At 38.9% G+C, this 144,179-nt stretch overlaps 4 protein-coding genes across 10 annotated transcripts in view; 3 read left to right on the top strand and 1 right to left on the bottom strand.

The window, feature by feature from the left end:
- The window catches only part of LOC104586685 (elongation factor 1-gamma-like), a 7,511-nt gene extending 3,569 nt beyond the window's left edge, over positions 1 to 3,942 (top strand). For all 4 annotated transcript variants that reach the window (XM_010243988.3, XM_010243989.3, XM_088893030.1 and 1 more), the window contains one exon: positions 3,267 to 3,942. In XM_010243988.3, the coding sequence (XP_010242290.1) occupies positions 3,267 to 3,646 (380 nt within the window). In that variant the 3' untranslated portion in view covers positions 3,647 to 3,942. The remainder of the gene's footprint in view (positions 1 to 3,266) is intronic.
- A 20,264-nt stretch (positions 3,943 to 24,206) lies between these two features.
- LOC104586704 (glutamate receptor 2.7-like) lies at positions 24,207 to 33,407 on the top strand. The gene is made up of 5 exons (XM_088893599.1): positions 24,207 to 24,547; positions 29,385 to 30,721; positions 30,798 to 31,110; positions 31,825 to 32,231; positions 32,706 to 33,407. The coding sequence occupies exons 1-5, from the start codon at positions 24,292 to 24,294 to the stop codon at positions 33,339 to 33,341; spliced, it is 2,949 nt and encodes a 982-aa protein (XP_088749725.1). The 5' UTR covers positions 24,207 to 24,291; the 3' UTR covers positions 33,342 to 33,407.
- A 6,550-nt stretch (positions 33,408 to 39,957) lies between these two features.
- Positions 39,958 to 82,734, bottom strand: MEE21 (PIN domain-like family protein). Of its 3 annotated transcripts, none has more exons than XM_010243990.2 (7): positions 82,168 to 82,734; positions 79,947 to 80,137; positions 79,755 to 79,835; positions 74,104 to 74,224; positions 56,539 to 56,844; positions 53,378 to 53,443; positions 39,958 to 40,292 (listed from the first exon to the last, which is right to left on the bottom strand). In XM_010243990.2, exons 2-7 carry the CDS (start codon positions 80,135 to 80,137, stop codon positions 40,185 to 40,187), a joined length of 873 nt encoding a protein of 290 aa, XP_010242292.1. In that variant the 5' UTR covers positions 82,168 to 82,734; the 3' UTR covers positions 39,958 to 40,184. The 3 variants fall into 3 exon arrangements, with proteins under 3 accessions (XP_010242292.1, XP_010242293.1, XP_010242294.1); XM_010243991.3 differs by having other exon boundaries at positions 39,958 to 40,277; XM_010243992.2 differs by having other exon boundaries at positions 79,755 to 79,821; positions 82,168 to 82,706.
- Positions 82,735 to 92,113: 9,379 nt separating this feature from the next.
- Positions 92,114 to 141,791, top strand: LOC104586688 (putative sodium/metabolite cotransporter BASS1, chloroplastic). Of its 2 annotated transcripts, XM_010243994.3 has the most exons (7): positions 92,137 to 92,707; positions 102,629 to 102,769; positions 122,079 to 122,234; positions 122,324 to 122,445; positions 122,523 to 122,684; positions 140,030 to 140,090; positions 141,452 to 141,791. In XM_010243994.3, the coding sequence occupies exons 1-7, from the start codon at positions 92,312 to 92,314 to the stop codon at positions 141,635 to 141,637; spliced, it is 1,224 nt and encodes a 407-aa protein (XP_010242296.1). In that variant the 5' UTR covers positions 92,137 to 92,311; the 3' UTR covers positions 141,638 to 141,791. The 2 variants fall into 2 exon arrangements, with proteins under 2 accessions (XP_088749427.1, XP_010242296.1); XM_088893301.1 differs by lacking the exon at positions 102,629 to 102,769 and having other exon boundaries at positions 92,114 to 92,707.
- The last annotated feature ends 2,388 nt before the right edge of the window (positions 141,792 to 144,179 follow it).

Raw genomic sequence — 144,179 nt, 5'->3', positions numbered from 1 at the left:
ACATCCAAGAATTATTTCCTCTTTTATACCTTGTACCGAGAGCAAAGATAATCAGGCATAATCTTGTGTATTAATGTTTCTGCCATTACACTCCAATATTTGAGTTGCTCTGCTTTTTGTTAGCATCATGTGCTTACCATGTACTTGAAGCGGAGAATACTCATAAGTTGATGGCACTAAAGCTGTTATGTGGCATGGCTAGAAAGTTTTCACTGTACATGCCATTTTTTAAATAGGTACCAACACGTTTTTGGATGCAACAGATTAGAAGTGGTTGACATTAAATGAAGGCCAACCAATATTTTTAGTAACATCTTGACACTTGACTAAGACATGCCTATTGTAAATATATGATATTTAAGGCATTATTTTTCTCTCATTTTTTTTTTCAAAAAAGCTTTGTTTTCAGGGACAAAGTTCATAAAAAAACTCAAATCAAATCAAATTGTTTTCTAAAGTCTTATAGAATTAAGATTAATTTGTTGGGTAGAGTTCAAGGATGCTTCATTTTGTGCACTTTTGTTAAATTTTTTGTTTGTTTACATGCATACCTTGGTAATATCAGTGATAAATTGCTCTTTTGATGGGTTGATCTAGTAAATTTTTGAGAACATTCTTGTCATGTGTAAAATTGTTATTTATTTTTTTAATTTTCCTGCTTTAATTTGAAACTTTTATTCACATTGTTGTATTATTATTAGGGACAATTTCACTTTAATTTGGAACTTTTATTCCTTCCAATTCTTTCTTTCACTTGATAGTTTTTCCTAGGGGCGAGCATGGGTTGGTTCAGTTTTGTTCCAAGGCGGAACCTGTAACCTACCCTATAGGAGCTTGTTCCTGGTTTTTGTAACTGGAACCTATCATGTAGAAATTGTTTCTATTCTTGGTTCTGGCCTTGGTGGTTCTAGGATTAGATCCAGGGTTGGTCTACCCATGGAATCTGTTCTTTCTTTACTTCCTCGGAAAAAATATAGTTCAAAACTTATATTATCTTTATTGGTTAAATTGATTAAGTTGAGTAATTTAATCTGTACATTATCATAATAAATTAATATATAGTTCAAAACATATCATTACAATTTAAATTTTTTAAATATTACCTATTACATTACTTATTATACACATTCAAATATTATATTGAAGGAAAATGATCAAATCACTCAAGTGACTCTATGGTCAACTGAGACAATGGTCATTTTGACCATGAGTGATTGTGTATGATAACATATCAGGTTGGGTGGTTTGAGGTCAGTTCCATTCAGCTCCAGGTAGAACCTACCCATTTGCTCACCCTTAGATTTTCCAGGTTCATATCTTCCTTCAATCACAATGCCTGCAGATTTATCTTTTACAGCTGCATTAATTTTCACCAACTATAATGTGATGACATTCATCAAAAAAAAAACTATAATGTGATGACCAGTTCTCAAGCTTCTTTAGTTTTAGGTCTTTTCTTTGATTTGCTATTTCTTCTAGCCTGCTCCTTAGGCATCATTATAGTTTTGTACTGCATCTTTTCCATTTATCCAAATAAACTAAATAGGAAACACAATTCTCCGAATCAAATATTTGGGTCTCAGTATTTATCAAAAAAAATTGGGTCTCAGCCAACTTTCAATTGGCCATTCCCCATTCTATACATCTATTATCTTTGCTTTCTGAGCAAAGTTGGTGCAGATATCAAAGCATATCTGCAGTAAACCAAATTCTGGCTTGAATTTCTTTATTATATATCTTCTTGGGGGTGCCGATGTTCTTGAGGTCAAAAACTGGCTCAGTTGGCAAGGTCTCATGCTGGCTGCAGTGTATATTTGGGAACAAAGCCCACATTCATTAGGGTTGAGGGATTATGGTTCATTGAAGGGGGTTATGGTTCTTGAGCTATGGGCTACTCTCCATTGTTTAGCCCCATGAAGCATGGAAAAAATTGTTTTCCACCATAGTTGAGAAGGTGAAGCCTTGGTAAGCACAGGGCCTTTTTTTGGCGGGAGTTCTGATTGTATTTAATGTGTTATTGCTGCAATCAAGGTTCAAAGTATCAACACGTATCGGCCGATACGTATTGTTCCGGGACCTCCCCAATATGCCCCTACAGTGGGTGTATCAGGGTTCTGACCGGTTCAGGGGGTGGAGGAGCCTTAAACCGGCCCCCCCTGAACCGGTTTTGAAAATAAAATAAGAAAAGTAAAAAAACAGCATCGATATCGCCTGATACGCCCCTATCGGCGTGTCGGGTTTATCGATATTTTGAACTTTGGCTGCAATGCTTCATTGATTGGATTCAAGGAGCTGTTTGTTTATTTGCATGGATTCATTGTTTTGTAATACTTGGATTAACCATTCCATTTTAGTTGTTTCTTTCCTTGTTTGTTTATATTCTGTTTATATCAAATTTCATGATTTTAGAGATGCCTTTCTACATTATTGCTTTGTAAAATGAATGATTTTATTTGTATATGCAAATTTCATTATTCTTCTTGGATTTATTTTAGTGTTTTTACTGCAAATTACAAAATAATGCAAAATGAATGTGTAGCACATTTTAACATGATACATAGACAAAAAATTACAAATCTTGTTAAGCGACCATTGCTAACAGACTCTTAGGTGCTTAGGGCAAGAACCAAGTTGTCTACTTTTTCCTTGCATCCTTGTCAGCCATGTTTCCAACAATTAAATTACCTAATTCCAAGACTTCACCATATTATAGATTATATGTTTTTGATAAATTCATAGGTCAACTTTTAGTTGACTGGTTCTATCATGGCTTTCCCTTCCCAATATCAACCCTCATTGAGTGAACAACTTGGCGACTCCCCTTAGTTACTTAGAACCTTTCAGAATTGAATCTCTGTTCTTAAGATGTATTTCCAAACCCATAAAAAACAATTCATGAGCTCGGCTTGACTTGGGAACTTTGATATTGATGCCAATAAGTTCTCTTTATGTAATCTTTTCGGAATTTTCACCAGTGATTTTCCATGGCATGTGCATGTATTTACTCAACCCAACTAAGTCTTGATCTAACTAATATGGGGTCAGCTACACGAGTCCTGTTTCTACCATTCTACTGTTCAGTGTCATGACCATTATTGAATTATGGGTCCTTAAATCATTTCATGCGTATTTATTCACTAGATGATAATGAATAAAAGTTTCATGTTCACTGTATATGTTTGAGATCTTGTTTGATTATTTTTTCACTTCTGACTTTTGCTTTGTGATGCAACCCTTTATTTGATAGTACTTCCATTTGGTTGCAGGATTTTGGGACATGTATGATGCCGAGGGGTATTCTCTTTGGTTTTGTGATTACAAATATAACGACGAGAATACTGTTTCATTTGTCACCTTAAACAAGGTCAGTGGGTTCCTGCAGCGGATGGATTTGGCTCGTAAGTACGCTTTTGGCAAGATGCTGGTTATTGGATCAGGGCCACCCTTCAAGGTAAAGGGGTTGTGGCTCTTCCGTGGTCAAGATGTTCCTCAGTTTGTACTTGACGAGTGCTATGACATGGAGCTGTATGACTGGAGGAAGGTGGATATTAATGATGAAGCCCAAAAGGAGCGTGTTAATCAGATGATTGAAGATGCAGAGCCATTCGAGGGAGAAGCTCTGTTGGATGCTAAATGCTTCAAGTGATGTGCCAATTTTGTCCTATTTCCATGTTTTCGAATGCCCTTAAAATGAGTCTTTCCTTCTCCCTGTCGCCCTATTTTATAGTCCTTTTTGTTTCGAACAGTGATTCCGCCTTTTCTTTATATATCCTTTCATGTATTAGGTTCTTAGGTTGACAATATTCTGTTATTTGCCTCATGATAGTTGTAGTGTCTCTTTGTTTGGGTTACCTTAACTCTTAAAATTGATGACAATTTACGAGATTCTATAGTTACTATACCTAATGATCAAACTAGGTGAATCTGGTCCTTTTTCCGCCATGGTTTGCTTTAGTACTAATTCCTGAATCCTGCACCACTAATATAGATGTGTGATCTTGCTTATAGACCAACTTAGTTTTACTTCTGACTTAAAATCAAATTTACCGGTTGGGTTCAAGGTTCAAAAAAATTGACACGCCCATATTGGCTGATATGTATCGTATCAGGAGCACTCAGATGTGCCCCTCCAGAGTGTATCGGGGTTTTGACCAAATCAAGGAGTGGAGAAACCTTAAACTGTGATGGGATCTGCTCCTCACATGGCTGCCTCACATGCACATCCACCGAGTATTTTGATCATCTCTCTTGAATAATAACTTATAAGTACTGGATATGTTTCCAATGCATGGTAAGATGTGCATGTAAGGTCGGTGTGAGGCATCCAGTGTGAGGAGCCCCTTGAACAGGATTTGAAAAACAATTAAAAAAAAGTTAAACTACTGATACTGCCTGATACGCCCTACCGGTGTATAATTGGTTGTGTATAATTGGTTGTATTTAAAAATCTTTATATTGGACTCTGGAGATGGACAAGTGTTCTAGACTAATCAGCAACTAGGAAATGGTGGATTCATTTATTTGAGACAATGAGTACGCATGAATTTTTGAGGCCTGTTTATGCTATAAGTTTTCCTTGGCTTAGCCGTTTTGCTATGCATCACTTTTAAATCATTAAAAAAAGCAATTGTTGCTTCTAAAGATGGAAACCTTTCTTGCTATTAAGGGGTGTCAATTGGACAGGATTTGGTTCAATCCAATCCGGTCCAATATGAGTATTATAGACGGATCAAGTCCAATTCAATCTGATGAATATTCTGAACCATTTTTGGATCAATCCTAAATTATCTCTAATTTAGTAGAGAGTTTTTCTCTTACATTTCCTCTGATTCTTATTTATCTTCTCCATGACTTTTTATCTATCTCTATCTAAAAAAAGTTTGAATTAAAAAATTTAAAAATTATTTAAATATTCTAAAGAAATCATATGATACTTTTAAAATATTTATTAAAATCACATAAAATAATTATAATAGACTTAATAATATTCATATTATTAATTACTTAATATTTTTACAAAATTCATCACGAAATTATGTGCCAAAAATATAAATTATGGATTCCAGATTATTCAATTTAAATGTTATTCAAATAATAAAAATTTAACATTAAAAAATAAAATATTATTATAAATATTTCAATAACTAAATATCTTAAATAAAAAATATTAAAAATAGCTAGTTAAATGATTACATAACAAAATATTTAATATTACATAATAACTATAAAATAAATAAAATTCAAATAACAAAAAAATTAATATTTTACATATTATTAAGTATTTAAATAACTAAATATTTGACATAACTAGATTTTAAAATGTTAAAATAACGAAATTAATATTCAAATTAATAATAATTTAATATTTTACAAAGTTAATAACGAAATTATGTAATAGTAGCATAAATTATAATTTTATGGATTATTAAATTCAATAAATAATTAATATTTTTAAAATATAAATAATAATATTATTTAAATAAATAAATAATGATATTACTAATTAATTTTACTTATATCATTTAATAATTATAGAAAATAACTTTCAAAAATTAATATTTATTAATAATAATTCTAATATCTTAATATATATTTATATATACTAAAATTAATATTTATTGTATTTAAGTAATAATTTATTATTTTTTCTGATAAATATATTTTCAATAATTATTGGAGATTAAACTACTTTTATTTAACTTTTGAAGTTTAATTTATTGTACTTATTGTATTTTTGTTATAATTTATTAGTATTTATTAGAGATTAAAATATTATTTGAGAATACAAAATTTATTGACTACTTTAATATGTTTTTAGTATTTATTATATTTGTATTATTATTTATTGTATTTTCATTATCAATATACTATCAATAATTGTGTATTTTTGCTATAAATTTTCAATAATTATTGGAGATTAAACTATTGTTATTTATTAGAGGTTAGACTATTAATTTAGATAAAATTAGGAGTATTCAAATCTACCTGGTTAGGTTGGGTTGACTTTCGATTTGGTCGGTTGGTTCGAAATATTTAAACTTAAAAAGTTAAATTTAAATTAAAAGAATTATAACGGAATTATTAAAAAATAAATTTAAATTTTTTTATGATATAAAATATTTTATACTAAGAAATATGAGAATTTTCTCACTATTTTATATTAAAAATATAAAATATTAATATATATCTATCTATCGGGTCAATCAAGTTTGATCGATTTACAAATGGCCAAAGTGAAACTGATCTAACCTAGTTAGGGTGGGAAATTGTTGAATGAAAGCCGACCGAAAATACTAGAAAATTGACTAACTCGAGTCGAGTTGGTCGGCTTCATCAATTTAGTGATTAACCCTAATTGAAATTAATTATTGTTATTTTTGTATTATAAAAAAGATTATTAAAAGTAGTATATACAATATAAGGAAAAATCTATGATGTGGGAAAGATATGGTATCAGTAGAGTTTTGACCAATCAAAATTCACCCATGAATTTTGATAAATAACTCCTGATTGGCTACCACATTTATGATACCAGTTGATTGGTCAAAAAAAATTTCAGATATCATATCTTTCCCGTATCATAGTCATATCTTTCTTAGTATACTCTTATATGTTTCTATTGTTTAACTTTCGTTTATGCACGGGTCCCTGTTAGTAATCTTATAAGGCTCAATTTGGAAAGAATATAAGTGCAAATGTGTACAGCGCAAATACATACAAAATATAAGGTTTTTCACTCTACATATTTGCATTTGTACTCCTTTCAAACTCAGCCTAAATATCATTACTTATTTTGTTGCAAAACATGCAGTACAGTCTTCATAAATTATCTCTTGCCAAAAACATTATTTTTCTGTTCTGATCCACAACCTAATAGGTTTCTCGGTTCTTTAAGTCCACTTCCACACAAACCTTAGTTGCTGTGATTGTAATAAGCATTGATGCCAACGAATAAACTTTAAAAACATTACCAGTCACCTGGGAGATCTTCCTAAGATAGTTCCCACTATAAAAATTCATCAGCAGATGAGGAAGGATAATCCATATATGAAGGATTGATTGGGCTCAAGGTTATATGCCTTGTATTAAGAGAGGTAATGGCATAATGATGCTTTAATTGAAACAAACCAAACTACCTAAAAAAACGGCCAATCGAGTAATCTTTGATCTCTATGAGTGAGGGGCATTGTCCATGTATAAACACATTTACCCACTATGGCAAATCGCAAAGTTAAACCACTTCAAGGCGCCATTGGTGTGATTGAAGAAGAAAAATTTTAAATTGCAGTAAACGAGGGGGACACAAAGGCAGAGCGGAGGACATGCCATCTTGTAATCTCTACTCCAACTATATATTTGGTGATAATTACGTGGTTAAATTCTACTTCAATACAATCACCATCTACATCATTACATGATATTTTATGACTTTCTTAATCGAATATACTAATTTAATGAAATTGTTAGACACTTTGTACTTTATATTATTATTATTATTTAATTTTTAATTATACATTTTTTTTTAATTCCATTTCTTTTTAGAAGTTCCAAGCTCTTTTTTCATTTGCACAGTGGTTACTGATTTTCACAATTAATTTTAAATAGGTGCCAATTGCTTCCTTTAACTTTCTTTATATTTTATCTATGCAACCAAATGCAAAAAGTTTTTTAGTTTCTTGTCCTTTTTTGTTGCTCATATATTGTGTTATTAATGTGGGGCCCATATGGTTGATTTGTGTTTTGTTGGTGTGGGCCTTGCATGTTTCCACTATATATCTATTAATCTATGTCTACATATATTATTATTTTGGTTGATGAGAAGAAAGAATAAAGTTGAAACTTGTAATCAAATGGGTTCAAAATTTATTCTCATCCTTGCTACAAAAAGAATTTGTCTTTTGGAAAAAAAAAACGTTTGGTTCATAGCGATGTTTTCTCATTCTGCCTATTTTTACCTATTTTTGTCTATTCCAGAATTTTATAATTGGAAAAAAATAATGAAGAATAAGAGTTGAACCAAACATGGCCTATGTTGGTGCTAATCTATGGAATTTATCAAAATTTGCAAATAAAGCAATTGTATGTCAATAATGCATTCTTACATGGGACTTTAAGAAAATATATACATGGTACAAGCATTAGACTTCACTACTCCATGGTTTTCATATCATGTGTATTGAATTTTGTACATGCATTTTATTTATATAAACATGTCTTTTTCTAATTATATATAAATACACACACGCACTATGTATATATGTCTAAAATATGTACATATAAATTTGTTAATGAATTTTGTAGATAATTTCACTCCATTTACTCTACTCTAGGGTTATATAGCCCAATTAAAAGATGGTTATACAAAGATTTATTCATAAATTCTTTCAAACCCAACCAACCATCCCAGGTCCAACCAAGCCAACCTGACCCAACCCAAGCCCGACTCAAGTTGTATTCGGTTAAGCTCAAGTTGGTAAAGTTAAACTTGACCTCGGATTGGGCTAGACCCAAATCCAAGATTTTTATCTTAGGATTGGGCCTGTGTTTATGGAGAAAAACATTATTAGCATCCATTTGAAAGAAAAGCCACACATGAATAGCAATAATATATAGCAAGTGAGCAATGAAAAGTCGCTAGTCTTACAACATGAGATAAAGTTTTGTTGTAATCAATACTCTCAATCGGAGTATAGCCGCTAGCAAAAAAACAGGTTTTATAGCCTTACATCATTTTGCCAACGTTGTATTTAATCTTGTAAGCCCAACAATACTCAATGGGGATTTTGCCAATAGGGAGAAGTACAACAATCCAAGTATTGTTAAGTTCGAGAGCCTTAATTCAGCTTCTATAACCTCACATCATTTTGGATTTTGAAAAGTTTCATGAAAAGCATGGGCTTCTTGAGCATTTAAAATAGCTGTGATGAAAGTAGGGTGTTGGGGAGAAAGGGCAGTGTAAGAGATGAAATGGTGAACAAGGTAATGAAGGGGTTGGAGTAGCGGTGTCAATTGGATTGGATTTGGTCCAATCCAATCCAGTCCAATGTGAGTTCATTGTAAATGGACGAGGTCCAATCCAATCCAATCCAATGAATGTTTTGGACCAATTTGGACTGGTCCAATTCAATATCTGGACCGTCCAATCTGTTCAAATTCATTTTGATTTAGATTGGTTTCAACCCAAACTTGGTCCATTGTGATAACTCGAGTAGAATGAGAAACTCTTCTTCCTTTTTCCTTATATTCTTCCTTTGCAGGGAATGGGATATATATATATATATATATAATACACACCTCTCCTAGTTATATGTAAATTCTAGTTCTACCTCTCCTAGTTATATATAATACACACCTCTCAAGTGCTTCTGGGATATTCAGTCATCAGTCTTCTCAGCCAGAGTAGCTCGCACAACCCTTTAGCCATTCCTCGGAACTCAACTTCAGCACTTGATAGGGCCACGACCTTCTGTTTTTTACTCCTCCATGTGACCAGATTTCCACCGACGAATGCAAAGTACCCCAAGGTGGATTTTCTATCTGAGACATTTCCGGCCCAATCTGTATCTAGTGTAGCCTTCTTTCTTTAGATGATCAATTTTTGAGAACATGAATCATTTTCCAGGTGAGGACTTCAAGTATCGAAGAATCTACATTACAACATTCATGTGATCTTCGCTTGGGCAGTGCATGAACTGACTTACTACGCTGATGGCGTAGGCGATGTCTGGACGAGTATGGGAAAGGTAAATGAGTTTACCCACCAGCCTTTGGTATCTCTCCTTATTGGTAGGTACTTGGTCTGGGTATTCTCCAAGTCTATGGTTCTGAATGATTGGTGTGTCTACCGGTTTGCACTCCAACTGTTCCACTTCGGAGAGTAAGTCTAGGGTGTATTTCCGTTGGGACAGAAATATGTCTTCCTTTGATCTAGCAACTTCAATCCCTAGAAAGTACTTGAGCCCACCTAAGTTCTTCATCTCAAACTCGGTTGCCAATTGCTTCTGCAGTGTTGCTATTTCTCCTGAATCATTCCCTATGATAATCATATCATCCACATATATTATTAGGGTTGTCACCTTTCCTCGTTGGTGTTTCAAAAATAGTGTATGATCTGAATTGCTTTGCTGGAAGCCATATTTTTTCATCGCAAGACTGAACCTCCCAAACCATGCCCGTGGAGATTGTTTTAGTCCATATAGTGCTCGTTGTAGCTTACACACAACTTGGTTCTTGGAGTTTGCTGTATAACCAGGTGGGATGTCCATGTATACCTCCTCTTCAAGATCTCCATGGAGGAAGGCGTTCTTTACATCGAACTGGTGTAGTGGCCAATTAAGATTTGTTGCAAGAAATAATAAGACTCTGACCGTATTTAGCTTGGCTACTGGGGAGAAAGTCTCTTGATAATCTACGCCCTGTGTCTGGGTATATCCTTTTGCGACCAGCCTTGCTTTGTATCTCTCGACTGTCCCGTCTACCTTGTATTTGACGGAAAATACCCATTTACACCCTACCGGTCTTTTCCCTTCAGGCAAGGTGACTAGAGTCCATGTCTTGTTCTTCAGTAGTGCATCCATCTCTCCTTGTATGGCCTGAGTCCATTTCGGGTTTGTCAAAGCTTCTTGGACATTGGTGGGAATATGATTAGAGGATAATTCTTGCACAAATGATTTTAGAGGTTTGGTGAGTCTCTTCGTTGATACATAGTTGGCAATTTGATACTTTGTCCTCCTATCCTCAACATCTGGAGAATATCTGTTTGGCGATTTGCCACGATTATGCTTGAAAGGTAAGGTGTAGCCAGCCGAAGTATCGTTAGAGCTTGAAGGTGTGGGAGGGGAGGTTACCTCGTGGATGCTCTCAAGTGCTTCCGGGATATCCTCAAGAGGTGGGCTTTCCGGTACTGGCGAGGTTGGGGTCTCTACTTCTGCTGGTAGAGGCGGCGATGCCAACGTTGAGGTCTCTGTAGATATTTCTGGTGTAGTCTCTGTAGGTGTCTTACCGGTTGCTTCATTGACCACCATTTCTGTTGAAGCACTCGCATTCGGCCAGTCGGGTAAAAACCAGTTCTGTTCTTCACTCTGACTCTCCCCCTGAAGAGAAGAATTGGTTGTGGAAGGAGAGTAGAAGGTTTCAGATTCCAGAAAGGTGACATCCATGGTAACATAGGTACAGTGGGTGACTGGGTCATAACATCGGTACCCTTTCTGGTGTAGTGCATACCCCAAGAATATGCATCGAGCTGCCCGTGGATCCAGTTTTGTACGTTGATTTGGATGTTGATGCACGAACGCCACGCAACCAAAAACTCGAGGTGGAATCATCAAAATAGAGGGCAATGAGACATGAGATGAAAGAGCTTGTAATGGTGTTTTATACTGTAAGACCCGTGATGGCATTCGGTTAAGGAGGTGCACGGCAGTAGCAACAGCATCAGCCCAATGTTGGTTAGGTACATGTGCTCCAAGTAACAGGGCACGGGCAGTTTCAAGTATGTGCCGGTTCTTCCTTTCAGCAATGTCATTCTGCTGTGGAGTTTGGGGGCATGAAGTCTCATGAAGTAATCCATGGACCCAAAAATAATCTTGGAACTGTTGATTCATGTATTCCCCGCCATTATCAGACCAGAGTACCTGGATCTGTGATTTGAACTGAGTCTTCACCATTATATGGAATGATTGAAAGACGGTCAACACTTCATATTTATGTTTTAGCAGATATAACCATGTCATGCGAGTGCAATCATCAACAAAGATTACAAACCATCAGAATCTAGAAACTGTAGTCACCGGGGATGGCCCCCACACATCCGAGTGAATCAAAGCAAATGGAACTTGACTTTTACTCATACTTAAGGGATAGATGGTTCTATGACTCTTAGCTAGGATGCAAGTGTTACATTGAAAAACATGCGGCTGTATATCTGAAAATAACTCCGGAAATAAATGTCTCAAATAACTGAATGATGGATGTCCTAACCAGCGATGCCAAATCCAAATCTGTTATTCCTTGGTGCTACTTTGATGATGTGCATGATGCGCTTGACCCGTGCTAAGATCATCCATGTAGTAGAGCCCCCCTCGCCTAATACCACGCCCAATTATCTCCTTGGTGAGAATATCCTGAAGAAGACAAAAAGTGGGATAAATGAGCACAACACAATTCAGATCAGAGGAGATTTGACTAACAGATAGTAATTTATGGGAGAGTGAGGGAACAAGCAAGGTGTTTTTCAAGGATATCACAAGTGACAAGGTCACAGTGCCTGCTCCTATGACTTGAGAGATTGCCTCATTGGCATTAGCAATTGTAGTCCGTCTTGGTGGTGAAATCTTTGAAAAATCAGTAGCATCATAGGTCATGTGGTCAGTAGCTCCTGAGTCAAGTATGCATGCCTTGTTATCAATGGTCTTGTTGGGAACATTGTTACCTGAATCCGAGAGGTGAACTTCTCCCTGTGGTGTGAATGAGAGTTGAGATTCTGTTGTAACTGTTGCAGCCTTGCCACTAGTTTTAGCCTTGTCTTGGCGTTTCCAAGCTTGGAGTTCATGCCACCAGTCGGGATAGCCATGTAGCTTGAAGCAGTTCTCTCAGGTATGCTTTGAGTTGCCACAATGAGAACATTTAGTACCACTAGAAAATGCTCGAGATTTAGAGGACGTACTAGATTTTTCGCTGCTTGCAGGCAGAGAGCCCATTGAAGAGGGCGTAGGTTGCTCAGTCTTAACACTTTTAGAGGCCAAAACTGCTCCTGGGGTTTTAATATGGTTGCCAGTTATCATGACCCTCTGTCGGATAGCTTCTCTCCGAACATGTGTGTAAGCCTATTCAATAGTGGGAAACAGATGCATTTGGAGTACATCTGCCCGAATCTTGTCTAGTCTGTCATCAAGACCATCTAGGAAGACATACACTCTCTCCTCTTGAAGGAGAGTATTGTACCGTTGAATATCCATCGCACACTCCATCGGATTCGGATGGCAAAAATCAATTTCTCTCCACAATCCTTGGAGATCATTATAGTATTTTTCAACCCTCCAGACTGGTGCAAGCGGGTCACACGGCGCCGGAGATCGTATACTTGCGAGGTATCACTGCCATCAAAGTACGTAGTAACCACAGAATCCCACACCATCTTTGCTGTAGGGAATCGAATAAAGTTACCAATCAAGGATACGTCCATGGAGTTAATTAACCAACCTTTGACAATAGCGTTGTCGGTGCGCCACCTTCGAAAGGTTGGGTCAGTCTATGGAGACTGAGGAAGTTCGCCATTAATATATCCCAGTTTGTCTCTGCCAGAGATATACATCTCAACAACTTGGGACCAAAGGGCATAGTTGGTGCCGTCCAACTTAATACCGATCTGAGCGGCGGAGGTTTTTGCAGTTGAGATCGGTCTGTGCAAGAGTTCAATTATTCTGGTGGTCAATTCAGTGAGAGTAGGATTAGGCCGTTGTTCTCCAAACGGATCTGAGGTTTCCGAATCAGACATGATTATGCCTGTCGAAGGGTGTTCTTGCTGATGGCGTCACGGTAGTAGAAGGAAATCAGCAATCTCCCCCAACGCTGAGTGTCGGGGAACGGTGTTCGGTCGTTGCAGATTGCGAAGAAACAAGTGGATTGTAGCGGCAGTAACAGTTGTCAGCCACCGGCGACCATGGTGGAATCACAGCTCTGATGTGAAGGAGATGAGGGCTGCGCTTAGCAAGAGTTCGTAGCGGCAATATCAGCGGGTTGCAGCGGTAGTAGCACCGTCGACCACGATGAGGCGGCGAGATTGCAGCAGAGCACTTGTCGGTCTTGCAACGACAGTAATAGTAGCCAACCACCGGGGTCTGCGGTGGAGTTGATAGTTCTGGATAGATCCACTGCCGGAGTTGCAGTGGTAATGGCATCAGATAGAGCCACCGCCGGACTTGCAGCGGTAATAGCAGCGGTCACCTCCCGGCGACCAAGATTTTGCAGCGATCAGGACCTGCAGCGGAGATAGTAGTGGTCACCTCTCGATGACCAAGATTTCACAACGACCAGGATTTGCAGTGGTAATAGCAGCGGATAGAGCCACTACCGGTGACCAAGATTTCGCAGCGATCAAGTCGTCGAGTTTATCACGGATCAGTATGCTTTGATACCATGATAACTCGAGTAGAATGAGAAACTCTTCTTCCTTTTTCCTTATATTCTTCCTTTGCAGGGAATGAGATATATATATATATATATATATATATATATATATATATATATATATATATATATATATATACACACACATAATACACATCTCTCCTAGTTATATGTAAATTCTGGTTCTACCTCTCCTAGTTACATACAAACTTAGGATGAGATTTATCCCTGAATTCATGGGATATCCCCTAATTTTATAGTTCACACCAATACATTGACACATATTTTTATCTTATATCAATGGATCAGATATTGACTTAATGCAACCCAATCTAATATAACGTTGTTACTGATGGACCAGGTCCAATCCAATCTAATAAATATTTTGGACAGAATTGGTCCAATCCAATATGTCTTGTTGGTCTGTCCAATCCGTTCAAATTGATTTTGGACTGGACAGCTCCAATCCAAAACCGGTCCATTGATAAGCTTAAGGTAAGGTTACATTGGTAGTCCTAAAGATGAATAAAAGAGACAAAAATGCAATTACTGTGATGAAGGGGAATGAGAACGTAGAACATCAGTGGGGCTTGGTGACGGTGAAGAAAATAAAGGAGAGGAGGCAGTGAAGAAGGAACAATATCATCAAAAGTGGAATTTGACTGAGAGTAGACAGGGATATGCTATAATGGAAGGAATAGTGTCAACAGTGGAAATGGTTAATTAGAATGGGAAGAGAAGGAAGAGAAAAAAGAAAAGTCTCGTAAGGGATATCTTCATGGAAGGAGACATCTTTACTTCTGACAACACTATGGGGTGAAGATCATAAATTTTATATCCCTCTTGACCATAAGGATAGACATAGGAATTGCAACAGGGCGGGGCGGGGACAGCGAGCCTCTTTTCATCTCCGTCTTTGCGAAAATCCCCATCCCCATTTCCGTTAATAGGGACAAGGTTATCCCTATCCCCGTTCTTACGGGGATCCCCATTTCTCATGATCTTTTATAATTGTTAATCATTTTATTTTTATTTTTATTTTATTTAAAATATAGAAATAAAATAATAAAAATTTAAAATCCTAATAAAAAAGATTCAAACATATTCAATCATTTTTAGAAAAGGGTAGAGACGCTGTTGGATAATGCCTTTGACCATCAAAGCCGATGATGGGTTAGAATAACTAACAAAATCTTTTGACAATGGCATCACCAAAACATTGATTTTTCCTTTAATATGCTCTTAACAAAATCTTTTGACTCCAAACGGTCATTTTGGATTAACTGAATAACTGACTGTTTTGTGGTGCACTTTAATGTTTGCACTGTATCCATAGACTTCAATTAGCAAGGTCTTGATTGCAGTAGAATATGTAATCTAGTTGTCAAGGCTCAGTTTGGGAAAAGTGTAAATACAAATAATTGCATTGTGTACATGTTTGTATTTGCACTCTTCCCAATATAAGCATTAGACATCACAGATCCATAGTCTCCACATCATGTGTGTTGATGACTTCGTAGGTAGATCCTTATTATATGGTTTGAAATGAGCTCCACGGTTCAATCAATAACTTAAAGCAAATATCTTTTGTGGATTGGTTTCACAGTCTCATGAAAAGCACTTCTTTCTTCCTAAGACATACATATTGACCTCACTTCATAGCATCTTCCATGATGGTATTTGGAAGCGTTCGTATTTTTTGGGACCGTTTTTCAAAAAAAAAAAAACGCCCATGCTTGTTAGACCCGTTTTTCATAAAAAAAATGCCTAGATATGTTTGAGAGTGTTTCTGTTACGTGGGCAATGAACAACACTATGCTGTTTGGTAAGGTGATTTTCATCACGGTTTTTCATATATGTACTAACAGGTAAGCACCACATAGGATACATGTAATCGCCAACCAGTCAACCGTTGGGGGCAACGGTTCACCAATGCATGAAATACCAAATTTGACATTCGATGAATCGGTGGGGTCCCGATTTATGAGACATGCCCGTTTTTCAACGTTTTTTCAAAAACACCTAAACGAAACAATCATATATGTGGGCATTTGTTAAAACGCCTACGTGGATCCGACGTGACACTGTTTTTCAGAAAAATGGCCATGCTTCGAAAAATATATCATATATTCATATCATATCATCAACTGTATCTTAATCAAGCATAAGGAAAAGTATAAAGGTCTTGAAATTAATTGCAGCCATCAAACATTCCATGTCAGTGCACTCAGGTTGCTCACAACCTAGCTAGGTTTGCTCTCATGTAAAAAGACCTGGTTACTCTATTCCTAAGTTCCTCGTCGTTGTTTGGAGGCTGATGTAACTGAGTATTTATGATGAATGAATTTGCTTGAGGGCTCTCAAATAAATAAAAAGGCTAGCTATCTCAGTGTGGATCTATATATGCTTTGTTCAACAAGCTTGTGGATAAATCCACCTATGTTGCTTGAAGTTTGTGAAAACCTTATTTAGTCCTAGGTTACACTAGACAAGAAGGAGAAGAAGAAGGGTTCGGCCAGTAAAGGAAAATTAGTCCTCTCTCTAATCGATCCACTTGTATTTATCTCCAATAACATAGTTACAAGAAAGACCATATTATCCCTCATAAGTGATGGGACACATAACTTAAACTTAAATAAAACAGACATTTCACTCTCGAATAGATAAATCCAAATAACCAAAATAACCCTAACAAAGTCAATAAAAGACTCTAGTTTTTCTTTTCCTTTTTTTTTCTTGTTTCTTTTTATTTTCAACAACGGTAATTCTGCTTTATTATTACAGAACCTCAATCTATTGTACATGTTAAGAACCATCATGCATGGTTTTGAAGACCGGACCAGACCGGACCAAACGATGGGACCGGTTGACTCAAGAACCAATCAGGGCTTTGAGTTCGGTTTTGAATCCCAAAACCATTTGATGGAGATTTAAACCAGATGATTAGACCGTTTGACCCAAAAATCAGTGGCCAAAGTGGTTCTGTTTCCACATCAGTTTTTAGAATCATACTATCATGCAATTCCTCATCATAGGAAGCATTTCATGCTCCTTTTGTATGTGTGTCCAAACACTAAGTCCATATAATATCTGAGCTTTCATCCATTAAATCTAGACTTCCATAAATATATAACCTAATAGGCAGAGTGGGATCCATTCCCTTGTCTTATAGTATTTTTCATGGTTTCACTATTTCTATATGATGTGGTACCTAGGGGTTGCATAAACCTAAGTTTTAGTAGTATTATTTACCCTTAAAAATATTGTCAATGTATCATGTTCTTTGTTATTTTTTTTTAAATCCCTATGGTCTATTAGGTTTACAGTTGGAATCCATATCAAGTTCTTTGTTAACTTTTCTCCCATAGTCTATTTGGTTCAAATAAGAATTAGAATGGAATTTCATCTTCAAAAGAGGAGGAGGGAGTGACCATTCTCTCAAATGGGAAAATGCCATGAGAATGAGGTTCCAATTCCACCCAACCAAATAGTTGGAATTGGAATGGTCTATTCAGATTCCGATTCTAGACCCCTATTTTCATAAATCAAACAGATCCTTAGTTTCTAAAGCTTGTCTTTGTAGTATCATTAGGATTATATTTTCTGCATCAAATCTAACCTGTTACTTGTATCAAGTTGGCGCTCCTGTAGGACATCCCTTTACTTATATCCAGTTAATTAAATCATAGCCAAAGTTTTCAGCCCACTGTTGATCTATAATCCTCACTTGCTTCTATCTTCGTGTCCAATTTTTCAAAAATCTGCAATTTGATTAAAACCGGTTGATTGATCAAATTCCGTTGTCTGATCGACCTGAACAGCTAAATCATTTACCTATTTGATTCGGTCATAGGGTCATGGTTACAAGTCATATATATCAAAATTTCTGGAGACTATAACTTTGCATTTGTTGATTATTTTTTTAATATAGATAAATTTTTAAGATCTATACATTGCAAGGAGACTAAGTTACCTTGTCCCACTTTTTTTCTTTTGACAAAAAACACCTTTTTTTCCTCAAATCTCAATTTTAAAATTTTTATGCACAAAAAATCAAAAACTGAAATAAAACATAAATTATACATAAAGATATATATATATATATATATATATATATACTAATTTTTAATAGTTTTCTTGTGACTGCATCATGTGTACTTTCGTAAGTCAATATAGACCATAAGATAATCTGTCATATTCTCATTCAAACTCCTGATTATTATTTTACTATTTCAAATAATATATATATTATTTTATATTAATCAATTACTGTAACAGTGATAAATTAATATTCAAGGTCCTCAACTATACCAGACCATTTTTTAAATTTTATATAATTTTAAAATTCCAATAAAAATCTTGTTTTGTCCGGAAATAAATAATTTACGTACATTTCATTCAACATGGGAATCTTTTAACCAGTGGATTGGTGTCGGCCGGATAGGAGTGAGGATCATATGGCTTTCAGTGGATGAGTGGACCAATCTAATGATAAAATGAGTTCCAGATTTAAGGGACAAAAACTTTGGCTGATAGCAAGGTTCAAAATATTGATATAGGATGATATGCTGGTAGGGCGTATTGGCCTGTATCAGTACTGTTTTTAAGTGGTTTTTTTTTCCAAAATTAGTTCAGAAGAGTCAATTTAAGGGTGATCTACTGTCTGAACCACATGTTGATCCGAAACACCCCTGTAAGGGCATATTAAGAAGGCTTTGATACAATATTATCGAGCCGATACATGATGAAATTTTAAACCTTTGCTGATGGTTTAATTTGGGTTTGGGGCTAAAAAATAAAGAATTAATTGAGATAACATGTCATGTGTAAGAAGCTTCAAAACAAGCTAGGAGAGTCCTGTTGGCAGCCAGCAGGCTAGGCTATCAAATTTAACTGTCTCCATGAAAACTTGACTTGTTCAGACATGACCCGTTTTATGTTAAAAGGTTCTCTTACCTGGATTTCTCCCCTCCAATTCTCGGTTAGGAATGGCAACGAGGCGGGGATTATATTCCCCATCCCCGAACCCAACCCCTAAATCACCCTCCGTCCCTATCTCCGATCCCCGGTGGGGAAAGGAATCCCCCTTCCATCCCCAACCCCAATGGGGATGAATTCCCTATTGGAGACCTGAATCCCCAACGGGCTGAGAGGTTGAGACAGAGAGAATGAGAGATTGAGACTAAGAGAGAGAAAGAGAGAAAGGACCGTTGGGAGAGTTAAGATCGGCAACGAGAGAGAGTCCGACAGGCGACGGTGGTCAGCGACGACAGGTGAAGGTTAAAAGGACTGATGACTGAAACTCTTCTTTATCTATTCTCTATCACTCGAGAAGGCACGAAGCTAGGGTTCTGAATCTTTTGTGGCAACGACGGGTGACAGCGTTGGCGGCCGGCGAATCGGCGATGAAGAGTCGAAGATGAAGGAAGTGCTGGAAGGCGAATCGGTGAAGCTGTTCTAGAGACAGACGAGTTGAGACTTGAGAGTTCTCGACTTCTCTCTTCTCTCTATCGAGGGTTTTAGACTTGTTTAGTATTTTAAACTTTTATTATTTTTCAAGTTTTAATAATTAATATTTTAAAAATGAATAACATTAATCGGGGATGGGTCAAGGCGAGGATTGCATTCCCCGTCCCCGATCGGGGATTCAGGGATTGCCCCATCCCTGACCCCGACCCCACCAAGGTACCCCTATCCCCGACCCCATCGGGTTGGGGAGCCCGGATACCTGTCGGGGACGGGGAAAATTGCCACCCCTATTCTCGGTAAATGGGTTGCTGAAGAGTCCCACATACTGGGTTAGAAAATTTGTCCTAAGAAACTTAAAATTAAGTTTTAAGCTTTTAATTTATAATAACTTTGATCATACTTTTCAGTCAATGTATTAGTTTAACCTTCAACAATGTTTTCAAGTACTTGCATGTATGTTAGATCCGTACCTATCAAGTAAGAGGGAGAAGAGAGGAAAGAGTGTCCAAAACCTTCTTTCTCTTTCTCAATTAATTTGTAATTGGTGAACATGGGCCTGTTAGGCTCAGATTGGTTTCAAGGTTGTTCTGACCTTGGTAATTTAAAAGTCCTAGGGTCTACTTGTGGAGCATGTGTTTTTTTTTTTTTTACTCCCCTCAAAAAGAAAAAGAACTTGTTATTTAAAAATTTAATTTTCAACAACAACAATAACATTAATAATAATAATAATAATAATAATATAGTTTAAATATATATATATATATTACCTTTTACATTATTATATATAAATATCAAATTCAAGAAAAATTACCAAATCTCTTACATCAATTCAATGGTCAAGTGAGTCTATGGTCTTTATAATCATGAGTTATTGAGTTCAAATCTTCATATCCTTAAAATATTTTGGGGTTTATTTCAAGACAAGTTTGGTTCTAAGATTGATTCCACCAAAACTAATTCTCTTAACCGTTTCAGGTAGAATAAACCCCTAGACCTTAGAACTGGCTTAGATGGGGATTGGTTCCAAGAATTTAGAACCAAATCCTAGCCAAGAACAGGCAATAGAATCAGTTCAATACCAAATTAAGGTCGATTCCATTTAGTTCCAAATAAAATCTATACATCTTCTCACCCCTAATTGAAACCTCCACCTAATACTCTCTCTCTATATATATATTGTCTAAGTCAATGCTTGTAAAATGTCCCTTATTATTAGACTATACTGATTGCGACATAATATATATATATAGGACGAGCCAGTTATATTTATTTATTGAGTGGGACAAACCAAGGATGGGGATCTACCATGTTGCACTACAACATTGACTACCTTTCTCCTGCCTCCTACCACATTGCAAAGCAATGGTGAACTCCAAGCTGTCAAAACAGTACTGAATTATCCAATGGAAAGGGAATTAGTTAAGGCCAATCAGTCAAATAAAAGGCATCATTGCTACAATTAATCAAGGCAATCCAGAAGGAAAGTTCTTACCTGCTACACATGGAGGTCTCTGTGGAAGGGAAACCAATGATGGTAGGGATAATGATGTCATTACAAGTGATACCTAGTTGGTTAATGGTAAAGGCTTAGGATTTTGTGAGGATTAGCGCTTCCCAGGCGATAGGGGTGGACACAAGTCGAGCTTTTCACGAGCCATTTGAACTCGGATCGTGAAAAGCTCGGCTCAAATTGAGCTTCGAGCCAAATTCGAGCTTCATACTAAATTCGAATAGTAATCAAGCCGGCCCGAGTAGTTTGAAGTTCAGCTCGTTAGGCACACGAGCCTAACAAGCTTATATATATAATCATAGATAATTTATATTTTCATATACATACATACCCATATATATATATATATTATACCTTTTCAAGAAATTTTATTTGTGAAACTATTTTATAATGATAGTCCCTTATACACGGTACAATTTCAGAAACAAAAAACCTTTCGACCTAACATAACCATTCGAAAGTTGACCCTTCTCATCTCTGTCCTCTCTGCTCTCTCGTCTCTCTTCTCCGACTCTGAGTCTTCTCTCAACAACTCTCAAGCTCTCAGGCAGTCAAACTCTTAAGCTTCAGCCTCTCACAAGTCACCAGACTCACCACCACCACAGCTCTATCTCTTGTCTCCTCTCCTCTTTGTTCTCTCGTCTCTCCTCTCCGAGTCTCCTCTCAACTCTCAGGTGGTCAGGCCTCAGCCTCCCACCGGTCACCACCACTACAGCTCCGCCTCTTGTCTCTCCTCTCCTCTCCTCTCAAGCTCTCCTCTCCTCTCAGCTCTCAACTGAAGCTCGTAAGTCGCAGTCCAGAGACTCCAAATTCACAAGTCGCAGGTCTCAGCTGTAGGCCGCAACCTCTCTAGCCTCTTGCAGTCCAGCCTCTCACCGTCTCAGGTCTCACGCACTCTATCCCTAGTCATTCTAATATCTAGTTTTCTTCTTTTCTATCTGAAATTTCCTGTTTTGAGTAAGTTACAGACTTATAGGTTGCAGCAGTCTTATTTTGTTTTTCTTAAATAGAGTTTGAACCAAATCGAGCTTACTTTTTTTCTTAAACAGATGCCACATGTTCATTAAAGCTCGAGCTCAAGCTCGAATAGGCTCGGATCATATTGAGCTCGAGCCGAATCGAGCTCGAATATATAGTTTTTTCATTCGAGCCGAGCTCGAGCTTGCATTTTCAATTCGAATCGAGCTTGATCCCAAGCTTGAGCCTTGTAATTTTATACCGAGCTGAGCTAAAATACCCAAATATTTGGCTCGGCCTGGCTCGAATCCACCCCTACTAGGCGACTCCTTCAGATTAGGTTAGAATTATCAACTTCTGGTGACACAGTTGAGCAAGTCTCAAAGTAACAAGTGGAAGAGTTAATGAATGTTGTAAATTTTTTGGCATCTCTTTCCCTAATGGGGAAGCTAGTGCTCATGAGATCCTAAAGTCTAAGCTGCTTTCCATCACACAGCTAGTAATCCAAAGAACTATTTAAGTAATTAAATTGGAAAGTCTCAAGTGGGAGTGGTGTTGACTCGACTGGTTGTTTGATAGCTTGGACAACCTCCCTAGTTGTAACTTGTAAGACAGTGGAGCAGCTACTAGATTTCTACAATGACATGGTGGTTAAACCTTGCATTAAGTGATCCTGATGATAGTATCAGAACCGATGATGTCATCATTGGGAGATGTTCCCAATACACAGTGGGGATGTGCTATAGGACGTTGTGGGATGGAGATGTGAACTCCAAATAATGATTGATGCATATAACTAGGTTACCTCTTGCATATTAGCGCTTGGCCATATAAGATAATGTCATCCACAAACAAAAGGAGGTTAAGAAGATATCCACCTATACCAAAGCAGCATTTCTTTAAACTGCTTGTAGAGTCTGGATCTGTTCTTCACAGAACGCATCTCACACCAACCTCACAATGTCCTAACTGCATATTGGGAATATCTCCCATACTTGTATTTATTATTCATGATCGGAGAGATGTTCCCAGGGTGAAATGTGGCTGTGAGGTCGGTGTGAGGTATGTTCTTTGAGGAACAAATCCCAATTCCTGCATGTAGAGAGTCCATTAAGCAATCAATGATTGAGGCCATAAGGAGAAATTTTATGCTGCGACTAACTGCCACTTATGCACGTGAGAGAGAGAGAGAGAATTTATTACTTATCAGGTCTACAATATAGCATGGTTTTGAAAATCAGATTAGACTGGACTATCAGACCCTTGACTCAAGAATTGGTCATGGTTTCAGGTCCGGTTTTAGACCTCAAAACCACCCAATTAAGGTTCAGACCGGACAGTCAGACCATTTGACCTAAGAATCGAAAGCCAAAATAGCTCCATTTCAAGGTTGGTTTTTAAAACCATACAATATAAAAAATCAAGAGCTAGACTTTTATAAAACCCACCAATAAAGCCCTGCATCAAAAAATTAACATGGTCTCATATATATAGAATACACATTATTTTGAGCTTAAAAGATTTATAAATGAACATTTCCCCCCATTCAAAAGACTTTCAGAAAAACACACACATATGGGGTTTTTCTTGGCCACGTTAGATTCATTAATTGGTTGTTCCCTATGTATTAAATGCCTAATCACAAGGGGGGGCCCAAACCACGTTGAAAATCCAGTGTCCTCAACCCACTATTAATGGTATTCAGTATATAGGTAATTAGTTACTAAATTCACTTTTATTGTTTGTCCCAAATAAGCTAAGGGTGTTGGATATATTCAGATCAATTCTTTCATGTGTGTTAGTGTTAGGTTGTAGTCTTGTACCTTTGAATTAAGAACTTCTAATAGAAAGCAGGTTACAATGTTTGATACCCAGGCCCTAATTAAATAGTAATTCCTCCCAATAAATTATAATATTGAACTAGGAGAGACGGAAATGTATCAGTATTTGATTACAAAATTCAGGCAGAAAGTCAATGGCGCTTGTTTGTCTCCCATCACACGCCTTTTACTTTGAAGAGTTCTAATTCAAGATTCTTAATTAAAAGGGTTCTCATCAATTTTATTGCTAAGTTTAAAATTTGGAGACACTCCTATAAATTAATAAACCCCTTATAGGCTCTTATTCATGCATTCTATAGTACTTCTGGTTCTCTCTTCTAAGTCCATCCACCACCACCTTCTCCTCCTTTTCATAGTCATTCTCTTTGTTGGTTTTAGAGGTTAGAGATGAGTATAGAACGTCTTCTTTTGACTCTCTTCTTCTTGGGTTTCTTCCCCGGAGAGTTGGCTGTGGCTCAAAACACAACAATCCCATTCAAAATGGGAGTCGTTCTTAATTCTGACAAATGGGTTGGGAAGATGGCTCTGAGCTGCATTTTCATGGCGGTCTCCGACTTCTACGCCACCCACAGCTTCTACAGAACAAGACTGGTTCTCCACACTAGAGACCCAAACAATGACATCGTTGGCGCAGCTTCTGTGAGTAAGTTACTACTCTTTTCCATACTTGTATATGATATCATATACCAGTTCCATAAACCTTACTTTCTGCTCTTTCCATTTTTTAATGTCTGCAACATCTATGAGCCAGTAAGTTACTATTCTTTCTCATTGATCTTTCTATTATATATTCTATATTTCTGTTCTTTCTATCGTTTGGTAAATCTTTTTTTAAAGATCTTCTGAAAGCTCTAATAGTTAAAGACGATTTGGGCTTTTGCATTAAGATCTTAACAGCTTGAAGATCGTTTGGTTAAGGTGTGTCTTTTCGTACAAAGAGCGAAGATGAGTTGAAAAAAAGGAAAAAAATTCTATTTGGAACTTCCTTAAAATAGCACAAAATGGACTTTCTATGTCTTTTTGGGTCTGCGGCTTTCGACGAATAAATCTTTTCCCAACCAAATGGAAAAAGACCAAAATACGGACTACTGGGCTTCTAAAAAACCAACAGCCCGCACCAAGAACATACCAAATGAGGCCGTCTTTTCCGTCTGCAACATCTAGGCCATGCATGGTTAGCTTAATTCTCGGAAGAGGCTCTGGCAGAAACAAAAATAAACGAATGTTTCATTCAGCAACTGGTCCACTTCTTGGTTTGTAAAATAAATATTTGTCTTCTATACCTGCATTGATTTCTTTGTGCCTCTCAAAAATCTATTCAACCTAAAAGCTTAAGCTATTAAGTGAGATTATTGAATAAGTTTTATTTTCTAACAGTGCCTAATAAGATTGGATTTGTTTTTTCTCCAATAAAATAAATTAATTAATGTGCCCAGAAAGCGAAGAACTCAAATGGGAAAAAAAGAAAAGAAAGCTTTCTTTGTGGGTTGATTAGTTAACATGTTTCTTGAGGTCCACAGATTCAAACTTTCAATCCATGATGTATACATCATATCTCTGCAAAGGAACCTGGAAATTTCTTAGAAGTCAGAAGTCAGACTGATATAAGGAAACATGGGAGGTATGAGACTGACCAACTTGTTAGCTAAGCAATAATTTTTTACTGGAAGGATTATTATTCTAGCCAACTTTGGTTCATTTTTAACATGCTGTCAAGGGTATTGCCTTCTTAACTCTAGAATTAGTAGTCAAAGCTTTTCAATTCGTTAATTTGTTTAGTTATAACATTCATCCAGCCATATTCAACTAAGGGCGTTAGAGCCAAGTTGTTTCTGTTGATCCTTCAATGATTCCGGTCCAAGTATATATGATTTGGGTTTTTTTAGGGTTAAAATCTATCTTTGACCAGTCAACTCCCATGTCAAACCCATTTTTTTAGGGTAAATTATGCTTTTACTTCCCCTGAGCTTTGGCTCTCCAAAAACCTTCTTCACATTCTAGATAAATTATACAATGTATGCTGCCGGAAAGACATGATACCAGAAGAGATTTAAGCAGTCAACCCCCTGTGTTCCATTTTTTAGGTTAAATTACTTTAACCTCTCTTATAACTGCTTTATCTGAAGTTGACCACTCCAAAAGCCTTTTGCACATTCCACATAAATTATACAACCTATAGGCTGCAAGAAAGACATGATTTTAACGAGTCAACCCCCCTTTTGAACCCATTTTTTAAATGTAAATTACTTAAACTCTCTCTATAACCTCCACATTAATTCCACATAAATCATACAAAGTTACAAATTGACCACCCCTTTTTCATTTAGATGTTGTATTAAAATAAAAAAGAAAGATAATGTCATGTTTTCAAACATAAATGCAAGGTGCCAACTCACTGGTTATATGGGTTGGCGGGTAAATGGGTTTGGGGATGGATATACCCCCAACATAGATAAATTTGATTTTGCCCAAAGGATAAGAGTTTTGAAATATCCATTTAAGAACAGGTGGATTCTTTCTAACAAAAACCTTTCTTTCCTCTTCTTCCCTCACTCTTATCAAGTCTGATTACTTTTGTTGTTGTTACTGTTATTATTCTTTGGAAAAATTTCTGATCAGTAGTATCTTGAACTTTAGGAGTTATGTCAAGTCAGTCCTCGAACATCAAAATGTGTCTATACAGTACCCAAACTTTTAGGATGTATCTAATAGGTTCTTAGTGTTAACAGTTCGTCAATTATCATTATCACATGATGACATGTGCCACTTAAAACTTTTAAAATATCAAAACTACCCTTGAAAGAAGACACTGTTTATTGTCTTCTATCTTGAGGCTGAAGAGCTGCGCCATTACTAAATGGTGCTGGGAATTGACCAAGTTCTAGTGATGGCTGAAACCATCACTGCTACAGATTCCTGTATATTCTTTATTTTTTAATTATAGGTAACTGATAAAAATTTCTTATATATTTTAAAATCCATCACTCCACAAGCCTGAAAACAAGATTGCTTGGAACTAAGGTGGAACAATAACATAGTTTATTAGAATTAAGATTTAAACGGAAGGAGTTTTGTTTAAATTGATTCATGTTGAAGTGATAGATAAAGAAAATTAGATGGCACCTGATGGGTAGTTTTTTCATTTTCAAATTTAACTGACAAACTGTTAATGGCAGGGACCTATTAGGCACATTCTGAAAGTTTGGATACTGCATAGACATATTTTGGAGTTCAGGGACCAACTTAACACAACCCCTAAAATTCAGAGTACTGACCAGAAATTTGCCTTGTTGTTTTATTGTTATTGTATAATTTATCCTAAATGTGGAGGGATTTTTTCAGAGAGATAAATGTTAAGTTTATAGTACTTGTCAGAAACTACAAGGGAGCTTTAAATAATTTACCCCTTCTTTTGCTATGGTTGGGATGCATTTTGGGCAGACCCAGTCACTGTAAACAAATCGGATTCAACAATATCCGATTAACTAATGAAAAAGGGTATCCGAATTTGATCCAAAATCTGATCGATCTAGGATTGGATACGTATCCTATCACTCTTGGATCAGATTTAGATATGATCCAATTCAGATTCATTTTGTTAAAAATAAAGAAACAAATAAAAGAAATTATTTATTTCTTTAACTTATTTATATATATATATATATATATATATATATATATATATATTTACATTATATATATTATTTATATTTTAGATTTGCTCCAATCTGATTCTTGATCGAATGCAAATTGTAAAATTCAAATTCAATCCAATAATGTAAACAGATCATCCAAATCGAAGATAATCAGTTTGGATTTTGGACTTGTCCTTCCCATCCATGCCCATCCCAAACCCAGCCAAACTTTGTCATTGGCTGGGCCTGTGCCTGAAAGCTTAGGCTTGCGTTTAAATCATTTGGGCTTGGGTTGAAAGGTCTTGGGTTTATGGGTGTCAATAAACTAGATTCCGGTTGGACCTCATCTGAATCAAACCAATTTGAACAGGTTGGACAGTCTAATTATGGATCAGTCTAGACTTAATGATCCAAATATTTATTGGATTGGACCTGATCCATCTGTAATGTATTTAAATTTGATGGGATCAGGTTGGACCAATATCCAATTCATTAACAGAAGATAAGGGTAGGGGTGCCACTGGACCAGGTTTGGGTTGGATATAATCTGAATCAATTTGAAACGATTGGGTGGTCCAATAAGACATTGAATTGTGTCTGTCCAGTCCATAATATTTATCAGATTGGATTGGACCTGATCCATCTATAATTGACTTATGTTGGACCAATATCCAGTCTATTAACTGCACTACTTGGGTTGTATAGGCCCAACCCGTCCCAACAATGATAATATTCATCCCATATTTATTTATTTATTTATTATTAACACTTCATTATGTACTTACTATGTTATATATTTGGTCCAGGCCCACATTGCACATACATACACAACACATATCGTGTTTTGTTTTCTGGAGAACATTTTTAGTATACATGTAATTTTTTATATGTAAAATTTTATGAATTTGATGAACTATGAAATTTTAGTATAAAATTTTTTATTTGTAAAATTTCTTATGAATGACAATATATAAGAATGAGAGATGTTTCCAATGCACAGTTGTGATAATGAGCTGTGAGGCACTTTTTGTGAGGAACAAATCCTATTTCATTATAGATATAGATATAGATTATCTCAATTGTCTTTGTAATTAATGCCTGCTTTGTTTGTATTGCAATTTCATTTAAAATAGTGCAAAAGAATGGGAGTGCAAAATTCAAACACAAATTCTGTTTCTTCTTTTTTTTCAGCTTCTGCCTTATTTTGTTTGTTTGCATTGCAGATGAAGTCAAACAAAACCTGAAACAAAGCAATGCAAAACACAACAAATGGATCATAAGTTCATAAGTACTCAAGTTAAACGACAGGACTAAAATTCTATTCATCAAATATACGATAAAGGAATATCTACTATTTGAAGAAGTATAAATACAAATATGTAGAGTGCAAAACCTTGTATTTTATATTATTTTACATATATTTGTACTGTTTCTAAACTGAGCTTGGAAACAGTACAACTACAAATATGTACAGGGTAAATACATACAAAGTAATACAAAATATAAGATTTTGTACTCTACATATTTGCATTTATACTCCTTCCAAACTGAGCCTTATTAGTAGTTTTCAATTTATCATTTTCCGCCAGGGATCATGATCTCTTGGTAACCTTCTGTAATGCAACTAAGGCTCAGTTTGGAGGGAGTACAAATACAAATATTGTACAGTTTAAAGCGTTATATTTTGTATTTCTAAACCTTTATTTGCAGTATAGATACTTGTATTTGTACTCTTTCCAACAATTCGTTGTGTTTGGAACTTGCCACATGAACAGGAAATTAATTGCTTGGTGAGGGTAAAGGTGGAAATAATTCTAAATTTGCTTTTTGAATCTTCAAACACAGCTCTGGATCTACTAAAGAACACACAAGTGCAAGCCATCATAGGGCCAGAAACATCTTCACAGGCCAACTTTGTGGTTGATCTTGGAAACAAAACCCAAGTGCCCATTGTCTCTTTCTCTGCAACGAGCCCTTCCCTTTCTTCAATTAAAACTCCTTATTTTGTTCGGGCATGCCTGAATGACTCTACTCAAGCCAAAGCCATAGCTGCCATTGTCCAAGCTTTTGGATGGAGGGAAGCTGTTCCAGTCTATGAAGACAGCGACTTTGGGAATGGAATCATACCTTACTTGACCGATGCCTTGCAAGAAATCGATACTCGTGTCCCTTACAGGAGCGTCATTCCTCCCTTGGCCTCTGATGATCAAATTCTTCAAGAGCTTTATAAGCTGCAGACTATGCAAACTAGAGTATTCATTGTGCATATGTCAGCCTCTCTTGGAAGTCGCCTCTTTCTGAAGGCAAAAGAGGCTCAGATGATGACTGCAGGATATGTGTGGATCATCACAGATGGGTTAACTAATCTCCTAACCTCCATGGATCCTTCTATCATTAACTCCATGCAAGGTGTTCTGGGTGTGAAGCCATATGTACCAAAATCCAAAGAACTTGAGAGCTTCAAAATTAGATGGAGAAGGAAGTTCCAACAGGATAATCCCAATACCCAAAGAGCTGACCTAGACATTTATGGGCTGTTGGCTTATGATTCAGTCTGGGCACTGGCAATGGCAGCAGAGAATGTTGGGGGTGCAAATCTTTCCTACCAGCAGGTTCAGAGTACTGATAACTCCACCGATCTTTCAACACTAGGAATATCGAAAATAGGACCAAAACTTCTGCAGACAATTTTGAAGACAGGGTTTAGAGGCTTGAGTGGGGAGTTTCGCCTTGTTGATGGGCAGCTCCAGTCATCTTCTTTCCAGATAGTGAATGTGATAGGGACTGGGTGGAGAGAGGTTGGGGTATGGACCCCAACAAATGGAATTCTGAAAAATATGAGCGCCACAAGTAGCCAAGTGTATTCAACTTCAAAGAACAATCTCCAAACTGTCATATGGCCAGGAGATCCTACATTTGTTCCCAAAGGTTGGGTTATTCCCACAAGTGGGAAGAAGCTGAGAATTGGAGTTCCTGTGAAAGATGGATTTAGTCAATTTGTAAATGTTTCTCACAACACAGACACCAATGAAACCATAGTCACTGGGTACTGCATTGATGTCTTCAAGGCTGTAATGGAGGAATTACCATATGCTGTTCCTTATGAGTTCATTCCCTTTCAGAAGGCAAATGGTGCAAGTGCTGGGAATTACAATGATTTGATATATCAAGTGTTTCTCCAGGTAATGAAGTTCTGTTTTGAATGATCAATTTTTTCATCCCTTTGCTAACAGAACGACCTTTCTTATGTTGAACCAGAATTATGATGCTGTTGTAGGAGATACCACTATCATAGCCAACAGATCACTATATGTGGACTTTACATTACCATATACAGAATCTGGGGTGTCCATGATTGTGCCTATTAAGAAGGACGATAGAAAGAATGCCTGGATTTTCTTGAAGCCTTTGAACAGGGACCTTTGGATAACAAGTGCTGCTTTCTTCATCCTTACGGGTTTTGTGGTTTGGCTTCTTGAACATCGAATAAATTCAGAATTTAGAGGCCCTGTTAGTCATCAGATTGGAATGATCTTTTGGTTCTCATTCTCAACTCTTGTCTTTGCACATAGTAATTCCTTCTCTATTTCTTTTAATTTACAAAATAGATGACATAGAAGGTCATATATTTAGTCTAGCAAGATAACCCACTTACCTACCACATCATATGGATTCAACATTTCTGAAAATTATCATGCTAATTCACAGTATTGCAAGGCTATATATCATGGCCTATACATGATCAATCCCATATGGGATTGTTCAAATATCTTCATATGAACCATTAATCGTGTATATAAGCTCCAAATGGATGTTCCATGTATTGAATTAATTAAGAAATAGTGAAATTAAGGGTCCATTTGGTTCGTAGTTGGAATCGGAATGGTCCATTCCCATAGTCTATTTGGTTCAGACAGGAATGGGATTGGGAATTAAAATCAGCAGGAATGGGATTTCATTCCCAAGAAAAGGGCAGGCAATGATCATTCTCTCAAAATAGGAGAATGTCATTCCAGCGAGAATGGGATTCCGATTCCACCCAACCAAACAATTGGAATTGGAATAACCCATTCCAATTCTGATTCCAGACCCCTATTCCCGTAAACCAAATGGGGCCTAAGTTCCAATTTCATTTTCCTGGCTTCATGGGGCTACACAAAGGGGGTTACTCCATCCCTCATCCCCTTATCGCCCCCCAATCCTGTAAATTGATCACAGATATATATACTCTCTAAAATCATGTCGTCAGCTCAATTTTGATGTAATACTTTTGCATCGACTGCAGGAGAGAGAGTGGCAAGCAATTTGGCTAGATTTGTTGTGATCATTTGGGTTTTTGTGGTACTAATACTCTCTTCAAGCTACACAGCAAGTTTGACTTCGATGTTGACAGTCCAAAAGCTCCAACCCACCATAACTGACATAAAAGAGCTCCAAAACAAGGGTGAGTGTGTTGGCTACCAGGAAGGCTCGTTTGTGGTTGGACTCCTTAAAATGATGAACTTTGATGAATCCAAGCTCAAGGAATACAAGTCTGTAGATGAATGTAATGAAGGTTTATCCAAAGGGAGTCGTAATGGTGGTTTTGCTGCTGCTTTTGATGAGATTCCTTACATCAAGCTCTTTCTTGCTAGTTACTGTTCTAAATACACAGTGGTGGGACCTACCTACAAAACAGATGGATTTGGTTTTGTAAGTCTCTCTCTCAATAAAACATATTCAAGGATGTCACTTAACAGTTTAAGCTTTTGGGTTGAATGATTCTCTGAGATGGTATCAGAGCCATTTTGATAAAGTGGTATAGTGTTCGATTCTTCAAATCCACTTTGATTAATTAAGTTTTAGCACAAGGTATGGGCGGGCCTATGCTGTTCGTGCTTCAAGTCCAATGGACCCTTATGTGAGGGGCATTTTAGAGAATAAAATCTTATTCAAAGACCTCACTTGACAACTTAAGCTTTTAGGGACTCCGGATCTCCTGCCCACAAGAACTCTGCCCATGCCTACCCACGATACAGATGATGATATATTCTTCATGTGTGATTGCGATAAATGTGGGCAGAGTTCTCATAGACAAGAAATCCAAACTCGCTTTTAGGTTAAATGGTTCTTCGAGACTCTCTCTCCTGCTAATGTAGCAATGTTGGTTCCTTTGATCTTCCCTAGGTTTTCCCAAGAGGCTCGCCCTTGGTACCGGATATTTCAAGGGCAATCTTAAACGTAACAGTGGGAGATACAATGAGACGAATTGAGGTAGCCTGGTTTGGACAGCAAGCCAATTGCCCAGACCCCAATACATTGGTTTCTTCCGACGACATTAACAGTCTTACTATGGACAGCTTTTGGGGCCTTTTCCTCATCGCCGGAGTTTCTTCAACTTTGGCGCTCCTCGTATTTGCAATCAGCTTCTACTGTGACAATAAGCATCAGTTGGAGAATGTCGATCCCGATACCTCTGTGTGGAAGAAAATGGCCATCTTGGCAAAACAGTTCGATAGAAAGGACCTCTCATCGCATACTTTCAGGAGAAGTGATGACAACTCTTCACACGCTCTAAGGAGAGCAGAAGACGATGACCAATTTGAAGACTTGATGATAACCAACAACACTGCACCTCAAAGTCCAACTTCCAACCGCACAGATGGAATCTTTATTCCCCCAGAAGAGCACGGAAGGCCCTCCATTGAGGTTGCAAATCATAGTCATGATGAACCTGTATCTCAAGAGATGGTATCTTCTATTGAACTCAGCAATCAAAACATAGAGAGGTCTAGTGCTCATGGGATGAGTACTGAGTACTGAGTACTGAAAGGGGTTGATCAGATTGATCTCGTTCTTGCTTCCCTAGGTGCATTTTCATGTAAAATTATCTCACTCAAAAATATATGTATATTTTATATTATTTTATAAAGGTTAAAATGATAATATATTAATATCCATTAGTTTTTTTAACGTTAAATTAGTATGATAAATTTTAAACATTTTGAAAAATTATAATAAATTCAAAAAAAAAAATGCTGAAAACTTAGGATGAATTTCAGACAATTTCCCAAAAACAAATAATTATGGCATAACCGACGGTTTAAGTGTAATGGTTCAATACAACCTGGATGGTAACATCATATGAAATTTAACTTGTAACATTATAACTAATACTATCATAAAACTTTGTAAAAACTGAGTCAAAAAGCTTTTTAAAAACCCATGAACCGGTGAGTTAAATAATGGTGTTATCATTGAGCTGCAGTTGAACCGGTGTAGTTTATTCAAACTTTCGATATGGGACCCACTCAGAGAGGTTTAGAATGTGGGCTGAACCGCTGAACAGCTCGTTAGCGTAAACTAGTTCAACAAAACCGGAAGGGTCTGACCGAAATAATTCAAAGTACGGTAAGGGCAACTTTTTGTCTCGAATACCAATAAAAAAATAATATTTTATAAAATAATTAAAATAGGATAATTTTATTTTGAAAAATATCAAGAAAGAATACAAAGCCTTGTTGTGGAGAAGGAGAAGTATATTGGATTCGTGTCGTTCACCTTCCCCGTCAACTACTTCCGTGTCATTTGGACAGTGTTTCCCCCTTTTCCCTCCTCTTCCCCATCTGTCACCACTAATGTTTCAATCTGCATCGGTTATCCGCTCTTGGTCTCTTATAAAGCCATCGTTGCATACTGTTCATCGTCTTCTTGCTGGGCGGATAAGAGAAGGAAGAGGAACAGTGTCCACTGACATGGGCGAAACCATTGTTCCTTTTATTTCTCTTTCTTCTCTTATCCGCCCATGCATTGTTAATGCATGGAGGATTCCTCGTTATATCCGCCCATGTCAGTGGGCAAAACCGCCGTCTTCCTCTTTCTCTCTTATCTGCCTCATCTTTCTCCAAGCCTCGCTGTCTTCTTCAAATCCAGTGTATTTGTATGAATACAGAGGTAGAGGAGGAAGACGAAAAACAGTGTCAGTACCCTTTATTGATATTTTTTCAAAAAAATTATCTTATTTTAATTATTTTATAAAAATATTATTTTTTATTGATATTCAAGGCAAAAAATTGCCCTAAAAACCCTTTCTTTTTCCCTTAAATCCAGTTTGGACCAGTTGTCGTCTCCTCAAAAGATGGTGTTTTTTTTTGGCAAGGTCTCAAATCATGGTTAGACCAAATGAATGTGAAACAGGGGAATTATAGGGGGGTCTTCGTACGGCTCTCCTGGCCACCGGAGACCACTTAGGATGGTCGCCGATCATCACCGACCAAAACAGACTATTGAAAACTGCTGGAGGGCCCTTCAGCAACTGAAAGATATGATAGGGAAAGAGTTTTGACTAATTAAAACCCACTTATGAATTTTGATAAATTACACCTTATTAACTATTACATTTACGATTCCAGTTGACTGATTTTCATTAAAGTTTTTACATAAACATCGTTTTTGCATTAACTTGTTCAGATAAGGATTTAAAAATGCTTTAAACAAAAAATAAAAAATAAAAACAACATATATTACTTTTTTAACAGCAACTATGTCAACCAAGAATAAAAACAAATACATTTAACAACATATGAATCAACGGGTTGGTCTGTCTCCCACCATTCGTCTATTACTTTGAACCATTGTAATTCATATATTAAGTGTTAGTCTTGAAGGCAACATGTCTCCCTATCCCTATTCAAGAAACTTAAGGCTCCTAATGATTCATTTTTTAGTATTTGATTGTTGAGATGCAATTGTTTGGAATGAGAAAAAAGTGAGACGATGGATCCTAAAAACAAGTGAGATACCAAAAAAACCCCAATGATAATGATAAAGGAAAAAAAAGTGAAATGCATATGAGAAAAATGGATTATGCTAGTGGTCACAAAACCGTACTAATCCTTGTCCTTTAAAAGACAACTTTTCATGCATTAATTAACTCAATACTTCGTTATCTTTTAATTCACTACAAGAAAAATGGGTTATGCTAGTGGTCACAAAGCCATCAGTTTAACCTTTAAAACCGCCCTCATAGACCCGAGTCAGTGGTTTTGCATCCGCCAACTTAGGCACTACTAGGGATGATGGCAATTTTTCCCATTTCCAACGGGGACCCAACTTCCCAGACCAGATGGGATCAGGGATGGGGATTGTTTTGGCAGGGCAGGGGCGGGGACGGGGACAGGGATTAATAGGAACCTTCAATCGAGGTCAGGGTCGGGGATGGGGATTGAGGTCCCTGCCCTGCCCCAACCCCGATTATATATATATCATTATTTATAATTTAAAACTTTTTGTTTATTTTAAGTAAATTTATTTTTCAAAAAAAATACTATTATCTAAAAAAAATCCGAGGATTCGGGTCCCTGCGAAGAACCCATCCCTGTTGAGGATTGAGGATGGAGGACAAATTTTATCCCTAACGGGGATCAGGAATGTGGATGGGAGTTAATTTTAAAATCGGGGGCAGGAACAAGGAATATGATCCCCGCCCCGTTGCCATTCCTAGGTATTGCAGCTTAGCTCATGCATGGTTGCCAGCACAAAGACACAAAACCAACACCTAAGAGGCATGGTCCAACTGTTTGCAACCAGCGGTTTTAACATAAACTGCAGCTTAGAGAGTAATAAAAGATGGTGGTTCTTGTCAAAATCACCGGCTTATACATACAAATACGGTGGCCAAGGCCATGTTGATCTGAGCGGCCAGATGCCCTCAATTTAGAATAACCTTGGTGTATGGACAAATCCTACGGCCGATGGCATAGCCTACACCAATGAGTAAATATCTTTGACTAGTCTCTTTTTCTTGGACCATTTATAGATAATCAAACTGATGCAAGACTCTTGCTTAGTATGGTCAAAGTTTGGCAAGGTAGTTGAGAAAATCAGGGCAACTAATCCTACCTTGTGGGACACTTGTCCCTTGATCCAAGAGGCAGAAAGAGTCTAGGTGGTTAGGATAATCTCGGAAAAAAAGTGTTTCCCTTATCTATTTTTGTACCGTTGAGTAGTGGAAGCACCATTAAAAGTATGGGGTTCCAATTCAACTCTGAGATACAATTTCATATCTGAGAAAATCCCGTCTCGAGTTGCTTCCTTAGGTCATATTAATGTCCTCTAATTTTATATTGGAGGACCGGTACAAGTGTGTTACTTATTTGCAGGGATCTTCAGAATCTGTATTTGCAGGGTTCAACAACCAGTACATATTTTAAAACAGGCCCCTATATATCCAATGGAATATCTTTTAATCTCATGCAATTGTAGGAGCAATATCAATGTCAACTTAAATGTCAAATTCTTCATAACTTCAATAATAGATAAGCAATATAATCCCAAATTGGGATTCATTCCTTAAAAAATTCACACCGATCTCACAGCCACATCCTACCATGTATTGGAAATATTTCTCTGAATAATAACATACAAATGCGGGAGATGTTCCCAAGAATAAATTACTCTATTCTGTGAGGAGCAGATCCAGACTCCATAATCCCCCTCATCCCCCCCACCCCCATTTATCTAAGTTGTATTTACAATTGTATCTTATAACAATATCAAATTTATGATTTATGAACCTTTGCCAATATTCTGTAAGGAGAAGATCCAGACTCCATAATTCCCCTTATTTTTTATTCTCTTATTTCTCCACGGATGTCATGCACCTTTGCCAAAGAAACCAATGCTTTACTTATCCATGACTTCAATCCTACAAGCTATCTCTTTATGTGTTTTGCACCAGAATCTGACCAAGAAATACCACACGTAGCACATATGGGTCCAAAAAATATAAGGAAATGGCACTAATATAAGAAAAGTGACAAAAAAAAAACGAGATTCTCATGAGGTATTCAAGATAAGCTTAAGTGGAGACTGCATACCAACAAACTAAAAACCAGTCACCATTGCGACAAATCATCCTAAATCATACCAAGTTTGTTATGAAAAGCAGAATCATATATCTGAGCTAACCAATGTGTTTCTGTAAATCCCAAACTATTGCTTCTTGCTACATCAGATAATTAAGTCGTTGTCATTGTCTTTGCCCTCACCTTCTCCAACTAACTAAGTCATACAGACAATTAAGGCCAAGGTTTTCGTTGGCTTTAGAGGTTGGGGATGAACTGGGTACGTCCTACACTTTTCTTCTTGATCTCCCTGAGTTTCTTCCTCGGGGAGTTGATTGTGGCTCAAAACAAAGCAATCCCCTTTCAAATAGGAATCGTTCTTAATTAGTTCTGACAAATGGATTGAGAAGATGGCTCTGAGCTGCATGACCATATCGATCTCCAACTTCTACGCCACCCACAGCTTCTACAGAACAAGCCTCGTTCTCCACACTTGCTAGGGGCCCAAATATTGACATCGTTGGCCGGCTTCTATGAGTAAGTTACTGCCTTTATCATCTTTCTATGATATCTTATGTTCTTTCTATCAATTTACTCTTCATTTTCCGCAAAATCTAGGTCATGCATGGGAATTCACATCTGCGCCTCACAGAGGGCACCCCACACCATATCCTAACTGTGTATTTGGAACATCTCCCACTAACAATTTCGGGAGATGTTCCCAATGCACGCTGAGATGTGCATGTGGGGCGTTTGTGGTGCGCAGACGTGATCTCCACACACGGTTACCTTCTTGTAAACTATTGCAGAAACAGAAATACATGAATGTTTCTTTCTGAAACCAATTCACTCCCTCCTGGTTTCCGGCATAAATATTTGCCTATTATGGCAGCATTGATATTCTTATGCATAAATCTTACAAGATTGGGGGGGGGGGTCTTCAAGAACAGAAATTGACGTGCCCAGAAGATGAGCCAACTTGGTCTTTATTTCCAAAACACATAGGAGAGAAAAAGTGTTGCTTTCTTTGGGAGTTCTTTATATTTCACTTGTATCATCCGCTATTCAGAATGAGCTTTCTTTGGGAATTGAATAAGGTGGTAATGACTATTAAAAACTACAATGTAATGTATTTTTCAAGCAGGTACCCCACATGCGCACGATAGCCCATCTCAGCCGTGTATTGGAAACACCACCACACAAAAGATTCCCAATGCACGTTGAGATGTGTATGTGGGTCGCTGATGCAAAATTGCAAATTCCTTCGAATGCCATCAACTTATTTATTGAGGCATACAGTTTCAATCCCTCGTATTTGCATCTCTCTCTGCAGGGAGACCTGCTTTCCTACTTTGCCCTATTGAAATATCTGATAAGTCAGAAGACAGACTAATAAAAGGAAACAAGGGGATACAGATCGAGACTTGGTTAAGAATCCACTTTTAGAAATCAGCTTGAATGTTCACAAGACCGTGCTCACACCATTAACAGTCTCTTGCAGTCTTGCATAGGAAATATCTTCCCAATGCACGGTATAAAATAACAGTTCCTTACAAGTACGGAAATATTCCCCATGAAAAATTACACAAAGTCGCTTAAAACGGTCCTTACAAACAGTGTAAACACGGTCTTGTGAGCCTACGACACGGATTAATAGAAAAAAAAAACTGTAAACATGGTCTTCAATGAATTATTGTGACCCTACCAGTATGCCACTTCATCTCTGTCTAGGTGGGACCATGCTAAATTTGGAGTCGTGGAAAAAGTGGATTGGGCCAACTTCTTTACTAACCAATCATTTATTATTGGAAGGATTTTATTCTCTACATGTATCAATTGCATAACTCAACTACCGCTGCAAAGAATGGCACTCTATTTGAATAGTTTGGGTTGAAATTTGATTTGGTTCGAATTTGATTCTAATCGAGTTTGAATTTTGATGTAATATCAATTAATTATTTGAATTTGAGCTTGATTAATAAAAAGTTGGGCTCAAAAGCCCGTGAACCTTGTTCAATATATAAAAATATATTTTATAAATAGCTTCAAGTGCTTGTATTTGAAAAAAAAAAAGAAATCGACAACAAGCCTTAAGGATCAGCCTAAAGTAACCTCCCTCTGAATATATAATACCAATACACTTCGGCATTCCTAGGACATGTAACAGGACGGCTTTCAAGGGATATAAGAACCAGGACCCATAGCAGCAATAGATGCATGGCCAATAGGTCATCAGGCAAGATGGTTGCAATGTATATAGGGGTCATCCACTCCCTTTGCTTATTTTTTTTTATGTCCTATTGTATGGCTCCTCAAGAAACAAGGGTTCCAACTAAACCCACAGTTTTAACTAATAGGTCCCATTAACTAAATAAATGTGGTATATTTCTATTGATCAAGATCCACAAAAGGAAGTTCCTTTAAATCAAGATGATCATTGGAGCTTTCTACAGATGAAAATTAAAAAACAAAAAACTTCTATATATATATATATATATATATATATACACATGCATGTAAGCTGCATGCAGACATATGAAGAAAAACAATTTTCACAAGCCATGATACATAAGCAAATCATGCGTAACAGTATGTGAATGTAATTTGAATTTTATTAAGTTTCCTGTGTTGCAAATCTGGAAATTCTTATACACAAAGGACCACAAGTATCAATCTGGTCCACTGATAAATGCAAATATTGACAATTCAGAAGTATCAATCTCCCCAAGTTAGAATGTATATTTGAAATGCAATACCAGTTCATTGAGTGTAATAGTTTAACCATTAGTCCCAATACCATGAAGATCACTAAATCCACTGCTTAACTATCAGTGGTGTTAGGGTTGATGCTCTTGCCTGACCTCCTCCTTTTCCTATTTCTCTTCCTACGGCCCTTGCCACCATCTTTGTCATCCTGCAGCCATGCTTCCTACATCAACAAGTTTCTTTGCATAATCAAAACTTTAAAGTAAAATGCAGCCTTGACTCTTGCCACTAGGTTGTATGGAGTGTGTTTACATGTCATCAGTTCCAAAACTTTGCAATGTTGACAAATGGAATGTTGTTTCAAACTCATTTCAGAATAGATCATTTTGAATTCTTCTTTTATTCCCCCATATAGGCATATCCCACTAATCGGTTATGTATCTTGGATGCATGGAGTATGCAACTATCAGTGATCAAGATATAATAATCTATAATATTATCAGAGCCAATACCACAATGCCCATACACATATTTAAACAGCAAAATCAGTGGTAAAACATTGGAAAATTAATATGCAAACCAGTCCATACCTAGTGCCTCCATATTCAACCTAATGAGCTCTCACAAAAACTAAGATAAAAGGCAAGGATCATGCTCCCAAAGGCATGGCAAATTGGCATTGAGATATTATGCAGATCAGGGGAAGAAAAACATAGACCCTGCTAGATCAAGGATTAAGTAGTTTTTGAACTAGATATCGTTGATGTTCAGGTTGATTGGATGTCTATTTTGTCAAGAAGTCCTAGGAAAATTTCATTTAGGAATCGAACTGTAGAGAGATTGATGTTCAGGTTGATTGGATGTCTCTCTAATTGTAGAGAGATATTCCTTACCAGCTTAGGAGAATTGCATTTAGCAGTTTTCCCTTTCTCTGTAGAAATCAAACTAGGCAAGCTTGAGAAGCTTTGAGAGTCTATTTAAGACTCCAGTTGGGATAGTCTCAACTCACTACACTCCACTGAAATTCAGCCATAGAGAAAAATAATATTCAGCTCAATTATTTACAATTAATTGAACTTCTGGAACTTGTGAGACAATCACCGTTGGTAGCGATCTTCACACTAGGAGGTTTTTTGCTCAATTTGTTGGGCAGCCAGTTGCATATTGTACAGAGCATCCATTTGGACCACAGCTATGCCACTTAGCTGCTTGCCAGGATCGAGAGAAAGGTGGAAATAGAGCATAACACCGTAGTGACCAGCTGCACTTGTGCTTGGATTTGTGCATCAGGTAACATTTATTTTATTTGTTTTGAATCTGAAACAAATTAGTTTAAGCTCCAATTTAGTGGAGGACAAAAAGTTTTTCCAGAAGCAAAAACTGGTTTTCGCAGTTGTTCATGAGAATAAAAATTTTAAAAATTCCTATCTAAGATTTCCAATTCTTCACAGTTGTCTTGAGAAAAAAGGTCACCTAATTGCATGTTGTATGGTTGTGTGGCAATAGAAGGTTATGCAATGATGTATGCCATGTGGCATCACAACAGATCACATTGTCACGGTCTAACACAGACTAGACTTACCTATGCTTGGTGGGTTTACGTTGAGTGGCATTGTCGTAAATGTTGCCGGTATGATTTTTCAAAAAAGTGATGCATCCATCTAGAAGACCTCCAAAAGCTTAATGTACTCTCTAAGGAGGGGTGGTCGACCTCCTTGGGTGCCTACCCTTGGCACTCTATAGACCCAACATCCCTTGCGGGGTGGTCCTGGTTAATGGTTAGCATGGCTACTTCCTAATGGGCACACACACTCATGGGGACAGTGCATGGACTGGCACTGTGCAATGCACATGAAGGGGAGGCTTTGCACGTGAGCTTGGCCTCAGCATGTCCCTACACCCGTTGCCCTTGGCACACGGGTGTGTTCATGACCCAGCGGTTGCCTACACACATCATCAGCACATTCCCCCTTTGGCACATAAGAGGCGCCTCCCATGGACTGGTAAGAGCGAACACAATGCCCGCTCCATGCATCGTGACATAATGATCCAGTGCCATTGACCTTGGTGGAGCCATTCAATGGGCTGACACATGGCCCTTAAACACAAAAGACTTGTCCTAGCCACCCATGGCCTAGACACAACACAAGTTTCTTCCTCTGCCAAAGCTAACCCCGTGATAGTTTATCAGAGCCATTAGCCAAAGCCTACATGACCCTGATGCTTGATGCTTGCTTGAACCAAAGTGGAGTGCCAAGGGACTGCACTCCACGATGTGGTGGCTCTTTAGATGACTACTGCCATAGTTGGTACCAGAGCGAACAAGCCAATCAATCTAGAGCAGTAGTCATCTAAAGAGCCACCACATCGTGGAGTGCAGTCCCTTGGCACTCCACTTTGGTTCAAGCAAGCATCAAGCATCAGGGTCATGTAGGGTCAGACGCATTGGCCATTCCTTAGAAGGTATATTGCGGTGGTTTGAGTGGGGGCGTGCGATGCTTCCTCATGGACATCAGTCACTATTCATTTTGGTGAGGTGTGGGTGGTGCGCCTACACCTTGATTTCAAGATGTATGAGCCAGTTCTATAGCTTGTCCAAGGCACTACTAAGGTGGGGATAACAGTGAAATTAGTTGGTGTCAACAGTTGGTCAAGGAATATCACTAAGGTGGAAGCTTTGCATGAAAAAGGGTCCTCGATTGAAGCTACAATATTGGAATGTTAGAAATGTGTGTACACTCGTTGTTGGAGCATGGCGGCACAGCACCAGCATTGCATCGGAAGACATGCTCAACACATCAAGGTGGAACATTTATAGCGTTAACAACACATCACATAGGTGGGTACATGTTTGGCAACATCATGGGTAAAAGTTGCCACCACTCACACAATGCAATCAAGATCCTTGAGGCAAAAACAACAGGACCCCCTCAAAGCGAAGAAGGTAGCTCGGACCAGCCAGGCGAAGTGTAGTTTCGAAGGCCGAAAGCACATAAGCCATGGCTAGATTTGAGGAACCTGAACACAGAGAGGTGAAGTCCGCAAGCCAACATGGTGAAAGGGTTCCCAGGAAGCAACGCCAACAACAAGTGAAGACCTCACATCGTGTTCAGTAGCACCACCAAAAAACTACCAAGAAGTTAGTCGAGCCTTTAGGTAAAGAGAACATGGGGCAAACCTCTGTGAAGCAACACACACACACACATCTTTGAGGGCCAAATATACACAGGCGACAGCTATTGCGTGGTTTGAGTAACCCCAACACAGCCGGTGAAGTCCAGGCAAGCCAGGTGAAATGGTTCAATCCCCTTACATGGATACCAACATAGGCGAGACCCTAGTTCACCAGGCGGCCCTGACTACGGCAACAATGCAACTAAACTGGAACACACGTGGATGGCGCGGGACAAATGCCCTTTCACCAAGGAGCTGTTGTTGGGAAGACAACGGATTGAGTGGGGGAGCCTGTCACGGTCTAACACAGTCTTAACCTTACCTACGCTTGATGGGCTTATGTTGAGTGGCATTATCGTAAATATTGCTGGTATGATTTTTCGGAAAAGTGATGTATCCTTCTGGCAGACCTCCAAAAGCTTAAAGTACTCTCTGAGGAGGGGTGGTCAACCACCTTGTGCGCGCGCGGGTGCACACACACACACACACACACACCCACACCCCATAGACCTTCCCTTGCAGGGCGAACTTAGTTAATGTCTAGCATGGCTGCAAGGGTCACACACACACACACACGCACACCATAGACCATCCCTTGCAGGGCGAACTTAGTTAATGTCTAGCATGGCTGCAAGGGTCACACACACACACACACACACACACCATAGACCATCCCTTGCAGGGCGAACTTAGTTAATGTCTAGCATGGCTGCAAGGGTTACACACACACACACAGACCATAGACCATCCCTTGCAGGGCGAACTTAGTTAATGTCTAGCATGGCTGCCAGGGTTACACACACGTGTCTAAGCTAATTGAGCCACCCCATTGCCCTCAATGCACACACACACTCATGGGAGAAATGCATGGACAAGCATTGCGCAATGGACATGAAGAGGAGTCTTTGTATGTGGGAGTGGCCTAAGCATGTCCCTACACCTCGCCAGCCTCGTGTCTAAGCTACACACACATGGCCCTTAGACGCAAAAGGCTTGTCCTAGTCACCCATGGCATGGACGTCGCACAGGTTTCTTCCGTTACCAAAGCTAACACCATGACAACATGGCACAGTAGGTTGCATGGTGAACATAAATATGACTCCATTTGCTGTTTTCAGTTCTTCAAGAATCTGGTTTGTGCAGGGAGAATCTTTCTTTCAATTGATTGAAGCAGTGGACAAGAGGTGATGTCATTGAAGAATAATTAGGAAATTAAATAATTAATAATAACTACTAGATTTGGTTCATCAATGAGATATACAGATAGTCCTAGTATATAGATCGCTGTAGTTAACTTGGATGGGGAAATTTTTCTAGAAGGGTAAATAAGAGGATAATTTTCTAAATATATTCCTATAATTTGCATGCTTTTCTTTATCTATCAAAAAAAATTGCACGCTTTTTGAGAGGAGATAGGTTTCATGAGATTGTGAATTGGAATGATCCCTATGACTTAAAATTATACAGGAAGGTTCTAGAGAAGAATCAGTTGTTTGAATTTGTGACTAGGCTTAACCCAAAGTTTGGCATTGCTATCTAGACAGAAAATTCTCAGTCAGGATATTATGAACCCATCACATCATCATATGCCTTTGCTCTAGTTCAACAGAAAGAACTGTGAAATAGACATTGCCTTCCATCATGGATTGCTCTGCCTCGGCACCTCTGAAACCAAAGTCAACAAATAAGAAGCCTGTTCAGATATGACATGGATGAGTTGAAAAAAAAGTTATTGCCATTAACCCAAAAATACCCATAGCAAGTGGAAACTCCATCCACACTTAAAGCGAGCAACGTTTCAATGGGGGCATAAAGAGTAATACCAATATTGTCATCTATGCAAGAGCTCTAGACTACAACAGCCCCACATACTCCAACATGGCCTTCCTCTACAGAAGCATTAGTCCCTAAATAGGACCAATGTTGAGAATCTAGTATTCCAACTAGCCTCAAGCATAGTTCTACTCCTACTGCTTCTTCCACCTCTTTTGTTCGTTAGTACTTAACCACTCATCTGCTTCAACCTCTTGTCCACCCTGAATTATTGATTCAAGAGCCTCAAATTATGTGACTGAAATGTCCTTGTCTTATTGTTAATTAACAGTTGGGTTCCAGTAGAATAGAAGTAACTGTTGCTGATGGGTCTCTTGCTCCCATTTTAAGTGAAACATCATTTGTCTGTCTTTCAGCATATAGGTTCCCACAATTTAATACAAATTTATAATCCATTAGTAGTCTTACCAAGCAGGTTTCATAAAATTAAACGTTGATGGGAGTTGCAGAGGGAATTCTGGACAATCAGGGATTGGGGGTGTTTTCAGGGATGAGAATGGGGTTGTCTTAGCCATGTTTTCAAAACCAATTGGAGTGGGTGACTCTCTCAGAGCCGAGATCCATGCAGTTATGGAAGGAATCCAGAAAGCTAGGGAGATGAATATCAACAAACTCATAATAGAGGGGGACTCAGAGGTGGTGGTAGGATGGCTGAATAAAGACAACAGTGGTTTATGGCATTACAGTAATGTGAGGAGGAAATTTAGATGGCTGGTTCGAGGAATGGAAGTTAAAATCATTTGGGTAAAAAGATCAGCTAATTCTTTTGCTGATGGGTTAGCTAAACAAGGAGTGGAGAGGGAGTCAATGTTTTGGGCACATCTGTAAATTTTTCTTCTTTCCCTTTCTCTTTCTCTCTTTTTTTCTCTTTTTCTCCTTTCTTGGGGCTCAAACTGTATTTGGAAGATAAGAAAGTTTGTCATTCTATTTGTAATTTTTATTGAAATTACATAATGAATTGTGTTATTGATCAAAAAAAAATGTAGTCTTCCCAAGCAAGTAAACTATTTTTTAACCTTCTTTCCAGAATATTTGTTATCTAGGACTTCACAACAAGGAGGATATGGGCAATGTAAATAGAATATATTTGTTGGATGTCTTACCTAAACAACTGTTTGCACCACAATTACAATAACAGTTACTCTTTGTATTAGTCTCAAAACATGATGTACAACTGATGTGATCCAAGGCTGGACTAGTAACAAATTTGAGAGAAATTGAAAAATAGATGATCATGGTAAAGAGTTAGTTCCAAGGTTTGGGTTTGAGGGGCTAGAGGAAGGTCTGGAGATGGGGGATGACAGATGTCTAGGGTACAAGGTGATGGGAACACCGGCCCAACTCAGGCCCATGGACCTAGGCCAAAAATCATGCAGATCTACCTCAAGAAGAATAAGAAGAAAGAAGCTCTGCTCAACCTGCACCTGAGTCCACGTCGGCCATCCCTGCAGTTGAGACAGCTACAGCAATGTGCTTAGTTAGGGCTATATATGAGGCTGCTGGCTAAGGAAATCATTAATGAAAAGCAGTATCGTGCTTCTCCCTCAACTCCCCTCTCTTCTTCCCTATCCCCTGTTACCCCTGTCTTCCATTTCGGAGGTAGTCTCAATCTGAGAGACTCCAGTGGTAAGTCGAACTTACCATACAGCTGATGGGAACACTGGCTGAACTCATGCCAATGGGCCTAGGCCACCAATCACGTGGATCTACCTTAGGAAGAATAAGAAGAAATAAGCTCCGTCTCAACGCACCTGAGTCCACATCAGCCGCATGTAATCAGCCCAGCTATATACAAGGCTGCTGGCTAAGGAAATCATAAATGAAAAGCATTATTGAGCTCCACCCCCCTCTCTCTTCTTCCCTATCCCCCGTCACCCCTTTCTTCCTTGATTTCCTCCAGCTGCAGAAGAAACATCTTCTAGGCCTTACACCAATGGCCGGGCCCAAAATGTTCGTCAAAGTTATAGTACAAGCCCCACTCACACTAGGCCTGCATTTCGGCCCACAAAAGGCATTTGAAATATCACTAATATATTAGCAATATATTAATTACCCAAAAAATATCCACAAAAAATTGGTCAAATAAAGGAAGAAAATAATGATCTCCGTGATATTCTGGAGCATCGCTGGTCAAATTTCACCAAACCGTTCTGATATTGCAAACCATGCTTAGGCATTAAACTTGCAAAACTTATAAAGGATATCTTTATCTCATAGAACAAGTGTATCCAGCTTCTTTTAAAAGGACAATGGGAAAGTAGGAGTTAAATTAATGGATACACCTTATTTATTCTGAGCATTGATTAACTGTCATCAAGGGAATTTTCAAGAAACAAGGCATTCATCAAAAGCTAGTTGGGACTTGGGACTTGGGAAGCAATTAGCCTAGGTTTCACTCAATCAGATATCTCTTATACACAAGCACACATATAGAAGCAGCAAAGAGAATATTATCCACAAACATAGTCCTACATTAATTGGTACTGTAGCAGGCAGTCCCTCATCACTATCCAGTGTACAGATTTTAGGTTTAGCTAATGAAATAATTCAATTTCCCTCTTTTTTACATCTAGGCCCAAACTTAAATTAACAATTGCAATTTCAATTCAAGTTGCAAAATACCAAGTTGGGCATTGTTGAGTTGGGCCTAGTTGTTTTTATTCTTATTTTAAGTTATTTAGTTAGTAAGTTGTTGGGCTTTAGGCCCATTAGTTTATGTTTTTAAGTTGTGACTGTTCAGCTACATTAGTAGCCGCCCTGCTAAGGGCATCCTTGTAATATCTCATCCTTTAAGTTGAGTATAAATATAATGAGGGGTTGGCGGCTAGGGTTAATCTAAGAATCCTGGTTGACTTCCTACTCTTTTCTTCTCTACTGCTGAAATCTTCATCTTCCTCCTCTTTCCCTTCACAAGAAATTCGACTAAATCTGCAATCAGTGATTTCTACTTGGTATCAGAGCAGGCCAAAGGTTCCTTGAGTTGTTTTCTCATGCAGCCCTAGATCGGCCGACTGCATGGTGATTTAAGAGGCTGATCAAAGATCTCAGGTAAGCCTAGTTTTTGGATTTTTTGGTGGATCTGTGTGCCCTGTAGCTGGTTTAGCATTTCTCATCAAAATCAAGAAAAACTGGAGAAAGGGGAAGAGTCTTGTTTCTGTTGGACTCTTCAATTTTGACCTAGGAAGTGGCGCCCTAATTTTTTAGGGTTCTTTGGAGTTTTATGTAAGGGGCGGTTCAAGTCCTGCCTGATTTGGAGGCTTCAAGAGAGAGCGGCTGCCTCTTCTCTCTCTTCTCTCGTCCCACAAAAAAGGAATCTTTTGTGGGAAGACAATCTAGGACACCAGAAAGGTGTTGTTGGTTCCAGAAGTGTTTCGTTTGATCTTCTTGCATTTTCAATTATTTTCTTTACACTTTTTGAAAAGCATGGCGGGTAACGGAGTTGAAAATAAGCCCGGGAGTGAAATGTGACCAGTTGGAGGAGGTGCTGGAGACCTTTTCAGAACTGGGACCATTACTACAGTTAGGTTGAATGGTGCAAATTACTTAGAATGGTCACAATCTGCAAAGATGGCCATTGGTGCTCGTGGGAAATTAGGGTATATCATTGGTGAAGTGAAACCTGAAACTAGCAACTCCTGGTGGGTACAGGAGAATTATATGGTGATGACTTGGTTGTGTAATTCCATGTTGCCCCATATAAGTAAATTTTTTTATGGGCAAATACAACTAAGGAAATATGAGATGGGGTTGCAGAAACCTATTCACAGAGGGAGAATGTTGCTAGGGCTTCTCAGTTAAGAAATAAGATTATTTCTACAAGGCAGGGAGAGAGACCTGTTGCAGCCTATTTTTCAGCCCTTAAAACCCTGTGGTAGGAGATTGACCATTTAGAGACATTTGCTTGGGAAACCACTAAGGATGTAGCTACCTATCAAAAACATCTAGAGAAGTATAGGGTGTTTGAATTTCTTGCTGACCTTAATCCTGAGTATGATATTGCAAGACAGCATCTTCTTTATAGGGACAGTGTTACCCTCTCCCAGGCATATGCCTTTGTGTCAAGGGAAGAGAGCAGGAGAGATGTGATGATGAAAAACCCTGTTTTTGATCAGTCTGCCATGGTGAATACTGTGAAACCTAAACAAAGTGGAGATTGGGGTGGAAGTGAAATCAAGAAGGAAGATTTGATCTATGACTACTGTAAGAAGCCTAAACACACAAGAGATACTTATTGGAAGTTTCACCCACATCTTGTGCCGACTAGACTGAAAAATAAGAAGGAAAATGCACACATGGCAGTTACCGGTGATATTCCGACCCCTCCTACTACAGTTTCTATGGAGTATGTTGCAGCTGCTGCAGTAAGGGCCGAACTTGAGAGGTATGGGCAACTTCTGAACCAACGGGATACAGCCAGTTCCAGTTCAGCAGCAAGCGGACAGTATGGTACAGGTGGTACTGGTGGAGTCCACTCTACTTCCTTTGCTCACACAAGTAGTTCACAGGTCACTGCAAATTATGTTTCTACTTCAAGTAAGGAGGGACCTCCTTGGTTATAGATTCTGGAGCCTCAGAGCACATGACCCATAGCTCTACTATTTTTTCTTCTTACCAACTCTGTTCTGGCAAAGATAGGGTCTCCACAGCTGATAGATCCCATGTCCCCATTGCTGGGAAGGGATCTATCAAGATTAGTGATTCTATTTTTCTACCCTTTGTCATTTATGTTCCTGAATTGATCACTAATTTGTTATTTGTTAATAGTTTGATTAAAAACCTGAACTGTTCAGTAATTTTTTTCTCCTGGTCATTGTATTTTGCAGGATCTAGATTCAAAGAAGACGATTGGGAGTGGTCGTGAAGTGAATGGGATCTACCTCCTGGATGTGCTTCCTCCTCATCAGAGTCATCATGTCAGTAGGGATAGTGAGTCAGGGTCTGTGGGTCAAATTATGCTTTGGCATAATCGTTTGGGCCATTTACCTTTTTCTTCTTTGAGTCTTTTGTTTCCAAAACTCTTTGAGTCTATTAGTTTGTCAAGTCTGAAGTGTGAAGGTTGTCAACTTGGAAATCATTGTAGGCATTCATTTAAACCTAGTAATAAAAGGTGTTCTTCTTTTGATGTTATTCATTCTGATGTGTGGGGACCTTACCATATTTCTTCTATAGGAGGCTATCGATATTTTCTCTTATTTGTGGATAATTTCTCATGATACTCTTGGATTTACTCGATGAGATCCCGCAATGAAGTACCATCCTTGGTGAGGCAATTTCATCAGATGGTGCTAACATAGTTTGGAACAAGAATAAAGGTGTTCAGATCAGACAATGCTAGGGAGTATTTTGAAAAACACCTTGCCTCATATCTGTTAGAATATGGTGTTGTCCATCAGAGCAGTTGTCCCTATAGTCCACAGCAGAATAGTGTTGCAGAAAGGAAGAACAGACACATTGTTGAGATTGCAAGAAGCATGATGATCACATCTGCAGTTCCAGTTCAGTTTTGGGGTGATGCAGTTCTCACAGCAGTATATCTAATTAACAGGGTGCCCTCTCATATACTTGGATTCAGCACCCCATTCAATCTCCTTTTTCCTGAGGGGGAGATGTTTCATATTCCTCTCAGGGTGTTTGGGTGTGTCTACTTTGCACATATCCTTGGTCCTCACCGCTCGAAGCTTGATCCCAAGGCAAAGAAGTGTGTCTTCCTTGGATATGCAGAAAATCAAAAAGGGTACTGCTGCTATGATCCAATCTCTGGGAGCCGGTATGTTACCATGGATTTCACCTTTTTTGAATCCACATACTTCTTCTCAAAGAATCCTTCTCAGGGGAAGTGTTTTGGGGAAGTAAGTCAGCCAGTCAATTCCTCTCCCAGTTCCAATCCCTGTGTCTACTCCTGTGCTTAACCCTCCTGTGTCATCTACCTTACCACCTCCTTTGTGTCCTGCTTCTCAGCATTACTTACGACAGAGACTTCACAAGGAGGTTGATTCCACTACAGCAGAACTCATCACTTCCTGTCGGTTCCATGGAGACTCCAAATTCAACTGACATGGATTCAGGTATTCCTCTTGGTCACGCTATTGTTTCAGTTCTCATTGATTCTGCTAACTCTATTATAGATAACCTTGATCTTCCTATTGCTCTCAGAAAAGGGAAGAGAAAGTGTACTACTCATTGTATTTCACAGTACTTATCTTACAGTGGACTTTCTCCTTCCTACCATGTTTTTCTTTCCTCTCTTGACTCAGTGTCTATACCCAAGGGTGTTAGTGAAGCTGTCTCCAAACCTGAGTGGAAGATAGCTATGCAAGAAGAGATGGCAGCTTTGATTAAGAATCAGACATGGGACATTGTGGATCTACTAGAAGGCAAGGTGACGGATGGATGCAGATGGGTTTACACAATAAAATATAAGGCAAATGGAAGTCTAGAAAGGTACAAGACAAGACTTGTTGCAAAAGGGTACACACAGACCTATGGCATTGATTACTTAGAGACCTTTGCACCAGTTGCAAAGATGACCTCTGCTCGGATACTTCTTTCTCTTGCTGCCTCATACTCTTGGCCCTTGTTTCAACTTAATGTGAATAATGCTTTCCTAAATGGGGATCTGCAAGAGGAAGTGTATATGGATCTTCCAGCTGGCTTTTACAGTAATGCTGAAAGGGAAAGGTATGCAGGTTTAAGAAGTCACTTTATGGCTTGGAACAATCTCCCAGAGCATGGTTTGACAGATTCAGAAAGGCCTTGATTGCTTTTGGCTACACTCAAACTCAATCCGATCATACCTTGTTTGTGAAGCGAAGGGGATCTTTGGTGTCAGTCCTAATTGTTTATGTGGTTGATATTGTTGTCACGGAGAATGACCTAAGTGAGATTGATTATCTGAAAAGAAATCCACATAAAGAATTTAAAATTAAGGATCTTGGAGAACTGAGATACTTCATAGGCATTGAAGTTGCGAGATCAAAACATGGAATTTTTATCTCTCAAAGGAAGTATGTCTTGGATCTTCTTCAAGAGGCAGGGAAGCTTGGAACGAAGGCAATCAATACCCCTATTGATCAGAACCATAGAATCAATGCACCAGAAGGTGAGCCAATAAAGGACATTGGGAGATATCAGAGACTTGTGGGTCAGTTGCTATACTTGTGTATGACAAGACCAGACATTTCCTATGCAGTAAGTGTGGTAAGTCAATACATGCATGCTCCACGAGTCCAGCATTGAGAAGCAATTGACAGGATTCTTGCTTATCTAAAGGGACACCCGGGCAGAGGCATATTGTTTACTGATCATGGACAGTTGAAACTAGAGGCTTATACGAATGCAGATTGGGCAAGATGCCTTAATGATAGGAGATCAACTTCAGGAGTGTGCACCCTTATTGAGGGTAACCTTGTCTCATGGAAGAGTAAGAAACAAGCAGTGGTAGCAAGAGATCAAGTGTTGAAACTGAATACAGGGCCATGGCACATGGAGTTTCAGAACTTGTTTGGGTTCATTCCCTATTAGAAGAAATTGGTGTACAGGTAGAAGAACCTATGATGTTGTACTGCGATAACCAGGTAGCAATTAACATTGCCCATAACCCAGTCCAGCATGACCGAACTAAGCACATTGAAGTGGATAAACATTTTATCAGAGAAAGAGCGACTTCTGGAGAAGTTTGTCTTCCATACATTTCTTCTTATCTGTAGCTCGCTGATGTTCTCACAAAAGGTGTTGCAAAGAACAAGCTAGAACATGATCTACGCAAGTTGGGAATGTGTGATATTTACTCCCAACTTGAGGGGGAGTGTTGAGTTGGGCCTAGTTGTTTTTATTCTTAATTTAAGTTATTTAGTTAGGAAGTTGTTGAACTTTAGGCCCATTAGTTTACGTTTTTAAGTTGTGACTGTTCAGCTACATTAGTAGCCACCCTACTAAGGGCATCCTTGTAATATCTCATCCTTTAAGTTAAGTATAAATATAATGAGGGGTTGGCGGCTAGGGTTAATCTAAGAATCTTGGTTGACTTCCTACTCTTTTCTCCTTCTCTTTTCTTCCCTACTGCTGAAATCTTCATCTTCCTCCTCTTTCCCTTCACAAGAAATTCGACTAAATTTGCAATTAGTGATTTCTACTGGCATCCTGCATCATGATGCCCAGTAAAAGATAGGACATTCCATATGACAATATTGTAGGGTGGCCCTCAAGTTATTTGTATTGGATTATTAAGATCAAAGGACCTACCAAAAAAATATTAATTCCAAATGCTGCAACATTAGAAAATAAACATTGAATAAAACTCACCTGATTAGAAGAAAGAGATGGTTGGTCACGAATCTTTTTCTTCTTACATGAAAGTGGATTTGGAGCCTGTGCAAGGAGGAAAAATAATACATATTTGGACAGGTGACCATCGGAAAAATAGAAAAACAAAAATAGCAACGAAATGATATGATGGACAACAATCACAATACAAACAAGTACTAGCACAACAAATGATACAAGTTGTAGTCAATCATGAAAGATTGTTAAAAGACAGTCAATATCATTAAAATGGCGCAGATATTACACAAAATATAAGTGATTCTGCATAAACACTTCTCTATTGAGCGTTAAACAATTCTCCACCCACCTCAGTCCGGCCAGAAATCACACATACTTGTAGTTATTATTTTATGATCGTGTATTCATGTGTATATCGTGCATAACATATTGACTAAACCACAATCAATGTCATATGGTCTGCAAACAGAGAAGTTGCACAAATGTCATTCTTTTATCTTTTTCAACTAGTGTGTTAATGCTTTTTCGTGCAATTATTCATTTGTTTACCTATGAGTGACCCCAACTGTCAAGACTCAGGAGTAAACTCCTGCCTCCAAGAAATTTTTCACTATCTATAAATGTCACTAAAGTCGTCTCAATAAATTAATAAGATGACAGTTAGACATCAAGATAGAGAGTTGAATGAATGAGAAGATCTAGATAATCAATAGTATCATCTATCTGTGGATTGTATGCAGATGGAAAATGGAAATGGGGTACAGGTTCCTCAATTTAGAGGAAATCTGAATGATTGTTAAGTAGATTCATTGGAGGAAATGCTGCACAGACAGTTAGACATCAAGATAGAGAGTTGAATGAATGAGAAGATCTAGATAATCAATAGTATCATCTATCTGTGGATTGTATGCAGATGGAGAATGGAAATGGGGTACGGGTTCCTCAATTTAGAGGAAATCTGAATGATTGTTAAGTAGATTCATTGGAGGAAATGCTGCACAGACTGTATAGCACTCAAATGGACATCAGAGAAATAATATAACTTGGGAGTGGGAAAAATCTGGAAACCTCTCAGCTAAATCCTTTTATAACTTTATCTCTAGATCAGAAGACTGGATAATCCAGGTTAAAATTGGTTGGTCCAAGAATTTCCCCACACAGGTACTCTTTGAATGGACTGCCTACTTGAACAGAATTTTAACTCGGGACAATTTGGTAAGCAAGGGTATATTGTTGGATTCTACAAACTCTGTTCTCTGTGAGGGGAAAATTGAATCAATAAATGATCTACTACTACATTGCAGATTTAATTTTGAGGTATGATAAAAAAATGGGAACCTGTTTGAGGTTAAAAGCTGCTTCCCAAAATCCATAGTGGATTTTGTGAAAGATTGGAGAGTTGAAAGTCTAATTAAATGGGATAAATTGGCATGGAACATCACTCCTACAGCGGTTTTTTTGTGCATATGGAAGGAATGAAATGCAAGGATCTTCAAGAATAAAAGTAGCTCCACAAACAGTGATTTAGAAAATCTTGGGAAAATATTTCCTTGGCTTGCTGTAAACAATTTGTTTAAAAATAGAAATTACAGCCTTTCTTTAAAGCAGGATTTGGGGGTATAGAGATGCATGGGCAATGATTGTATAATCCCTGTGTACATGCATTTTGGCCAATATAAATGATACTATACTAATTCTCAAGAGAAAAAAAAAAAAAAAACTGTGGCTTAAAACTTAACTTGGAGAGTTGGGCTTTACTACCAAAGGACCAATGAGCTTATACGTTTGCCAACTTGCAATTAGTATAGCTTATAACCCTGTCCAACACAATCATACCAAGCATATTGAGGTAGATCATCACTTCATTAGAGAGAAACATCTTGCAAGGCAGAATTGCACACCATATATTACAAGGGGTGTCAATTGGACGAGTTTTGGTCCAACCCAATCTGATTCAATTAATAACCACTGACAAATGGACCAAGCCCAACTCAATCCAAATCTGGAAATAAGAAGGTCCAATCCAATCCAATTCAAATGCAAATAGGTCGGATTGGACCTAATCCGATCCAAACTCATTGAAATAAAATAAAATAATATATATTCCACTCTTAAATTTAACATAATTTAGGAAAAAAATCTATCAAAAACTAAGAAAACTACAAAAAATAAAGAAAAGTATCATAGACGGTCTTATGAGCCTCTTTAGGACGGCTTCTGCATTGGAGGTGCGTTGCATTGATTGAGTCATGGTTGCTGAGCACCTATGTTCCGAACAAGCTACCTGGAATAGCTTCAGTTTACAATTGCATTTGTTGCGTGTGGAATGCCAATATTGGCCTTCTGGATTTTCAACAAATACAGCTTTTATGAGTTTCGTGTGGGGCCTAGCTCAAAACGTGGAAAGCCATGTCTCAAAAACCCTCCCAAACAGGCACTATAACTGTAAGCAGAAGCATGTATAGAGAGAGAGACGGGCCAAAACCAACAAAAAAACTGGCCAAAAAGAAAACATCAGACCTTAAAAGAGTTTTGTCAATATTCATCAAAAAAAAAAAAGAGTTTTGTCTATTATGTCTGAAGTCAGTAGAGTATCCCATACATAAAGAGGGGCAGAAAGGTCTTTGTACTTAAATGTTACAAACCTATTATTTATATATATTATGGTCGGCTAAGAGAGGGTGACTTTTCCCTCTCAAAGACCATTCGAACCATTCCTTCCTTTTCTCTCTCTCTTTTTCCCGTTTTTTTTTATCAACATCTTCTCTTTTTCTTTTAATTCAGGAAGGAAATCAGATCTGGTCGAACTAATAACGTGTTACCAATTAGTATTTATTATTATGGCTTCAGCAATTAGTATTTAATATTCAAGTTGTTGGAATTTGGATGGACCGTGTTGAACAATTGAACAATGTCCACACCTAAACTAAACCTATATACAAATGGAATAGGAAGTTATCAGTTAAGGACATTTTGTAAAAAAAAAAAGTTATTGAACATCCTAGATCATCTATGCAATTTCCAACAACAATGCATATGATTCGAGACTAGCAAGCAAGATTTCCAACATTTTAGCATGCTTCTCCCCAGAAAGCATGGAACAAAGAAAAACCATCTGACCATGTTAAGGAACATTATAAGACAACCACATAAAAAAGGATGATGTGAAAACAGAGTCTAACCTTTGCTTTCTTTCTCTTAAATTTAGCTTTATCTGTTACACCAAGTGTTTTTCTTCTAACTTTTCTGAGATTTACAGTCTCTGGCACTACAACTTGATCTACTAAACCTTCATGTGCATCAGGGGAATCTGTTGCAACTTTGGCCTCTAATTTGTTCTTTTCCTTCTTTTTTATCATCTTATATTCCATTTCTGTCATATGTAAGCGTTCCTCTTCTGTAGATTTAACGAATTGGCGTTGGAATGCTGACGGAGGCTCAAGGAACAAGGAGTTTCTCAAACCAAATATCACAGGAACACCTGGCACCTGCAATCAAATGATAAAATGACATATATTATATATCAATGTGGCAGCACAACCTTGGTTTAACAACTATGCTTTATACAGATTTGAGGTATCAACTGATTATCTAAATTTCCTTAGCTCAATAAATTCACAACCATCCCTTGCATGGTAATTGTGAAACCACCTCTCAGTGAGAGGCACTCGATTCAAAGCCATTAAAATATAGTGTTTAAAAATTTCCACATCTCTAGCAGTAGAGACTTGAAATCAGTGTTTTAAAAGGTGTGGGAGGACCTGGAGGTACGCCTCTAGGCGAGGCGCTCCCAAAACGTCTTGAGGCATATGCCAGAGGCGCTGACACCTCTGAGCCGTACGCCTCGTGTGCTTTTTTTACAAGGCATGCTAGAGGTGTATGCCTCATGCGCCTCATGCACATCTTATATAAAAAGGCAGAAAAAAAAAGAAAAAGGAAAAAAAAGGAAAGGAAAAGAAAGGGAAGGGAAAGAAAAATAAAGAGAAGAAAAAAATGGAAAGGAAAGAAAAGGAAAGGAAAGGGAAGGGAAGGGAAGGGAAGAAAAGATAAGGGGAAAGAATGTGGTTTGCCCCCTGCCCCTATGATTCACTCGCTCGCCTCCGCGTCAACACCCCCCCTTTCATCTAATGCTATGCATCTTTATTCTTCTTAATATAAAAGCTTTTTATTAAAAATAAAGAAAAAGTGATACCCCCCTTCCTCCTCCTAACCCCCCTCCTCTTGAGGAGGCTTACGCCTCCTTGTGTTCGAGAGGCTTACACCTCTTGCGTTCTGAACTACACCTCACGCCTCTAGGTAGTGGAACGCCTCGCGTCACGCCTCGCGTCACGCCTCCACGTTTTAAAACATTGCTTGAAATGAACCCCCTATCTTTTCAGATAGGTAAGGAAGATGTGTATCAATATATAAGGTGATAGAGACAAACCCCCTATATAAAAGAATTACAAGACCTCTATAGTAAGTTAGTAACCATTGTAAAATATACAAATTTATGCATTATTAATAGATACAAACCAATTGTTTGACTTACCGAGAGGGGTGTAGAAGATATACACAACCCTAACATTTTAGGCAACGCAAATGTAAGGTAATTGTGGAAAGATGGCACCACAAAAATAATAATAAAAAAACTGGCATAATAGTTTGTACAGCTGAAACGTACTTTTCTCATTGGATATAGCAGAAATATTACTAAATATTTAATGACACGAATCTGTCATAAGAATTGTAAATGACACATTCTTTATGCTTGTTTTATCAATACAAATTGTTTATGGTTAAACCAAAATTTATTGGACTTTGACGTTATAATAAAAATCATATATGTGGTTTATAAAACCTTGCACAAGAAACATACTCCAATGTTTCCAAACATTGCCTAGGCACATGGGGAGTACCGGTTTGGTTCACAAACCGGTTAACCGTCAGCTCGGTTCATCGTTTTTCGATTTTTTAGTTTTTATAATATTTATTGTAAAAATATATAAATATATAATAAAAAATTATAAATATATATAATATTATATTTTAAATAATATATAATATATTATAAATATTATTTATATATAATGCATATTTATTAATTTATAATATACATAATATATATAATATACATAAATATATAGAAAATATATAGTCATCACTGAACTACTTTTCTGGTTAACAAACTACACGCTATTTTTTCCCAGCAATCACCTTGTTGGTATCCTTGTTCAAACTATAATCCCTCATACGTTGACTATTTCCCTTATGAATAACCCATGAATGTGTGTGTCTATAGTAAAAAGAAACTCCATTGAGATAAAAAGAAGGAACAAGCTCAGGTGATAAATCACTTAGATAAGGAAAAGACAAGCAAGGACCAAAAAACAAAAAAAAAAAAAACGGAAAAGACGAGCAAGAGAAAACCCACCAGACCTAAAAATTAGGAACAAGAAATACCCAAATGAAGCTAGACCCCCAATGATAGACTTCATTGATTTCGACACACCAAACCAAACAACCTCATGAAGATAAAAGCGACAAGAACTCCACCTTACACCTTTTCCAAATTTCTCATCATACCATAACAACCTTATACCGAAACTTCCACCTACTCGAAAAAAATTGAGACAAAATAATTTCATATATGACCTCAAGCAAACTTCACATCTCTCCAAATTTCATCTGCCTATACTCTTTTAATTCAACAATCAACACTTTACAACCCTTACAAAATCAAACCTACCACTCTCAGAACCATAGTTGTCAAGGCAACGCCTAGGCGACAAGGCGCTCTTGGAGTCTCACCTTGCCTAATCGCCAAGCAGTTTTCTATAGCGTGTTATAACAAACTTTTATATTCTTAATTTTCTAAGGTTATAATTATGAAATAGACATTTCTCTCTTGTTTCTTCTCTTGGGGCCCATGTTGTAATTGGAAGATAAGAAAGTTTTGTCTTCCTCCCTGTAATTATTGTGATATTTAATGAATTGTGTTATTGATCAAAAAAGAAATTATAAAATAGACATTTTTTTAAACTAAAATATTCATTTTGTGTGTTTATATACTAATTTCTTTTTGTTATTTTCTTATTTGTTAGGGTTTAATCAACACAAACATTGCTAAATGCTGTATTAAACCCTCAAAGACTTCAAAACCTGAACCAATAAGTAAGAAAGAACATAAAATGTTGTCCAATCAACACATTTTCTTCTTTTTCTTTACTAATTTTGTGTTTTTATATACTAATTTCTTCTTTTTTTTTGAAAAAGGTAAGGTAAATTTATTGACTGAAATCATAACCATACAAAGAAGCTCCCAGGAGGGAGCAAAGGCTGAGAACAACCTCTCAGCTTACATTACAACTCAAATATACTAATAGACCTTAACTGAGACCCCAAGCCCCTAGGATGGAAACCTTTCAAGCCTGCAGTCCAAGACACTAATTTTCCCACTGCACAAGACACAAGACAGTCCACCTCTTTTTCCTTATTTTGAAAGATTCTTCTGTTTCTCTCCACCCATATGGAACTGATTACAGCTGCAGGGATAGCCCACCACACTTCTAACCAGCTTTGAAAGACCTAACATATCCCAACTCCTTATCAGATCCGATACCTGTTTATACTAATTTCTTCTTCTTCTTCTCTTTCTATATTTTTCCTATAACAGAAATAGGGGTTCAGCCCCTATATTTTTCGAATTTTCTTCTTTCTTCTTTTTCTTCTCTTGAATATGTTGGAACATGTTGATTTTCTATACTTTAACATGAAGTTTATATTTTTATTATGAAAACTATGGATATTTATTCAGGAAATATGATTATGGAACCTAGGGTACTACCCAAGGATACATGATTTTACTTAAAAAAAAATCCACTACCCAGGCGAGTAGCCTTGCCTTGGCGCCTTGAAAACTATGCTCAGAACTTCACAAAACCCTTCTTTTCACTCAACAAACCTTGAATGAAATCTTCAGAGAAGGGTACAGATGGTGTTTTGTTAATCAGCAAAGAAATCTTATTAATTAATTCAGAGGTGAAAACTGAATGGTACAATATATTGGTTTCAGCCCTCCAATGAGACATTAACCATTTAGTGTAAATGTTGGGCCCGTTAAAAGCCCATGGTGATGGACTCAGGGGTTCACTGTATTCAGTAGTGAATTCGGCCAGGCCTTGTAACAGAGGTTAGGCTGAACCCATGTGGCTGATGTGGAGATCAATGATAGGGTCTCACGCCATACAAAGAGAGCCAAGCTAGCCAGCATTAAAAGGAAGTGAGCCTGAAAACTTAATGGGCCTAAAGCCCATTTTGAACTAGGCTAATTGGATTAATTAAATAGGGGCGAATCTGGGTATGGATTAACAGACAAGGATAAGAGGATAACTCTTATCCACTTAAAGAGTCCAGATCCAAATAGAGATTTGGATCACGGAACTCCTAATTTGATTAGGAAAAGCTAATCCTGATCTGCAGATAAGATAAGGGATTATCCTTATCAATTAAAGAGTTCAAATCCAAATAAAGATTTGGATCAAGAAACTCCTAATTAGATTAGGAGATCATCTCTTTGAGGCTATAAATAAAGAGTAGGGCGGATCTGAAAAATAAACAACATAGAAGACAATTCAGTTTGATTATTTCTGCCTTCAGTTCTTTCTCTCCCTGCTCTTGCCGCCCTACCCTATTCGATCTCCATTTCTTGGAACTAATCAAGATTTGATCTTGATATTGTTTCTTGCTAGAAGAAACAATTCTGAAGATGTGATCACCACCCCATTCGATTCTGCTGAAGAATCAAAGGTTCTTGGTGAAAAACTATATGTTGATCATGCCTCATCCTAAGTTGTGTCATCTTCAGTGGAGGGAGGATTTGGTACACTCTTAGGGCGTGAACACCTGCGTTGGGAGGAGCAATTTTGCGTGGATTCCGTATCAGGTATACCTCTCCCTAATCTTGGTTTCAGATTTGGTCCAGTTTGGTTACAAGAACGAACCTTGAAAATGCAGTTTTCTAAATTGAGAATACGATTCCCGGATGGGAAATTTTTGAAATTTCAGCCAACCCTCCTGCAGGGTTTGGCTATCCATATGATGGATCTCCCATCCCTTCACGACCTTTAATGAGTCACCTAATCCTAAAGGCCCCAAAAACATGGCCGACACCCTAACTGCACCATCTCTAAAGACACCTATAATACCTGCCATACCGGAACTTCCCATGGAGCTGTCATCAAAATATAATTTAATTCTGTAAACTGTCTGGGGTTTCTACTCCATAAACAGCTTTTCCTTTTCTGTATTATTATGAGCCACTTTATTCCATGTCCTTAGCATATCATCCACCGAATAGCCTTGGAAAATATCAAGTCTCTTTAGCTAACGCACAGCTTTGATTTTTATGGCCTCAAAGAGTTGCTCTTTTGATCTACTACTATTCTCATTGAAGATCCTTCCATTCCTTTCCTCCCAAATAGTTCACACCACTACTGCCCTTACTGCCTTCCACATAATTCTTCCTCTCTTTTTTGGTTGTCTTAGGAAGCTTGGACTGAAGAGGCTAGCAACATCCTGTAGGGGGATACCAATTGCAACCAAACAAAGAACAGCAACATTCCCAAATACAAAGCACAAAGAAGCAAAATAGCAATAAATGTGGTAAGGATTCACTGCTTGCAAAGCAAAGGAAGCACATATGAGGCGAGAGGCATTTGTTTGGCCTTTTCTCTTGAAGCATATGACAAGTGTTTACCTTTCCAAGATAGACTTCCCAACACAAAGCTTGGATTTTGGGAGGGATAGGCTTACTCCAAATCTCCTTCACCAGGAAATTCTCCCCAAGGTAATAGGCAACAAAAGGGCATTGAAAAAGGAAGCACAAGTGAACACACCATTTGGAGCAGGAAACCAAACTCTATTGGCCTCCACTAATTGGTCCAGAAAAGCAAGATCAAGGTTGTCCAATTGAATGAGGGCTTTTGCACTCACTGTCCCTCAATCCCAGTCTAAAACCAAAGTCCCAATTTGCCTGGGAATAAGAAAAGGTGACAAAACTCGACACAAGTTATAGTTTATAATCAGACAAGGTATCAACCATACATCCTCCCAAAATAATACTCAGGTAGGGTCAAGGTGGATGGTACCTAAAGACTTACCAAGACTTAGAGGAGTATCTTTCAAGATGAACCCCTATACTCCAAATTAGACAGATTCTCGATTCCTTAGATGGAGAGGTAGGGTTGAGGTGGATGGTATCTAGAGCCTTACCTAAACACACCTCAGACCATTGCCCTATTAGACTGGCCTAAGAGGGAACTAGTGTAGGACCAAGTCCCTTTAGGTTCAAAAACATGTGGCTGCTACACCGAAAGTTTGTGAAGAAAATGCAAGATCCAAAGGTTTGCGGCAGAGAAATCCAATTTCCCCTTTGCTTTTTGTTCTGGTTATGGGGGTGTTGAATCTGCTTCATAGTTGTCAAGGTGACGCCTAGGCGACAAGGCGCCCTTGGAGGCTCACCTTGCCTAATTGCCAAGTAGTTTTCTATAGTGTATTATAATAAACTTTTATATTCTTAGATTTTTTTGAGGTTATAATTATAAAATAGACTTTTTTTAAACTAAAGTATTCATTTTGTGTGTTTATATACTAATTTCTTTTTATTATTTTCTTATTTGTTAGGGTTTAATCAGCACAAACATTGCTAAATGTTGTATTGAACCTTCAAAGACTTCAAAACCAGAACCAATAAGCAAGGAAGAACATAAAATGTTGTCCAATCAACACATTTTCTTATTTTTCTTTACTAATTTTGTGTGTTTATATATTCCACCTTTTCTTTTCTTCTTTTCCTGTAACAGAAATAGGGGTTCAGCCCCTATATTTCTTTAATTTTCTTTTCTTTCTTCTTTTTCTTATCATAAATATTTTGGAATATATTGATTTTCCATACTTTAACATGAAGTTTATACTTTTCTTATGAAAATTATGGATATTTATCAAGGAAATATGATTATGGAACCTAGGGAACTACCATAGGGTACATGTTTTTACTTAAAAAAATCCATCGCCTAGGTGACACCTAGGTGCCCGCCTAGGCGACTAGGCGACAAGGCACCCCCTATCGCCTAGCCTCGCCTTCGCGCCTTGAAAACTATGATCTGCTTATGGTGAAGGGTGCTCAACTGGGCTGGGCTGAAAGTTCTAGAGTGGGTTTGGAGGGGCCCTACATTTCTCATCTTCAGTATGTGGATGACACCCTCTCTTTTTAGATGTTTCAGTGAACCAAGTGTTGAGTTTAAGGGCTTTACTGGCAAACTTTGAGATGTTAACAGGTCTGAAAATTAATTTGTCCAAGAATCTACAAATTGGAGTGGGTGAAATAGGAAGAGAGATGCAGGAACAGTGTGTTGCTGTGTTGGAATATCAGATAAGAGAGTTACCTTTCCTATTTTTGAGTCTCCCATTGGGAACCAAAATTTCTGAAGTAGGGGTATGGAGGCCAGTGCTAGAAAGGGTGGAAAAAAAGACTAGAGAAATGGAAAGCAAGATACTTGTTTTTTGGGGGCAGAATAACTCTCATTAGAAGTGTCCTCTCAAGCTTACCAACATACTATTTGTCACTCTTAAAGATTTCAAGGAAGGTGGCCAACAAGATTGAAAAACTTCATAGAGATTTCCTTTGGGAAAGAATTGGGGGCCCAAAGAAGTTCCACTTGGTGAATTGGAACAAGGTTTACAGACCAAAAGGAAAAGGGGGTTTGGGGTTTAGAAGGGTAAGGCTGTTTAACAAGGCTCTCTTGGGAAAGTGGCTATGGAGGTTTGTGCTGGATAGAGAAAAGGATTCTTTATGGAGGAGGGTGATAGCCGAGAAATATGAGGTAGTGAGGTTTGCAAGGGAATCAAGGGAAGTTTCAAACTCCTATGGGTTGTTTGTGGAATGGGATATTGAATTTTAACCAAGAGTTCAAAGCTTCGGTTAGTTTCAAGGTGGGCAAGGGGTCAAGGGAGAAATTTTGGGAAGACAAATGGGGTGGGATTGGGAAATTGAGGGAGGTCCATCCAAGGCTTTATAGACTTTCAGAATTCAGAGCAGCAGGTGAGGGTAGATCAATGTTTTAAGGTGAGGAGAGACCAAGGAGCCCATCAGACCAAAGTTTAGGAGGCCATTAAGAGATCAAGAATCTCCAAGTTCCAACAATCAGCATTCCAAAGATGTGGCAAACTCCACTCCTGAAAGTAAGGAGAGGATCTCAGTCCTCACTGAATGTCCTGTTCCTATAGGCCCCGGGTATACTAGTATAGTTTGAACCCTGGACCTGGATTGCCTAAAAAGAAACCATTAAAATTTAATTCAGAAAAGCAAAGTAACATTGAGAACTTTGTGGAGGCCAATCGATGGAGAAAGTACCTCAAGGTGGAGGCGAAGAACTTTCTGCTAGAAGAACTAAGAATCAGAGGGCAGATCAGTTTGAAAATCAGGGAAGATAAGCTGGCTACAGTGCTGTTGGTAGGACTGAATGTGGTAGAATGGTTCATAGATTTTGTAGTTGCAGCAAGTGCAAAGGGAAAGGATAGATGCTGGAAAGAACTTCTAACAGAGGTGGGAAGGAGGTATGTGGCGGAAAGCAGGAAGAACCACAAAGTATTCTTCATAGCACTTTCAGAGCAGTATGATAATGCTAGAAAGCAGATGGTCTGCTTTCCAGAAGGAAGAGTCAAGGGTGGATAGAATTAGTCAAGGCTCTGAGAGACTTTATGTCTAGAATGAAGATGAAACAAGACAAAGGTTCGGAAAAGAAGGTAAGAGAGGATCCCCTGAAGACAGTAGTGAACCTTGAGATTCCCAACAGAATGGCCCCTACCTTAGTGCAAGATGGTAATAGAGCAGCATTATTGACATCGGAGGCAACAGGAGAGTGGTCCAATAAACTGATTGTTGAAGTCGATAAACCAGGTAGAAACTGGGAGGAGATTGCTGATTTGGTGACAAAACAGCTAAGGATGACGACCACATATGTATTAACTCCTTTTGAGGGGTGCAAAGCTCTGCAAGATCCTCTGGATAATAAGCCAGAAGTTGAGACAGTAAGTTTGCAAGATAAACTGGGGTCGGTGAACATGTTCAGGTGGTCTCCTTCATCAAACTCGAAGGATTCCCCAGTAATGGATGGAGTAAAAGTGCGCGTGGTGGGTGTACCTTTCCATCTGTGGAACAATGAAGTAGCAGAAGCCATCGCAACATTGTGTGGAGCAAGACTGGTTGGTGTCTTTTGAGGAGATCTAAGGTCTGTAGCAATTTTACTAAATGGTGTCAAGCCTGAGGAGATTCCAAGGAAAGTGAACCTGAGAGTTGAAAGGAGCTTTCATGGCAGTCTGGTTGACTTCCTCCATTGAAGCTGAAATGTGGAAGGAAGCTCGTAGGGAGGAAGATGGTAAGGTTGAAAAAACCTTATGTGGCAGTAAGGGGTTGATCAAGCTACAAGGAAGATACAGTTATACAAAAGAGGGAAAGCAAGCTTTTGAAAATTCGAAAGCTTGGCTGAAGATGGAAAGTCACAAATGTGATCAACAAGGCATTAGATGGATATCTGACAGGACATATGCATTAGCAGTAACAAATGGCGTTCAAGCTACTTCATTAAATGCACCTGTTCGGCTGAGAAAAGATGAGAAGGGAGAAGAGAGTAGGGGAGCAAAAATGTTGGGTCCATTTAAAATAAATAAGGCCCACTCGCTACCCAATCCAGGCCAGATAATTGTGAATGGGCCTTCCCAAAAAGATGGGCCCCAGGTCTTAAAAACTGGGCCACATAATAATAGAAGGGACAAAATTAATAGTGGGCCAACCTTTGTGTGCCTATCTAAGGCGGGACAGGGGGCAATTTGTTAAAACATTATATGGGCCGAATTTTATCAGCCCATCAAAGGGGACCACATGGGTTTTAAAAGGTCACGTGACCAGGGGAATGGAGTCGATAGATGGTAAACACCATCTATCTTCCTCTTCATTGAGCTCAACAGGCCGAAAACAACGAACAACGAAGATCGCCAATCCTGGGAACTCCTTACAGTGGGTTGCATCAGAAAAATCAAGCAGGTTGTCACCAGAGAAACGCAATACGAGGAGCATCAGGCGAAGTGATCTTGAAAAGCAGAAGCAACATGAGTGCTCTGAGGAGGAACATTTCAGCGATACTGATTCAGACTACAGAGTGAGCCTAGGGAGCATTGATCTGAGCAGCTTGAAGAACGTTTTTGATGAAGATAGCTTGAGTACAGAGGTACTTTTTAAAGAGAATAAAGAAGAAGATGATTCGCAAAGAGTTGACGAAGACAATGTGAATGTATTGGATCGTCCGACAAAAGCTGAGGTTCAGGTGCTGCCTACACTCGTAAAGGAAGTCAATCCAGTAGCTCAGGAAAAACAGGATATGAGGTCAAGGAAAAATTTTAATACTTGGGTCTGTAATGTAATACCAGAAGAAAGGAAGCACGGGAAGAATAGTTCAACTGTTAAAGCCGACAAGGTATTGAATCCTACTATAAACTCTCTAAGGCAAATTCAATCTCAGGGAACGGATTTAGGCCTTTCTTCTTATGTGCATACCCCTCCCTTGAATGATGGCCCATTGATCCCCAACAATACAGGTATGAATGTCCATTCGGTTTTGGTTACTAATGTGCCTTCTGTGCTTGTAACGGATACTCCATCATCCCGAGTGGAAGTTCCAGTTGCAGGGAAGAGGAGAGAATGGAAGTTCTGAGAGTGAATTGAGAGAGGAAGAAGTGGCCCCTAGAGAGAGACAAGAGGACATAGAGAGAATATGGGAGATGATCTGTGAGTTGTTGGAGGAGTATAAAGAGGAGGAGGAACTAGATCAAAGGGAGAAAGCAGGAATCTCTCAAGAGAAGGACTACCACAGAAGTCCCAAGTTGGGGGAAGGGGAGGCTAAAGCAAATGCATCATCTAGGAAGACCGAGGGTAACAATAAAAGAAAAAAGAAAATAGATCAGGAGTGGAGAGATTGATTTCAGATATTGAGGGTGACGTTGAATTTAGTAGGAGAGGGGAAAGAAGAAAGATTCTGTTGTAAGGTGGAATCTTTTGGGAAGGGATTTTTTGAAAAGAAGTTTTCAATGAAAATCATCAGCTAGAATGTGAGAGGACTGAGAAGTGAAAGAAAGAGAAGGGCTATTAAAGACTTACTAAGAAGAGAGAAACCGGACATAGTTTTTATACAGGAAACCAAGTTGGCACAAATGGATAAAAGGTGGGTTAGAAGTGTATGGAGATCAAGAGGAGTTTGTTGGACATCGTCCCCTTCTTGGGGAGCCTTTGGAGGTTTAGTAACATTATGGAGGGAGGATGTTGTAGAATCAATGAAGGAACAAATAGGGAGATTCTCTGTGTCTTTAAAGGTCAGGAATGTGGGGGATGGATTTACTTGGGTTCTAATAAATGTCTATGGGCCAAACACTTATAGAGAGAGGAATGAGATGTGGGAAGAATTGTATGGATTACAAGGCTTATGGGAGGGTCCTTGGTGTCTTGGGAGGGATTTCAACGTAATTAGGTTCTATAATGAAACTAACAACCCCCAAAGAACAATTACTACTAGCATAAGAAAGTTTAATGAATTTATTAGTAATTGTGGTCTAAAGGATTTACCTCTCTTACAAGCCAACTTTACTTGGTCTAATTTCCAAGAAAACCCTCTTTGTTCGAAATTAGGTAGATTCCTCTTTAATGAAGAATGGGAGAGTCACTGGAGGAACTTGATGGCTAGAGCATTACCCAGAGTCACTTATGATCACTGTCCTATTCAGTTAAGTCCTGAAACAATAGCCTCTTGTCCACAGCCTTTTAGATTTGAGAATATGTGGTTAACTCACCCAGATTTTGTGCATCTGATTGGGGATTGATGGAGAGAAGAGTTAAGAGGGGTGAAATGGAAGGGAGTGAGATTCCACAAAAAGCTGAAGAGGTTGAGATCCAAAATCAAGGAGAGGAACAGGCAACAATTTGGAAGAATAGAGGAGCAAAAAATTAAGTTGTTGTCTAAGATCGAGGAATTAGATTCCAAAGAAGCCCAAGGATGATGAGTGAGCAAGAAAGGGTTTTGAGAAGAAACCTAAAGAAGGATTTAGAAGAGATCCTTCTAAGAGAGGAAATGTCGTGGAAGCAAAAGTCAAGACATAAATGAATTAAGGAAGGGGATGGGAACACAAAATTTTTCCATGCGCTGGCTAATAATGGGAGGAGAAGAAAAAATTTCGTGGCCAAGTTAGAGGTGAATGGGGAAAAAGTAACAAATCGAGATGAGATAGCAAGGTTGTTTGTGGATCATTTCAAATCAATCTATAGGAAACCTTTGAATAATAGGCCAACATTGGAAGATTTGGATTGGACTGGGATATCTAAAGAACAAGTAAACTTGTTAGAAAGGGATTTTAGTGAATAAGAGATCAGACAGACAGTGTTTTCAATGTTTAGATCCAAAGCACCTGGTCCAGATAGCTTGACAATGGCTTTTTATCAGGATTGTTGGAATGTGGTTAAAGAAGATCTTGTTGGGGTATTTCAGGAATTTGCATATAAAAAAAGGTAAGCCCTGGAGTTAATGCAACCTTCTTAGCCCTAATCCCAAAGAAAATGGATGGAAAGGACCCTAAGGATTATAGGTTGATTAGTCTGGTAACTAGCATTTATAAAATCTTGGCTAAAGTGTTGTCCATGAGAATCTAAGTAGTACTACCATCCATCATTAGTCAAGCACAAGGTGCCTTTGTGCAAGGCAAATAACAAATCAGATCTTAATAGCAAATGAGTGTGTGGAGAACATGAGAAAGTCGGGGAATCAAGGTCTTGTGTAAGATAGACTTAGAGAAGGCCTATGATCTTGTGGATTGGAGTTTTTTACTAGAGGTCCTTGGGTATTGTGGCCTTGGAGATAGATGGTGCAACTAGGTAAAGGGTTGTATTAGTTCTTGCCATTACTCAGTCTTGGTTAATGGGGTGGTCAAAGACTTCTTCCCAGCTTGTAGAAGCCTTAGACAAGCTGGCCCACTCTCTCTGTTTCTTTTCACCTTAGTTGCAGATGTTTTCAGTAGATTAATCTCTAAGGCAAATAGGGAAAAAGTGAGTGGTTGGAGGATAAGAAGGAACAATGCCCAAGTAACCCATCATCTATAGTTTGCTGATGATATCATAATATTTTGTGAAGGGGGTGACGGGCAAAAAGTGAGGAACCTTAAAGCATTGTTACAACATTTTGACAAGGCCTCCAATTTGAAGATAAACATGGATAAGAGTTGTGTGGTAGGTGTCAATATGAATGAGGAGATTATTCAATCTATGGCAGATTGTCTAGGTTGTCATGTCTCTTCGTGGCCCTTGCAGTACCTAGGTCTCCCTCTAGGGGCTAACCCAAAAGAGAGTAGTTTTTGGAACCCAGTTTTGGAAAAGTTTGAGAAAAGATTAGTTGCTTGGAAAAGAACTATATTTCTATAGGGGGTAGAGTGACTTTATTGAGAGCCACCTTAGCGAACCTACCGATCTATTTCTTATCTATTTTTAGGAGGGAGGCTAAGAAGCTGGAGAGATTAATGAGAAATTTTCTCTAGAGCCAAGGGAGGAAAAGAAAGATCATTTAATTAATTGGGAAATAGTCTATAGGAGCAAAGAGGAAGGTGGACTTGGGTTAGGAAGGTTAACTCTCAAGAATAAAGCCCTCTTGGGAAAATGGTTGTAGAGGTGGCCTAAAGAAAGGGAGAGGTTGTGGATTGAAATGATAGCGAGCATACATGGCAAACTAGAAAATGGATGGAACGTGGGTGTATCACGACAAGCAACGTTGGCATCTCCTTGGAAAGCAATCCTAAGTATCCTCTCTGAATTTCTCAACATTGTTAGGTATGATGTCAATTCTGATAACTCTATTTTATTTTGGGAAGACACTTGGGTGGATCTTGTTGCTCTAAAGGACCAAATCCCGTCCCTCTATTCCATTTCCCTTTACAAGGAAAAAGCTATCTCTCATTTTCTACCTTCTCCTTTTTCACCCTCATCCTTAAGTTGGGATTATGGCTTTTAGAGAGGTTAGAGGGATGATGAACTTAACAATGTTTCAGATCTGTTGTCCCTTCTTTGACAGTGTCTTTTTCGACCCTCTTAGTGTGGATGTGAGATTATGGTCCCTTCATCAAAAAGGTTACTTCTCTTGTGCTTCCTTTTTTAAGTCTCCTTGCTCTTCCCTGAGTCAGTGGGCATTTCCAACCAAGGAGATTTGGTCTAGACCTGTTCCACCTAAAATTGTTATTTTCTGCTGGGAGGTGTTTTATAGAAAGATTAATACCTTGGAATGCTTGCAGAAGAAAAGGCCTTTCATGTGTTTGTCCCCTAACTGGTGTGTGCTTTGTAGGGCTAGTGGTGAGGATTGCTCCCACCGACTTGTATCTTGTTCCTTGTCTAGAGCTATTTGGAGTTGGATTTTTTCTTTGTTTGGGTGTAGGTGGAATCTGTTCACAGACTTAAGCCAACTGTTCGATCCTTCCTTTTTTGTGTGGCCTACAAAAAAAGGGAAAATGATGTGGAGATGTATTAGAACAGCCACATTGTGGACAATTTGGGAAGAAAGGAATGCATGGATATTCAAGGAAAAAGATAGAAGCATTCAAGCTGTTAAGGATTGTATCTTGACTAGGGCCATCAACTAGTTGAGAACATTGGACTTCTTTCATACCTTTTCCTTTGATGAAATTTGGAGAAATTGGATATTGGTGGCTAACAGCCATACAAGGACGGACAGGGAATCTGTAGTGTGGACCCCTCTGCCTGAAGGATGGGTAAAGCTGAACTTTGATGGCAGCAGCCAAGGAAACCCAGGCCCATCGGGGATAGGAGAGGTGCTGAGAGATACGGAGAGCAACATATTAGCCTTGTTTTCAGGCCCCATGGGAATAGGAGACTCTAATAGTGCTGAGATTTTAGCGGTGGTACAAGGTATTCAGATTGCAGAACAATTAGGAGTTCGGCACTAAGTAGTTGAAGGAGATTCAAATTGTTGTGGGATGGCTGACAGACCCAGCTTGAGCAATTTGGCAACACAGAGATTTATTAAGGAAAAGTCAACTGGCTTACAAGAAATATGACTGTTACCTCTCTTTGGGTGGGAAGATCAGCAAACACCTTAGCAGATGGGTTAGCTAAGCAGGGGGCTACAAGGGAGCAGTTATTTTGGGCTGCTTTGTAATTTTATTTATGGCTAATTCTGTTTTATTTTGATGTAATACTTTTCTGAAAAGGTAACAGCTCGTGCCTCTTTAGGGTTTCCTGTACTGCTTTTTTTCTGAATTAATAAATTATCTTCATTCATCAAAAAAAATTAAGAGATCAAGAAATTGAAGAATGTCTACTGTTGTTAGAAAATTTGCAACAAACTAATATTTCTCTCTTCTAGGGACGGTCTGTGGTGGAAAGAGTGCAAAAATGGAAGATTCACTGTGAAATCTTTCTACATGGCACTGGTAAGGGAGCAGCTGGTTTCTGATCAAGTGGAAGGAGTGTGGGAGAACCCTATCCCCCCTAGAGTGGAAGCTTTTGCCTGGTTAGTGTCCTTGGATAACATTTTAACTTCAGACATACCTGAAGAGTAGAGGTTTTTGCATTGCAAGCTTCTGTTATCTTTGCTGTTCGGATGAGGAGACAGTCTTCCACTTGTTCTACTCTTGCACGATTGCCCATTTCATGCGGAGGTTTTTGCATTGCAAGCTTCTGCTATCTTTGCTGTTTGGATGAAGAGACAGTCTTCCACTTGTTCTACTCTTGAAGGATTGCCCATTTCATGTGGAGATTTTTTTCTTTTCTCTTAGGAATGAGCATGTTTCATCCTTCAACTACAGCAGAGCTGTTCTCTTCTTGGCCAAGATTTAATGGTTGTAAAAAAGCAAGGATCATGTGGAATTCAGTGTTTTAAAAGTGCAAGGCGCAAGGCACAAGGCGCAAGGCGAGGCACGCGCCTTTTTGAGGCAAGGCGCACAATTAAAAAAAGCTAAAAAATGAAAAAAATGAAAAAAAATTATAAAACATAATATTAATAAAAATATAAACTTAAGTTTTAAAATAAATGTTTTAAAAAACCAATTAAAAATATAAACATAATATGTAAAGCATATTCAAATGAGAATTTAAAAATGAAATCAAACATATAAAACATTTTCAAGCATATAAAACCCACAATCTCTTTTTTTCTCAATTACATTACTTCAAGTAGCTAATGTGGCATATTAAATTCCTAATTATACGAGCCGCCTTTGTGCCATGCCCCAGCCGCCAGACTCAAAAAAAAAGGAAAAGGCGGCAAATTTTCGAAAGGTGCACGCCTAGGCTAAGGCGCAAGGTGCACCAGGCGTGCGCCTTTTGAATGGGCTGCTTCTAGGACCTGGGCAAGGCGCCTACCCTGAAATGCGCCTCGCCTGTGCGCCTAGGCGCGCCTGAGGCACACCTTTTAAATCACTGGTGGAGTTGCACCCCTTTTGCAGTCTGCTGGGTTATATGGAATGAGAAAAATAGAAGATTATTTGAGAACAAACAGAAGAACATTGGAAGGATAATAGCTATGGTTGAAAATTTGGTGTCCTATTGGATTCTGGTGCATCCAGAATTTCATCAGACTAATAGAGCAGTGTTGGGAGAGAACTTTTGGAATTTTCTTGAGTTACAGACTTGTAATCTTGATCAGTTGTCTCTTAATTTGTCTCTTGTAGTGTTGGCTATATAAGTTTAAGGCTGCAGTTGGATGTTATCTTGACACCCCTCGGGTTGTATGAATCTTTTTTCTTTTAATTAAAATGTTTATTCTGATTCTTCAAAAGAAGAAAAAAAAATGGTGGGTTGAGGATGAAATGGAGTTCAGGTGGAAAGGTTATAGATTCTGCAAAAAAACTATAGTTGTTGAAGGCTAGAAATAAGGAGTGGAACACTCTTCCCTTTGGCAAACATGTTATTGAGTATAACTAGTTGTATAATTTCAACTATCTTCTTAATGGCTTTGTAGGATGCTCCTGATAAAGAAGATTAGATACAAACACATATGGAGCTGATTAGTTGAAGACCCTTCCTCCAGTTGCTAAAATTGGAGCTCCCCGTGTTAATGGCCTTTCAAAAACCTCCTCTATCCCTACTTTTCTCTTCAAAGACTCACATTTCTTTCACACCACAGCCCCATGCATAGGTTGCCATAAAAGCTTCTGTGTCCGAGTGCTGCAGTCCATCACCTCTACTTTGAACAAATCAACCACTTCAGCTGGTGCCACCCAAAGTTTTCCAAACTGGAAAGCTAGTTGCCACATTCTGGAGGCATAGGAGCAATATAAAAGAAGGTGATTGGCATTCTCCCAACTCTTCATAAAGAGGTGATTTGGAACAGTGCCCCAACCACAATGGTCGGTCCATATGGAACATTTCAAATGAGAGGAACTCTAGGTTATTCCAAATCAAGCCAGCAATGAAGAGAGTTGCTAATTGCTATCTTAGGAGGTCAGAATATATCCTGGAATCTGGTTTATAATGAATTTTCTAGAGCAGTATATAACTCAATTTTGGTTTTCAATAATTTGTACACAGATCAATACAGATACAAACAGAAGCAGATCTGTGTATCCCATTGTACAATATCTTCTTGTATACGTGTGTTTTATAATTAATGAATATTCCTTACCTTAATTCAAAAATGATTGAGAGGCAATAGAAGAAGAATGCTAACCTCCCGAAACTTTTCCCGAATACTGGTGTCTTGAGTAGCAATAAAGAAGTGTTCAGCATTATTTTCTCCAACAACCTCCTCAATGCATCCTACAGCACTCTTTCTCCTCTCATGATCACATCTAAACATGGAAATGCAGTAATAGTTAGAGGGAAAAGGTTGAAAAAAAAAGTCTCCTAAACAAACAAGGTAAATGCAAATTCTTCTTATGTTCCAGGCATAAATCCAATCTCATCCTATTATTACATCATCTGTAAGTAGTTGGGTGAGAAAACTTGACTCTAATTTGTCTTTTTCCCTTGATGGGAGCCTGTTTAGTTTCAAGTGGATTTTCTTTTCTTTTTGAAACATAGTAAAAATACAAAAAAAAACAAGTATATAAATTAAAGGGCATACATATACAAGTATATATTGAAAGGAAAACATGAATTTTGAACAGTTTTGATCATCAAGATCTACTAAACATGTGTTTCCTTTGAACAGGACCCGTGGTATTAAAGTACAACTGGTAGCATCATTGTATGTTTTTTGTGGTGTTTGATAATGCTTTTTTTTATCAATAACAGAAAGCTTTATTAATGAATAATACTTGTGAAATTTAATTACAGAGAAGGGGAGGTAAACTATCTTAACTCTCCAACATCAAAAGGACAAAGAAGAAACTAAAAATTAGCCTAAAACAAAAAATCCTTAGCCACCCCTTGCTTAGCTAACCCATCAGCCATTGAGTTAGCACTTCTCTTCACCCAGCTATATTTCACCTCTAAGTCCTTACTCAGCCAATTAAATTTTTTCTTCTCATTGCTGTAGTTCCACAAGCCACTGATGTCTCCTTTCAGCCACCTAATCACCATCTCCGAGTCCCCCCTCAATAACTAAGCATTTGATGCTTAATTCTCTTGCTCCTTGGATTCCTTCAAGAACTGCTAGAATTTTGGCCCTAAGAGAGTCACCCTCTCCAATTGGCCCAGAGAACATGGCAATAATATGCCCCTCCTCATTCCTGAACACACCCCCTATCCCAGAAGGCCCTGGATTCCTTAAGCTACATCCATCAAAATTCAGTTTTATGAATCCAGCGGGAGGGGGGTCCAAGAGGGTCTATAGGTCCTCTTACAAAGAGCAGCAGTAGCTACCTCTTTCCACTTTCTCAACAAGTCTGCCATAGAGAATTCAGAGTGTGAGCTACCCTTGAATGTATCAAGTCTATTAGGTTTTTTGTGGTTCTTTCCTTACCTGAAAAAATTTGTGAGTTTCTTTCTTCCCATATTGACCAGCACACTGCAGCCCTAATGCTTCTCCACATAACCTTCCCCCTTTCCTTAGGCCATCTAAAGAATGAGGGAGAGAACAAGCATTGCACACTCACAGGGGGATTCCAAGTACACCCAAAAAGGGAAAACACCCATTCCCAAACAGTCTTAGTAACTGGACAAGTAACCATAATGTGGTAACCTGTTTCCCCATCAGCTTTGCAAAGAATACTCCTATTGGGAAGTAAACCATAACGTGTTTGGTAATGCTTTAATAGGGTCGGATCTCCGAAAATGTTGTTTTTCAGATATTGGGTCTCATTTAAGTCAGCATAACCTTACCTCTGAAAAGTGATAAGGTCTTTTTTGGTAAAAAGGTAACCCATGTGTGGAATGCATTCGGACGTGTTTTAGTCACTCATAATGACAACTGTTCAGAAAACAGAATATTGTTTTTGGAGGCTCTGAAAAGCAGAAAAGCAAGTTCATTTTGCAGTGACCATAGCTGTGATAATAACTTTTCTATTTTTCAGATGTCAGACTTCAGTTTTATCAAATGCCAAGTGTACTTAAAATCAGATTGGGACCAAACTTGAGTGGCTCAATTAAAAGGAGTTTGTTGAGTAGGGCATGAGATTGAACATTGAAGGTAAACTAATTGATCAAAAAAAACGAGGGTAAACTTGAGCTTTTTGTTATTATTCATAATCAAGGAAAGATTAATCTTTATCTTGCCTTTTTTTATCAGTAACGCATAAAAAGAATATTTCTTTATCAATAACAGAGATTTCATTAATTGATTAAATGTTAAGAAAACATCCAATGGGAGATAAAATAACTTAACTCCCCATAAATGCCACTAAAGCTAAAAAATATTTGAATCCCTTCCAGAGATGCTAAAATCTCAGCCCTCAATGAGTCCCCTATTCCAATTGGGCCAGAAAACGTAGCCATCACTTTCCCTTTCTCATCCCTCAAGACTCTCCCTATTCCGAAGGGCCCAGGATTGCCCATGTTGCTGCCATCAAAATTCAGCTTGGTAAAGCCAATAGGTGGAGGGGTCGAACAAGAACTTGAGACCCTCTTGGCTGGGGCTGAATCTGCAATTTCCTTCCAATTCCTAGACAAATCATCAACTGAGAAGTCCACAAATAAGTCCAATGTTTTCAGCCAATGAACTACTCTTGCATGAATCACTTCTATCGCCGCTTCCACAGTTCTTTCCTTTTACAAAAAGATTCTCAAGTTTCTTTCTTCCCAAATAGACCAACATATTGCAGCCCTAACACATCTCCACATAATCTTTGCTCTTTTAGTTGGACAACTAGAAGGAGAGGAAGTAAACAAGCTTTGCACATCCATTGGAGAGTTCCACCTACACCCAAATAAAGAAGTGAACCATTCCCAAATAAAGTTTGCAAATTGACAAGAAATTAGTAAGTGAAACCCAAACTCACCTGTAGCTTTGCAGAGGACACACCAATGAAGACACAAACATCTATTGGGCCTTTTTTGAAGAAGAAGAAGATCCCCTGTGTTAACTCTTTCCAGGAAGGCCTCCCAACAGAAGCTTCCCACCTTGAAAGGAATAGGTTAAGACCACACCTCCTTAACAGGAAAGGACAGACCAAAAGGAACAACCAGTGTGTTAAGGCATGAAAAAAAGAGGCACAAGAGAAGGTACCAGAAGGAGAGGGTCCAAGTTCTGTTGTCTACCTTTGTTGGTTCCAGGAACACTCCTTCGAGGATGGATAGGAGTGACAAGGTACTATCTAATTTTGTGTCTCTGATCTCTCTTCTCGGTCCCGAATTCCAACCAAACCCCAAAGAAGAGTCAGAAAGTACAAGGAAAGTAGAAATTGGTTTATCCTTGAAGGTAGAAATGGCAAATAAGGTTGGGAACTGTTCTTTTAAAGGAGAATCCCCAACCCAAACATGTTTCCAAAATTATAAGATGGGTAGAGTGCAAATCATAGCTGATCCAGGGAAGAAAAAGAGGCAACATAGCTTGGATTGCTTTCCAAGGAAATGTCCTTTTAGTCCTCGCCAGAATATCAGAATCCCATCTATTCTCTGCAAGTCCATGAATATTACCCACTATCTTAACCCACAACTTTTCTTTTTCCAGCGAGAACCGCCACAACCATTTCCCTAAGAAGGCTAAATTCCTCTTCCTTATATTCCCTATACCTAGACCCCCCCTCCTTGCCAGAATCTTAAACACCGAAAAAAAGTACATAGGAAAGTTGGCTAAGACATACCTAATCAAGGTGATTCTCCCTCCAGGTGACAAATATTTTTTTCTTCCAAAAGGCCAGTCTCTTCTCAAACCTTTCCACTACTGGATTCTAGAAACCTTCTCTCTAAGGATTATCACCCAAAGGCAAACCAAGGTAACTTAAGGGCCAATTGGACACTGCACATCCCAAAATAGCAACACACTCCATGGTCTCCCCTTCCCCCAAATTAACCCCCCCCCAATACAACTTTTCTCAAAATTTACATTAAGATTTGACATTTGCTCAAAAGGTTATATAATGAGTTTCAAACTCCTAATCTAATTCAGGTCTCTACCTTCAAAAAAGAGAATCTACAAACTGTAAGTGAGAAAGAGACACATTCTCCCTTCCAACTCTCCAAGCCCTAATTAGGTTCCTAGAATCTACTCTACAGATCAACTTACAAAATACTTCTACAACTAGGTGAGAGTGAGGTGGTCAGGGTATATACGGGGGTCTCCTTGAAGGATAAAGGAAAGTCGAGAGGTAGGAGGTAGGCTAAAGGCTAGGGCAAATGAGGTGGTAGAATGATTCCCAGTTATGAGTTGGACCCCTCTTTATAGAGAGAAATCCCGAGGTCCAAAAGGAAGGAGCCAAAAGTGTTTGATTCCCATTAGGAAAGGGAATCTTAGATTCGGTGTCAGTTGTCAAGGAACACTATTAGGGTTTCACCACGTGTCCTATGAAATATCTCAAGGACGAACTTTCCTTTCGTCTGAAGATTCTCATAATACACGTGTGCTACTTCCTTTCGTGACCCTTTTAAACCAATGTGGCGTGGGTGACAGCACTATTTAGCTTACTCATCCTTCTTAGGTCCACACGGAATCGCGTCGTGCGCGTTACTAATGACGCATGTGCTCCTTTTATTCGCTTGCGTTCTGCAATGAGTTTGCACTCGTCGCGGTTATGCGATGGCTTTAAACTCGTCGCAAGTCCGTGTGAATCTAAAGCTCATCGCAACCTGTTTCGAGTCATAAGTTCATCGCAAATATGTGTCAGGTTATGAACTTATTGTAAGCGTTTATGTCAGGTTTAGCACCTTTTGTGCTCTGATGGTCTAAGTGACCACCATGTACCTACACCAAGGTAAATAGAAAAGGAGATAGAGGGTCACATTGTCTGATTCGTCTCAAAGCTAGAAAGAAGTCCTCTACAATCCTGTTCGCCAAAATAAAGTAATGGCAAGTCCGAATACAACCCATCACCCACCTACACCATCTATCTCCAAACCCAAAATTAGTCATCACCTCCAACAAGAAAGACCAGTCTACAAAATCATACGCCTTTTCCAGGTCCAATTTACAAACCACACCCTTCTTCTTTGATCTCTTGAAGTCCTCAACACTCTCATTTGCCATAAAATTTTGATCTGTTATTTGCTTTCCCTTACAAAATCTCCTTGATTATTTTCTATAATGGTAGGGAGCACCTTCCTAATCCTAAGGGACAAGCAACTTCACTTAAAATGATTTTGATTACTAAGACCACACAATATCCACCAAAATAGTGATTCAACAACTACCTTTCATCCAATGGATCAGACTTCAATGCTAGTTCATTGGCACCCTTTGGGCTTGAACCCCAATGCTATGAGTATATAGTAGGCCCATTTGTGAGGAAAGTAGACATTTTATTAGAAAGCAAAAGCAAGAAATGACTGCTATCCATTTTGGCCTTAGTGTCATGGTCTCTTGGAGTTTTTTCTCCTAGTAGGAGATACTGAAAATGCCATTAGCTGGGGGGAAGGTATTGGGAGGGGTGCATCGAAGTTTCCAAACAAGCAAATACGATCACTGATAAAAACAAATAAAAACAAAAAAAAAACAAGTAAATGAGATTCAGCATCTGTTGGATCCTTGCCCAATGGTTATGAGACATATTGTGCATAAAACACAACAAATTCTATGGCATCAATGGACTATTGACCTTCTTTTCTTGGGGTCCATAATGACATGCTTTCGTTTGTAATTTCTCCCCTTTATTAACATAATCTCATTGATCTTTATAACTCAAAAAAAAAAATCCCAAAAGCAAAAAGGTCTTCAAAGACAGAAAGATACCAGACAAAAACAAACACACTATAACTTGGTAAGGAGAATAAAGAGAAGAAACTAACCTTGCCATGAAGAGATTACGAGCTGCTTGAAGAGTTTCAGAATAGGAGTCTCCAAGACTTTTCAACTCTGCAAGAATACATCTATAAATGCAAAGAGCAGGTTCATTTGAACCAAAAATAAGTTACCATAGTGTTTTACATACAGAATAAAAGCAAAAGAGGAACTAAAATAGCGGAAGAACCAAAGGCAACCTTGTTGTGTAGAGCTTGACTGGGGAACCAAGGATATTAGAAAGGGCATCATTGGCTGACTTAGTTTTATTGACAAGGAGGTGATGGATGAAAGTTCCATCACAAAGTATCTTGAAGGGTTCTCGAAAGCCAAAACATGCAGTATAGAACCTTACACTTCTACGATGATGCTTCTGCTTCTTCACTCTCATCTGTGAAAATAAAAATAAAAGGTAAGAGGAGAAATAAAGTATCTATTCCATCCAAATTTCAAACTAAGACAAAGAACAAGAGTGTGCAATACCAAAACTTATTAAAATGAATTAAATTACTTTTATTTGTAGATATTTTACTAGAAAACAGAAAATAAAAAGATAATAGTATTTTGACAAACACAATATCAACAAGTAGCCAATAAATATTTTGAAAATCGAAATCATATTATAAATAGCATTGGGGGTTTGAATCAAATCAAATCAAATCGTAAATCATAAGAGTTTTTCTTATTTTCTAAAAGTTGACAGAAAACATTAAAAGAAAACTTATAAATTCTTAAAGATTAGACAAATGACTTTACACCAGCTTTCACCCTATAGACACCATATAATTAGATAGTAATAGCAATTATACCACTTGTATACTTTAACCGATATTCATATATGACATAATCAAATCAACTCCAAGTTAAAGTCATTATCATCAAGAATACTCATACTAAGACAAGGGACCTAACTGCAAGAAATATGACAACTTTATTAAGAAAGAGAAGCTTCAATTATTTTAAAAACTACAATCATATATATTATTGAAAGTTATATAGGATAGAAGGGCAAGGGGTAGACCAATAAGGACATGGGTGGAAACAGTAAGAAATGATTTTCTTAATCAATAACAGGAATTCATTAAATTAATAAGAATTAGTTACAGCACTCCAGAGACTCTCTCCGTGAGGACAACAAAAAACAAAAATCTTACAAATACAGCCCAAAACATTTGGTCCCTTTTTTTTATCAGTGAATTGTCAGATTTATTAAATCAAAGCCCAAGACAATACAATTTAGGGAGAGGCACGAGATGCTACCTCCCCTTTAAGGAGGGGAGATGGAAGAAACCATCAACCCTTCAGTTAAAGAACAAAACAAAGGAAAAAGAAAATTACAGAGAAGCCCAATACAAAGAAACCCGAGTAGCCCCTCGTTTAGCAAGATAATCAGCCAAGGCATTAGCCGATCTACCCAACCACTGAACTCTAACTGTCATGCCCCTCAAAAGCCATTTGATCTTTTTTAAGATATCCTTAAAGTTCCAAGTGACAGTACCCGGGTCAGCCAACCATCCTACTACCACCTTGGAGTCTCCTTCAACTTTTTTTTTTTTTTTGATAAATTGGAGTCCCCTTCAATTATTAAGTTTTGCACTCCAAGTTGATAAGCAATCTGTACCCCCTATGCCGCAGCTAGGAGTTCAGCCCTCATAGACTCTCCTATTCTCACTGGTCCCGAAAAAAAGGCAATGATGTTGTTGTTCTCATCTCTCATTACACCACCGGTCCCATACGGTCCTAGGTTACCCTGACTACTTCCGTCAATGTTCAGCTTAACAAAACCCTCCATCGGCAGAGTCCAAGTTACTTGAACTCTAGGCTTCCTAGAGGAAGTGAGGGCAACTGCAGACCAATTCCTCATTGTGAACGTCAGGAAATATCCGGCGGTTCACTTCATGGCCAAGTAAATGGAGTCACCACCCATCAGAATGTGTAACTGGGAGTGATGGGCCTACCGTATTTAAATTTTATAAATCCTTTAGGATTAACAATGACTCCATACTAATCAGTCAGGACAAGGCCTATCTGGGGGAGAGGGAAGGGGTTAGGCACCCCTCTCTCTTGTCAGTGTGAATGCCGATTTCCCTAGCTTCCTTTGGATTGGATGTGAGAAGCCGGGTTCTCAGTGAATCAAGAGGATCCAGGAGCTTCTCTCTTTTCCTTCGAACCAACCTCCTTTTGGATGCAGGGGTGTGAGCAAAAGGATGAATTCTCAACCCTTTTCTATCAGACCCCCACCTTCGGACTCATCCGGTTGATTCATAGAGTGAAAAGAAAAACTCCAAATCCTCTCGGATGTTGAGGAAGGTTCTCACACTCAATTTGGATTTTATACAAACACCCAATTAGCACATATATTAACCTTCGACAAAAGAAAACTTCGCATGAAATTAAAGGAGATGAGGTAAAATATTTTACCTCTTGTAACCTAAAGACAGATGATGATGCCGAACTTGTATGCAAAGGTTCAGTATATGGTTAGGCTTTCAGCGCTGAGGAACCCCAATTCAGAATTACTAGGAGCGGCGCTGGGGGTTTGAAGAAGGTAAGATCGATGATAGCAGTCGAGGTGGCCGATTGAAGCAAATTAGCATCCGTCTCTGTTTCTGATTTTCTCTCCCACAAGCTCTCTCTCACAGCTCTCCTTTTTCCTCTCTCTCGGTTCTCCTTCTTTCTCTCTTGATTTTCTCGGCCCTCCTCCCTTTTCACTTCTTCTTCACCGTTCGGCAACTTCCCAGAGGAAAACCACGAAAAGGAAACCCCCTCTCTCGAGTTCTCTCCTCTCCTCTCGAAACAGCCTCCCTTGCCTCTCCTTTCTCCTCCCTTTTCTATTCTCCTAAACCAAGAGGACCCTCTCTCTCTCAAAGACCCCGTCCAACAATCTCTCTCTCTCCTTCTGTTTTTATTCTCTCACTCGAGTTCTCTCACTCGAGCACTCTCTCTCTCTTCTGAATTTCTTTACTCTCTTCTGAAAACCCTCTTCTTAATCTCCCTTCTTCGACCCCCAGTTGTCTTTTCTTTCACCCCCTCCCTCTCTTGGGAACGATGCTTCCTAGCGAGGGGGGGGTTTCGTCAACTTTCCAGATGGAAGGGGAGGTTCAGCAAGTTAGGTTCAAAAGAAATTTGGGGTACAAAGAGTAACTTTGGGATTTTGGTAAGAAAGGCAATTCGGGAATTTGGGACGGAGGGTAATTTAAGAATTTGGTTAGGCGTACTTTGGGGTATTTTGGGAATTTGAAATGAAGGGGTAATTTTGGAATTTTAGGGTATAAAGGGCATTTGGTCAAGGGGTATTTTGGAAGAAAACTTTGGTAACCTTGTTAGAAGGATATTCTAGTAATTTGGAATGGGGACATTTTGGTAGTTTGGACTGGGGTAATTTGGTAATTTTGTTAAGGGTATTTTTGTAATTTGGTCTAAGAGGGGATGATGTGGGAATTTGATCAAAGGGTGTATTGGGGATTTCATCAGAAAGGTATTCGGGCATTTAGAGAGAATGGGCAATTGAAGGGTATTGGTAATCTTGACGGAAGGGGTATTTCAATAATTTTGGAAGGAAGGGTATTTTGGGAATTAGGTCAAGGGTAGTTCAGGTAATTGGTTAAAGAGGTCTTTCGGGTAATTATGGTCTATTTGATAATTTTAGGAGGGACATTTTGTGGATTTAGGTCAAGGACTCGAGGGTATTTTGGGAATTGGTCAAATGGGTAATTCGGGTAATTTTGGTCAAGGGTATTTTGGGAATTTTGGAAGGAGGTGGTATTTTGGTAATTTTGGTTGGTGTAATTTGGGGAACTTTGGACAAGGGCATTTTGGTAATTTAGTGGAAGAGGTATTTTGGAAATTAGGTCAGGGGTAATTTGGGGTAATTTTAGTCAATGGCATTTTGGTAATTTTGGTAGGGGTATTCTGGCAATTTTGGTCGAGGTAATTTGGTAACTTTGGTCAAAGTCATTTCGATAATTTTGGTGGAAGGGCTATTTTGGTAATTTTGGTGGGGGTAATTTGGGTAACTTTGGTCAAGGGCATTTTCAATAATTATGGTAGGAGGGGTATTTTTGTAAATTTGGGAAATAAGTCAAGCCAGGTTTAAGGGGGTCAAACTAGGTCTCCTGGTTCAATGGCACTGATTTTGGGCCATCAAATGGAAGGTTGAGATGGGTTTGACCGCAGAGTGAAATTGGCTAAAATGGAATAATTTTAGATGGAAGGGTAAACGATATATTTTTTACTAAAATTTGACAGGGTGGGGTTTTCAGACATTTTAAGTTGATTGGTGAGGTTTGATTTGTTTAGATGTGTTCAAACCAAGGGAATCTATAGTGATAGATATATTCATTAGTATATTTGTTATTAATGACAAATAAAGCTATGTTTATTTGTCATTAATTACAACATACATTCATCACTACAAATATGTTTATTAATTATATATTTGTTATTAGTGACAAATCAAATCGTAACTACATATTTGTAGTGATGAATGTATGTTGTAAGCCACTGTTGCAAAAATCTATAGTGACAAATGTAACCATTACTATAAACATATATAGTGATGAAACCAAATTATGAATCACTATTGCATAAATCTATAGTGACTAATGTTGTCATCAATACAAACATTTATAGTGACAAATGCATATTGTCAATCACTATTGTGTAAATCTATAGGTTGCATTTGGGTGTAGTGCAAATCTTGACCAGGTGCAAAATTTGTATTTGGTTCAAGTTTGCAACCATTGGTTTAATTATATTATTTGTCATCATTGCAAAAGCAAAATCTGTTTTACATCGAGCCTTTTCATTTCTTTCAGATACAGATTTTGTAAAATAAGACATATAAATGCATCATTCTCCTTTTAATCCCATGATAATTGAACTTGAAGCAGCACCTCAGAGTTGAAGTCTCAGCAACAATTTGCCTTTCCAACTACAAGAACGTGAAGAATAGGTAAGTTTTCATCATTATTGTCTACTATTTTTTATCATTTCCCATGGGATTTGTACCATTTTGTGTGACATAGTTGTGCTTTTTTTTTTTTCATTTTCAGATCATTAGATCATCAAATACACCATTAGCTTTGAGAATATACTCTAGTTTGCCACTGTAAAACCTAAATCTACTATTATGATTTGGTTTTTCTTCACTATTGTTTTTCCTTGATTTTTCTTTATTTAATCATATTGTTGTTAAGCCTATTATTGCCATTTATTCTTACACAACAGTTCTACTTTTGTAGTTATTTTTTCTCCACTATATAGTAGGGTGGAAACCAAATCTCAGAGCTTTTAACTCATTATTCTTTTATTAACCTGCTACACAACTATTATAGTAACTGAATGGATTATAATGTCCATAAATTTCCAGTCCCACAATGAAATATTATCATAACCTCATGCTTTTGATACCTATGAAATATTATCATAACAATGAAATATTATCAAAATACCCTTCTTGGGTTAACTCAAGGTTTTCCATTAAATTAGCTTGATGAAACATTGCTTACAAAAATATATTGCAAAATGTTTGGAGAAATAGACCTTTCTTTGCTACAACATGGACATGCTTATTGGTTGAGCGATGAACATAATTCACCAAGCAAGAAGATATAGGTGTTGAAATGAATTCTTGCAATATGCTAAAACATGAGATGGCCACCATGGTGGATTAGTATGATAAGCCAACAAGAGTTTATAGATGTTTTCAACATCACCTTCAAAAATCACATTAGATAAAAACAACTGAGACACCAATGATAGTCCATCAAACAAATCCAAAGCCTTTGCCATCTTAACATTATCATAGCAAAGTTGGACTATTGGAACCAATGTACATGAACCATCATGATCTCTAAGTACATAACCTACTACTACTACACCTTCCTTAAAATTTGCATCATTATTATGCTTCAACATATTTCTGTCCAGCTTACTTCAAGAAGTCTGAAGTGAATTCAAGGGAGAAGACAATTACAGGGCATTCACTAAAGATGTTGATATTAGTCATGTGTCAAGAGACACATGGGATTTACAAATAACTGTAACAGGATCAAAACAAATTCCTTCAAAAATTTTAGCACTCTGGGCTAGCCAAATAGGTCTCATGATAAATGCATTATACAACATATAACAATAGTCTAAATAGTTGTATTTCACATTTTCACAACACCAAAAGTAAATAAAATCCCTAACATCAACAAAATTGCACATAGAAGGCCTAAATCGGAGACATGATCCAAACCAAACAGCTTGATTAGCAGGGCACAAAAACAAAATATGTAAAAGACTTTCATCAGCACTGTCTCATAAGGGACATATACTATCAATATTAAGGCTATGTTTCCTCGAGTTATCAACAATAGGGAGGATATTGTTAGCATACCTCCTTAAGAACAATTTTACAATAAGGGGAATGAGTTTTTGTTTCCATAATTTTGACCATGGCATGTCCTCTTTGATAAACTAAGATGATGAGAATCTTGGTGATGTAGAAGTAATTATTTGTAAAGCTAGAGAGCATGTGAGTTTTCCTTGGGGAGTCTTACTCCACATTAATTTATCCATCATTTGAGAATTAGGGAAGGGAAGAGCAGTTCATTTACAACTCCCTTTGAAGAGAGGTACGCCCAAGTAAAGATCATCTTTGCACATATCTCAAATTCCCAAGGCATGAGAGATTTCTTGTCTGAAATTCACTTCCCAAATAACAACATATCATCAGCAAAAAAATAAGTGGTTTATATATAATCCCGTTCTACCAAAAGAAACACCCTATAGCCTACTCTTCTAATTGATGAGAAAGAAAGTGAGAGAGAACTTCTATGCAAATTATGTAAAGGTAGGAAGATAGAGGGAAGCCTTATCAGAGACCCTGAAAAGGTTGAAATGAATCACCAAATTGTCCATTTGGAAGAACAAAGAATGTAGTTGTGGATCAATCAACAATTGAGTTATTTCCCTCTTGCCTTGGAGCAAGTTTCCCAACATGTTCTTTTTTTGCTTTGCATCCTCTATATCTCATGTTTTCTCTATGGTGGACAAGCTACAACTGAAGATTTTGCTATGAAAGAGGAATGGAATAGTCATATGATTTTTACTATTTTGATAGACAAACAAGTGAAGTTTATTGGTATCAAGGAGATGGTTAGTATGGCATGGTGTCTAGATCCCAATTGAATTCATGAATTTCGTATTAAATCTTTTATAGCAATATTCTCATCAAGTTTTGATCATGATTAGGTGTATGACAAAGGTCTGTGGCTATATGAAAATAATTTGATTGTTCTTTGTAAAGGAATTCTTGATTTTTCCTTATATGCTTATGTTCTAATTCTTTAGACATGTGGATACATCTTAGTGGTTTTCCTTAAACTATCTTAATGTCTCATTTTGTCACAAAGGTGGTATTTAAAATCGGAGACCTCATGAACCATCGAATAAAGAAGTTTGAAACGGGGCTATGGTGCTCCGATGAAAGATGCTATGGTGCTCTTGAATATGTTGCAATGTAAGAGGAAGCCTGATCCTCATCTGATTCTCCTGAATATGTTGAGGTTGTCTCTCCTATCCTAGTTAGTAGTCTAAAATAGCTGAGGCACATAGCTCGTCGATTGCCTCTTTCACATATGTAGATGATTGATCATTAACCAGTGCAATCATTTGAAACTGATTTTCCTACATGGGTGATGGGAGTGAACCCAAAATCACTCTCACGTCTCACCTACACCATGATTGCTCTTGCTTGGAATTGTTAGGGTTTGGGGAGCTACCCCACAGTTCCTTCTCTCAAAAAGCTCCTATGCACCAACATGCCAAAATTCTTTTTTCTCTTAGAAACCTAATACATTGAGAATAAGGCTAAAAACTTTTGCATTTTCGGTGTTGGGTTGGGATAAGTCTATTTAACTTCATATTGTGATTCTTCGCCTCATTATTAATTATATCAGTGCCAAAATTATCAACTACCCAAGCTTTGCTGAGTGGTGTTTGTGTTGTTTTTATGTACATCCAAATTCTGAGGGGTACTAACAAATTTTTTACTACTTATGTTCTATTGTAAGTCAATGGGTTGGACCCATTTGTGTTGTTGGCGATTTCAACTATATTCTCGATGCTAGAGAAAAAACTAGGTGGTCGCTCTCTATCTCTAGGAGATATTTTGTGATTCAAAGATACTATAGCTGAATGTCATTTGTTTGATGTAGTTTATCAATGTCCATAGTACACATGGTGTAATAATAGGTTTGGAAATCTTATTCACATGCGACTAGACCAATTCTTTCGCAAACATCCATTTGATTCATTTGTTTCCTATTGCTATTGTCCAAAATCTTGTTTGGGTTGCAAGTGACCATTTTCCTATTTTACTATATCTGTTTCATCGGTTTCATAATTCAATTAGAAGATGCTTTGGAGCAATATGGTTTGAAGATCCAACTTTTCATGATATATTCAAAGAAACTTGTTTTTCCACCTTGGACTCTTTCATTGATAAGTGTAATGCTGTTATCAATGTTTTCAAGATGAAAGGTGGTGCTATAGGTTCAAAGCAAAGGAACATTCATAAATTGGAGAAACAATTAGATCAATTATAATGTGTCCAAACTCAACCTATTGATTATTTTACCATATCACAACTATGTAGTGATCTAAAGCATGAGCTTGATAAAGAGATGTATTGGATTTAATAGACACAATTTAATTGGTAGAAAGATGGGGATAGAAATACCCGATATTTTCATGTCATGGCTTCTAACCCGTTGGTTAGAAAATGAAGATGGTATGTGGACTTCCTCACCCACTACAATATCTTCCATCCTACTTTCTTATTTCAGCAATTATTCACCACTTCCTCCTGAATATAATGGACTTCCACCAATTGTTAATGATGATGATGATAATATATTTGTCTAATTTCTATACCTGATGAATTGGAGCGATAAAAAGCACTCTCTTTAGCATGGGTGCTTTTAAAGATCCATGCCTTGATGGCATGTAAGCTGGAGGTTTTTAGAAATGTTGGGAGACATTGAAGTAGCTGGTCCAACAATGTTTTGTGAGTCCAGAGTTCATTGGTTCCCTTAATCAAACTTTTATCTATTTAATCCCTAAGACATCTACCTCAAAACTAGCATCAGATTCTCATCCAATTGATCTTAGCAATATTTCCTTTAAGCTTATTGCAAAAATTTTAGTGAACATATTGAAGTCACTTCTTTAGAAAATAATCAATTCATACCAAAATGATTTTTCTTCTGAACCATAGATAAATGACTGTTGTTATGGCAAAGGAGGTCATTTGTACTATATCCTTGGGCTTTTTTTTTTTTTTGAAGCCAATAGGCAATATTTCATTAAACAGAAAAAGTTACATCTCCTGACTAACCATAGGTCAATTAAATTGCACTGTGAGGAGGAGCTGAGATAGTGGCAATCAACTACAGTGGTGTGAATTCTCTAAGGAGGATCGACATCAGAAAGGATTGCTTCAATGGCTACCTTAGCATCGCTTTCTAGTTGGATGGCTTCCATTGACAATGATCAAGCCATAGACCTTTCCATACTACTATGGCTTCAGCTCCTTCAGATGTGGAGCAAACAATGAGGATGGCTCGAGTAACAATGAAGCAACCCAAATGATCTTTAATGATGATTCCCGCTACAGATTTATGTGGAGACCAAGCTCCATTACTACTAATTTTCAAGATGTTAACTTGGGGTTTAATGCATGTAGTATTTGGATTAAACCTAGAATTGCTATGGTCACTATTAAGAGTTTTCAGCAAATCTTCAATATGTTTCTTGGCTAAGTTGGCATCTTAATGGAGAGAAATTTGTACCTTCGAAGATTACTTTGTTTCTTGCCATCCAAATGTACCACATGATTACCACACCCTAGACAAATATAGGTATGGGCGGAGATGAAAATTGGTTATTATCATCCACTTGTATCCGTTCTTGAAACTAGTGTTTCAGATCTCCCATATTGTTTTTCATTGGCCTAAACCCATAAGAAACGCTAGCCAAATAGGACCAATTGCTAGGCAAGAGAAGAATACATGTTCTAAAGTTTTTGGGTATGCCAACCAAAGTTTACAAACAGGGTTAACTGAGTGACATCTCTTACCCATTTCAGAACCAAATAGGAGGGCGCTCATACAACATCTCCAGATGAATGTTTTAATGCGAGGAATTATAAGTTTTATTCCCCAATTTTTTTTCCAAGTGAGACCATTACAAATCTATCCAATTGTGGATGATTCTCCCCGCTTTGTCAACATTTTATAGGCCTAGTTGCATGTAATTTCCCATGGAGTGTAAATTCCCATATGAGTCTGTCTTTTCCTACTTGACTAATGGTAGGGAGGGAGGCTGATTTGATCCTTTCAATGGTTTCTTCATCAAAGAATTGCTGCATATGGTTTGTATTCCAGAAACCTGCATTGTGATCAATTATATATAGTAGCAACTCTACTGCAAGTATTAGACCAAGTTGGAGGTTTTCCAATGAGGGCTCTATCCACCCATGGGTCATCAAAGATGTCAACTTCCAAACCATTTGAGATAAACCACTTACACCCTTTCAACAAGTCTGAATGTCCATAGAGCATGTTTTTCCATAGAGAGAGAGAGAGAGAGGAAATGTTTCATTTAACTCGATGTTTCTAAAAGGATTCTCCTCTCAAATGTTTCTGATTAAGAATCTGAACCTAAATCGAATTTGATTCACAAAGTAAGCGCCATGCTAGCTTTAAGAGGAGAGCCTTGCTCATGAGTTTTGGTTTACGAAGTCCAAGTCCACCCTTTTCTTTAGGATGATAGAAAGTTGCCATGCTTTTAAATATATAGATCTTTGATATTGAGATTTACCCCACTAGAAGTCATGACAAATGTTTTCCATTTCTTTGCACACTGATTTTGGAAGTGAGGTGGTAGTCATGTAATATAGTGGAAGTGTTTGGACGGTGGATTCAATAAGTGTTGTTTTTCCAGCATGGGAAAGCACTCTAGACTTCCAACTTAAGTTCATATTTCAGCTTATCAATTAAAAACTGCTAAGGTGATGATTTTTTACTTGTAGTAAGTAAAGAGCTGTCTAGGTGGATTTCATCATTTTTCATATCCACCACTCCTAATTCAACTATTATAGCTTCTTTCACTACTTGAGTGCTGTTCTTACTAAAGAATATGGATGATTTGCTGAAATCGACCATTTGGCCCGACTAGTTACAAAAAAGATTAATGATTTCTTTTTATCTTTTGGGCTTCACATAGATCTGCTTCCCCAAGTAGTAAAATATCATCTGCAAGTCCATTTCGAGAAATTTTTGAGAAGCTCCAAATGGAGCCTTTTGACTTATTTTGTCTCATCTTCGTGTGGAAAGATGCACCTTCAATCAAACGGGCTATAGGTTGCCAAGATCTTTATGTAAAAGCCCATTACAGTTTTTGGTTGTCAGATCTTCTAAAAGATCCTTCAAAAAAAGACTTGCCAAATGACACCTTAGTTTGTCATGAGAATTAATTACTGGATTTGAAACTATGTAATTCACCCCTAAGAAGTGCTCGAGATAATAATCTAGAGAGGATTTCAATGTAGATAAAGGATAGATAGGGTGAGAAAGGACACCCTTGGCATAACCTTCTTTGGGGTGTAAATGCTTTACTACATTCTCTGTTAATTTTGATTTTCATGCAGGAGAAGATATACAAGCCTTAATAGGAGAGTAGAAAAAATGCCAATCAACTCTGTCGTAGGCCTTTGCAAGGTTAAATTTCAACAATAAAGAACCTTTCTTAGATTTACTTCTGTTCATAGAGTGAACTATCACTTTGGAGATCACAATATTGTCCAAGATCTATCTTTTTGGTGTGAAAGCATTTTGAAAAGGGGATATAATTTTGTGAAGTAGAGGTTTTCAATCTGCCGGTCAGGATCTTTGCCACAATTTTGTAGATGATATTAGTTAATCGAATGGGGGAACGAGAATTAATAGAGTGTCATTAATGAAAGTAATAAGAATAGGGTTGAGAAAGAAACCTTTGATGAATGAGCAAAGAAACGTGCAATCCATTCGGTTCTGTACTTTTAAAGGGGCCATGATAAAAAGAACCTGTTTTGATTTCATCATTTGAAAGGGTGGTGGAAAGAAGCTTGAAAATATTTTTGTAGAAATTTACTAAGGATAGCTCAATTTATTTAGGGTTTGACCACTGGAGTCCTCATGGTTATATACATCGTCCCCGGTCCACCAATGCCATGCATGAAGCTGCGGGCTTTATTATATGCTTTTCGGTCGATTCTTTCGATCCTTTTTTCAATCTTGTCCCATCTGTAGTCTGTAGGAGAGGATTCCGCATGTCCAACAGTCTTGATACAGTTGTTCTACCAAAAGTAAAAAGAAAATCTACCGTTGGGTTTGGGTCGTTTGGCACCATGTGACATCTGACATGTGCTGTGGGACCCGTGAATCGATTGGTGGGGGACCTGAGTTTCCTGCTTTATAGGGAGCTGCCATTCGTCTGAAGTATTGCAGACTCGCAGTCGCCACGGGATTCAATCATGAATCTGGCCATCCACCTCCGTCCTTCAATTTACTGCCCACAAACACAGTGGAAGCCTTCCACTATCAGACCCAAAACGCCCACGATCTCTACAGTGACGAAGCTCTCGAAATTCCCTTCCATTAAATCCGTGCATGGACGCCATGATTGTCCTCCCCCTGCTCCCACAGAGAAACCCAGATGGGAATCCATGCTTGGAACTGCCGCAAGCTTGTATCCTCTCTATGTGACCATAGGAGGGATAGTCGCATGTGTTAAACCAGCTGCTTTCTCATGGTTTGTGAAGAGAGGCCCTACTTCATACAGCTTGTCTCTTGGGTTCATTATGCTGGCAATGGGTCTCACATTGGAGCTCAGGGACTTGTTCAGTTTGCTGATGAAAAGGCCTTTCTCTGTGAGTTTCAAATATCTTTTGTTTTTTTGGCTGAATCTTGAAAAGCTACTTTACTTTTCTCGCAAGAACGGATCACATCTTTTTTAATCGTATTAGCTTCAGTCAAGCGATTTTTTTTTTCTGGCCATTAAAATATTTCTGTTTTATTATATTTTAATCTTTTCGTTCTATTTTTAATAAATATAGTGTCTTTCTGTGGCAATATCAATGGCCACACACTGCAGTATGCACAATGTTTCCATTTTATTCATTCCAAAACACTATTTGTGCAATGCTTCTTAGAACAACAATTGTTAGTTATTGAAGGAAAACACTGGAATACTTGTTCACACACCAAAAGAAAAAAAAAAAAAAACTGGAATAATACTAGGTTCTCGATTAGCAACGCTTGGTGTCTTGGAAGAGAAATTAGATTTTGTGGGATCAAAATCTGTCTGCTACCGCTCCATTGCACAGTTCAGCTACTTCGGTTGTTATGATGTTATCAAACAGCCCCTTAGTCAATGCCATTCTGTAAAACAAATGAAATATATAGTTTAAAGGCTAATGGGTGGAAGATTTGTAGAGTCAACAGTAATCCTTGGAAAGCTATGGTATAAAAAATGAAATATATTTAAGTTGGCCACCCCCCGACGCTGTTGTATCTGTCCTTAAATTTTTGCATGTCTCTATTTGTTTGTTCCATTAAGTCCAGTGTGCCTTAGGAGTTTGGTCAGCCCAGAATAAGATATACCATAGCTGAAAAATTTATTAGGTGAGGATGCCTTAGAAGTTGGTCCTCTCAACACTGTTGTATCTCTGTCCTTAAATTTTTCCATGTCTTGTTTGTTCCATTGTCAGTCCAATGTGCCTTGGGAGTTTGCTCAACCTAGGAGTTAAAGGGCCATTACCCAATGTTGGTCCCAGTTATATGGGGTCTTGGGAGGTTACAGTCCTAATCTTTGGCATTTTCTTGCACGAAGGTGGCCACCCTTAGAATCGAACCCGTGTTCTCACACTTGACAGCCTGGGATTGTACCATTGCACTAATTAATGGCCCCTTAATACACAGAACTTGGTATACTTGATATCTATACCAGTGGATTTTTATGACTACCAGTAGCAAGGGTATATTCCACTGATTTTAGTAACTGTAGGTAAAGAATCTGCTTTTAAAAATTATATTTCTTGTAGTGTGGGTTAAGAGACAAGGATAATAGTAATGCTGTCCTTACAAGGCCTGTTAGCACTCTTATATGAACTAATAAGACATAAAAACAACTGCTTCCTACTTGTATGTAGATTCTGACTACTACTTATATTCAAACTAGAATACCTTCATAACTCTCTTCTAGCTCTACTAAAATCAACTGCCAAAAAAAGCTCTGCTAAAACAAACTCAATAAATAACCAGAAATTACTTAAAAAGTAACTCATGATTTAGTATGAATAACAATCAATTACAGGAATTCTTGGGCTTCTTTGTATTGGGCTAATCTACAGTTCTGTTCTGTTTATTGATAAGACTTGGGGGTCTGTACTCATCCTAAAGGGGAGGTAGCTAGCATCTCGTGCATCCTCCAAGGCTGATTGTACTCTTCCTTTTGTTCTCTTTAATAAAATTATTTACTCAATTCATAAAATAAGTTACAGGAATTACTATAAATAATAATTTTGATAAAAAATTTACTAAGAATTGCAAATTTCTAAAGGTTGGAACTTAACTCTATTCTTGTGATACCAATAAACTAAAAAATATGTTTGAAAAAACTTAAAATTACTAGACCTAAATCACCGAAAAATTACGAAATCACCATTGGTTTATGAGTATGAAAATTATTGATTTCTTTCTCCATGGTTTCTTTCCTTCTATGTTTGCATCAAAGCTTAACAGTAATAGTTGCTTGTTAGGGTACCCAAGTCTTGTATGCAATTGGTAGAGGCTTTGATGATTTTGATGGAAACATTGTTTTACATTCTCGGGACCTAGGGGCTAGGGTTGGAGGACGGGAATTCAGTTATTTAGCTCATAGCATTGGACCTAGGTTGTTTCTTCTCTTGGCTACATAGAATGGAGAACGAGGAATTTGAGCCAATAAGTAGTAATCTATCTTGTGGAGGCCCTTTATTATTGCCTTCTGCATTAAAAGGGGGTAGGAGCTGTTGGACAGTTTTGTATGCCCTTAGCTTCAATCAGAATGATGTACTTTATGAGTTTATTGTAAATGAATAAAAATGCATATTTGATTCATGTTCCCTTGGTATGTTTCTGTGTAATACCCTTAAACTGGACATTTAATGAGACTCGTGTTAGTTTATAATGTTCACAGCCAGTGGGTCGGTCTGGGGAGACTTATCCTGATAAGGCTGACACTGTGGTGCCACAAAGTCGGTTGGGGTGGCCTGTCTCAGCTGCTAGGGTGAGACCCTAGGCACTTATAGTGTAGGATTAATTGAATCTATGAACTGGACCAGATTTCCAGTATTGCCCTAGACCTTGGAGATTGATGAGCAAAACTGGAAAGTTACACCCGACCCCTAGACTCGATTATGATACTGCACTAGGTGTCGGATTGGTCTGTCTTTGATGTACCAATCAGTGAGATCTCTAGCGGGGGTCAAAACCTGGGTATGTTGGGACAGTCTGAGAATTCATCTGAGTGGGTGATCATAGTGACAGGACCAGCCCCTTTGTCGGACAAAGGTAATGATCGGGGATGCACTCTCACTGATGGAAACCAAAACTACCGGCAGCCGATTTCAATCGTTGAGATTTGTTTTGCAAAGTATGTTTTATATGAGATATAAAAGTATATATATTATGGTTTCTAAAATGTTTGCAAGAATGTTTTAATTCCCGGGATCCATATCAGTGGAGAGTGCAACACTGTTCCTTGCAGCCGAGGGAGAGGTCCTCTCTTGTCGGGCAGTGTATGATCATTATGGGCTGAGAGGTTAAGTGTAAGACCATTGAGGATAATACCTGATGGGCTAATATTGCATCTGCCCGCAGTCCCTGGGTGTTACGAGGTAGCTTGGCCCAGGGACCACTTAGGGTAAGTGTTGGGCCCATAGATCCCATTTGATGGGTTTCAGGGGGTGCACTGTTCATAGCGGTGTATTCGGCCAGGCCTTGTAACAAAGGCTGGGCCGAACCCATGTGGCTGATGTGTAGATCAATGCTTGGGTCTCACGCCATACAAGGAAGCCCAACTGGGCAGTAGTTAGGAAGGTTAAGTGAGCACATAAGCTTAATGGGCCTAAAGCCCATTTTGAACTGGGCTATTTAATTAGTTAAATATGGGGCGAACTGGGCTATCCACTCAGAGAGTCTAGATCTGAATGTGATTCAGATCTAGAAACCTCCTAATGAGGTTAGGAGAAAGCTAATCTAATCTGTAGATAAGATAAGAGTTTATCCTTATCACCTAAAGGGATGTCTGATCCAAATCAGATTTGGATCAGCGAGTCCTAATTGGATTAGGAGCTGATCCTTTAGGGTTACAAGAGAAAAAAGGGGCGGCAACTTTTGGTAGAGATAATTCACATCCTCCTTGAGAGCTGAAAACATAGAAGAAAGAATTAAGCAACCCTGCAGAAATCTTTCTTGCCGCCTCCTTGTTCTTGCCGCCCTGTTTGCCAGTTCGATCTCCAGTTGTGGGAGAATTCAAGATTCGATCTTGACATCAGTTCTTTGAGAAAGAATTGATAGGAAGATGTGCTCACGTGCCATCTTGCTATTTCTTGCGAAGGACAGAATTCTTGGAGTTGTGGGAGATGTCAAGATTCGATCTTGACATCTGTTATTTGAGAAAGAATTGATAGGAAGCTGTGCTCACGTGCCATTTTGCTATTTCTTGCGAAAGACAGAATTCTTGGAGAAGAATACTGTTGATTCTACTCCATCCTGCACTGCGCCATCTTCAGTGGGAGCAGTCTTTGGATCCTTCCTTGGGCGTGAACACCTTCGTTGGGAGATATTGTTTCTATGTATCAGGTATAATCCTCGCCTACTCCTTTTGGTTCAGATTTGGTTCAGTTTATGGTTCAAGAATGATCATTGAAAATATGATTTTCTAAATAGGGACTGTGATTCACAATTGAAGGGAGAGAAAAATTTTTGAAATTCGCCCCTTTATTCTGCAAGATTTGGGCGTCCATACGATGGATCTCTCATCCCTTCAGTGGTATCAGAGCCATGGTTCAAATCTTGAACCAATTTGTTTTAGATTTGAACCTGCGCAAATGGGCAGAAGGCGTTCTACCCAATTTGCGCAGATATGGGTTTTGGGAAATTTGTTCCCAAAATTATGGGCGAATAATCTGAAATTAATTTTTATATAAATCTGATTATTGTTTAGAATTGTTCTTTATAATTTTCTTGATTTATGGGCTGTTCGTACAAGAGGAGATCGAAATCTTGATTTGCGTAGGGAACCTGCGATTTTGCAGTTTTTTGGATTGCTTTATTACATTTGGTCTGTAAAATATTTTTTTTATTTTTTAGACTGAATGTATAGGTATTCGATCTGATGTAATTATTAATAGAAATTAGGATTTCTATTTATTTTATTTTGGATCAAAGATGGCGGTGCAGAAAATGAGATTTCGCAGATGGGAGAATTACAATCTGCGATTTGCAGTTTATGAAACTGCAAACTGTGATCTAACCTCTGTTTTGCAGGATGGATTGTGCGAACATCCCTGTTTGACTGATTCTTGATTTTCTTTTATCAGTATTTAATTTTAGATTATTTTCTTGAATTAAAGATTTAATTAAAGATCAAACCCTAGACCCATTCGAACCAAGATTGGTTCAAAATTGTTTGGACCGAATCTAGGGTTTAATCAAGGCTGAAAGTCAACCCTAATTTTCCCACTAATGGGCCTGAGGATTGATGTTTAATTAAATGGTTAATTCGGCCCAACCTGTAAAGGCCCAGTTTTAAATAGTTAAAATTGCTAAAAGCCCACTTAACTCTTAAAGCTATATGGGCCGAACCAATCAACCTTAATTCGGCCCATATACCTAGATAATATTAATGGTTAATATTATGGATTTAAAATGGGCTTCAAATGGGCTTTATAGATAATTAATTGATTGGATCAATTTATCCTTGCATGTGATGTATGGATGTGTGATGTGCTACGTACATGGGCCATAAGTACTTGTCCCATGCTCAATTGACAGTGGCTCTTGCGCACACCATGGCTGAATGCACATCATTGCCATGGTGTCCCTTTTGGTCATTGGATGACCTCCCTCAGTGGTGGGCCCCACACCTCATCAAGAGGTTACGTGCGGAACCTTAGCCGATTTAGGCCCACCGAAATCTTGCTTTATGAAAGTTAGTGGGAGCCACTTGGGTTTGACCTAGATCAAAATAGGGCGTAATTAACTGTTCCCTCCCGCTAATATGAGTGCATGTGATAGGGAGATTCATATGATGAACTCTTTAAAGGCCTTTCATCATTAGCATGAGGATGGGTCCTTCAGTAATGAGGAAAATGCACCAGAAAATGGGCTATCCATTTGCTGTTGGGCTTGTCTGAATGTTTCATAAGATGATAGGGGCATCATGGACCGATGTGGGAGGGGCTTCACCAGGAAATGGGAACTCTCTCACGCTACCTTGGCGTTCACGAACATGATGGGTAAGCACTCACTGGACAGAAATGTTTACTTGAAAACGGCTTTGAACCTTGTCTGACAGAGGCCAAAGGGAAAACTCATATGATGAGTGGATATGATCCTTCATAGAAAGGTGGTGGGGTTTTTCAGCTGAAACAGTTGGCTCCATGCACCTTATGTGATTTCCCACATTTCGAGAGACAACTCGCAGTCTCCGTCACTGAGAAAGGAGGGAAATCTCAGAGATGAATAAATGGAAATGGAACGTAGATTAAAATCCATATCTATGTAATGAACATGAATCAAATTAGGTTGTGGACTGATGTTTGCTCTTTTATCAGAAAATGGCAAACGGACAGTTTGCAAAGTTGCTTGATGACAACAAACTAAAGGGCCCAAACTATGCCGACTGGTACAGGAATCTTATGTTGGTCTTAACCTCTAAGAAATTGGACAAGGTAGCCAAGAATCTTGCCCCGGATCGTTTGGGAGATAGGGCTTCCGAGGCCTGGAGAAGAGAATACCAAGAATGGGAGGAGAAAAACTCTCTTGCCCGCTTCTATATCATTGCCTCTTTGGACAATCCAATTCAGAGGCAGTTCGATCAGATCGAACTTGCTAAGGACGTATTGGACAGTCTGAAGACAATGTACGAAGAGTAGAATCGTTCTACTCGGCAGAAGGTCTTGAAACAGTTCATGACCGCACAGATGTCCAAGGGCCAACAAGTTCACGACCATTGTCTCCGGATGACGGGTTATATCAACGAACTGGAGGCTCTTGGATCCGGGCTGGATCTGGTAACACAGATCGATGCTATTCTCAACTCTCTGCCTCCATCCTTTAATCCATTCATCATGAACTACAACATGAACAAGCTGAACGTCAGCTTATAGGAACTCGGCAATATGTTGCAGAGGGCCGAAGAATTGATTAAAAAGGATGAGCCCATTGCCATGCTTGTTGAAACTGGCAAATCAGGCAAGAAAAGGAAGGCAAAGAGAAAGCCCTAGAAGAAGGCTGCCAAACCCAAGAAACAGAGGAAGGACAAGGCATCAGATGCCTGTCATTTTTGCAAGAAGACCGGCCACTGGAAAAGGAACTGTCCTACCTACTTGGAATCCAAGAAAGGTAATATCGAAACTTGTGTTATAGAAACAAACTTATTGGTAGTTTCTGCGTCTTGGTGTATCGACTTCGGGGCTTCAACTCATGCGTGTAACTCACTGTAGGGGTTCAAGGTAAGCAGAAGGTTGAGTGAAGGAGAAGTCATGCTCTACTTGGGGACTACTGCAACTGTTGCAGCTGCGGCCATAGGAACCGTGGAATTACTTTTTAGAGAAGGAATTATTGTACTGAAATATTGTCTTTATGTACAAAATTTAAGGAGAAATTTGATTTCTGTCTCAAAACTGTGTGCATATGGTTATTCTGTCTTCTTTAGTAATACGATTACTATTAAAAGAAATAACAGATTCATCGCATACGGGGAACTGGAGAACGGTTTCTATGTTCTACATCCTTCTCTAGAAACTAACATAACCGAAACTACGTCAGCTGAAATCTCCAAGAAGAGAGCCCGTGATACAATTAATCCCACGTGTCTGTGGCATTACCGATTTGGCCACATCGGTGTTGACCGAATCACAAGGTTGGTAAATAATGGTTATTTGGATTTTCTAACTGTAGAAGATCTTCCCACCTGTGAGCCTTGCCTACAAGGCAAGATGACGAAACGGCCATTTAACGGTAAGCCTGAAAGATGTACAGGCACACTTGACCTTATACATGATGTATGTGGTCCCCTGAGTGTTTGGACACGGAATCAACACGTGTACTTCATCACCTTCACCGATGATTTTTCACGATATGGTTATGTGTACTTAAATGAGACACAAGTCTGAATCCTTTGAAAAGTTCAAAGAGTTCAGACAAGAGGTCGAGAAACAGTTAGGGAGAGAAATTAAAGCCCTTCGATTAGATCGAGGTGGCGAGTATCTCTCTGACGAATTCAATGACTACTTAAAGGGCAAAGGGATAGTATCACAGTTAGCTCCTCCTGGTACACCACAACTTCACTGATGGAAACCAAGACTACCGGCAACCGATTTCAATCGTTGAGATTTGTTTTGCAAAGTATATTTTATATGAGATATAAAAGTATATATATTATGGTTTCTAAAATGTTTGCAAGAAGGTTTTAATTCCCGGGATCCATATAAGTGGAGAGTGCAACACTGTTCCTTGCAGCCGAGGGAGAGGTCCTCTTTTGTCGGGCAGTGTATGATCATTATGGGCTGAGAGGTTAAGTGTAAGACCATTGAGGATAATACCTGATGGGCTAATCTTGCATCTGCCCACAGTCCCTGGGTGTTACAAGGTAGCTTGGCCCAGGGACCACTTAGGGTAAGTGTTGGGCCCATAGATCCCATTTGATGGGTTTCAGGGGGTGCACTGTTCATAGCGGTGTATTCGGCCAGGCCTTGTAACAAAGGCTGGGCCGAACCCATGTGGCTGATGTGTAGATCAATGCTTGGGTCCCACGCCATACAAGGAAGCCCAACTGGACAGTAGTTAGGAAGGTTAAGTGAGCACATAAGCTTAATGGGCCTAAAGCCCATTTTGTACTGGGCTATTTAATTAGTTAAATATGGGGCGAATTCTAAGATGGATTAGCAGATAGGATAGGGTCATAACCCTATCCACTCAGAGAGTTCAGATCTGAATGTGATTAAGATCTAGAAACCTCCTAATGAGATTAGGAGAAAGCTAATCTAATTTGCAGATAAGATAAGGGTTTATCCTTATCACCTAAAGGGATGTCTGATCCAAATCAGATTTGGATCAACGAGTCCTAATTGGATTAGGATCTGATCCTTTAGGGTTACAAGAGAAAAAAGGGGTGGCAACTTTTGGTAGAGATAATTCACATCCTCCTTGAGAGCTGAAAACACAGAAGAAAGAATTAAGCAACCCTGCAGAAATCTTTCTTGCCGCCCTGTTTGCCAGTTCGATCTCCAGTTGTGGGAGAATTCAAGATTCGATCTTGACATCAGTTCTTTGAGAAAGAATTAATAGGAAGCTGTGCTCACGTGCCATTTTGCTATTTCTTGCGAAGGACAAAATTCTTGGAGAAGAATACTGCTGATTCTACTCCATCCTGCATTGCACCATCTTCAGTGGGAGCAGTCTTTGGATCCTTCCTTGGGCGTGAACACCTTCGTTGGGAGATATTGTTTCTCTGTATCAGGTATAATCCTCTCCTACTTTTTTTGGTTCAGATCTGGTTCAGTTTATGGTTCAAGAATGATCATTGAAAATGTGATTTTCTAAATAGGGAATGCGATTCCCAGTTGAAGGGAAAGAAAAAATTTTGAAATTCGCCCCTTTATTCCGCAAGATTTGGGCGTCCATATGATGGCTCTCTCATCCCTTCAGGACCTTTACTAAAGGATGAATATTCACTTTAATTCCTAGTCTAGCTGGCAACTTCCCAAGAGTAGAGTTTCTACTGAAGAGATTTCTGTGGGATCACCATAACAAGAGTCTTACCAATAAATATTTATAACAAGAATCTTCTGTCTAGCTTCTTTTAGCATCTGGCACTTTTCTGTTATACTTATGTTTCTATGATTTGAAAAAATGTTTGTTCTTTATCAGACGAAAAATAAAGAACAAAAATTGTTACGACAAAATACTTACCAACTTTTCCTACTTATGCTTTTCATTATTTTTTCTTTAACAGTAGATCTGTAAGTTTAATTATGATTAATTGAGAGTAAGAGTTAATGGACCAACAAGCATGAGAATGCAGATTCAAGTCTGAGATCAGTCACTTCTTGCTAAAATGCTCGAGGTTAGGCGAGTACCCAGTATACACCTTCCAAGACCCTGGATTGCTGGAACTAGGAATGGCTAACAAATGACCTCTTTTTAGTTAATGGACCAACAGATGAACTTGTATTTTTTTAAATATAACAGGGTTTGAATAATTCATAAATTCTTACTCGTTAGTATAACTATTAAATAAATATATTGTTGCCAGAATCCTCTGACTGCTTAGGCCCTTTAGAAGGAGTTACTAACAACCTTGGGGTTAAAATTTAGGGAAAGTTATTACTCATAAAAAGATCAAAGCAATATTTTTTAATTACTGAGAAATGACATTCAAAAGTCTTTCAGTGAGTCAACCCATTTCCATTGGAGGTTTCCTTGAAGACAGCAGAAACTTCTGGCTTCTACTATATTAAGCTTCTCTTGCAATCAAGTGTTTCAGTTCATGAGGTTCTGTTTTTTTTTTCTTTGGTCAGATACTCTTTGGATGTGTTGCTCAGTATACAATTATGCCAGCTTTTGGATTGATTATTAGCAAACTACTTGGGCTTCCACCATCTCTTTCAGTTGGTTTGATATTGCTTTCTTGTTGCCCTGGGGGAACTGCATCCAATGTGGTAAAATGTGCAACTTTTTGTTTTCATATTGCTTCCAATTTCCATAGTTATATATGAATTTAAAAATGGAAAATATAATTCATTGAATTTGGAACTGAGAAAGATGCACCTGGTTTTCCCATATATCAATTTACTATCCTTGAGTAATGTAATTATAAACTGTCAGTTTGGTTGTAATAAGTTTTTCATGATTTGGCCATGCTCCTTGGTATTTTGTTGGTTGGAATGTGTAAAGCACCAAGGTTCCAACCAAAGGTTTTTGAACTAGAAGAAACCAGTGTTTTTAAGATTCATTAAACATTTATGAGTTCCTCAATCACTGAACATTATTTGATGACTGCATTGCATTCATTGAGCTCATGGTTGAGGATGGTTCTATCATCTGATTTGGGGGGATTACTATTGCAGTATTGGCCTATTCATTGTTCTTTGTTTTGTAGTCTATCTAGTCTCTATTCAAGTAGGTAAAACTTGTTTGGTGATTTGATGGTTTGAGGTTCCTGATTTTTGGAAAGCCACTCTTGAGTAGACCATTCATGGACCGGGTAGCCCAATGGGCTGGCCTTCTATCTGGCCCTTGTTCAAGGGGTCTTTTTTATTTACAGATGTTTTTATTGCTTCAAATATTATGATTTTTGATGACATCATTCTCATTTCTAGAGATACAAGTTTTGTTTCCCAGATTTAAGTCAATTCTAAGCATTTAGATACTCCTAGTTGCATATATATTTTCTATCCCTGAATAGCTTCTTGACCAAAGTGGCACTTGAAACCATTGACAAGAGGAGATGAAGAAAGTGATTTTATGAAATGGAAGATATGTCAATGTGGAAGAGATTGTTGAAGGTTGAAGCAAAGAATTTGTTGTTCAGGGGAGACTTGGCTTAAATGGGAGAAGGTTTTGAAAGTGAATGATGGGCAGAGGGCAACTGTCTTGAGAGTTGAATGAGCAAGAAGAAATCATAAAGCAACCTGCTCTGATACCAAGATAACTGTTAGAGTCGGCTAAGGAAGGGAATTTCAGTCTTTTCTGTTTAAGTATTATGTTAATTACATGTCCCATACTTTGCATATTAGACTTCGTACATTGCTTTTGATATAAAAATATATGGTTGGCTGGGAGTCTTTTTGACTTCTCAGTTTGACACTTCTTTCTCATCTCTTCTTCTTCTTCTTCTCCTTCTCTCTTTCTTTCTTCTCTATCTCTGAAACTAGTTTGACTGAACCATTCTTACAAGGTATCAGAGTGCCTTTAAAAAGGAGAAAGGGAGACTACAACTTCATTCGATCAGATCCTCTTTCCTCTTTCTTTCTTTTATTTTTTTTATTTTTCTGGTCTGCATAATCTGGAGTAAGTGGTGGAGAAGGCTGCGACAATCCCCAGAAGTCTGTGGCAACCTATTCAGGCATTCCTAGGGTTACATTGGCCTAGTTACAAGTGAAGGGGGAGTGCGGCAACCCTAGTGGAAAATTTTTAGACTGCTGTCACCATGCATGACAGCCTTGGTGGTCATGTGGTTGTAGTTGTGGTGGTCTGAACCCTCTATTGAGGTTCAAGAGGGATATATTTTTTATGGTGGTTATGAAATTGTATGTAAACAGAAGTGGCCGAATGTATGCTCATGCAGGATCGTGGTGATTGGACGCGGGCGGATGCGTCCGAGAGGGGTGAACGTGTGGTGTGGGAGCACTATGTGCGTTCCAACCTACTCTAGTCCACCTTGGTGGATTATTTTATGCAGAAACCGAGATGGAATGATTCACGGGTCATTGTAGTGTCTGTGTTGGAGGCCTCAGTGACTGGATCAGCCTATCTCCAGGATTGTTCAGACTCGGACGCGGGCGACAAGCTTGCACACACGGCAACCCACTCAGTTGCCATGCAAGACAGTCACAATGCTTGGCATCCAACCGTACACAGCACACGTTATCACCCTTTCTCACCTCGAACTAATACAATGATGATCTTGTCATTTGTAGGTTGGCGTTGGCATTCACAACTGTGTGCAACTTCTCATCTATTCTCCTGGAAACGACACCTGTGCATTTGTGTGCATCGCAGTGACACTTCTAAAATAGTTCCATCATCTTCAGTCGAATTGTGTTAACCAGTGACGTTATTGGCTGATCTCGAGCGTCTGAGACCCATCCATTAAAGGTCTCTGCAATGTTGGACGACATTCGGTCATACCTCTTCCCTGGGAACATGGAATTAGACCACCGTGATGGTTCAGTTGCATTAACCCATCTTGCTACTTGTGGATTCAGAATTGCTAGTCTCTTAAGAAGTGATTGATACTTGGACACTGATCTAGCGTACATCAACTTGTACACCACCTGTTTTATAGCGTCCCGCATAGCCTTGGACAGGTGAAGACGTGTGAGGTATGTGTTCAGGTTCTTCATTAGGTGTCGGCAGCAGTACGCATTCAATGCAGGATTGAACACATTTTGTATCGCCTCCTTGATGCTGGTATCTCTGTTCGAGACGACCACAATGTCACGTGTGTCCTGCAGCGTTGCCTTCAAGTGTTGCATAAACCAATGACAATCATCAAATGTCTCTACCGGTACAATTGTGAACTCTATGGGGAACATTCAATTGTTTGCATCAATGGATGTGGCGGAAGCAGGGTGCCTTGGTATTACCATTAAGATGAGCACCGTCTACAAAATAGCAATGGTCGGAAACCTGACCAAAACTCATGCAATGATGCATAGAATGAAATAAACAGCTGCTTGAACCGACCCTCGCTATCAACCGTATATGTGACGTAAGAGCCAGAATTGGACTCTACTATCTTATCACACAACCATGGAACGCGATTGTATGATTCATCATCAGCCCCATTTATCATTAGCCATGCTGCCTCATTACCCCTTCAAGCCTGTTGGTAGCTCAAATCCATTGCATAGTTGCGTTGGAAGTCTTTCATTATCTCAAGTGGGGTATACTTTAGGCTGTCACATACCTTGTCCACAATTAATTCTCCAATGAACTTCGTCGACCTTGAAAGGTTGACTGAGCAATCATCACTTGTTGTATGACTATGCAACTCCTGAAACTTGTGTACCCTGAATGTTGGGCCATCGCCCAGTGCACTGGCTTGGACCTCCCAAGCACAGTTATCAGTCTTGCATTGAGCATGTATTCGGTGACTGTCATTTTTGACAAAAGAGTGCAAATCGATGAGCTATAGAGAATTTTGCTATGGATGCATGGAACTCATCCACACTTTCAAATAACTGGCCAACTCTAGTTAGTAGTTTCCTCGACAATGCATTTGCTAAGTTACTAGGAGCATAGTTGTCAACGCGACTAGGTGAGGCTAAGCGACCATGGGGTGCCCAGGCGGGCGCCTAGGCGGTGGAATCTATAAATATAAAATCTATAGATTTCAGCCATATAATCATATTCATATATATTAATGATAGGTTTTGTTGTTAAAAACTAAAGTGAGAAGTGAGAACAATGACTGAATCAGTAAAAGGAGAGGAGTATAGGGCGGAGCCCCTGTTTTAAAAAAAAAATGATGATGAGTGGAGAAAGGGAGGAAGGAAGAGTATAGGGGCGGAGCCCCTATTTTTTCGAAAAAAAATGAAAAAATGTCTGAGCTGAGAAGAGAGAACTCAGGACTGATTCGACTAAAATCTGGAAAAGAGAAGAAGATGATGATGGTGATGTTGATGAGTGCAGAAAGGGAGGACTGGCGGAGCCCCTGTTTTTTTGAAAAAAAAGGAAAAAATGTTTGAAATATGGAAAATAAGAACTTACCTGCTGGAGCTGAGGTGCGATGGAGTTGGGCTGGGGCTTGAAGTCTTCGGTTCTCCTCCTATCCGATTGAACAAAAAAAAACCCTTATGAAATAAAGAAAAAACAAGCTGTATACTTGGTCTTAATACTAAAATGATTTCATGTAAATCGTTGATACATTTGAATAAACCCTAGTTCATTCTAGGTTAAAGCAGAGAAGAAGGAAGAAGAAAGAAAAGAGAAAGAAGGAGAAGAATGTTTGGCCAGACTAGAAGAGAGAAAAGTGAAAGTCACCCTCTCCTAGCCGACCCACTTGACTTTTATTCATAAAACTTAAGTTACAAGAAAGACAATGTTGTCCCTCATAGAAGATGGGACACATAACTTAAACTCAAATATAATAGACATTTCACTTTCAATAAGATACACCAGAATGACCAAAATACCCCTGACTCGAGCATTCTAACACTCCCCCTCAAGCTGGAGAGTATATATCATATAGTCCCAGCTTGTTACAAATGTAATCTATTCTTCTCCGAGACAATTCTTTTGTGAAGAGATCTGCCCACTGATTTCCTGAGCTCACATGAGATGTAGTTATTACCCCACTTATCACTTTCTCTCTCACAAAGTGACAATCCACCTCAATATGTTTAGTTCTTTCATGGAAGACAGGATTGGATGAGATGTGAACAACAATTTGATTATCACAGTATAGTTTCATGGGTTTGTCAATTGAGAAACCCATCTCCTGTAGTAGGTTCTTCAGCCATACTAGTTCACATGTGGTATGGGCCATAGCCCTGTATTCTGCTTCCGCACTACTTCTTGCCACCACTGTTTGCTTCTTTCTCTTCCATGTTACAAGATTGCCACCCAAGAAGGAACAATACCTTGTGGTTGACCTCCTGTCTGATATAGAGCCAGCCCAATCAACATCTGTGTACCCTACCATCTCAAGAGTTCCTCCCTTTTGGTATAACAAACCACGACCTGGAGCACCCTTTAGGTACCTAACAATTCTCAGAACAGCTTCCCAGTGAGGAACCCGGGGATGTTGCATAAACTGACTCACCACACTCACAACAAATGATATATCTGGTCGGGTAATGGTCAAATAGTTCAACTTTCCCACCAACCTTTTGTATCTTCCAGGATCATCAAACTCTTCACCAGCATCCACACTTAGCTTGGCATTGAGTTCCATAGGAGTCTGCTGGTTTAGCACCTAACAACCCTGTTTCTTCAAGTAGATCAAGAACATATTTCCTCTGACATAGGTTGATCCTCTGTTTTGACCTCGCAACTTCTATTCCTAAGAAGTACTTTATCTTCCCCAGATCTTTCGTATTGAAATGATCCTGTAAGAATTTTTTCAGTCTGTCAATTCCATTGCTGTCACTTCCAGTTATGACAATATCATCCACATACACGACTAGCAAGATTTTTCCATCTTTTGAGTTGTAGCTGAACACAGAATGATCAACCTAACACTGTTTCATCCCAAAGGCTTTCACCACTTCCCTGAACCTGTCGAACCATGCACGAGGAGATTGTTTCAGTCCACAGATTGCCTTTTTGAACCTGCACACCTTACCAACCTCCCCCTGAGCAACAAACCCTGGTGGTTGCTCCATATACACCTCCTCAACAAGATCACCATGTAGAAAGGCATTTTTGATGTCAAGTTGTAGAAGAGGCCAATCATACATAGTAGCCAATGAGATCAACACCCGAATTGAACCAATTTTAGCCACAGGAGAGAATGTCTCCATATAGTCCACACCATATAACTGAGAATAGCCCTTGGCCACCAACCGTGCTTTCAATCGTTCCACACTGCCATCAGGAAGATGCTTCACTGTATAGACCCATTTACACCCAACAGTGTGCTTACCAGGAGGAAGGGTGGTGAGTTCCCACGTGTGATTATGTTGTAGAGCAGAGAGTTCTTCTTCCATGGCTTGCTTCCACCCTGGGGAGGTAAGGGCTTCCTGTACAGTCTTGGGAATGGGAACAGATGAGAGTAATGATATAAACTTGCAATGAGAAGCAAAAAGGTGAGCAGTGGAAACATAGTCTGAAATGGGATGAGAAGTACAAGTACGTTTACCTTTCTTCAAAGCAATAGGAAGATCAAGATTTAAGGGAGAAGGAGCAGTAGCAGGATCTGTCGACAGGTGCTGAAGTGGAGGGGCTGAAGCACTTTTGCGGGTATACACTTGAGTAATTGGCGGCCTCTCTGTAGTAACAGGCATATGATGTGCATCTGCAGTAGGAATGGGAGCTACGGGAAGAGGGTCCATAACCGGTACAGGAAGAGGAACCACAGAGGGAGAAGAAGAGACCTCGACATCTGAGAAAAAAGGAACTGATTCAAAGAAGGTGACATCAGAGCACACAAACGATTTATGAAATTTTGGGTTATAACACTTATACCCTTTCTGAGTCCTCGAGTAGCCAAGAAAAATACACTTCGTAGCTCAAGCATCTAACTTGTCTACTCCAGGCTCCAAGTGTTGAACAAAACAAACACAACCAAAGACTCTTGGGGTGAGAGGAAAGGGAGACAAAGTGGGAAACAATACGGAGAAAGGGGATTGACTTCCAAGGATTGACATGGGCATCCGATTTATCAAAAAATAGGATGTAAGAACAGCATCACTCCAAAAATGCTTTGGGACATGCATATTGATCATCAAGGACCGAGCAGTTTCAAGAAGATGTTTATTTTTCTGTTCAGCTACACCGTTTTGTTGCGGGGTGTAGGCACAAGAAGTTTGATGAATTATTCTATGATGTTCTAGGTATTGCTGAAATGGTGAGGAGATGTATTCTTTGGCATTATCGGAGCGAAGTATTTTCAAATGAACACCAAATTGAGTGCGTATTTCAGCATGAAATTTCTGAAAAATAGAGAACAATTCACTACGGTCTTTCATAAGGTAGATCCATGTCATCCTTGAAAAGTCATCAACAAAGATTACAAAGTACTTAAACCCATTGTATGACACAACTTTAACTGGACCCCATACATCAGAATGAACTAAAGCAAAGGGACTAGAGACACGACTATCAATTCTTGGACTAAATGAGACTCGATGATGTTTTCCCAACTGACATGACTCACAATCTAATGATGAAAGATGACTCAATGAAGGAACTAGCAGCTTCAAAGACTTGAGAGAGGGATGACCGAGTCTGCAGTGCCATTGGAGAGGAGTAAGAGACGACTGAAAAGCCACTGGGGGGCCACCACCATCAAGGTAATACAAACCACCTGCTTCATGCCCTCCACCAATCTTCTTCCCCGTCTTGAGATCCTGAAACACACAAGAAGAAGGATAGAAGGTTACATAACAATCAAGAGACTTGGTTAATCTGCTAACAGACATAAGATTAAACGGAAACTTAGGAACATATAAAACAGATGCTGAAGACATGGAGGAGAAATCAACATCACCAACACCACAAATAGGAGATGTAGAACCATTACCAAGAGTAACTGACTGAGATGTGGAGGAGCGAGAAAGGGAAGAAAATACATCAAGAGTCCCAAACATATGGTCCGAGGCTCCGGAATCAATGATCCAGGGTGAGGCTTTGGAAGCCAAGCAAGCCATACCTGAATGGGCAAGTGTAGCTGTGTTCTGCTGAGATGTTTGAAGGAACTGCTCATACACTGCCCGTGGTACACTCACCATTTCCTGCCCGGAAGCACAAGCGGGTGTGGAGGGGGTTGGGACAGTTTGCTGGCTTTCAATAATGGTGCTACTACTCTTAGATGTAGCATGGTTAGCCCAAGTGTTGGGTGGACCACGCAAATCATAGCAGAAATTAACTGTGTGCCCCTCTAAGCCACAATGTGTACATTTTCTCTGAGCATTACTCCTTCCTCTTCCACGGCCTCCCCCTGACTCTCGGCCTCCAGTCCGGCCATTAGCCCGGTTAAATATGTGTCCACCACGGTTGCTTGGAGGGCCACTGCTACCACCACCACTTCTACTTCCACGGCCACTCCCTTTAGTCACTACCAAACCAGATCTATCAGAGAAGGAAGAATGTTTCACCGGCTCAATGGATGTCCTTTTGAGACGGGCAAAAACTTCTTCAAGTGAAGGGAGAGCTGATCCCCCCAATATTTGTGCTCTAACAGGCTCATACTCAACCTTCAAGCCCACAAGAAACCTAGTCACATCAAGTTGTTCACGTTGCTTTTATTGGATCTGGGTATCTGATGTTAGAGGGTAATACACATTTAGCTCATTGCGGATGTTCCTCAAACTTGCATAGTACTCCTCTAAGCTTTGACTTCCTTGCTTCAAATTGAAGTACTCTTGGTACAACTGATATACCCTAGTTGTGTTGTCATGTCCAGAGTACAACTTTTTAGCATGATCCCAGATCTCTTTGGTTGTATCTAGGAACATGAAGTTCACACTAATCTTTGGTTCCATGCTGTTCCAAAGCCATGTCATTATCTGTGCATCATCTTGTTCCCAATCACTGAACCTAGGAGAATTAGAGGAAGGTTTCTCCTCCCTCACATGTTTTACTTTCCTCTTGGCCTTCAAGAACACCTCCACAGATTTTGCCCATGGTACATAGTTCTCACCATTCAACTTGATGGATGTCATTTGAACACTTATATAATTTGAAGAAAGCATGATGCTGGTTTTGTTGTCATTCCCATCTACGAAAGAAGCCATCTCCATTATTTCACCTTCAAGTATATAACACAACCACACACTCTTTCACACGGCTTATCTCACTTATAGCACCACCAATCCCAGCTTTAAATACACATTACACACCACACACTAAGGCTGAAATCACTCAGTCTTCACATCAAACACCTGGGCTGCACACTGCAAAACCATTCACCACCACACACTAAGACTGAAATCACTCGGTCTTCACATCAAACACCTGGGCTGCACACTGCAAAACCATTCACCACCACACACTAAGACTGAAATCACTCAGTCTTCACATCAAACACTTGGGTTGCACACTGCAGAATTGATTACGCACAAGGTCTAGGACCCAACCACCACTACCACCAATCACCACGACACAACCACCACCAATCTACTGCTGTTGTGAACCTCAGCAGTCGACAACTCTTCTTTCAACATACATATGAAGAGGAATGCAGAGGAATACGACTGAAATGCATATCAGTCACACCAATCATCACCACAACCAACTTTTGAAGCAACAAGAAAACATTTACAGTCCCTTACTTGGACAAACAACAGTAGTGTTCATACCTGTCCACATTCAGCCCTCTTCAATACTGAATAGAGGGTTTAGTATACCACTTCAACGACCACCACAGCAACGACTGGAGGCATTCTCACCTCCAGACCCACAAAATGACAGCTCCTTTTCAGCTCCCTAACGAACCTCCACTCAGGTCAATCGAAAAAGAAGAAGACGACTGTGAAAGCTGGCGGCGAACCCAGAAAGAGAACAACAACAAGAAAAAAATAAGGATACGACCTTACAGCTCTGATACCATGTGAATAAACCCTAGTTTATTCTAGGTTAAAGCAGAGAAGAAGGAAGAAGAAAGAAAAGAGAAAGAAGGAGAAGAATGTTTGGCCAGACTTGAAGAGAGAAAAGTGAAAGTCACCCTCTCCTAGCCGACCCACTTGACTTTTATTCATAAAACTTAAGTTACAAGAAAGACAATGTTGTCCCTCATAGAAGATGGGACACATAACTTAAACTCAGATACAATAGACATTTCACTTTCAATAAGATACACCAGAATGACCAAAATACCTCTGACTCGAGCATTCTAACAATACACAAACAATACAATCACACATTGGGGGAACCAATAAATCGTTGATATACAAACAATACAATCACAGATATTGGGGGGGGGGAACCAATCAATTGTTGATACACAAACAATACAATCACACATATTGGGGGAAGACATTTCAGTAAAATTTTATGTCATGGTTTTTCGTTGAATGTATTAACATACTGAAGCACTCATTAATTTGTAATTTCTCTTTTACATCATGTTATACTAAATATGATTAGAAGATTCATCATCCTTACATTTTGTGAATAGTATAATATGACTGGATTTGATGGATGGGGGGGGGGGTATATTCATAGCTTGAAGCAATTCAGTCCACAATGTTCTGTCAATGAAGGTAGGTTCAATGCAATTCGGTCCACAATGTTCTGTCAATGAAGGTAGGTTCAATGCCCAACTACAACTCTTAGTAAATAGAATTACCGCTCCAATACTGTATAGTTAGCAAATTTATTAGAAAAAAGACCTTTAAATCTACACCACATCTCACCCCTTTCAAGGCTTAGCTTCTGGCAAGTCATGCAAGCTCTGACGACAAGCATTGCAGCTGGACTGGTCTCACTCCAAAGAAGGCATTCAGTCTCGAGTGGTAAGCATCTGCAATCTCCCTCTCTCTCTCTGTATCTATCCCTCTCTCCTTTTGTGTTTCCCTTATGTTTAGGCTTTCGTTGTCGCTGTGTTTGCATATAAATCTATATCTCAAATTCACTCTCACTCTCTCTCTCTTCTCTCTCTATCACTCTGCTTCCCTCTCCCTCTCTCTCTTTCTCTATCTCTATTTCTATATTCTCTCACTGGATCAGCCTATCACGAGTCTGAATACCCATATAGGTTGAAGGATTTGTAGGTGCCCACCAACAATATAACCAACATGAAATTCCTTTTTTCCCAAAAAATTTTGGTGATCTTGCAAATGATTTAGTAGCTTATGATAGCTTACTACAAATTTCATGTTGAAAGCATGATCATGCTAGTGGTGGTCCTTCATGGTGGTTATGTTCGCACATACAACAAGTTCAACCCTTATGGCGCATAGTAGTTGAAGTCTCTCATTACGATATCCTCAAGCGAACTACCACTACATGTCAACCCCCACGGCCTCAATTTGTTGTAAACACATTGGAAGACCATGTTCAAGTGGCCGTCACAGTGAATGTGTAGGGCGAAGAGATGACATTTTATGGGGATATGACTTTTACGCCTGAGGCATCACTGCAATCGGTGGCGAAGCAGGCCATCAAGCACTTGAAATTGACTCGGCGCATCCACATCAAAGATGCAAATTTTGATGAGTTTAAACAATTCTATTGCCATTATCGGTATTTGGAGGTCAAAATTCAAGCACCCAGGGCCCAGAACTGTGCATTAAAGGCCGAGAATGAGTTGCGTAGCAAACGTGATCAGCTAGAGTGTTACAACATCAAATGAATCCAGTGGCAACAACTTTTGGGGGTGGGGCCCGTGGGGGTAATAGTTGCAACGGACCGTTGTTGGGAGCAAGGACTGGTCTAAACACGTACATGGTATCCTTTCTGTTTGACAAGACAAAAGGTTCAACAAATAGAACCTTGCAGACCCAAAAAAGTGTAAAGAAGACGACAAAGGTGAATCAATTCTCGAGCAAGTTGGGAGATAAATATAGGGGTGCGCATTTCCAACTTCCAAGTCGGCATTAGTTCTTCGTCTGAGAAGGGGGAAGATACCAGGAGGAGGAAATATAGATCTGGGTGATATCCAAACCACCACCGAACTTGGTCATTTGAGTAGGAGAAGAGAATGTTCTATTTCCAATTGAGGTAGTTAGTGAGATTGAGTATGTTTTGTTTAGTAATCAAACTAAATATATGTTTTCTTTATTGATAGTGTTTAGCATAAGCAATATTGTGTTGTTGCTTTATCCAGTTTTCCACTCCAAAGACATCTAATGGCCTTGGTTTTATTTGGTACTATTGTCAATTTACTTTTCATGCGCTATAGAAGAACACATATAATCCATATGTTTAGTTGTCAATTTACTTTTCATTTAACTAAACATATAGATTAAACTAAGCTAGGACGCACGGGCAGAGCGACCACCCATGAGACCATTGAGGTGGACTAAACTAGGCTAGGATGCACACAATGCTCCCACACCACAATTCACCCCTCTCCGTCGCGTCCGAGGCTGAACGGACGTGGAGATAGGTTGATCTGATACTGAGGCCTCCGATGACCCGTCACGTTTGAGGCTGAACGGGCCTGGAGATAGGTTGATCTGATACTGAGGCCTCCGATGACACTACAATGACCCGTGAGTCATTCCATCTCGGTTTATACATACAATGATCCACCAAGGTGGACAAGACTAGGCTGGGACACACACACTGCTCCCACACCACACCACACGTTCACCCCACTCCGCCATGTCTGCCCGCTTCCAAGGCTGAACGGGCCCAGAGATAGGTTGATTCGGTCACTGAGGCCTCCGACACAGGCAGTACACTGACCCGTGAGTCATTCCATCTCGGTCTGTGCATATAATGATCCACCAAGATGGACTAGACTAGGCTGGGACAGACACACTGCTCCCACACCACACGTTCACCCCTCTCCGCCGTGTCCGAAGGTGAACGGGCCCAGAGATAGGCTGATCCGATCACTAAGGCCTCCGACATAGACACTACACTGACCCGTGAGTCATTCCATCCCAGTCTGTGCATACAATGATCCACCAGGGTGGACTAGACTAGGCTGGGATGCACACAATGCTCCCACACCACACGTTCACACCTCTCGGTCGCGTCGCTCACGTTTGAAGGTGAACGGGCCCGTAGATAGGCTGATCCAGTCACTGAGGCTTCCGGCACAGACACTACACTGATTCGTGAGTCATTCCATCTCGGTCTGTGCATAAACAATGATCCACCAAGGTGGACAAGACTAGGTTGGGACGCACACAATGCTCCCACACCACACGTTCACCCCACTCCGTCGTGTTTGCCCTCGTCCGAGGCTGAATGGGCCTGGAGATAGGCTGACCTGGTCACTAAGGCCTCCGACACAAACATTACATTGACCCGTGAGTCATTCCATCTTGGTCTGTGCATACAATGATCCATCAAATTGGACTAGACTAGGATGGGACGCACACAGTGCTCCCACACCTCACTTTCACCCCTCTCGGCCGCGTCCGCCCACATCCGAAGGTGAACGGGCCCGGAGATAGGCTGATCTGGTCACTGAGCCCTCTGGCACAGACACTACACTGACCCGTGAGTCATTCCATCTCGATCTGTGCATACAATGATCCACCAAGGTGGACTAGAATAGGCTGGGACACACACACTGCTCCCACACCACAGGTTCATTGGACATGGGGTTGGGCTGGGTCCAAGTCTAAGGCTTAAGACGTAGAGTTGGGCATTGGTTGATCCTCAACTTGACCAACCCGCACCCAAGATGCATCCCTCCGTCATTGGACATTCCTAGAACCATAGCATCACTTACATATACCCAACTTGGGTGGGCCAAACCTGCTAGTCATAAATAACTACAATTCTAAATGGAATACCTCATAATGAAAAAGTTTCATTTTATTAGCAAAAAAAAATAATTAAAATAAAATACAACATACATTTGGGTTTGATTGAACACACGGAAATCTCATTTCCACTATGCCAACAAAACTGATCTAGAAGAAGCCCTTGACATATTTTTCAATTCACTGTGGACAATAAACCAAACAACTGGTATTTATCATACCGTTTTCATTTAACTAAACATATGGATTATATGTGTTCTTCTACAATGCATGAAAAATAAATTGACAACGGTTCCAGACAAAACCAAGGCTATTAGATGTCTTTGGAGGGGAAGATTGGATAAAGCAACAACACAATATTGCTTATGCTAAAAACTGTCAACTAAGAAACATAGTAGGTGCTATATTTAGTTTGATTACCAAACAAAACAAAAATACTAGTCTCACTAACTACCTCAGTCGGAAATAGAGCCTTCTCTTCTACTACTTGAATGACCAAGTTCGGTGGTGGTTTGGATATCGTCCAGATCTATATTTCCCCCTTTCTGGTATCTTCCCCCTTCTCAGATGAAGAACTAATGTTGGCTTGGAGTTGGAAATGCGCACCCCTATATTTATCTCCCAACTTGTTTGAGAATTGATTCCCCTTTGTCGTCTTCTTCATATTTTTTTGGGTCTGCAGGGTTCTATTTGCAAAACCTTTTTTCTTGTCGAATAGGAAGGATACCATGCACGTGACTAGACCGGTCCATGTTCCCAATACCGGTCCGTTGCAACTATTAGCCCTACAGGCCCCACCCCTAAAAGTTATTGCCACTGGATTCACTTGATGCTGTAGCACTCTCGAGATGATCACGTTTGCTACGTAACTCATTCTTGGCCTTCAATGCATGGTTCTAGGCTCTGGTTGCTTGAATTTTGACCTCCAAATATCGGGAATGGCGATAGTATTGTTTAAAACTCATCAAAGTTTGCGTCTTTGATGTGGATGCGCCGGGTCGATTTGAAGTGCTCAATGGCCTGCTTCGCCCCCGATTGTAGTGATGGTTCGGGCGTCGCAGTCATATATCCTCATAAAATGTCATCTCTTCGCCCCACAGATTCACAGTGACGGCCGCTTGAACATGGTCTTCCAACGTGCTTACAATGAATTGAGGACGTAGGGGTTGACATGCAACGACAGTTCGCTTGAGGATATCGTAATGAGACTTCAGCTACTATGGGATTATCCATCGAACTATCTGTAAGAAACTAAACACGGGGTGTACAGGTTGGGGTTACCCAATTAATGTCAATTTACGCCCTCTATCTACATTGAAGGGATAGAGATAGTTAGAGAGAGATGTAGAGTGTTGTGACACATGTCATCCTAAACATTTTTCTACACGGCCTATCAGAGTAAGACACATCAATGCCATATGGGTTGAACTTGTTGTATGTGCGAACAACATAACCACCATTAAGGACCACCACTAGCATGATCATGCTTTCAACATGAAATGTAGTAATCTATCATAAGCTACTAAATCATTTGCAAGATCGCCGAAATTTTTTGGGAAACAAGGAATTTTATGCTTGTTATATTGTTGGTGGGCACCTACAAATCCTTCAACCTATATAGGTATTCGGACTCGTGATAGGCTGATCCGGTGAGAGAATATAGAGATAGAGATAGAGAAAGAGAGAGAGGGAGAGGGAAACAGAGTGGTAGAGAGAGAATAGAGAGAGTGAATTTGAGATATAGATTTAGATGCAAACACATTGACAACGAGAGCCTAAACATAAGGGAAACACATAGACGGAGAGAGGGATAGATACATAGAGAGAGAGGGAGATTGCATATGCTTACCGCTTGAGACTGAATGCCTTCTTTGGAGTGAGACCAGTCCAGTTGTAGATTCTTGTCATCAAAGCTTGTGTGAGTTGCCAGTAGCTGAGCCTTGAAAGGGGTGAGGTGTGGTGCGGATTTAGAGGTCTTTTTTCTGATAAAGTGGCTAACTCTCCAGTGTTGGACCCATAACTCTATTTATTGAGAGTTGTAGTTGGGCATCGAACCTTACTTCATTGACATATCACTGTGGACCGAATTGCTTCAAGTTGTGACTCGTACTCCCCATCCATCAAATCCAGTCATATTATACTATTCACAAAATGTAAGGATGATGAATCTTCTAACCATATTTAGTATATCGTGATGTAAAAGAGAAATTACAAATTAATGAGTGCTTCAGTATGTTAATACATTCAACGAAAAACCATAACATAAAATTTTACTAAAATGTCTTCCCCCAATATGTGTGATTGTATTGTTTGTGTATCAACGATTGATTGGTTCCCTCCCAATATCTGTGATTGTATTGTTTGTATATCAACGATTTATTGGTTCCCCCCAATGCGTGATTGTATTGTTTGTGTATTAACAATTGATTGGTTCCCTCCAATACGTCATTATGCAGCATGTCCGAACCAGCAGATAAGACATTGTTATGCCTGTGCACATACAAGGGCTCTTCAATTGGGATTTTAGTGCACTCAGCTACGACTTAAGAGTCGTTCATGATGGAATGTGAATATCACATTCACGATCCATTGCAAGAGAACACAAACTCTTGCACTTGAGAGGGAATATCACAATAACCCCCGACATTCGGTCACTGGTTCAAATAGACATAGTGGTCCTAGTAACTTAGCAAATGCATTGTCGAGTAAACTGCTAACTAGAGTTGGTCAATTATTTGAAAGTGTATTTGAGTTCCGTGCATCCATAGCCAACCGAGTACATTGCTGCAAGTGAAGATTCCAAGGAAGTAGTTTGGATGAAGAAGTTCATTCACGAATTAGGAGTTGTTCCATCCAGCACATCACCCATTCCACCGTTGTGCGACAACACTGGAGCCATTGCTTAGGCTAAGGAGCCAAGAGCCCACTTGAAGTCCAAGCACATCGAGAGGAAGTACCACATACTACGGGAGATTGTTGGTAGAGGGGACATCCAGATTCAGAAGGTAGCATCAACGGAGAATGTGGCAAACCCATTGACTAAGCCACTGACACAGAAAGTGTTTAAGAAACACGTGGACATTATGGGACTGAGGCTTGTACCAGATTAGACCTAAGTGCAAGTGGAAATTGTTAGACAATGTATGCCCTTAGCTTCAATCAGATTGATGTATTGATACATTTATTGTAATGAATAAAAGTACATAATTGTTTCATGCTATCATTGGTGTGTTTCTGTGTAATTACCCCTTAAACTAGATACTTATGAGACTCGTGTTAGTTTAGAATGTTCTCAGCCGTTGGATAGACTTGGGGAGTTTATCCTGCCAAGGCTGACACTAATGTGCTGCCAAAGAAGTTGGGGCAGCCTGTCTCGGCTGCTAGGGTTAGACCCGAATCACATGTAGTGTGTTTTTGGTTTGGAGCACTGAATCCAGACCATTTTCCAGTTATACCCTAGACCTTGGAGACTGATGGGCAAAACTGGAAAGTTACACATAACCCCTAGACTTGATTTTGGTACTACATTGAGTGTCGGATCGGGCTGTCTTTGATATGCCAATCAATGAGATCCTTTGGGGGTCAAAACTTGGGTGTGTTGGGGCAGTCTGAGAATTTACTTGAGTGGGTGATCATAGTGATAGGATCAGCCCCTTTGTCGGACAGTGAAAGATCGGGACTGCACTCTCTCTGATGGAAACCATTGTATATATATATATGTACAATGTTTTAAAACGTGGAGGCATGACGCGAGGCGTTCCACTACCTAGAGGCATGAGGCGTAGTTCAGAATGCAAGAGGCGTAAGCCTCCCAAACACAAGGAGTCCTTAAGAAGAGGGGGGTTAGGAGGAGGATGAAGAGGAAGGGGGGATCTCATTTTTTCTTTATTTTTAATAAAAATCTTTTATATTAAGAAGAATAAAGATGCATAACATTAGTTGAAAGGGGGGGTCTTGTCGAAGTGGCAGGGGGCAAACCACTTTCTTTCCCCTTATATTTTCTTCCCTTCCCTTTTCTTCCCTTTTCTCTTTTTTTTCTTCTCTTTCTTTTTCTTTCCCTTCCCTTTCTTTTCCTTTCCTTTCCTTTCCTTTTTTTTTCTTTTTTCTTTTTTTTCGTCTTTTTATATTAGATGTGCATGAGGTGTACGCCTTTAGCATGCCTCATGAAAAAAGCACAAGAGGCGTACGCCTCAGAGGTGTCAGCGCCTCTAGCATACGCTTCAGGGCGTTTTGGGAGCGCCTCGCCTGGAGGTGCGCCTCTGGGCATACACCTCTCATGCCTTTTAAAACACTGATATATATATTATGTTTTATATATATATATATATATATTATGTTTTAAGAAAAGTGCTTGCAAAAGGTTTTGATTCCCGGGACCCATCCGAGAAAAGAGTGCAACACTGCACCCTGTAGTCAGGGGAGAGGTCCTTCCCTGTCAGGTAGTGCTTGATCATTGTGGGCTGAGAGGTTGAGTGTAAGAGACCATTAAGGGCTGTTTACCTGATGGGTTATGTCTTACTTAAGTCCTTTATCCTTGGGCCTTCATAGGATGGTTGGACTCAGGGATCATTTAACTGTAAATGTTGGGCTCATTTTGAGCCCATACTGATGGACTTAGGGGTTCACTGCATTTAGCAGTGAATTCGACCAAGCCTTTTCACGGAGGCTGGGCCGAACCCATGTGGGCTTATGTGAGATCATTGTTGGGGTCCCACGCCATACAAATTGAACTTAAATAGGCCAGCAACTATCTTGGGACATGAGCTACTTGCTTAATGGGCCTAAAGCCCATGATTAATGAGATTAATCAAGATGTCACATGACAACTTAGGCGAATATGGGTCTGGATCTAGGTCTGGAGCACCCATTCTCATAAGAGGATAAGACCTATCTTAAGATAGAGCCCAGATCCAAATAAAGATTTGGATAAACCTCCTAATTCGATTATGAGAGGTGTTCCTTAAGGATTAAGAGAAGAGGAGGTCGAATTGCTTTTGGTAACTTTGCTTTCAGTTCTCTCTCTCTGTGCTCTTGCCGCCTAGAAACCCTAGTTCGACCTCCAGTTTCTTGGACTGATTTTGATAAGTTCTTTCTTTGAATTTTGCAAGAAAATTGCAGAGAAATTTCATGCTCATCTCCCTTGTTCGATCCATACAATTGGATTGCAGTTTGCTGAAAACTGCGTTGCTGAACCGGCTTCATTCCAAGCTGCGCCATCTTCAGTGGAAGCTAGCTTTGGGATTAAGTTTGGGCGTGAACTACCACTTTGGGAGCTACATCTGTGGAATCTGTATCAGGTATACATCTCCCTCCTTTTGGTTTCAAATCTGATCCGGTTCGGTGCAAGAACGATCCTAGAAAAATGCAGTTTTTTCTAAAACTAGGGAATGCGATTCCCAGAAGGCAGAAACAAATTTTTGAAATTTCGCCCAACCATCTAGCATGGTTCGGCCATCCATATGATGGATCTCTCCTTCCTTCACTGATACCGACTTGAAATAACAACTGTAGCAGATGTAGGTTTAGTATGAGATCAACCAAGAAAAATAGGAAGAAGAAGAGAAGAAGAGAAGAATGAGAAAAAGAAGCAGAGGAGAGCAGAATGTAATGGTTCTGCTGCCCCCACCCCCACTAATTGATATTTATGAGTCAGTAAAAAAGATTACAATGACAAAGTACCCCTGCTTCCTTACAAGTAAGGGAAAAGACAAAAAATTAACAGTAAAACATCAACAAATAATATGGCACCAAACATAAAAAGACCAAGACTTGTCTACTGTGTCTTGTGTCTCTACATTATGCTATAGGAATTTAGTCTGTGATGGAAAACTTTTTGACAATAGTACCGTATTTAGTTGATACCCAGATCTTTTTGGACTATACTTTTTGTTTGTATTTGCTTGGAGAGCATAGGTTTTTGTAGCTCTCCTAGTTGATGTATAGTCCCTGGCTGTACATGATGCATACTTGGTTGAAACATGTATCATGACCTATAACACTAAATAAATATAATATAATATAATACCTTACCTTTTCTCAATGGGAAGATTCCCTGACCTAGCCAACCCTCCTCCTTTTCGCTGGCTTGCTCATAGGGCAAAATAAATGGATTAGATGTCAGAATACCTGAAAGTGAGATCTTCCTTTTTATGATATTTTAGGTTCATTTATCTATTTCCATGAAATAGTGTTGCAGGTAACATTAATTGCTCAAGGGGATGTACCATTATCCATTGTAATGACTGTATGCACCACTCTAGGGGCAGTTATTCTTACTCCAGTCTTGACAAAGATTCTTGCTGGGGCTTATGTTCCTGTTGATGCTGCCAAACTTTCCATCAGCACCCTTCAGGTTCAGAACTTTTAATAAAAACTTGGTTATTGCATTCTTTTCCTGCTCTTATTCTGTAGGTTTCTGAGGATTAAGAGTTTCCCTTCCAGGTGGTTGTTGCTCCAATTCTGCTGGGTTCTTATATGCAGAGTACATTTCCAGCTGCTGTAAAGGTTGTTACACCTTTTGCACCACTTTTTGCTGTTTTATCTTCATCACTGCTTGCTTGCAGGTATGGTTTAACCACATCTGTTTTTTCTTCCTTTGGTTAATTTCCATAGAGGTTAACCTTCTTTTCCTCTTTGATAGTGTATTCTCAGAAAATGTTGTTCGCCTGAAAGCATCAATAGTTGGTGCATCAGTGGCTTCTGATCAATCCCCAATTTTTCGTTTTCAACAAATGTTATCTGGAGATTTTGGAATTATAATATTGTCTGTGCTGTTGTTGCATTTCACAGGTTTCTTTGTGGGGTAAGTTCTGCTTACTTTTGTTAATGTTTTTTTTTTGTCTGTCAGTGCTTTCTTCTTCAGATTGTTCAGTTTCACTTTGGAGATCAATGTTTATGAATGGCACTAGCCACTAGAGTTCATGATAACAAAATTAAATTCTAGAATATTAATCATGACTATGAAAATGAATTCTTTATTAAAATTATGATTTTTTGAGAGCACAAATTGTACAGTATCTGTGGTCTCAAATGTATTTTATTATCAGATTGAGATTTCTAGTACTGACATATAACTATTTGTGGTGTTTCTGATCTTATTATCCAGGGTTATGTGCATTGATGCAGTTCCTTCCATTAATTTGTAGTTCTTGGTAGTTTTTAGCACAGTGCCAATGATACAGGGTGAAACATATGAAAATAAGAATTAAAAAATGTTTGAGACATCACTGCATTTTGTAGTGTCAACACATGGAAGATAAGTTCTATGGACATTCATTTTGTAATGCCATCATATAAGCTGTTCTATCATCTTGGTACATATCTCATCTAAACAAGTGTTGGTGTTGGCTAGAGATGGCCCAGGAGTCATTCAATTCAAGATCTACTATTACTTTGACCTCTAGTGGAATGATTTCCAATCAAATTTCCTCGAGTGATCCTAATTTGTAAGAGTACACATTAGAGGACAAGTTAAACTTGGATGTTTAATTAGAAAAGCCAAAAGGCCTCCTGAGGATGATCCATAGTTGGAGATCAAGGAGTAAGAGAATGTGATTGTTTTTTCTTGTAATCATCTAAACATGATCATTATGTCATGGTTATGGAATTTTATTACTCCAAATCAGTCAAAATATGATGTTTTTAGAAATGACTGCTCAAAACAAGACATGCTTTTAGAGAAGAAATGGGGCAAAGATATTTCAGCTTAGGCAAGACATTGCCAATCTTTGACAGGTGGAGATGAATGTGCCTATGGACTTAGTTGCCTTGCAAGCCCTATGGGAGGAGTTGGATTGTGATAGGGCTATTTATTGGAGGGATATTGAGGATGTTGAGCAATATCAGATGTTAAAGAACCAAATAGGGTGTTTCAATTTCTATCTGTATTGAATCCAAAATTTAATATAATTATAATGCAACTACTGGAAGGGGTGGTGTTGGTTCGGCTGTCTTAATTTGTATGTTTATCCTTGTTGGGTCTTAAGTCATTAGTTATTGGGCCTTAGTTACTGGGCCTAATCTTATTTAGTGTTTATTTGACTAGGTGTCCCTCCACTAATCAGGGGCATTCTGGTCTATTAATGTAACATTATGTAATGTTGTTATATATAATAGATTAGGGCTGGTTGAGAACAAATCCTGCCACCCATCTCATATCTTCTTCTTCTTCTTCTTCTTCTTCTTCTTCTTCTTCTTCTTCCTCTTCTCTCATTCGACAGCTCTATTTCAGCAAACATGGTATCAGAGCACTAATCTTTTGACTGGTTACAGCAGCCGCCTTTTTTCTTCTACTCGCAGTTAATTCTCTCTCTTCTTTTTCTTGGTTGCTGCAAAGAAACCCTAGGGTTGGTCGCAGAACACAGCTGGACCTACATCTAGGGTTTCCCTTGGTTGTAGGGCCCAAGGGGAGATAGACCCAGAGGCTGATGCCCTAATAGATGCAGTACAGCAGATTGTAGCCATTCGGCTAAGATAGATCTGTGTAAAACAGATCTAGGAGAAAGGACGAATCTCAGCAGTCCTAGAATTGTTCGTGGGTGAGAGTATAACCTGAGATAGCAGTGCTTAGCACACAGTAGAAGCTAACACAGCAAGTTGCAGGCTGCGGCAACAGTGATTAGAACGCAGCAGAAGGTAGCACAACAGTTTATAATCTGCGACAGCAGTTATTAGGGCACAGTGTGCAGTGCAGCAAGCTCCGTAAGTGTGAAACAGTTCATTATATATTGTGTTTACAGTCTTGACTCTACGAGTAGGAGAAGATGTCTACCATATCCGGGGAAGTGTCTTCTAGAAATGTTAGGGCTTGTGGGAGGTCTCCTAATTTGGAGAATCCAAATCTGCACAGCCTACAGATCACAAGTGTGTTGTTGGATGAGTACAACTTCAGAGAATGGTCTGTCTCAGCCATGTTGTTCATCACATCCCGGGAACTCACTGGTTACTTGGACGGGCAGAAGAAGGAACCCGAAGTGGGGAGTGCTGAATATGCAGCTTGGCGCAAGGAGAATGCTACAGTTATGTCCTGGCTACTTGCCTCAATGACTCCAAGAGTAGCTAGGACTGTTCAACATTTCTCCACGGCTGCCAAGATATGGGAAAAAGTTTCTAAAACCTATGGGCAGAAAAAGAATAATGCAAGAATTTACAGACTGAATCAAGACATTGCTGCCTTGAGGCAAGGAGATATGAGTGTTGCAACATATTTTGCTACACTAGAAGGACTATGGGAAGAGTTAGATCACCACCTTATTATTGATTGGGAGAATGCCAGAGACAAGGAAAAGCATGACAAACAAGTTGAAGAGGGTAGAGCATTTAAATTTCTGGCTGGCCTAGATCCTATATATGAGAGCATATGGTCCCAAATTCTGGGAAGAGATGAAATGCCCGACTTACATCATGTTTACTACCTTGTGAGGAATGAAGAGGTGAGAAGAAAAGAGATGCAGGTTGATACTCAAACTAAACTAGCTGAACAGTCTGTGGAACATTCGGCCTTAATCTCTACAAATCAAAGGGGAAACAGACACTCTGACAAGAGACATCTGAAGTGCACCTACTGTGGAGGGGAAAGGCATGTGAAAGAGACCTGTTGGGTTCTCCATCCGCATTTGAAGCCAGCTGCATTGAGGAAAGATAAGAAGCATCAGAAGGGTCAATCTGCAAGTGTGAATCTGGCTACGGGTCACAGTGATGATGGTTCAAAACACTCATCCACAATTACTTCCTCTTCCATGGGACAAACTACTAATTCCCCCGAAACCGGGTCCTTGGGTTTTACTGCTGATGAGGTAGAGGTACTTAGCCAGGCCCTAGCCCGTCTAAGGACCAATTCTCTTCCATCCTCCTCCCTTGCCAGATCAGGTATTGTCTCTACCTTTAGTGCAACTAGTACTATTGATCCTGCCTCTTGGATTATTGATTCTGGTGCTACTGACCACATGACACACATGTCTTCCCTATTTTCTTCCTATCATTTTAATGTCTGGCCAAGATAAAATGAGGGTTGCTGATGGTTCTCTCTCTACCATCTCTGGGAAGGGAGTGGTTGACCTAAGCAAGGACCTCTCACTCAAATCTGTCTTGCATGTTCCCAATCTTTCTTCAAATCTCTTATCTGTTTCAAAGCTTACCAAAAATTTGAATTGTAGCATAACCTTTTTTCCTACCCATTGTGTCTTTCAGGACAGATTGACGAAGAGAACGATTGGGAGCGGTCATGAGTGTGGAGGTCTCTACTACTTTGATGCAGACATCAGTTCGGCATTACAAACATCTGCTACTAGTAGTCAGTTCAATGGGGAGTCAATAGCTAGTTTACATCTGTGGCATTCTAGGCTAGGTCATTTACCGTTTTCATCATTGGAAGTATTGTTTCCAGAATTATTCAAAGGTGTTTCAAGTCAAGAGTTATTTTGTGAAGTCTGTCAACTATCAAAGCAATGTAGAAATGTTTATTCAACTTCGAGTAATGAAATTCAAGCTTCTTTTGACTTAGTCCACTCTGATGTTTGGGGCCCCTCTCCCATTATTTCTGTTGATGGCTTTCGATATTTTATTAGTTTTATTGATCACTATTCTCGATGCACATGGATCTACTTATTAAAAACACGAGAAGAAGTGCCGCGGGTAATCATGACTTTTTGCAAAATGATTGAAACACAGTTTGGCACGAAAATCAAACAATTCAGGTCAGATAATGCTGCAGAATACTTTGAAAGGTCCTTGAATCTGTTTATGGAGGATGCTGGAATGATTCATCAGTCATCTTGTGCTAGTACCCCCCAATAGAATGGGGTTGCTGAGCGCAAGAATAGGCACCTATTGGAGACTGCTCGAGCCTTACTATTTCAGCACAAAGTTCCAAAAAACTATTGGTCTCAAGCAATCCTTACTGCATCATACCTGATAAATCGAATGTTATCCAAGGTATAGGAGATGAAAACTCCTTTCTCGGTTCTTTGCCCTCATCTTCCTGACTTTTCTCTTCCACCGAGAGTCTTTGGGTGTGTATGCTTTATACATGTCAAGGATCCGAAGAAGACCAAATTGGATCCTAGGGCTACAAAGGGAATCTTTTTGGGGTACTCTCCTACTCAGAAGGGATACAAGTGTTATGATCCATTCACCAAGAAAAAATATGTTACAAAGGATGTGGTATTCTTTGAGTCTCAATCCTATTTTCATTCTTCCCAGAATCCTCTTCAGGGGGAGACTAGTGGGATTGAAGAGGATTCTTCTGTTCCCCCTTTCTTTGTGCCTCTCTCTACCTCAGACCTTCCATCTTCTCCTCCTGATCCACCTAGTTGTAGTATCCCGGGTGAATCTAGTGAGGCTCCCATTGTACCAGCCACTACTAGTGATGTTGCAGATGTTACTGAAGACTCAAGCAGGCTGCAAAGAGATATCAGAATCACCTACAACAGAAGGAAGAAGGGCCCTCTAACTCATGACAGCAACCAATTGGACTCGGATCAACCTGTCTCAGAAACTCAAGGTAATCCTATCAGTTCCTCTGACTTGGATCTTCCTATTGCCCTTCGTAAGTCTACCCGTTCTTGTACTATCAGACACCCCATTGCTGATTTTGTGTCTTACTCACATTTGTCTCCCCGTTATTGTTCTTTTGTGTCTGCTCTCTCTTCTATGCATGTTCCTACCAGGTATTCTGAGGCAGTATTTGACCCAAAATGGAAAGAGGCTATGGATGAAGAAATGAAGGCCTTAATGAAAGCAGGGACTTGGGAATTAGTGGATCTACCAGAAGGGAAAGGCACTGTTGGATGCAAGTGGGTGTTCACTGTGAAGCATAGGGAGGACGGGTCCATTGAAAGGTACAAGGCTAGACTGGTAGTAAAAGGGTTCACTCAAAAAGAAGGGATCGACTACAAAGAAACCTTTGCTCTGGTGGCAAAACTCAACACAATCCGAGTTCTATTATCATTAGCTGCAAATTTCTCATGGGAGCTACATCAGTTGGATGTGAAGAATGCTTTCTTGAATGGTGACCTGCATGAAGAGGTTTTCATGGATCCTCCACCAGGTTATGGGTTTGGCAAGAAGGTATGTAGACTGAGAAAAGCCCTATATGGCCTTAAGCAGTCCCCTCGAGCTTGGTTTGAGAAGCTATGTGGGGCCATGAAGAAAGGGGGTTACACTCAAAGTGGGGCAGATCATACCCTATTCATAAGGAAGAAAAATGGCAAACTTACAGCACTTATTGTATATGTGGATGATATGGTAATTACAGGGGATGACCAGGAAGAGATTAAAAGACTAAAGGAGGTCTTGGCTGCTGAATTTGAGATCAAAGACCTGGGCCAACTGAGATACTTTCTTGGGATTGAAGTTGCAAGATCCAAAGAGGGCATCTATATATGTCAGCGGAAATACATCCTTGATCTTCTTCAAGAGACAGGCATGATGGGGTGTAGGCCAGCAGATACTTCAATAGAACAGAATCATGGTCTACAGGAGTTAGTAGGAGAGGACTACCTTGATAAGGAAAGATACCAAAAGCTGGTGGGGAAGTTGATTTACCTGTCCCTCACTCGCCCTGACATTGCTTATGCTGTACATGTTGTCAGTCAGTTCATGCACACTCCTAAAATCCCTCACATGAAAGCTGTGGAAAGGATCCTCAGATATTTGAAGTCTTGCCCGGGGAAAGGGATTCTGTTCAGAAAAAACAGTAAAATTGAAGTTGAAGGATATACTGATGCAGATTGGGCTGGCTCAGTTGGGGACAGGAAGTCTACTTCTGGGTACTGCACCTTTGTTGGAGGAAATTTAGTTACTTGGAGGAGTAAAAAACAGAATGTGGTTGCTAGATCTAGTGCAGAGGCCGAATATCGAGCTATGGCTCATGGTGTTGCTGAACTTTTATGGCTTAAGATCCTGCTTGGTGAACTTGGAATAAAGATTGAGTGTCCTCTCAGGTTGTACTGTGACAACAAGGCTGCCATCAACATTGCAAATAACCCAGTGCAACATGATAGAACTAAACATATTGAGATAGACCGTCACTTTGTCAGAGAAAGAATCGTCTCAGGAGAACTTTGCATCCCTTATACTCCCTCCGAGATGCAGATTGCAGATGTTCTGACTAAAGGGCTAGCTACAGTGAAATTCTTGGACTTACTTGGCAAGCTAAACATGATTGACATCCATGCTTAGCTTGAGGGGGAGTGTTGGTTCGGCTGTCTTAATTTGTATGTTTATCCTTGTTGGGTCTTAAGTCATTAGTTATTGGGCCTTAGTTACTGGGCCTAATCTTATTTAGTGTTTATTTGACTAGGTGTCCCTCCACTAATCAGGGGCATTCTGGTCTATTAATGTAATATTATGTAATGTTGTTATATGTAATAGATTAGGGCTGGCTGAGAACAAATCCTGCCGCCCATCTCATATCTTCTTCTTCTTCTTCTTCTTCTCTCATTCGACAGCTCTATTTCAGCAAACAGGGGTGGTATTCCTTCTCTTGATGAGGTTTACCCCATTATTCAACAGGAGGCATCTAAGAGCATTGCAATAAAATCCTGATTAGAGGGAGCAAGAGTACCGTGCTTTTGTATCTGCAACAAGCGGAAGCAAAGCATCTGGAAGGAGGCAAGTTACTAGCAAGGAAGATTAAGAGAATCTGGTTTGTGAATATTACAAAGGTACTAGACACACCAAAGGTACATACTTTAAGTTGCATAGTTTTTCTAGATGTTTCAAGAAAGGAAACTAGCCCTAGAAGCCAAGTGCCAACAATGCTTTCATTGCTGATAAAGTGAGAAGTTTATTGATGGCCCGTACCTAGCCATCTAACACACCTATGGGGGAGATCCTCTTTGAATGGATCTCCATACCACCAAGGAAGTGTTAATTAAATTACCTCTTTACTGAACTGGAAGCCAACAATGATGCCATTGCTTCTACATTTTTTTGTCCATTTAGGTAATCTATGTGTTTCTTGTCATGATTCTAGTGTCCCTCAGGTAATTGATTTAGGGGCTTCCAGTCACATGACTAGCATGTCATCACTTTTTTCATCATTTCATGCATTATCTGGTAGAGGTAAAGTCAGAATTGCTGATGTCTCTTTCTCTTATATCTCTGAATAGGGAGTGATCAATTTAGATTCCAATCTTGTGCTTTCATATGTTCTTCTTGTTCCCTAATTATACATTAATTTGTTGTACACAAGCCATATTACCAAAAATTCTAATTGTAAAGTAACATTTTCCCTGATTCTTGTATGTTCTAGGATCTAAAAAAGGGATGATGATTGGATGTTGACTTGAAGCTGATGAACCTTATATTGGATTATTCATTCAAGCTATTTGCTTTGTGTTAAGTCCTTAATTTTTCCGGACTGGGAGCAGTCCAGTTTAGTGAATAACAGGCCCTAAGTTAATTGGGCCTTGTTTATAATGCAATAAGCATTTAATGGGCTTGTAGTTGAACCCATTTAATGGGACAACAAACTCTTAAATAATTAAATTTATATTAATTAATAATCTTGTGAGGTGTCCCTCTTATTTATAAAGGGGATGCCACTTGTCCTATCCTAACAAGAGGGTTACCCTCCTTCAGCCACTTGAAGTTGGAGGACACATGTCACCTTAGGGAGAGGGAGTTATTTCCCCTCTAACCACTTTAAGTGGAGTGACACATGTCACCCTAGGAAGAGGGAATTATTTTCCCTCCTTTAACCACTTTGAGTGGGAGGACATATGTCACCTTAGGATCGAAGAGTTCCTTCCTTACCCATTTTAACTGGGGTGACACTTGCACCCTAACCCTAAGAAGAGAGAGGTGGGAAGTTACTTAACCACCTCCCTCCTCTATATAAACCCCTCTCCTTGTAGGAGTGAGGGTAATGCCATTTTGTTGGCTAATGCTATTCTATTTGATAGAATTTCCAGCAACAAGAGACAAACAAGAAGAGAAAGAGGAGAAGATTGTGGTGTGAAGAAAAAGAAGTGTTAAAAGTCTGTTATTCTTTAAGTTTAATACCGTAGGGGTACTATTGTATTTTCCACTTCTTTTATTTTATGTTGTGTCGCCCTAGTATACTACAAAAAAGCTGGCGCTGCCAGCATCTCTTTTGACTCTCAATCTCTCTTCTCTCTTCTCTCTTCCTTTCTCCTTCTCTTCTAGATAACATGGTATCAGAGCGAGACTGTCAGATCTGAAAGGATAGATCGAGCAAGCTTCTTTTTTGTCTTCTCCCTTCGCCAGCTACAGTTTGGTTTATTGAAGATCCAGAATATTTTTTCTTCTGCATCGGACTGAAGTACCCTCTCTCCCTTCCTCCTTTTTTTTTTTTTTTTTCTGGTCGTGTGCCAGGACAGAACCTGTAGTAGGTTCACTTGTTTGATGTCAGGTGATCAGCACCTCTTTCTTTCCTTTTTTGTGGGATCGGCTGATCCCTGTGATGGACTGTAGGTCGGTGATGACCTTTATATGCTGCAACAGCAGCCTTATGATGAATTTGTAGGTCAGGGGATGACCTGTATATGCTATGACAGCAGCCATATCTGATTTGTAGGTCAAGAGATGACCTGTATGTGTTGCGACAGCAGCCATATCTGATTTATTGTAGCCAGTGATGACTTGTTATTGCTGTAACAACAACTTTTTTTTTTTTTTGTTTGAAGAATGGAGTTTCAAAAAGGAAAAGGAGGGGAGTGGTTATCTTTAGTTTCCTGGTGCAAAAGGTTTTTATTGGGGTGTTAGACTGCTCTTTTTTAAGGTTTTTTTGTGCTCACTTTGAATGTAACCTGAAGCTGTGATTATGAGTGGTGAAGATTCTGCCACATCTGGTGTTTCCTCAATGCAGAATGGAATGAGTGAGGGTATGGATTTATACTTCCCTATGGCTGTCATACCCTTAGATGGCTTAAATTATTTAGAATGGTCGAAGGGGATCAGGTTATACATTACTGCAAGGGGAAAGATGGGATATATAAATGGGAGAATTAAAGAACCTAATTCTGGGAGTGCTGAGTATGACAGATGGAACTAGGAAAACACATGGTTATGTCCTGGCTTTTAGTGTCTATGCAACCTCAGGTGAGAAGGAACTTTATGTGGGCTGAAACGGCTTATGAGATTTGGGAACATGCAAAATCGACCTATTCTAAGCTACATCACTATGCAAAAATCTATCGGTTACAGGTGGAATCATCCACTTATAAACAAGGGGAGAGGAATCTTTCTGTGTACTATTCGGACTTGACCTCTGTCTGGAAGGAGTTAGATCACCATCAGAGTGTGGACTAGAAGTGTGATGAAGATGCAAGAGCATACAAGAAACTTGTTTCCCAACAAAGAGTATTTGCATTTCTCCATGGCTTGAACCTTGTGTATGAATCCATCAGAGTCCAGATCCTAGGTAGCAAGGATCTTCCATCTGTCTAGGAGGTTTATGCTTTAGCATAGTCAGAGGAAAGTAGAAGAAATTTAATGAATAGTTCTGGAGGGGATGCAGTTGTGTTGGCAATGAAAGGGAATGTTACTACAGGTGGGGGAAATCTTTTTAAGAAGGGGAACTTTAAAAAAAGGGTGGATAACAAAGATAAACTATGGTGCACCCATTGCCAGAAACCCCGACACACCCGTGATACATGCTGGGATCTTCATGTGAAGCCAAAATGGGCTTAGGAATTGAGTAAGAAGCAAGGTTCAGATCTGAATAAGAAGTTAGGACAGCAAGGTCCAAGAAAACCCATTATAGCAAACATGGCTACTCAAGAGAATCAACCCCCTACTACTACTGTGACTCAGACACATACCTTTGGTTTTGACCCAAGGGAGGATATTATTAATTTTTTCCATGACCATTTAGAACTCTATGGTAGAGCAATTCGTCAGATGGATGCTCCTCCTCCCTCAACTTCATTTACGTCTACATCAAGTAATTCTACCACAACTTTTCATGTATCGTCTCATTCCCTTGACTCTCCTTGGATAATTGACTCTAGAGCGTCAAAACATATGACTGGTAAGTCCACTTATTTTCAGACCTATCACCTCCTCTCTAGAAGAGACAAGGTGAGACTAGCTGATGGTTCATACTCTACCATAGCTGGTCAAGGAACCATTTCTCTTCCCTTTGGCCTCACCCTGTCTAATGTTTTACATGTTCCAAAATTCCCTATTAATTTGTTCTGTGTTAGTAGTATCATTAATTCTTTAAACTTCTCAGTGACCTTTTTCCCTTCTTATTTTGTGATCCAAGATTTGGCCTTGGGGAAGATGATTGGTAGAGGACATATGGTGGATGGGCTCTACATGCTGGAGAATAAGGCTGGTCTTATAGTCACAAAGTCTAAGAGTCAGTCTAGTAAGAGTCAGGTCTATTTATGGCATAGTCGTCTTGGTCATTTATTTTTTGAGTCTTTAAAAATGGTGTTTCCAGAGTTGTTTAAGTCAGTGTCAGTGTCAAAGTTTACATGTCAAACATGTCAATTGAGTAAGCATTGTAGAACTCATTTTTCTTCAAAGAATAATAAATCTAAATTTCCTTTCCATATTGTTCATTTTGATGTTTGGGGCCCTATTACTTTACCATTTAAGAGTGGCTACAAGTATTTTATTACCTTTATTGATGATTACTCCAGATACACATGGGTGTATCCCATGTGAACCAGTGATGAAGTACAAAAAATTATCCAAGATTTCCACCGAATGATCTTCACTCAATTTCAAACTGAAATCCAAGTTTTTCAATCCAATAATGCCAAAGAATATTTTCATAATGATGTCACGGAGTTCTTCGCTTTGCATGGATCACTTCACCGTAGCTCATGTGCCCGAACACTACAACAAAATGGTGTTGTTGAAAGAAAAAACCGACACCTTCTTGAATGTCCTTAAACGTTTTTGGCTTGAGGCTATCCTTTGTTCTACTTATCTCATTAATCGTATGCCCTCTCGCTGGTTAGAGTGCAAAGCCCCACATCAACTTCTTTTTCCTAAGGCTCCTCTTCTTTCTATTCTTCCTCGTGTGTTTGGTTGTCGTTGTTTTGTTTAAAACTTGTCATCCACCTATGGAAAATTGGATCCTCGTGCTATTCTTTGCATCTTCTCGGGGTACTCCATCACCTAGAAGGGATAGCAGTGCTTTGATCCCGTCTCTCAGAGGTATTATGTTTCTACGGATGTCTCTTTCTTTGAAAGTGAGCCTTTATTCCCTGTTTCTCCTCAGGGGGAGTGGAGGAATGAGGAAAAACCGATTCAGCTCCCTCCTCTTCCTGATCCTCCTCCCTTTTCTGTTTTCTTTCGTCGTAACAAAGGCCAACCATGTTCAAGAGCTGTGGAACACCTAGAAGCTATACCACCAATGCCATCAAACTCTCCAGGGGTGGATCCTACCCAACCAAGTACCTTGGTTCCCATTTATGTTCCTGACCCTATTGCTGATGACCTTGACCTTCCCATTGCTCACCAGAAGGGTGTTAGGTCTTGAACCACCAAATATCCCATTTCCCATTTTGTTTCCTATGAGAACATTTCACCTTCCTTTTGGGCCTTCCTTTCTTCCATTGACAGTGTTTCCATTCCTAAGAATGTGAAGAAGCTTTGTTGGTGCCTAAATGGACAAATGCTATGAAGGAAGAGATTAATGCTTTGCATAAAAATGGCACATGGGAATTGGTAGATCTTCCTAAGGGGAAGGAACCAATTGGATGTAAAAGGGTTTTCACAGTAAAACATAGGGCTGATGGCACAGTGGAGTGGTATAAAGCTCGTTTAGTGGCAAAAGGGTTTACACAAGTGTATGGAGTGGATTATGCAGAAACTTTTGCACCTATTGCTAAGATGAACTCCATTAGAGTCCTTTTCTCTTTAGCTGCTAATCTTGATTGGGACCTTCATCAACTAGATATCAAGAATGCCTTTCTAAATGGTGACCTTGAACAGGAAGTGTACACGGTATAATCCCCTGGTTTTCGAGCTCATGGTAATGAACAAAAAGTGTGCAGGTTAAAAGAAATCATTATATGGCCCGAAACAATCACCGAGAGCCCGGTTCAACAAGTTTCATGTAGCTGTTCAACAAAGAGGATATAAGTAGTGTCAATCTGATCACACATTATTTGTGAAAAGAGGGGAAGAAAAAATTGCAGTCCTGATAGTATATGTTGATGATATAGTTATTACTGGTGATTGGAAAGATGAAATTCAAAAGTTGAAGAGATTTCTTGCTACCTAGTTTGAAGTGAAAGATCTAGGTCCTTTAAGGTACTTCCTTGGGATTGAAGTTGCCTGCTCAAAAAAAGGGTATCTTCATTTCCCAAAGAAAGTATGTCCTAGATCTGCTCCAAGATACGGGAAAATTGGGAGTGAAGCTTGTTGATTCTCCTATTGATCCTAATCACAAATTAGGTGACTGTCAAGGTGAATTCATCAAGGATGTGGAACAGTTTCAGAGACTTGTAGGAAGATTGTTATATCTTGCTATTACCCGACCAGACATTGCTTATGTAGTGGGTGTTCTTAGCCAATTCATGCATGCCCCCAAGACCACCCACCTTGAAGTAGCTGAAAGAATTCTCAGATATCTTAAGAAGTTTCCAAGTGCAGGTTTATTGTTTCAAAAGCATGGGCATTTGAAAATTGAAGTGTATACCGATGCAGATTGGGCAGGATCCCTGAGTGATAGGAAGTCAACCAGCGGCTACTGAACCTAGTTACCTGGAGAAGCAAAAAGCAGAATGTGGTGGCTAGGTCTAATGCTGACGTTGAATATAGGGAAATGTCTCATGGAGTGGCTGAAATTATGTGGCTAAAAAATTTGTTGAGTGAGTTGGGATTTATAGTTGATGGACTTATGATTCTATACTGTGATAACAAAGTAGCCATAAACATTGCTGCTAATCTAGTGCTGCATGATAGAACTAAACATATCGAAGTCGACAAACATTTTATCAAAGAAAAGGTTGTCACAAGGGAAGTGTGTACTCCCTATGTCAGTTCTGAAGACCAACTTGTAGACATCTTCACAAAAGGGTTACATCACTTGCGACATTATGATTTATGTGACAAGTTGGGCATGATTGACATCTATGTTCCAACTTGAGGGGGAGTGTTAAAAATCTGTTATTCTTTAAGTTTAGTACCATAGGGGTACTATTGTATGTTCCACATCTTTTATTTTATGTTGTGTCACCCTAGTATAAATACAAAAAAGCTGGCGCCGCCAGCATCTCTTTTGACTCTCAATCTCTCTTCTCTCTTCCTTTCTCCTTCTCTTCTGGATAACAAGAAGAAAGGGAGAAAGAGGAAGGTAGGGATTGAAGTATTCCTCCTCCACCTCTTCACTATGATACTTCTGCAACTTCCTATTTGAGAGCTGCCTTTCTTTCTACTTATTTCACATTTAATCATATGTGAGGGAAACAACCATCTACAACCTTGTTTATGAAACTTGGCTGATTATGGTTCCAACACCATATTCACCTATAAAATCATTACTTTATGTGAGGGAGACAACCATCTACAGCCTTGTTCATGAAACTTGGCTGATTATGGTTCCTACACCATATTCACCTATAAAATCATTACTTTATGTGAGGGAGACAACCATCTACAGCCTTGTTCATGAAACTTGGCTGATTATGGTTCTTCACACCATATTAACCTATGTGTGAGGGGAGAAAACCACATACTAGTTTTAAGAAAAGGACTTGGCTGACTATGGTTCCTCACACAATGACAATGCACGTAACCACTATTTAAAAGCCATCTGCTACCTTATTCATGAAATATGGCTACTTATGATCCCTATTTGCTTGTTATGCATAAAAAAGTTTATTTATTTATATTTGCTAGTTTCCTCTCAAGTAAAGAGGGAATATATACCGGAATTTTCAAAGTAAAATTCTACTTTAGTCTATTCATTTATACTTCTAAATCAGAATCTAAGGGATCATCTGCGTGATTTCCTGAATGGGACTTGCCCAAATATCAAAACTCCAAATCATTAGTATAATTTGGTGAGTTATGTTATGTGAGAAATTATACTAAAAATTTTCCACCAACATAGTTTTGTAATGTTCGGTGGGACCCATTCTCCTTTTCATCTTTGGCAAAAGAAGTTAAAATGAAAGAATAGGCTAAAACTAAAAAAATGATGATAATTCATGCATTATTCTTATATTTGTGTTGTGCCTATACAGGAAGAAATCTTGGCACCAAAGGTAATTGTCCACTACCTTGAACTTACGGCTGTAGAAAATGAGAAAATTGGGGTGGGGGGCTCAAAGAGGGACTCACATTCACTGTGGATGTGAGTCCCCTTGCTGCTGCCACCATGTCCTCGGCTCCTAAGACTGAGAAGAAGATCAAGAAGGAAAAAAAAAAAAAGAGAAAGGTCACTAAGTCCTCTCCTGTGAGAAGGAACCTACATGTACAAGCTATGGTCAACTCTGCCAAAAACACAGGTTTTAAGCCTCCAAAGGAAAGAGGTAACCAAGAAGGATGCCTCATCAACCTTGAAGATTACAAAATCAAAGGTAGGACAACTCCTCAGGATGTAGTGAGTCTCTTCAGTCCAAATTCCAAGACAGCCAACAAAAGGAAGGACAACAATGTGGGAGGCAGTTAGAGCTGCTGTGGTTGGACCATTTGGGAGGATAGGAATGCAAGAATATTTAATGAGTTGTTCAGGTCAAAGAAGGAGTTGGTGGAATTAATAAAAATTAAAGTGGCTCATTGGATAAAAACTCTTGATATCTTCCAATGTTTTATAGTGACTCATATAGTAAGGGCTTGGAATGAGGTGGCACACTCTTTGAAACAAAAGGAATGAGAGATGATTGAATGGAAGTCGCCAAAAAGGGATAAAATAAAGTTAAATTTTGATGGGAGCTCTATTTAAACCCGGGGATGGTAGGTATTGGTGGTGTGTTTAGAGGCTCCTCAACTAAAGTGCTGGCTATGTACTCAAGACCTATAGGAGAAGGGGACTGATTAAAGGCTGAACTGATGGTGCTGTTACAAGGATTAAATCTTGCTAAGCAATCCAATTTTAGAAATCTGGAAGTTGAAGGAAATTCAAAAACGATTTTTTCTTGGATCACTTATAGTTAGAATGTACCTACCTTGGTCTTACCAACATGCCTTAAGGGAGATAGAGTCTGAAAGGGGACTTGAATACTTCCTTTACTTGGACACACAAGACGACTAATGGGATGGCTGATACTTTAGCTAAGCAAGGGGTATTGAGGCAGCACTTATTCTGGGCTCTATTGTAAATTAGTTATATGGACATTGTTGTTTTCTGTATTTTTGGTGTAAGGATAGCCAATCTATTGGAACTTTTACCACCCATTAATAAAATTAATCTTTTGCTGATAAAAAAAAAAAGAAAACTATGGCATTGATTACTAAGATTTTTGCTGCAGTAGCTAAAATGAACTCCATTATGTATTTTTTGGCTGCAACTACATATAGATGTTAGCCTTTATATTAACTAGATGTGAAAAATGCATTCTTACATGGAGATTTAAAGAAGTGTATATGCTCCTACCTCCAAGGGTTGAAGTAAATTTTAGAGAAGGTGTGCCAGTTAAAAAAAATCTATTTATAGGTTGAAACGATCACTAAGAGCTTGGTTTGATTGGTTCAAGAAAGCATGGGGAAATTCAGCAGCTCAAGGCTTTCTTAGCATTAGAATTTGAGATTAAAGATTTGGTGAACTCAAAGACTTTGGAGTTGTGACGTCCAAGAAAGGAATATTAGTTTCACAGAGGAAATATACTTTGAATTTGCTAGAAGAAACAGGGAAGCTGGGATCTAAACCTACAGATGCACCAATAGATCCTAATCATCAGATGAATAGACAGATGGAGAGGTACTATATGATAAAGAGATTTACCAAAGATTGATAAGTCAATTACTGTACTTATCCTTGGCATGGCCACACATTGCTTACGTTGTTGAAGCTAGAGTCTAAACCTACAGATGCACCAATAGATCCTAATCATCAGATGCATAGACAGATGGAGAGGTACTATATGATAAAGAGATTTACCAAAGATTGATAAGTCAATTACTGTACTTATCCTTGGCATGGCCACACATTGCTTACGTTGTTGAAGTGATAATTCAATATATGTGTGCCCCCTGTATTCCTCATTTGGAAGCAGTTGAATGGATTCTTAGATACTTGAAAGCTTCTCTTGGAAGGGATTACTTTTTGCTGACTTTGGGCATATACAAATGTTGATTGGATTGGATCTGTAGATGACTGGTTCTCTATTTCTGGTTATTGTGCCTTGCTTGGTGGAACTTTGGTGACGTGGAACAAAAAATAAAATTTTGTAGCTAGATCAAGTGCTTAAGCTGAATTTAGGTCTAGGGCTAGTATTATATCATAATTGATGTGGCTGAAGTTTCTATTGAGACTTAGTGAGAGCTTGGAGTTGCTCATTATGAACTTGTGAGACTCTATTGTGATAACAAGGCTGCAATCAGTATAGATCACGATCCTGTCTATTATGACAACATCAAACATGTGGATGTGGATAGACATTTCATCTAAGAAAAGGTTGACATAAAAGAGATTTTTCTTCTGTATGTCAGGACTGAAGATTCGTTGGCCGATATCTGAACTGAATACTTAGTTTAGAGGAAGTTTGATTATATTTTTGGCAAGTTGAGCATGATTGACATCTGTGCTCCACTTGAAGGGGACTATGGAGATTAATAGGTTTTTCATCTTTTATTATTTCTTATTTATGAGAGGGCAGTATTGTCACTGTCTGTTTTTAAGTTAAGTTTATAGGTTAATGAGTGGACTGGCCAGACTCACTTTTGATTGCTTTTGTTCTCTCTCAATTCTTTGTATACCTCTCTACTCTTCTATTGCTATTTCTTCATTCTGTATTGTTTCTCTAATTTAAACATCAATCTTTTAATTTTTTTTTTTAAGTTTTATTGCATATTTCTGTAACACTCAAATGGACCATAATCTATTATGTTTTATTCTGGATATCTCATGCTACTAGCTGGATGGACCCATGTAATGGGTTAATATGATCAGGTTTCTTAAAAGTAAATACCTGGATAGGTTAAATATTAGATTGTTATGTATAGATTTCTCAAATTCTGAATGCGTGAAATTGACTAAATGATCGCTTGTTACAGGTATCTATCGGCAGCTATTTGTGGGTTTAGAGAATCACAACGGCGAGCAATTTCAATTGAGGTCTGTTTAACTGAACATTAATGTAGTCTCAGTTATAATATCTCTGCTTTGATTTATCTGATTTGAAGTGAGGATGAATCAGAAATATCTAGATCCAAATTCAATCAATTAATACCCATATTAAATGTTATCTGTTGGATTCAGATTGAATTTGAAATGGATTCAGATATTGCGTTATGTTAGCAAATTAAACTAAAAGTGGTCAGAATGTCAGTGTTGCTAATAAAATTAACTAGAAATGACTTTGGTGCTTTATATCCTGAATGCAATACCTTGAAAAAATTCTGAACTGGAACTGATGACTCTATGGTAACATTATAACATAAATACTAAGTACTAACAATACTAACTTTACTAATATATGCATATGTATTGAAAACTATTGAATTGGATTGAGGTGGATCCACATTCAATCCAATTGTTAAATGGATTGTATTGGATTGCCTTTATTGGATCAAATTCAAATTATAATTCAAACAAATAAATACCATTCACAACTCCACGAGTGTGAGCTTGTCTGACACTGCTAGTCCTGGTCCCAAACTCAAATAAAGGAGGGCTGCATCAGGTTGGCAGCCAGTGTTAAAACTTTTCCAAACTCTTGTGAAACATGTATCTTGTATTGTCATCTTGTGCTCATAAGAGTATGTTCCTTGGATGCAACATACTATACCTTTAACCTGTATTTGGTGGAAAATGGGGCAAGGGTATGCTAGGGCATTCTCTAAAAGCAATACATTACAAAAAAGGCCTGGTTATGGTGAGAAATAGTGGGGGTTCCCCTGCTTTCTTTTGGACGAGTACAGGTAAAAAATGTCTGGGGACAGGGGCTATGCTATGGACTATTTGGAAAGAAAGGATTGCAAGGGTTTTTCTTGAAAAAGAGAGGAGTGAGGAAGCAGTGAAGGAATGTGTAATGACAAGGGTGATTCACTGGGTCAGAACTACTGGATATCTTTTCACATCTACCTTGGATGATATTTGGAGAAACTGGGGTGAGGTGGTGAAGAGCTCTTCAAAAGAGAAGCCGCAATGTGCTCTTTAGTCACCTCTGTCTAAACTTCATGAAACAAAACTTTGATGGAAGCAGCCAATGCAATTTGGAGCCATTGGGAGTAGGAGGGGTGTTTAGAAATAAAGAGGGTGAAGGGCTGAGTTCTTGGCAGTAATTCAATTGGGATAACAAAAGGTTTGAACTTGGACAAGCTATTGTTGAAGGTGAATATCAAACTAGTGACAATGAGGGTATGCTGAGAGGCAATAGCCAAACTCTTTATAGTTGTCTCTGTGGTGATCTATCATTCAATGTATCTATTTCTGTTATATATTTTCATTTATGTTTTTCGGACACCCTTGTGCAGGTTGGGATGCAAAATTCTTCACTGGGCGTGGTTTTAGCAACCTCCCATTTCACTTCTCCTCTGGTAGCGTTGCCCCCTGCTATGTCAGCCGTAATAATGAATATCATGGGTAGCACTCTGGGGTTCATATGGAGATATGTTGATCCTTCTGATTCCAAGAAGGGTTTTGAAGTTGATGAGAAGTGATAAGTAAACACGCTGTTGACTCAATTTTTCTTCTCGCTCTTCTCTTTCTCTAATTTATGTTCTTTTATTCGTTCTATCAATCTCAAATTTCATTAATCTAAGCCACTCCATCTTGTTAAATACATTTATGGTCTTTGTATTTCTTTTACATTCACGTGGACTTGTCAAACTGTGCATCTAGACTAAGAAAAGGCCATTAACTAACGTTGTTCCCAGCTATCTAGGGTCATGGGAGAGGTTGATTTGATGTGAAACTAAGTCCAATGCATGAGGTTCCTGCCAATGTGGGTTCTGGGAGGGATAGATATATGCAGCCTTACCCCTGCACATTTGGCATAAACCTAAGCTTTGGATTTTTCTTGCATAAAGTGGCTAGTTTGAAACTTGAACCCCTTATGGTTGTCAATGCGAGATTTTACCATTATACCAAGCAATGACCCATAAACAATGCATCTAAGAGCGGTTTGATAATGGCTGAAGATACTTAACTGGAAAGCTTACTGCTTTGTCTTTTAGTGAATAAGATTTTAAGGAGGTTGTGGTTTCCTCAATGGATGAAACTGAAATTGGATAAATCACTGTATCCTTGAAAATTTTATTATTTAATTATTTCAACAACTAAAAGACAAAGCAATAAACCTTTTAGTTCAGCAATTTCAGCTGTTTTAAAATGACTCCTGAGTCTCTTGTTGATGAATCCTATCTGGAATTCAGTTCTTTCTTTATCATCTGCACTGTATGTAAATGTTTTAGAGTTCAAATCAGCCCCCCACAAGATTGCCCCCCACAGCGTCCCACAGTACATCCCTGCAGCGTATTGGGAACATCTCCCGGTGATGACATCATCATCTCTGGTATTGTCATTGGGAAATGTTCCCAATACACGATGGGGATGTACTGTGGGACGTTGTGGGGGGCTGATTTGATCTCAATGTTTTAATGAGCCACAGGTTTCCTGATTTCTACTTTTCAAGATTGATAATCTCCCAAAAGTAGCTATATCGTTTTAATATATTCAACCATTCTTGAACAGCCGTTTGTTAGCTAGCAACAGGTTTCAAACGGTATCCACTATCCAAATTAAATCCGGGTAAGGTTGATCTAAGATTCTAAATTCAATTCATTTATGATTAGATTGAATATGGATCAATCCCTATTGGATCCCATATAAACTGTTTCAATTCAATTTAAATATACATGTTTATATGTACCTAAGGGTCAGTTTGGAAAGAGTACAAATACAAAAATGTACAGTGCAAAGACATACAAAATAGGGTTCGACTATGATACGAAAAAGATATGATATTTGAAAATTTTCTGGCCAGTCAATTGGAATCATAAACGTGGTACCCAATCAGGTGTTATTTATCGAAATTCATGAGTGGATTTTGATTGGTCAAAACTCTTCCCATACCATATCTTTTCTACATCATAGATTTTCCCTACAAAATAATATAAAAAACAAAGTTTTGCACTCTACATATTTGTATTTATACTCCTAAGGCTTTGTTTGGGAAGAGTGCAAATGCAAATATGTGCATTACAAATGCAAGTTTTAGAAATACTCATAAGGTTTTGTATTGTACATATTTGTATTGTAGTGTTCCGATACAGAGCCTAAGGCTCGATTTGGAAAGAGTACAAATACAAATATGTAAAGAGTAGATACATACAAAATACAACACTTTACACTCTATATGTTTGTATTTGCACTTTATAAGACAAATACAAAGTAGTGAATGACCCTGTACTAAGTACGGGAAATTAATACTATTAAATTTACATTATAGAATCAATAATGTTAAATTTATTAATATTTTAAATAATTATTAAAATTTCAAGAAATGTTTATTTCAAAAAATAGCTTTTCAATAATTATTAGAATATGGTTAGTTTTTTTTTTTTGTTATGATGCATAGAGGGTTAATGATTAATTGAGATTGATAGAATGTAGGTAGAAGTGGTTTTGAATAATCCACTTTTGCATTTTTTTAGGAATGGATTGGAAATTGTGGTAGTGGGTTTTGGGCTTTAGTAGCAATTTCTCGGAAAATGCTATTTGTCTATCTTTCCAAAAAATTGAGAATGCCATATGTCTGAATGGTGGGGGTCGTAGCCTAATAGTGGGTTGTGGGCTTTAGTAGGAAATTCTTAGAAATTGCTTTCTAGAAAATGAGAAAGCCACTTGTCTGAATGGTGGTAGTGGGCTATGGGCTTTAACAACAAATTCTCAGGAATGCCATGTGTCTAAATTTGAAAAAGCCATGTGTCTGAATGGTGGGGGGCCGTAGCCTGAAAGCCTTCTAACATCTCTAATGTTTCATATGTCATTCAGCTCCTCTCATCTAACACTCTATTTCTTGTACTAAAATAAGATTCTAATGCTACTATGGACACCAAGGGGGTTACTAGATCATGCACCATTTAGATAATTATTTTACTATGCTTTCCATCACGCTAAAATATTAAAATTTTCTATGTTAGACATCTAACATTTTGATAAATGTCTTTTTAAATGGCTAGTGCAAATACTACTTTGATA

The sequence above is a fragment of the Nelumbo nucifera genome, chromosome 8, assembly GCF_055504915.1.
Source record: "Nelumbo nucifera cultivar China Antique chromosome 8, China Antique-T2T, whole genome shotgun sequence".
Taxonomy (NCBI): domain Eukaryota; kingdom Viridiplantae; phylum Streptophyta; class Magnoliopsida; order Proteales; family Nelumbonaceae; genus Nelumbo; species Nelumbo nucifera.
The sequence above is the reverse complement of the archived record's forward strand: the minus strand, read 5'-3'. Positions and strand labels throughout refer to the sequence as shown.

Coding starts and splice junctions, on each gene's coding strand:
- LOC104586704 (XM_088893599.1), top strand. CDS start 24,292: ATGAGTATAGAACGTCTTCTTTTGACTCTCTTCTTCTTGGGTTTCTTC. Junction 24,548..29,384: donor CGTTGGCGCAGCTTCTGTGA/GTAAGTTACTAC, acceptor CTTCAAACACAG/CTCTGGATCTACTAAAGAAC. Junction 32,232..32,705: donor AAACAGATGGATTTGGTTTT/GTAAGTCTCTCT, acceptor GATCTTCCCTAG/GTTTTCCCAAGAGGCTCGCC.
- MEE21 (XM_010243990.2), bottom strand. CDS start 80,137: ATGAGAGTGAAGAAGCAGAAGCATCATCGTAGAAGTGTAAGGTTCTAT. Junction 56,845..74,103: donor TTCGGGAAAAGTTTCGGGAG/GTTAGCATTCTT, acceptor ATTTGATTGCAG/GTGCCAGGTGTTCCTGTGAT. Junction 53,444..56,538: donor TTAAGAGAAAGAAAGCAAAG/GTTAGACTCTGT, acceptor CTCCTTGCACAG/GCTCCAAATCCACTTTCATG.
- LOC104586688 (XM_010243994.3), top strand. CDS start 92,312: ATGAATCTGGCCATCCACCTCCGTCCTTCAATTTACTGCCCACAAACA. Junction 92,708..102,628: donor TGATGAAAAGGCCTTTCTCT/GTGAGTTTCAAA, acceptor TTCTTTGGTCAG/ATACTCTTTGGATGTGTTGC. Junction 122,685..140,029: donor TTCACAGGTTTCTTTGTGGG/GTAAGTTCTGCT, acceptor CGCTTGTTACAG/GTATCTATCGGCAGCTATTT.